This window comes from Ochotona curzoniae, unplaced genomic scaffold (genome assembly GCF_017591425.1).
Source record: "Ochotona curzoniae isolate NIBS_2020 unplaced genomic scaffold, NIBS_Ocur_1.0 patch4, whole genome shotgun sequence".
NCBI classification, from domain to species: Eukaryota; Metazoa; Chordata; class Mammalia; order Lagomorpha; family Ochotonidae; genus Ochotona; species Ochotona curzoniae.
In genome coordinates, this window is record NW_024466972.1 from 668,467 (window position 1) to 775,007 (window position 106,541).

Sequence of the window (106,541 nt, forward strand, 5' to 3'; positions counted from 1 at the left end):
AGAATCTTTAAATAATAGATTTGAAGGTCATTCAGGCAATGAACTTTTGCAACCAGATTTTTATACAGGAAACCGCAGGAAGTCTGCAATTTCCACTGGTTTATCTCAGGCCTACCTTTTGGAATAAAACAAAAAAGATTTTTTGTTTGTTTCTCACTTGTTTTTAAGAGCCTAATCAAGACCTACTTATGCAGCAGGCACATACTCCCTTCTAACCCCTATTCATTGAAAATTTCACCCATTTTTATTATTATTTTTTTAAGACTTATTTATTTAGTTTCATTGGAAAGTCAGATATACAGAAAGGAGAGACAGAGAGGAAGATCTTCCACTAGCTAATTCACTTCCAAAGTGGCCGCTATGGCTGGAGCTGAACTAATTTGAAGCCAGGAGCCTCCGCCTGGTCTCCCACGCAGGTGCAGGGTTCCCAAAGCTTTGGACCGTCCTTGACTGCTTTCCCAGGACACAAGCAGGGAGCTGGATGGGAAGAGGAACCGCCAGGACACAAACTGGTGCCCATATGGGATCCCAGTGTATACAAGGTGCATGCACACAGACACGCACAAATAATTCCTCCAAATTTTAGCAAACAATTCATTTCAACTTAATTTCCCCTGACACAACAAATAGGCCTGACAGTAGAAGGGGAAGGTGGCAGAATTTTGCTCTGGTGGGATTTTTTTAATCTAATGTAAACAGCTCCCACTAGTGTTAATAGAAAATCCAGAAGAAAAACTCAGAGTAATCCACAAGCTTGTGGGGTTTTAGTAAACAACTCTGTGTGTTACTGGGCACGTCATCACCTGTTACTGGAAGCACCTTGCTGTAGTTGCCTGCTGGCTAATCTTGTTCATTGTGGGGTTACTCTCCATCTAGGACTCCCCATTCCTTTTATGTTTGCCCTTTCCTCAAAACACTCTCTTGTACATTGTCTAAGAAATGTTCTGTGTCCAATGATGTAGCTGAGCAATGGAAATACCTGGCTGATGCCTTTCCTTTAACCTCTCTGAATAATGTCACTCCCAGGTGTGTCTCATTAACACAGTTTCTGATTTGAACCAAGATAAGATTCTCCTTCAATGTAGTTGCCAAAATGGCTCTGGGTTGTGAAACACCTGCTGCTTCAATTGGAATACTGTTCTCTAAGCAGTTGACAATCTGCCGGCCCGGGCAACATAATTTGTGTAAGAAGTAAGCAGCAAGATGCTAGCCTGCTTTCCTAAGCCATTGAGAGAACAAAAGAGGTTGTGGGAGAGTTGACTAGGTTGGGCACGAAATACCACCTTCCATAATAAATGAAGCCTCTGTTATGTGGTTAGCATAAATGAAAACTCTTATAGAATATTTGTAAGCATGTATGCTTCTTATCTCTAAAAACAGGATAAGGAAAAGTCAGACGTAAGCATACAGTGCCATGTGTTGTGCTAAAAGCCACTTAGCATGTCATAGCTATGGTAGATTTATCACTCTTGGAAGCAAAATGGCAAGAAAATGTATAATTCTTCATCAGATCTAACAAATGCTGTTTTGACTTAATTGTGAACTTGCATCACATATAATAATTATGTAAGTTTTTCATAATAGTATGGCTAGGACTCAGTGCTATGGCCTAGCGGCTAAATCCTCACCTTGCATGCAACAGGATCCCATGCGGGTGCCAGTTTGTGTCCTGGCTGCCCCCTTTCCCATGCAACTCTCTGCTTGTGGCCTGGGAGAGCGGTGGAGGATGGCCCAGGGCCTTGGACCCTGCACCCATGTGTGAGAGAGCTGGCGGCAGCTCCTGGCTCCTGGCTTTGGATCAGCTCAGCTATAACCATTGGTGCCGCTTGCGGAGGGAACCAGCGGAAGGGAGATCTTTCTCTCTGTCTCTGCCTCTCTCTGTAAGTCTGCCTTTCAATAAAAATAAACAAATCTTCACAAAAAATAGTACAGCTATAATAGTATGATAAGTTTAAAAAACTACTGTAAGAAGAATAAGGAGACACTAGCATCACTAGACAAAGAGTAACAGAAAAGAGAGAGAAGAAGGGGAAATGTTAGGAAGTACATCCACGGAATTGTAGGCAAGAGAAACACCAGGAGAGGAATTGCAATTGTCCCTCCGTGTTCAAAATCTTGGCAGGATTTACTGCGGATGACAATGATAGTGGGCATTTATTGGCCACTTTCTATGAGTCAGGCATTGAGTAAGTGGTTGCAACACATCTTATTTAGTTCTGCCAATCACTACAATCCCGGGGTGGGGGGGAGTGAACATTATTATCACTGCTATGTTCACCAGTGACTTCCACCAACGGAGTGACTTGCCCAAGGTTTCTTAACTTGGGAGAGCCAGAGTGGGCCTCCCGCCTGTCCTGACCCTCCACAGTCCTTTGCCTGCTTGCCCCAGTGTAGGCCTTCCTTCCACAATCTGCTCTGCATGGCAGGGGCTGAGCTGGTACTTCCTAATACAGAAATCACCCATCCCATGTGGCTCTTCAAGTTCAATTAATTTAGAATTAAATAAGATTTGAAGTTCAGTTTGCAGTTATTGCAGGCACTCTGTAGCCCCGAGGTGACTAGAAGCTACTGTATCAAGCAGCAGCAATTACAGAATGTTTCTATCACTGTGGAAAGTTCTATGAAATAGCACTGTGTTCTAGACCCTGAAAACAACAGTCCCTCCCCACAGACTGCCAGTGCCTATGAGAAGCATTTAAGGAAAGTGAGAGAAGGCATGGTTCTTCCTCTAACAACCTCTGAATCAGTGGCAGTGGGTGGCAATGTATGACAGCCAAGGCTGCTGGGAGCCCAGTGGTTCTAGCAATAACAAGTAGTAACAGCATTGATAGGCCTGGTGACTTCACTTCCTTCCTTCCTTCCTTCCTTCCTTCCTTTTTGTCTGGCCTTGAGGTGCTAGCCAATTTTCTGGCTGCTAATCTCTAGGGTGTTTATCTCATTGTTTTATTTTTGCTTCCTCTAGAACTTTCATAATTATTCTTTCGTTTAAATCCCCTATCAGAAATATGTAGATCATTTCTTTTTTAAAAATTTGTCTTATTTGTTTATAGTGAAAAGATTTTCTATCTGTTGGTTCACTCCCCAGTTGCCACAAGGGCTAGGGCTGAGCCAGGCTGAAGCCAAGGCTCAGGGGTTTCTTCCAAGACTCCAGTGGTTGTAGGAGCCCAGGCACTTGGCCATCCTCTGATGCTTTCTCAGACATATTAGCAGGGAGCTCAATCAGAAGTGGAGTAGCTGAGGCTTGAATCAGCACCTATATGAGATGCTGGCTTTGCAGGTGGCGTCTTAACCCATAGTACCACAATGCTGGCCTCAGTGTTTCTGAATATACTTCAGCTCTGAGAGCCTAACCAAGCCATGATGAAAAGGAAATGGTATGAATTAAGATCTAACAATAAAAAAGTGACTATTGTCTAGATCCAAATTAGAGTGGTTATTAACTAGAGGAGTAATTATTAACTGGAGTGAATCCCTGACAGAGTCAAAACTACTTTGGGAAGGAGAGATAGAGCCCCCTTTCCTAGGATAGACATTTCTTACTCCATAATCCATAAAATATTTTTGAGACCTGCAGTTAGAGATTTACCCTTGAACTTTACTCCATAAATTTTTGTCTTCCAACTTAGGTTCAGATTTCTGAGGAATGCTAAAGTAACAAAGCAAGTCAATCCTGTGGTTAATCAGCTGATTTTATCCTCCACCAAAGCTGCAACTTATGGTATGGTAAGGTTATCAGAGCAAGACAAAGAGAGGGCAGACCACTGTCAGAACAGGTTTTTTCCTGTGATAAAACCTGAGAGGGACCCACAACCAGGGAGGGCAGAGAAGCTCTGTTCTTTTAGCCTGGGGTTTAAATAGCTAAGGCAGCTGAGGGTCCTGAGTACATGAGCAGTAGGCAGAACTGAGCTAGCCTGGGTGGGCACAGGCTAATAACTGAGGGAAGTTAACAGCTGAAGCAGGGTTGAGGCAGATGTAGAGTTGGGGCCTGCTCTCTAGGCAGGCAAGGAACATGGAATACTTTAGATCTGCTTTTGTTCTCACTGCATCACTTATGCCTACTGTACTGAACAGACTCAAAATTAATATTCCTCTTTAGTGACTAATGAGGGGATCCCAGAATATGCACGTTCCTATTGTCTATTCAGCGCAAAAAAAAAAAAGACATCAGTCCATCTGTTTTCTACTTGCTCATGCCCTTTCTTCCATGAGAAAGTAAAGAGGATGAGATGGGACTTCCAAAATGATGGACTTAGGAGATTGATTTATCCTTTCACCAACAAAGCAACAAAATAGCGTGAAAATGATAGAAATAATTCTTTAAAGTCTTTGCAGATTGTTTGGAGGGTATATGACAATGGGAAGCTATTCATGTGAGAAAATCTATTAATTTTGTTTGTGTGGAAGAATGTCCATTTGTGAGATTTAATCTATAACTGGCTACACTGCTCTCTCTTCTGCCCCAGCTCTGTGTTAGGAGAGCCCTGCATCAGGTGCATGCAACCAACTTAGGAACTGCCTTCCTTACCCACTGTGAGGAGGGAGGGGAAACAGTGGCTGCCATATAGCTGTAATTAATTTGCAGAAGACTCTGTCCTGCAGAACGAGAGCTAAAGTGGAGGCAATTGCATACAGCCCAGACTCTGCTCAACTACTACGAAAAGCATGGCAGCAGGAGTGCCAGCAGGTATGGAGAGAGCAAGCTGACGGGGAGTCTGTCTGAGCCACAGTTCTGCCAACCGTGAGGCTGAGCCCATGAGGACACCTCCACGAACTCTGTTTCCTTATAAAGAACAGCAAGCTATCCATTTCATATAGGATTGATTTTTAAAATCAAATGAACATAGTGGAGGGCTACATGCACGTGCATCTCCAAGCCATCTCCTTAAGAGGCTTGTCACCACTGAGATTTGTTCTCTGTAGTAGATGCTGTCAATTACCCCCCTCCCCCGCCCTTAGCCTTTCCATAGTCACCCATTGTTCCTTTACATATCAATGACCTCCTACTGCCAGCACCTGTGACTCTATGAGGGCTTTCTGTTGGCCCAAGGTTTGGCAGGCTGGCAGCTTTGGGAAGTTAACAGTTCTGAAAGCAGTCCCCAACCAAAGGCCAGGGGGAGATGCCAGATAAACACCAGTTTCCTTGCTCCTGGGAGGGGCCAACTCTGTAGCAGGTGTTTCTCACCTCTGAGCAGTCCCCAAGGCTTTGAGCACAGTTGTTCATGGCACTAAGTTGATCATGAATGCATTCTATGTTGACTAACTCTTGAGTGATCTGGCAAATTCCCAAACAGTGGCAAAGGGAAAAATCAGATACAAAATTTTATCTATGAATTTCTTTCAGATACAGGCATATGTGCATATCACATATATCAGATGAAATAAGGAAGACACCAAGTGTCTATTTTAGTGGTTATTTCTAAATGATGAAATTTTAGGTGATTTGTATTTTCTTTCTCATAATTTGATATTTCAAAAATTTTTAATATATCTTTATTGCTTTTAAGTCAAAACAAGTCATCATATATTATTTAAAAATACTTGTAAAACTGATGCAAGATTTGCCTTTACTCTGTTTAGTTCATGCTGTCTGGGCAGTGTTTCTGCAGAGTGAAGCCTGGACCAGTAGCATCTGCATCTCTGCATGCCTGTTAGAAATGCAGATTCTCAGACTCTGCCTGGGACCTTCTGAATAAGATACCCTGCAGGTGGGATCTGTGATGTGTGTTTGCAGAAGCCCTGCAGGTGATTTTGAGGCACACTAAACTCTGAGAACTCTTGGTTTGAAGACAGTTCTTGTTAGACAAGTTCTTACCTGTTAATTCCCCACTAAGTTTCTGTAAGTGGAATCTTAATATTTTAGTCACGTAAAATACTGTATTGGCTTTTGTGGGGTTAGTGAATATACTGTGATGAGCCCACTGGGGAGGATGACAGTATACCATGTTATGCTGTCTGAATGGACATAGGGAAAACCATTGGGGGTTGAGAAATGTATTGGCTGGCAGAGTATTTGTGCACTCATGGTGAGACAGAAGGCTAGACTAACCTAATCCTACCATCAGGCACAGCACTTGACACTGACATTTCATGGGAAGAACCTTCATGCAGAAGGTTTAGTTTTCTTTTCTCCTACCCTACTTGCCTGATGATGCCTCTTCAAGTTTTAGTTTTCTTCTTTGTAATTGTTTTTTCCTCTGCTTCCATAAAGATGGTACATTTCAGGGGCTGGTGCTATGGTGTAGTAAGTTGGGCCTCTGTTGTACCATCATCCCACCATTCATGTCCCAGGCTGCTCCACTTTCAATTCAGCTCCCTGCTAATGTGCCTGGGAAAGCAGCGGAGGATGGCTCAAGCCCTTGCATCACTGTACCCACATGGGAGACCCAAAAGAACCACCTGGCTCCTGGTTTTAGATCAGCTTAGCTCTAGCTGTTGTAACCATTTGGGGAGTGAACCAATTACGGAATATCTCTCTGTGTCTCCTTCTGTAACTCTTTCAAATAAAAACAAAATTAAAAGAAAGATGGTGGGTTTAAAGATGGTAAGTTTCAATATTTTGCGGAAAAGGCCAGCACCTACTGGGATTTGAAGGACCCTGTTTGATTTCCCCATGGAGTTTTTTTGTTTATTCCAATGCATGCCATTTCGTTGTTTATGGGCCTCTCATCTTCCCCAACAAATGCAGGACTCAGGCCCTGCAGGCGATAGGACTGTTATACTTTCTTGCATGCCTGATAGAAAGACACCATAAGGTCAAAATGTATTGACTGGATGACTGAATGAATGAATAACTTATGAAACATTCAGTTATTCAGTATCAAGTTTTTATATAGCAAATTTTAATTCAAAAAGTTTATGCCAGGAACCTAAATTAATTTTAATATGTGATGAATACATGTACTTAGAATAAAATGTGCCATCTTATTTATCTTTTTGTTCATCAATTTTTCAGAAACTTCCAGCAGATGGCACCAATAAATACTATCAGGGGACTGAATTGGAAATTGCCTGATATTTTCCAGCATAAACCTGAATACAGCTTCCTTGGTTTAAGTAATAATAATAACTGTCACTTATTTGGCATTTCCCCATTTATTCAGTGTTCATAAATCCTTGTTTCAAAACTGTCTCAAATTCTATTAGTATATTAAGAAAGTTTTATTATGGACTTCAAACTTGTTGACATGTCACTTAGTCACAGTGGTAAGGTAGGCTATGCTAGCTAACAGCAATGCTGTACTCCTGTATTGTCAATATTTTAGAGAACAAAACTCTATGAGGAAAATTTGGGCATGACCTCACATGTGAGATCTGAACAGGAACTCAGACCACTAATAATTCAGTGAGCTGTTTCTACGGCTCATTAAACAGTAATGATTCCTCCCGTGTGTATGGCGTGCTGTGTATACAAAGTACTTGCACAGACACACCAGGCTTTGATCCTTGCCACAGCCCGGTGATGGGAGCCAAACAAAAATTATTTGGTGCACAAGAAGAGGTAAATCGTTTCCTCTCCTTCTCCTGTCCCCCTTCCTCTGCCTGGAACCCATCACCAATCTCCCCAGGTTGGCTGACTCAGGCCTAATTATTTGTAAGTCTCAACAAAAGTTCAGGTGATGTTTGAGTGGCAAATAATATTAGTTTAACGTTACCAATGACAAGGAACCACCCCAAATTTTCCACTCCCCATGACTCCTAGAAACCATGAGCCTACGTTTTTGTGTGTATGAATTTGCCTGTTCTGAACAATGATGTAAATGAAATAACCCAATATGGCATTTTTCACAGCCTTTTAACTTCATTTAATGTAGTATTTTCAAGACATTTCTATGTGTGTTGGGTTTAGTTGGTTTACAGTGTTAAGGATTATTTGGGTTAATAGATATCAACATAGAAGCTAATCACACTAACTGAGCTTTGCTTAATTGCAGAAGGCTCTGTAGCCAGTTAATTAATGGAGTAGAAAATAATTTTCTAGTTAAGCTGTAATCAACCAACTGATTGATTAACTAGGTTGTAGTCAATAAAGCTGTCTTCTATTTCACAGACCTGTTATTCTTTAAATATAGTCTAATCCCATGGCTGCCTAGAATTTACAAAACTTTTCTGGTTCTGGGAGCTGCTTCATTTGTGAATTATTTTTGTTTTGCTTTGCTTTGCCTACATAAAATCTAATAAGTATAATTAATCTAGGTTATTTTCTTTCTTTTTTAAAAAAGGAACGGTTGAGACATAAACAAAGGGGGAGAGAGAGAGAGAGAGAGAGAGAGATCAATCTTTCACGTGCAAGCTCACTCCCTAAATGACTACAACAATCAGGGCTGCGCCAAGCTGAAGCCAGAAGCCAAGGGTTTCATCCAGGTCTTCCACATGGGTGCAGGGACCCAAGTCCTTGGACCTTCTCCCACTGCCTTCATAAGTGGGCCTGGTGCAATGGCTAAATCCTCTTTGCAAGTGCCAGGATTCCCTATGGGCAACAGTTCTTGGGTTTGTGGCCCAGGTGCTCTACCTCCCATCCAGCTCCCTGCCTGTGGTCTGGGAAAGCAGTAGAGGATGGCCCAAGACACTGGGGTCCTGTAGCTGTGTGGGAGACCCGGAGGCAGCTCCTGGCTCCTGACTTTGAATCAGCTCAGCTCTGGCCATTGCAGCCATATGGGGAATGACCCAGGGATGAAGGATCTTTCTTTCTATCTTACCTCTCTGTTAATATGATCTGCCTTTTCAATAAAAATATTTTAAAACAAAAACAGTGCATTGCAGGGAACTGGCTCAGAAGTGGAGCAGCCAAGACATGAACTAGAGTATGTATGGCATATCAGCCTCTCAGGCAGTGGCTTAACCTACCACACCACAACACCAACCCCAGGAATTTTCCTCTTAACAAGAGTGAAGTTCAAGTATTTCCTTGTTGATTTTCTTCCAGGTTGAACTGTTACTAAAAGTGAGGTATGATCTCCACCGCATTCCTGAATTATTTTTTTCCTTTCAATTTGATCAAATCTTGCTTCTTTTGGGGTCCATTGTAAGGTGCATATATTAAAAAAAATTTTTTTTTGCTGCATTGATTCTTTTACCATTAAACAGTATCATGATTTGCCTCTAGTAAAAATTCCTTCTTAAAATTTATTTATTTGAAAGGCATAATAGAAGAGAGAGAGAGAGAAAGATGTGGGCCAGGCTGAAGCCAGGAGATAGAAGAGTTCTGCAGGTCTCTCACGTGGATGGCAGGGGCCCAAGTACTTGGGCTGACACCTGTTACCTTCCCAGGCATATTATCAGCAGCTAGACTAAAGTACAGCAGCCCCCTAGTAGCAATTCTTCATTTCTGCGTAATATCAACATATTGACTTCAGCACTCTTTTGCTTACTGTTAATATAAAATCTTTTTATTTTTTAAACTTTCTACCTAGTGTATTTGTGCATTTAATTCTTTATCATCATCATCATCATCATCATTTTATGATACAGTTCCATAGGTCCTGGGATTTCCCTTATCTCCTCCCCAATTCCCTCCCCCATCACTGAGTTCCCCTATATCATTACTATAGTATAGTTCTTCATACACAGTCATATGTCCATCATTGCGGGCATGGACAATGGCAGAGAGTCCAGCATCCTATTGTCAAGATATAGTAAACAGTTTCACTGGGAGTCCATCTTTGTCTGGAAGTAGAGATGCATACTGCATTGTATCCTCACATCTAGATATGATAGTTTCCATTACAAAATTACTATTCATCCTTTTAAATGAAAAGCCACAAAACAAAATCAACAACAGGAAGAAAAAAGAAATTAACAATACCATGAAGTTAAATAACATGCTACTGAATGACTAATGTGTTGCTGAAGAAATGAAAAAGAAAATCAAGAACCTTTTTGAAGAAAATGATGCTACTGTATGATCTATGAGTCACTGAAGAATTTAATCAGAAGAAAGTGTTTTGAAGAAATGAAACTAACAAAAAAAAATAAAAATCCATGAGATATAGTTTCCGCTGATCTTCATTAGTGAAATATGTTTCCTGTAGGCTACAAATAGATGGGTTTTGTTTTTAAAATCCAGTCTACTAATCTATGGCATTTGATTGATACGTTTAAGCCATTTACATTCAGGGTTAATGTGAATGGGTGGTAATTTGGTCCTGTCATTTTAGCAATGGGTTGTTCACTGATTTAATCTTCTGTTGTTATTTTACTGGGATGTTCTTCACGTTTGCCTTTGGTTTTGGTAGGTGCTATTCCTTTTCTCTGTCAAGAGAATATCTTTAAGTATCATTTGTAGAGCAAGTTTGGAAGAGGCATATTCTTTTAACTTTTCTTTACTGTGGAAGAATTTTATTTCATTTTCAAAGACAAAGGAAAGTTTTGCTGGGTACATTATCCTGGGCTGACAATTTTTTGCTTTTAGAATCTGGAATATGTTGCTCCATTCTCTTCTGGCCTGTAGAGTTTCCTGTGAGAGGTCTCCTGTGAGTTTAATTGGCATTCCTTTATATGTCAATTGATTTTTTTCACTTGCACATTTAAGGATCTTTTCTTTATGTTCAGTTGAAGAGAGCTTGATGATCATGTGTTGTGATGAAGATTGTGCATTTAAATTCTAATATAAACCTCTCATAGATAGATGTAAGCCAGATCATGACTTTAAAAAAAATTCTGAGTGAGGGAGGGCTGGAGGGTGGAGTCGGTTGGTTTGAGTTAGACTTCAATGCCCAATGATGTATACGAGAGTAGAATGGGATGTGAGACAGACTGGACCAGTCCACTGTACATGCTGGCAGGCACAGAAACCAGGGCTGGGGTCTAATCACACTGGGCCAGAGATTATTTTCTTTAAAAAAAAATTGTATATTTATTTATTTTAAAGGCAGAATGACAGAGAAAGATGGATAGAGTTAGGAAGACCTTCCATTTCTTTGGTTCACTCCTAAAATGGATGTTACAGCCAGGGCTGAGCCCAGCTGAAGTGAGCAGGCTGGAACTCCACCAAGGTCTCCCCCACGGGAGGCAGGTGCCTGAGTGCTTGGGCCATCATCTGCTGTCTTCCAAGGTACGTTAACAGGAATCTGCATTGGGAGCAGAACAGATGGGACATGGGATGCCAGTGTCACATTGCCAGCCCCAGAGTATTTTCTGTTCAATACTATTACCTATTGAAGAAATGATCTTTAACATTGAATTTGTGTTTTGTTTGTAGCACTTCTTCATCACTTTCTCCTACCGCAGCAGAAAACTACAACTTTAATTTAGATGATAGTAGAGAAGTCTGTGGTTTACTTGATGTTCAGATACAAAACTATTAGAGTCCATGGAGAGTGGAGACTCATCTACCTTTCTCTATGCAACATCTTAGACATCTCAATGACCTAAGTATTTAAAATAATGAAAAGTAGACCCTTTTCATTGCATTGATTTTGAAGTGTTCTTTCCTAAAACTTTCTTTTTTTTGAAGTTAAAAAAGTTTCAACCATAAGAAAAAAAGGACTCTGACTGCACCAGCAAAACTGATACTGAAACCCTATGTCCCCAAGTATTTGGACTGGTGTCCATACGGGATGCTGGCATCTCAAGTGGCTTTACCTACATACCACAACACCAATCCAATTGAGTTTTTGTTTTGTTTTATTTTATTAGTTTTACTTTTTAACTCAAGAATTTTTTATTAGCACATTTTGATGATCTATCTCTTAGACACTCTTTATTGGTAAACTGTCCTCAAGTTTTCCTTTAAATCTTTAGACTTAGTTTCAGGAAAACATTTAAATAGGTTTTAAAGTCTTCATCTAGTAAGTCTAATTTTAAGGCTTCCTTGGGAGATGCTGCCAAAGACCATCTCTGAAGAATTCTTAATGACACATTTTTATTTGAAAAGAGAGAGAGATCTCCTGTTTACTTCTGGAATGCTTTCAATGGCTTCGGCTGGGCCATGACAAACTCCAGGAACTCAGGCTCAGTTTCCCACAGGAGTGACAGAGATCCAGCTGCCTGAGCTGTTTCTGCTGGTTCCCGTTAGCAGGAAGCTGGCTTAGGGAGCAGAGCCCGACTGAAACTCTAGCACCCATACAGAATGTGAATATCCCAAGCAGCACCTTAACCACTGCACAAAAACCCGCCCCCTCCATGACTGTTTTTACTTCTCTTTTGTATAGGGGCTATATATTCTTGTTTCCTTGTACCATACTTTCTCTTGTTGAAAACTGGAACTTTTGGACCTGGCACAATGGCTCAGTAGCTAAAATCCTTGCCTTGCAAGCACCAGGATCCCATATGGGTGCTGGTTTGTGTCCCAGCTGCTCCACTTCCCATAAAGCTCCTTGCTGGAAAAGCAACAGAGGATAGCCCAAAGCGTTGGGACCCTGTACCCATGTGGGAGACTCAGAGGAGTCTCCTGGCTCCTGGCTCCAGTTTAGCTCAGCTCCAGCTGTTGCAGCCACTTAGGGAATAAGCCAGTGGATGGAGGATCTTTCTGTCTCCTTCTCTCTGTAAATCTGCCTTTCCAATAAAAATAAAAATAAATCTGAAAGAAGGAAAGAGAGAAGAGAAAGAGAGAAAGAAAGAAAGAAAGAAAGAAAGAAAGAAAGAAAGAAAGACAGAAAGAAAGAAAGAAAGAAAGAAAGAAAGAAAGAAAGAAAGAAAGAAAGAGAATAAGGAAGAACAGAAAAAAGATAATAAAGAAAAGGAAGGAAGGAAATCGGATATCTTCGGTCAAGCGTTGTCGGTCAAGCGTTGTGGCACTGTAGGTTAACCTACCACTCGGGAGGGAGTCCAGTTCAGCTTCCTGCTGGCACACCTAGGAGGCAGCTGATGAAGGCCCAAATGACTGGGCTCCTGCCTGTGAGAGACCCAACGGAGTTCCAGGCTCCTAGCTCAGCCCTTGCTATCATGAGCATTTGGGAAGTGAACCAGAGAATGGAAGGTTCTCTCTCTGACTTTCATACAACAAAACAAACAAACAAAACAAAACCCCCAAAAACAAAAACAACAACACTGGACAGATTATGGAGATTCTCAAATGGGAAAAGCAGGTGTCTGGAAGATGCCCCGTGTTTTGAATGCTGCACACAGGAGAGGGATGTGGCTGAAAGCAAACCTGGGCGAGCAGGCGAGATCCAGGGAAGCTGTGTTGTATACCAGGGAGAAAGAGGGAGAAGCTGAGAAGGGAAGGGGAAGGACAGCTAAGATTTGCCAAGTGCCAGGCATCAATCTGAGGAGTTTATATTTATAGACTCAGGTTCAACTGTAAAGGGGCTTGTTTCTCTTCTGATTGCAGCAGAAACAATGGGGGTCTGAAGCAGGGAATGAATGCCCTTTCATCTCCAAAAGGGCCTCCTGCTGTGTTGAGGAAAGATTGGAGTGTGCAAGGTACAGATAAGGCATCCCACTCCCAACTACCCTTTGCTCTTAGCTCCACCACTGGAAGATTTGTAGTAACTGTACAAATCCCGTTCCCCTACTTAAATGTGGTACATAAATTTCCCCTGATAAAGGGATAAAGTGATTCCAGTAAGCTCATGGCTAATGCAGCAAGGAAGAGAAACAGAAATAATTACATAAAAAGAATGATCTTATATTTTGCATGTGGCACTATGGGTGGAAGTTTCAGCTAGGATAAGTGTTCAAGTTTTGCAAGGAAAGAAAAAGCAAAGCAAAATGAAACAATAAACAGAATGCTGACTCCTTGGCCTTACAAAAAGGGGAGTTGATGGAGTAGTCATCAGGTTCACTCCAACAAGAACAGTTGTAATTATCCAATAAGTCAACATAGCCTTCTTTTTCAGTTTCATTTTATATTTGACAAATCACAAAATGTGCTTATCTGTGGGATTTTAAAATGAGCCGGGGCCCAGTGCAGTAGCCTAGTGGCCTTCCATGCGCCAGGATCCCATATGGACATCGGTTCGTATCCTGGCCCGTGTCCACTTCCCTTCCAGTTTCTTGCTTGTGGCCTGGGAAAACAGTAGAGGGCAGCCCAAAGCCTTGGGACCCTGCACCCACGTGGGAAACCTGGAATAAGCTCCCAGTTGTTGCTCCCAAGGATTTTTTTCCCTTCTCTCGGCAAAATCAGACTCTGCAATAAAAATAAATCTTAAAAAAACAAAAAAAACCAGAGGTGACATAACTTGGAATAATGGCCTAAGAGAATCAGTCCAACATAGCATGCTATACCTCTCTTGCTGCTTTGGGATGGGACGCCCAAAGCGTGTGTACCAACTCCCCAAGACTGGCTAGACACGCTGCTTAATAAGGTGAAATATTAGTTGTAAGATACAACACTGACTCCTTACAGACACATAACCCAATTTCCAAGGTATAATTGGTATGTCTGACTTAAGCAATTTCATGGCTTACTCCTTCCCTTTCCACTCGCTCGATTAAGCATTTAGTGACCTTGCAATCACAGCAGGTGTTCCTTTTTTTTTTTTTCTTAAAGAAAAATTCTACAGGGACCAGCACCATGACTTACAATGCTAATCCTCTGCCTGCACTGCCAGCATCCCTTATGAGCATCAGTCCTAGTCCTAGCTGCTCCACTTCTAATCCAGATCCCTACTTATGATCTGGACAGCAGCAGGGATGGTCCAAGTCTTGGAGCCCTGCATACATGTGGGGGACCTGGAAGAAGCTTCTGGCTTCCAGCTTAGGACTGGCTCAGCTGTAGCTGTTGTGTCCATTTGGAGACTAAACCAGCAAATGGAAGCTCTCTTTCTATCTCTCTGTATTTTCTCTCAATATAATTCTGATTTTAAAATTTAAAAAAAAACAAATCTTGTCAGAAAGAAAGAAGAAAGAAATAAAGAGGAAGGAAGGAAGGAATGGAAAGGAAAGGCAAGGGAAGGAAAGGAAAAAGAAAAGAAAATATGAAAAGAAAAGAAAAGAAAAAAAGAAAAGAAAAGAAAAGAAAAGAAAAGAAAAGAAAAGAAAAGAAAAGAAAAGAAAAATTCTGGTCCCAGCATAATGGCTCAATTGGTAAATCCTCCCCTTACAAGGATCCTATTTGGGCACCAGTTGGTCTCCTTGCTGCTCTACTTCCCATCCAGCTCCCTGCTTATGGGAAAGCAACAGAGGATGACCCAAAGCCATGGGACCCTGCACCCGTGTGGGAGACCCAGAAGAAGCTCCTGGCTCCTGGCTTCGGATCAACTCAGCTCCAGCCATTGTGGCCATTTGAGTGAAACAGTGGATGGAAGATCTTTGTGCCTCTCCTTCTTTCTGTAAATTTGCCTTTCTAATAAAAAAAAAAGTAAATCTTTTAGGAAAAAGAAGAAGAAATTCATAGAGATATCTTGGAAGTGGATGTCTTAGAGATAAGTGAGAATTTGGGGACTTTTCTTCCTGACAGTGCTTAACCTCCCTGGGGGCCAGGACATGGGTCTCTGCTCTTCATGCCACTATGTGGATTTTACTGTATCTGGTAATGTTCAAAATTGTTACTCTCTTTCTAAAATTTTTATTTATTTATCTGAGAGAGCAATAGAGGGCAGGAGGGAGGAAGGAAAGGAGGGAGAGAGAGGGAGAGAGACACACAGAGAGAAAGAAAGTGTTCCCTTCTGCTGACTCCTTCCTGAAATGTCCACCCTTTTGGCTGGAGCTGGGCTGGGCAGAAGTAGGAGCCCAGAGTTTGAACCAGTGTTGCTGCACGGTGGCAATGGCCCAACCACTTGAGCTGTGACTTCCTTCCTTCCAGGGTCTTCATTGGTTAGGAGGCGGAGTCAGCTGCCTGAGGCAGGAACAGAATTCACTCTCATGGGGTGCGTTTCCATTGGCATAGTGCGAACCAAGCCAAATGCTCCTCCCGTATTTCTAAGTTTTTAGGGTAAGATATTTGCATAGATGGAGGCTCACTGGAGCCCAAAAAGGTCAGTATCAGCTTCAAGTCCATTCACTTCAGCTCGTTAGAGAAACACGTTTTACTTCTGCTGTTTACAAAATACAGGCCAGGCTTATTGTTCTCACGGGGAGGCGGATGAGGTCATCTGCCGCTGGCGGCGGTCACTGTTCAGGAATGCATTGATGCGGTTTCCAACAGCTGGGTTTGTGAGTGTTTTTCCTGTAAATGGCCAAGGTGGACAAGGGTATCTTTGCCTAGTCAGGCCTATGCACTCACAGGAAATCTCTTTTTCCTTTTCTAATCCCTGAAATGTGCATAAGCTCCCCTCCCTTTTCCTCTCCCGTTTCTGTGGCCTGGGATCCTATGATGTGCCAGTCAGAGTTTAGCTATCTTTATAGAACATTTTTTTCCCTTTGCTGGCTTCAGCAGAGATGAATTTACTATTTTTAAAAGTTCTATAGGAGTTTTCTAGAAGGGTTGGAGAGGCAGGATATAGGCTTGACCTCGCAGGTCAAGTGCAAGGGACTGGCCTGACCAAGAAGCACTTGGGGAGGAGGAAGGCTTCATTTTGGCCAAAATTTCCTTTGGTCTTGTCATTGACTAAGTATGTGAGTCAACATAATCATTTTATTATGTCAATGCTTGGGGGGAAAAAACAGCTGTCTTAGGTCAATAAAGCATGATCCACCCGTGGGTAGCAATGTACCCCCTGGGGGTTTATTATAAAGGTAACCTGTTGAGTCCCCACCCTCACCCTCACTGAATTAGAAGTTCCAGCAATGGTTTGGATACAGTGGTGGTGACCAGTTAGCCTAGTTTGCCTGCTACTGTTGAAAAGACTCCCGGGATACTAAGACCAGAGAGGTTCTGAACAAGCCACAGCAAATTTTTTACCTTCAGTGCAGGGAAAGTTGGGAAAAGCAGATGCTCGTTGGCAGGGATGGGAGAGTGTGTGAGTCACCCACAGGAGGTACAATATTATCACTGCCCTTTGGTTGGACCTGCAAAATGTTTGTTTGCATCCCATTGAAGAAAGAAGGTCTAGTGTTTGCAGCTGAAGGGCTTTGTAAAGTGAGATCTGACACATTGAGCGAGCTTGTTTTGCTGACGAGTTTTCGTAAGTCATGCACCCAGTTGTGCAGAGGAAATTTTCTCTAGCAGAGCTTGAATCACAAACCCACGTTCTGCCTGGTAGCATGACTAGAGCCCAGCCTTTTTAAAGAAAATTCCATTCAATGTGAATTTCCTTATTCATCTCAGGGCCTTTTTTCCCCTTGATCTATTTAGGGTTCTCACCACCTGCTGTTCCCTGGGCTCTGTCTAAATTCTGGGGAGTGTGTTCTTCCCCCATGGTGTTGGGGGAAGGGGAGCATCTGTCCCCGCAGGCATTGGGCATCACTGGAGACATGCCGCATCTCTGCAGGACATATCTAAGACGTCTGGTTTCTCCATCTGGTCCCTAAGAAGAGGTCTTGGGAAGGTCACCCTTCATCTCCATTTCAGAGCACCTGCTGTCCCTCCACGCAGCTCTTGAGCCCCTCCTACAGGAGGAGAGTGCAGGGCTTGGGACATATGGTCCCGCTGCCCTTGCACACCTCTCATGGTCAAAGCAACTCTTGTACTGCCTTGGGCTCTGTCTGCCTAGACATTTCTACTGTGACTGTCTCACCAGGAAGGTCCTTGGTAAGGCTATGAGGCTTAGCACTCCCGGATCCTCTCCTGGGAGCAAGGCCCTGCTCTTCTCTACCATAGTACCCTCTGATGTATTGGAGGTTTCCTGTACCCCCTGGACAATGCAGTGATGAACTGCAGGGCCTAAGGACCTGCTTGGGGTCCCACACCAACTACCTTCTCACTTCCTTTCTCCTATTCGCTTCATCCCTCAGTCCAAAGAATGTTTATCTCATCTGAAGGTGCTCTTACCTAATTGAGGATTGTTCTCAATTACCACTTATGATATCTACTTTATGTCTGCAGTCCTTTATCTATGAAGCAGAAATTGATATTTGCAGTCCTATACCCACGATCTCTTTCTGCTTCAGCAAGCAAGTGACTCATTGAGATCAGCTGTGTACTCTACTAAAAGATTATTTTTTTTCTGGTTCCCTTGCAGCTATACATGATTGTCCAACCACATTCTGACACAGATGAAATATAAATATTAATGAGAAGATTATAACTGGCCTGTCTCCAAGGGAAGGGGGACTGTTGTCTCTCCTTAGTTCCTATAGCCTCATATATGCAAATAATGGCTGGATCTCTAGCAACCATCTTGTAGCAGGAGGGAATCTTGAGGCTTAGAACAAAACAAAATGCAGATCAAGTCTGTCTCATGACTGCACCTGCATGAGCCTGTCCACCAGACTTCTCACATAAGGAAACTATTTTCAAGTCTTTCCATTTTTTAAAAATATAACTCTATCAAAAACTTTAGTTACTTCTCAGAAACCCTTTTGTCTTCAGTGATTTTTCTTGCCAGCAGTTTCAAAGCTCTACATTAAAGCTCAAAAAGCTAATATATCTTTGCACTGATATTATAAAAATCCACTTCTGAGAGCCAGGACAAGGAGCACCTGTTATTGCCTGGAAGGATAAGGAAAAATAAACAAATGTTAGTATTCAAACTGATCTATCTTCACACATGAAATTTATCAAGCAGCTCCCAGGTCTTAGATTAAAGCCTGGAATTTAGAGTTTCAAAGATCTAAGATAAGCCACATTAAAAAGGCGAAGACTTTAACCACTACGCTATCACGCAGACCCCATGTTTGTTTACTAATCTGGAGTCTGTCACGTTCACCTTTCAATAAGTGCCGCAAGTCTATTTATTTATGAAAAACTTTATGAATTACACAGCTCTCTGTGTTGACTGGTGGAACAAGTTCTATTCCTTCTTAAGGAAATGACAGTCACAGCTAATTATCTCAAACTTACTGAAATAGTTATATTTCAATACGGCTTGTCCTTCTTAATTAATTAAGTTCTTTTTGGTAAGGTTATGACTAATTTGGTTACCACGTTTGGTGTTCTAAACATTGGTTTACTGTTGGGAACCTAGGCAAGCAGAATTAATCCCAAGAAAAATCATTTAGGTTCTGTTTCCAAGAATGTATTCACCCCTCTCATTGGAAGATAGACACTCCTCTTTTTATTAGATAATCTTAAGCCTCAAATTATAAGCTTTATTGTATCAACTTTAAAACATCAAATTAATGCTTTGATCAGATCCCATAGGCGCAGCCGATTTTGTTTCATTTATTTGCTTGTCCTGCATTGGAAAAACAATACAGAATCATTCATCAGAATATACATCATAATTTCATATAAAATTCAAATATAGGATTAGAGAATGGCAAATTAAACACACAAAAAGACACATACACACAAATATTTCAAACTCAGGAACCTGTTTTAGTAGTTGTTTATCAACTGTCTCAAAGCTTCCTCAAGGCCAAACAAGGGGGAGGCATGGGGGTCACACAAGTGTCCAGGTGTCATTGTTAGAAAAAGGAAGCAGATAACTTCCTCAAGAGGTGTGCATTTTATCCTGGCACTAAATTCTCAAAAAAAACAAAAAACAAAAAACATCATGTAAGACTTTGTAGAGGCCCCTGAATTGCCTAGTGGCCAAAATTGTGACTCATTTTTCTTATACTTTCTTTTTTTTTTTTTTAAGATTTATTTATTTTTATTACAAAGTCAAATATATAGAGAGGAGGAGAGACAGAGAGGAAGAGCTTCCATCCGATGATTCACTCCCCAAGTGAGTCCAACGGCCAGAGCTGTGCCGATTTGGAGCCAGGAGCCAGGAGCTTCCTCTAGGTCTCCCACATGGGTGCAGGATCCCAAAGCTTTGGGCCTCGACTGCTTTCCCAGGCCACAAGCAGGGAGCTGGATGGGAAGTGGAGCTGCCGGGATTAGAAACAGCACCCATATGGGATCCTGGTGCGTTCAAGGCGAGGACTCTAGCCACTAGGCCACGCCACCGAGCCCATTTTTCTTATACATTCATCAAGCAAAAGAGCAATTTTTCTGAAAGATATTAATAGGAATGTCATGGAAGAAAGTTCCTTCCTCAAGTAAGTTTAAGAACCACTGAGTTTACCAAAATCAAGCAGGTTTCTTTCTTTTAAATTTTCTTTATTTTTACTTGAAAGGGAGATTTACAAAGAGAAGGAGAGACAGAAAGAGATCTTCCCTCTGCTAGCTTACTTTCCAAATGGCCAATGGCCACAGTTGGACTGATCTGAAGTCAAGAGCTTCTTCTAGGTCTCCCAAGTGCATTCAAGGGCCCAAAGACTTGAACAATCCGCTACTGCTTTCCCAGGCCATTAGCAGGAAGCTGGATCAGAAGTGGAATAGCCAGGGCTAGAACTGGTACCCATATAGGATGTCGGTACTTGGAGGGGGAGGAATAGTCTACTATGCCACAGAGGTGTGGGTATGGAAGAGGATAAGGGATAAACAGTGTTCGTTGTGGTAGGATCTCTCAGAAACTTTTGACATGCTGATGTGCATAACGATTCTTGACCAAAAGGTGTTACACAATTCAATGTTTCTAGAACTAACTTTTATCATGAAAGCCTTTATTCTGGGGTTCATTCATTGATAATCTCTGAGTTTCATGATACAGGACATGGAAAGAGCATGATAAACTGAGGCACATACAATGATGTAAGGACTGTGCAGCTGCCTTTGTGGTTAAGGGCATACTTGGCTCTACTAGCCCCTACTGCTTCAATGAGTTTGGAAAACCTACTCAAGTTTAGCTTTTTTCATTCATAAAACAAATTGTATCAATGAGAAATGTGTTTGGCTTAAGAAAAAAAGAAAGAAATATATCAGAGTGCTCGTAAAGGTTATGTTTCTGATATAACAGAAGCTGCGGTTGGGTTATTCAGGGCCAATGCAGCTCTTCATGGATGTTGTCTTGGTCCAGGATTATCTTGTCTTTCTTATTTGACATCCTTAGCATGGAGGCCTCTGTCTTCATGCTTGTTGATGTGTGATTACAAAAGAACTGCTATGCCCTTATGCTTACATGAACATTTTAGTTTTAAAGAAGGAGAAAAGTGATATGAACTACTTTTGAGTGGCCAATGCAAAGCATGAGCCATAAGGAGATCATAAAAGAATCTCACCAGTTACTTTAAGGATTAAGTGAAATAATAAAAGTGGAGTGCTTACTAGCACTAATGACTACCGAGTAAACTTTAGTTATTAATATACATATGTAGCCTTGGATTCAGTGCTTTTAAGTCTAGCATTTGGAGTACCTAGAGGGAACAGCACCGCACATTCTTTGGTCAGTGAACAGCCTTTTCTTTTCAGTGGGGCTCTTTTCTTTCAGTGGGGCTTTGGATAGAAGCAGAAAGTTCCACTGTTTGGTGCTCCCCTCTCATGCAACCTTCTAGGATACTGGAGACAGCGTCGCTGTTGCAGAGGAGATGCCCTAGAGGCAGGGGAGTAGGAGGAAGGCTGACACCTGCTGCACCAAGGAAAAATCCATCCCGACTCCCTCCAAGCAGAGATTCACCTGAACTCTGCATGGAGGCACACTATGGGCTTCCTAGGCCGGCACTGTTCAGGAGGCAATGTTGATGACTAAGCTCGGTCAAGACATACATCCCTGTATCACAAAACGTGGTCCAGGTGATTTGAGGAAGTCTCAGTTCTAAATGTTCTGTCAAGTCATCAGACCATGGATATGACGCTGGTTATAAAACATAATAGCTGTGTAGAATAAAGATGTTACTTTAAAATGTCAAGTAAAACATATCAAGTGTCTACTGGGAATCCAATATTTTCTCATGGTTGTGTGGAGCTGGTGAATATGTTTTTGAGTTACCTGGGGGAATATTATGATAGCTATCATTCCTATTAGGAATTTATTGGTAATTAGAAGTTAAAGAACATAAGGAATCTCAAAAGCTACTAGGACCAAGCATCATCATAGATAATGACAACCAGGTTGATGAGGATGAGAATGAAGGCAAATGGATGGTGATGGTTATATCCTATTCAGCACCTGTTATGTGCCAGGCACCATTCAAAGTGTTTTGCATAGCATATGTCCTCAGCTGAAATATGCAACGTTTCCCTGTTTTTATCCCCTAGTGAGTTCACTTGGAGTGACTGTCCAACACAAGTGCTTTGTTTTCACAGCAAATTTATAAGGGAAACATGGTTATTACACTTGTTCCTTAGAGGAGAAAAGCATAATTTAACAAGACAGTATGTAACTAGCAAAGGCAGAATTGAGATTTGAATAGACATCTATCCTGCTCCTGGGGCCAAGCTCTCAGACCACACTAGATAACAACAAATGCTGTACTTTTATTGACACAGTAACATTATAATTTCAATCTATTTTCTATTAAAGATGTAAGAGGATACTTCAAAAGCTAATGACAATGGAAATAAAAAAATAAAATTACACGGTCACAAAAAAACCTCTTCTGGGCTTGGCGGCGTGGCCTAGTGGCTAGAGTCCTCGTCTTGAATACACCAGGATCCCATATGGGCGCCAGTTTTAATCCTGGCAGCTCCACTTCCCATCCAGCTCCCTGCCTGCGGTCTGGGAAAGCAGTCGAGGACGGCCCAAAGCCTTGGGACACTGCACCCATGTGGGATGCCTGGAAGAAGTTCCTGGCTCCTGCCTTCGGATCGGACGTTGGGCTCACTTGGGGAGTGAATCATCGGATGGAAGATCTTCCTCTCTGTCTGTCTCTCCTTCTCTGCCTTTCCAAAAAAAGATAAATAAATCTTAAAAAAAAAAAAAAACTTCTCCTGAAATCCATGCATAAAAGAAATCATTAAAAGTTCATGGGCAATGGGTATTTTAGAAAAATAAAATTATGCATGGATTTCAAAATTGGTTGTACCAACAGAAACTTGGGCTTTAATTCTGCTTTCCAGGAGCTTTTCTAAGTACATGTGTTGACGAGTTGGGGATTTATTTAGAAGTTGAGTATTTCTCTGCTCAGAGGCAAAGTCAGACTAAATGGCCTAGGTTTCCTTCTCTAGCCACATGATTTTTTTCTCTGGCTGGGTACCTGATATCTACATTCTTAAGACAAGAGGAAGCAAAAGCAATGAGGAGGCATCCCCAGTGCTAGTGCCAAGAGGAAAAATGTGATCCAAATCATCAGAGTGTTAGACTCAATTCTGCAAAATTTTTACAAAAGCAGTTCATTGGGTCGTGTTTTACATTGCCTGATTTATCGGCCTTCTTTTTTTTTTTTTAACCCCCTACTCTCACCAAACATGCCCTCCTTTGCCCTCTGTCCTTTGGATGCTCAACTGTGCAGGGTTTTTCTGGCATCTCTAGTTTATTACCAGGCGAGGTCACGTTGAGTCATGTTCTTGCTCACAGTTTTCTGTTGTTTACTGATGGCCTGAATGGCAGCATTTCCTCTGTAGCTTTCACTTCAGGACATCCAGGGAGCAATCCTAGGGCTATTTCTAGCTAGACAAAACAGGAGCTTAGGTATCTTTTGCCAAAGTAGCAGAGTCGAACTCATCTTGTTCTGCTGGAGATTTCATTTTAAATTACTGTCAAGTCATACAGTTCCTGAGACAGCCACCATTCAAGAGACAGCAAATTACAAAGTACATGGAGCAGCATGTTCAAGTCGCCTGTGATGTCAAAAACTACCTCAAAAAAGTGTATTAGAGACTTCATACAAAATACAGATTCTAGAGGATGGTACCAAAGGCTGAAGGAAGCAGACAAACCATCCCAGGACATCTTGAGGGCTGGGATTACATAGCTGTCATTTACAAGCCTCAGGTGATTACCCAAAACGGCAAATTTCAATTGGACCTAATCCTCCTTACCATCTGTTCTGATCAGTAGTCAATCTGTCTCCATGTCCATTCTACATTAGAACATCTGTGGGGTTGGCTCCTCATTCACTAAAGGATTATCCCTTGAATATATTTTTTTGAAGATTTTTTTTTTTAATTGGAAAGGCAAATCCACAGAAAGAAAGAGAGACAAAGAGAAAGATCTTCCATTCATTAGTTCACTCTGCAAGTGGCTGCAATGGCTAGAACTGAGACAATCAGAAGCCAGGAGCCAGGAGTTTCTTCTGGGTCTCCCACACAGGTGCAGGGTCCCAAGGCTTTTGGCTGTCCTCCCCTGCTTTCTCAGGCCACAAACAGGGAGTTGGATGGGAAGTGGAGCAGCCAGGATATGAACCAGTGTCCACATGGGATCCCAGCACATTCAGGCAAGAATTTAGCCATTAGGTTATTGTGCCAGGCCCTCTTCCTTGAATCTTAAGAACCCTCACTGTCGAAGGGGAAGACCTGCACAGGTATTTGAAGCATTGCTGTTCTGTGTCAGCCAATTCACACTTTATATAGACTGGTTAGTTCATTTCCTCTCGACCACATGTCCATTATATTTTACCCCATATTCCCTTGACAAAGAAAAATAGGCCTAAAATCACTAAGTAATCTCTCCCAAATTGCATAACCAGTGGCTAGGATTCCTGTGTCTTCTCTACCAATGCTTCCATTAGGACCCCACTTGATTTTAATCACCTGAGAAATTTTTCAAACAATGCTGATATTAACTCCTACTCCAAAGCAGTTGAGTCAGAATCTCTAAGAGTTATGCTTGGTTGTTTTTTTTTTATTTTTAACTCTGCAGATTATTCTGCAACTAGAGTTGAAAGATCTCTCCGCTACACCAAACTTCACATTAAATGTCAAGGGTGGAGAATGAGCAAATTGCTACAGACTCAATGCTTATCGGTGATTTATGTATGACAACCCTACTGATTACGATTAAAAACTATTTTGACATTTGTACCAGAAGCATCCCAATTTTACTTGCTGTCTCTGAAAATATAACCTATAATGTTCTCACTGATTTGAATCAAGAAGAAGAAACTGAATCCAGAAACTCAAATTATTTTCCCCGTTTTGCTTTAGTGACAAATGAAAACTTGGCAGCAGCAGAAGCTTTTCAGTCTACAATTAGTTAAAGAGGATGGTGTCCCTTGCAAAACTAATCCTGAAAGATAATCCAAAAGCAACACTATTAGCGGGTGTGGCCTTTGGGATAAGACTAAATCTGGAAGATAGAGCCCTCACCTAGACTAGCATCTTAATGCCAGAACTTGAGGTTGAAGAAAGTGCTCTCTTGTTTGCTGTGAGAACTCAGCAGCAAGGTGCCATCTTGGCAACAAGGAGAGCAGTGTTGGTAGGGAGCTACACATGGCAACTCTCACTTTTGAATTTCCAGCCTCTAGAACTGTGAAAAGCAGGGCTTTTTGGTGTTTTTTGTTGTTGTTGTTGGTGGTGGTGGTGGTGGTTTTTGTTTGTTTGTTTTGTTTTGTCTTGTTTTTAGAATTTAGCTGGTCTGTGCTGTTATTAAAGCAGCACAAATGGCTTGAGACATGGCCTTTGGTGCAATCCCCAGCATCTCCAATTTTTCTGCTATCAGGGGCCCAGTGTATACTAGTACCTCAATTTCAAAGCCCTGGTTGGCAAATATATCTGAAAATTGGAGTAAGACCAAAATCAACTCCCAAAGAATGCAGCAAATATATCTACCACTTAATTTCAGCACCCATAGCTCTGAAAGACTTTTAAAAGGCTATGAAAATTATGCCTCAGCCTGTTACAAAGGAGGAAAGAGCTAAGAAGTTTTATCAGTTTTGAATGCGGAGTTGAAAGTTCTACCATGCATGAATCACCAGAATCAGCAAGGTACTGAAGTTTCTCGTGCGTCATCCTTCAAATTCAGAATCTTCCAACCCTATTAGAACATAGGTACCAAAGACCCTTGCCATGATTTGAACTCTGCAGCATGGAGAGGAGATCAATGAAAGCCGGAGAGAGAAATTACAGAGGGAGAGAGGGAAACGAGCATCCTGGTTCCTTTGTTCAGCAGGTGCCAAGGAGAGATGGAGAGCATCTCCAGATTAAAAATTAGCACTTGAAACTGTCAGAAATAAGAGAAATGACAAAAGCTAAATGAATTGGACTATGAATATTGTGAAATATGTCTCAGTAATACTGTTTTTTAGTCTGTTTTTGAAAGAGAAAGTCACTTAGATGCAACAACAGAGTGTCATCCACCAGTCCATGAGCTCCTCCTCCCCTCAAGTCATGTGGAATTTTCCTGCCTTTGGAGTTTTAAAGGTATAGGTCTCTGAAAGGAAAAAAGGTCAAGAGAACCCTAAGATAAATTTATAGGATTGGAGTAAGATATATGGGGATATATATGGTTTGACTATCAGTTTGGATGTTGGGAGATGATCTCCTAAAACCCACGTGTTAAATGTTTCATGCCCAAAGTCTTATGCTAATGGTGCTAAGAGGATAGAAACAGTCCAATTGTGGCGGTTACACACAAGGTCTAAGAAACGATTGGGTTGGGGCATTAAGGAGATCCTGTGATGACATTCTTAAAGCTTACTAAGAGGCAATATATAAATAACTAGACATGAGGGTTCATATGTATTGCTCTGTGTCATTACAGGACCCTGTCAATCACACCAAATCCAACATTCTTGCCAGTCTTGGACTGCAAACTTCTAGCATCTTATGCCTGGCACATCCAGGACTGGGCTGGGCATACACCAGGCACCTGGGAACTCCATCCAGGTCTCCAACATGGGTGGTAGGGACCCAAATTCTTGAGCCATCTTCTGCTGATTTATAGGGTATGCCTCAGCAGGAAGCTGGATCAGAAGCAACGTAGCAAGGATTCAAACCAAGAACTCTGATATAGGCCACAGGGCTCTTAAGCAGTGTTCTAACCTCTGAGCCAAATGCCTGCCTCTAGCCTTCCACAACTCTAACTGCTTGAGAACCATAGCCTAGTAGGTTTACCGACAGTACAAGCACATTCACCACCCAGTGCTTACAGTTCTCTGTACCACAGTGTATTGAAATGGTTGGATGAAACCTAATGTCAGTGGATCGATACAGGCCAGTCACTGGCCTTGGCTCCTTTCTCAAGGCCCCTGGTTGGGGCTTCAAAAGGGAATGGCATTTTCAAAAGTGGGATTTCAGGGTGAGCATTTTGTGTTTAGACTTCAAAGTAGACATCCTCTCCTGGATTGTCACCAGGAACATCTTACCAAGTTTCCTGGTTGAATCACTCCTCCAAATGTTATCCTTTCCCAGATTCCTTTGATGTTGGTCTTCTGCCTGGGAGGCAAATTCCCACAGCTCCAGATCAATAGATCAAGTTCCTGGAATACATACCTGCACAACAGATTGCTGCCTGATTGACATCTGAAAAGTTGCTATCACAACAAGTTAATATCTGACAGTTCTGAGTTTAAAGACTGCCTCAGAATTTCTAATGAGATGACATTACGCAAGTTCTGTAACAACTCCCAAGTTTCCTCACCCATAAGTAGGGATTAGGCTGATATCTCACAGTAACTGACAGTGCAATAGTGTGTATACATTGCTGATCAACAAATAAACACTTCAACAAATAATGATTCCTTGCTACTTTCCCCCCAAGTTATGGCTGGGTTTCTGTACCTGAGCTGTGGGATTTTAAAAGGATTTTAGTGGACTCTTTCATCATTGTCAGTAATAATAAGGTATTTTTACTCATTCATTTATCTGTTGATTTTATTTTTTCTATCACATTATAGTTTAGCTTTCTGGCTCTATTACAAGATCATTCACACCTAAAATTCTCTCTATATCTTCTGCAGGCACTGTAGCATGGCAGTTACAATGCCTGTGTTCTATATCAGGGTGCATGGGTTTAAATCAGCTGCTCTGCTTCCAACTGCCTACTAACACACCCCATGGGAGGCAGCAGGTGGTAGTGAATCGAGCACCAGGGTCCATATCATGCATATGGGAGACACAGATGGAGTTCTGGGCTCCTAGATTTGCCCTGCCCAGGTGTCCCCCTTGGCCACTTCACCCTAGTGTTTAAATCTTGAGGGTGTAAGGGTTATGGTTAGGCTTATTTTTCATTCTGGAAACATAACCTCAAAAGAATGCAGAGCCAGCATTGGAGATGCAGGAAGGCTGAGCAGTGAAGAGATTCTGCAGACATCTCGGGGATGTGGAGGCCTGATTTAAGGTGGCGGCTGAGAGGAAAGAAAATGTGTGAGAGGTATCTAGGGAGTGTGTGAGGCTAGGCATGGCAACCAAAGAGATGGGACGATCAACGGTGTCCTGCTAAAGTTCTGTTTTGAGCAATGTTGCATATGGAGGATCCCTGACAGTCAGACACAAAGCATGATGGTGAGGACCGATTACAGGGCTGAGTCACTGCAGTGGTGTCAGTAGGGAAAGATAAAAGCAAAGGGGCAGGAGAGAAGGGGCATGATGGCATCGGAAGCGGGAGAGTCTGGAGGAGCAGATGCTGACCTAAGTTTGGGGCACTTTACTGTCTCCTGTCTTTTTCCCACCAGCTTCAATTTCAACTTCCTCTTAAGAGTTAATCATGTGAGGGCCCAACATGTTGGCCTAGTGGCTAAATCTTCACCTTACATGTGCTGGGAATTGCATATGGGTACAGGTCTGTGTCCTTGCTGCTGTACTTCCCATCCAGTTCCCTGTTTGTGGCCTGGGGAAGCAGGAGAGGATGGCCCAAAGCCTTGGCATCCTGAATCCATGTGGGAGACCCAGAAGAAGCTTCTAGCTCCCAGCTTTGGAGTGGCTCAGTTCAGCGGTTGCAGCCACTTCAGGCGGTGACCCAATGGACAGAAGATCTCTCTGTAAGTCTACATTTCCAATAAATAAAAAAATCTTAAAAAGAGTTAGTCATGTGACACCATCAGAGAGATGTCTTTTCTATCATGTTGATCCCCAAAAGAGCAGAAACATGTGATCATCACTACCCTGTCATTTCTTCTTGGGAAAACTAAACTTTCTTCAGAATGAATATAACAGTTCATTGACATAGGAAAAAAAATTGAAGAACAGAATGAAAACCCTCTTCTCTTGCAACTGAGAATACACAAAGTCACTCACTATAATCACTTGTCTCACCTGCTTGTCACCAAAAGAGCAAATAGTTGGATGATCATTGTTCTAGGAACAAGGTGACCAGATTTTCCTGGGTTGCCTGGGCTTGGCATGGTTTTGGCATGCAACACCCCTGAAACATCATAGGAGGATGCGTGTAGGTGCTTCTGCCAGGGCCTAGGAAGGTGGTTGTGTGGGCAGCAGTACTGGCAGGTGGTGAAGGGAAGCATCACAGACGTGGTCCAGGGCTGTGCTCGGCAGTGATGAGGTACCTGGAACTCATTCAAGATCTCTCCTGTGTGTGGTAGGGACACAAGTCCTTGGAGCCAACATCTGGTGCCAAGGATATCTCTGAGTCCAGAACAGTAGCATCCCTCCGGCCTGGGCCGTAGTTTCCCTGACAACATCTCTCTAGCCCAAGCTTCTGGCTAGGGTATCCCTGGCAACAAACCTCCCCGCCACTCCCTTCTCTAAATATCTGGCTGAACGTTCCCTACAAATTAAACTTGGGCACTGAGCTAGCTGAAGCCTGCTCCTACCATCTCAGGGTGTGCATTGGCTTTGTGGTTCCGGGGTGCAGGCTGTGAGTTGAGTCTTAGATTCCAAGCTGAGATCCCAGGCCTACTTGTGAAGTGTACTTTGCTCTAATAAATTTCTGTTGCCTATAAAGACAAAGGGGGGCATTGAAGCTGTGGGCTCTGATGTGGGCAAGGAAGTGTGTTCACTTCATTCCAGGTGCTTATTATGTACAGACACGCAGTCTAAGTGCTAACATGTACAAGGTACACAAAGGAGTAACATTTTATTGAAAAGGGGAGAGTGTGCACACACACACATTGAGCTTAAGTTGCCCACATAGCGACATAGTCATCATGAGTGAGAAGACCACATGACAGGAGATGCCGTCGGGGAGGGGGGACAGAGAGCTCCCAAGCAGCACCTCCAGCCTGGGTTGATGGTGCAAAGGAACCCCTCCCTGTTACTGACTATTTTACGAGGTGATGCCCCAGGTGTGATTCCATCTGGGAATTCCAGGGTGAGAACCTTCACAAATTCTACAAGCAGCTTCATATCCACATTTTCATAGTATCCCCTTTTTCGGTCTCAGATGAAAAAAATGCATCCTGGGCCTGGCACAGTAGCCTAGTAGCTAAAGTCTTCACCTTGTATGTGCTAGGATCCCATATGGGTGCCAGTGCATGTTCCAGTAGCCTCACTTCCCATCGAGCTCCTGGCTTGCGGCCTGGGAAAGCAGTTGAAGATTGCCCAAGCCTGCACCGGCTTGGGAGACCTGGAAGAAGTCCCTGGCTCCTGGCTTTGGATCAGGTCAGCTCTGGCCATTGTGGTCACTTGGGGAATGAAACAGTGGACAGAAGATCTTCTCTCTCCCCTCTTTCCCCATCTTTGTATATCTGCCTTTCCAGTAAAAATAAATAATCTTTTAAAATCTTAAAGAAAATGCATCCTAGGAAAGGGTGCGTTCAGATTGACAAGTCGGAGAGAGTGACGTAGGGCAGGGGGCAGGGAGGGTAGCTGGCAGGTGCTTCCAGCTCAGGAGACACTGTCTAGCTGTCCAGGTGGTTTTACCAGCTTGGTTTTAGTTTTGGCACTGAAAGTCCCACACCTTAGAGTTGCATTTGGATCCCAATCTTGACTGTCTTAACAGGGAAATCTTGGTACACACTTTCCGGAGTAGCAAGGAGGGCCTCACATGGAACATTCTCTCCCATGACAAGCTCATGAGGCCCTACGAATTTAAATGTATGTTGACAGGGGCTTCAAACCATGTATCTTCACACAATGTGTTTCTTCAAAATGCCTGACCATCTTGCTCACTCCTGACCTGCAGATTTGAGCTTCCAACTGCCTACTCCACATCTCCACTCATGTGGCTTGTAAGCACTGAACAATTTAATACCAAAACAGAACTCTCAATTTTCTCTCCCAAATCTGCTCACATCCAACCTCTTTTTCTCTATAAATGATGCTATCAACCTGCCATCCCCTTGAGCCAAATATCTAGGAATCATCTTTGATTTCCTAATGTGTTCTCTGTGTAAATCCCAAGCTAAAAATGTTCCGTAGGCCGAACCTCTAAAATGTGTTCCAAATACATCTGCTTCTCCAAATAGTAGCCACAGGGATTGTAGAAAGAGTCCTGGTAACCATCCTGGATAAATCTACCTTTTCCTTTCTATATCCTCAGTGAGTGACCAACATATACATTTGGCACTATACAGAAAGTACATCTTTCTTTCCTTGTTACATCCTAATTGATAGAAGTTACCCACTAATCTTGAGATGGATGTGGATATTTGTTGAGCAGATGCAGGCCCAAGAACTCCAGGGATTAACCTTAGGAAAGGAAGCCATGTATAACCACGGGCCATGAACGGCCAAGCATCCTATTAGAGAATCCTGCAGCTGGTTGGCATCAAGATGGCTACCAGATCAAGAAACCTCTCTGACAACAGCCCCCACCCCCAACTTCCCTTTTTTCTTTTAAAAGTTTCCTACTACTTTGCAAATTGGGAAAAGTGCTTCTGAGACTGAAGGGGTTTGTTCTTCCTGTAACACTGCTACTAGCCCCTTGAGTCTGCCTGTTCTCTCGCATCAGCTCTCACCTCCAGTGAACTGGCTGTGTCGAGTAGCCCAGGGTTAGTTTTAACCTATACCATAAACTCTTTGCTGCACCCCCCAATTGCCTCCCTCTTCCATCTCCCCTGCCTCTCTGGTCCTTCTCTTTTTCAACCCTAACCACACTGGTTTTCCCTGGTGTTTAGTTGTCTCTCTCTTTTTCTGGGTAGGTGAGAACATACACTAACATGCTTCTCACAGGCCAATTCTCATTGCATATATACATCTCTCCTTCCATGGCCAAATCCAGACAGGGACCAAAGCCCATAGCCAGGAACTCAGAGCAGGTCCCCTGTGCAGGTGGCAGAAATGCATCCATGTGTGCCTCTCAGGGTCTCTATTGATGAAGATGGAATCAGAAGTCAGAGCTGATTCCAGGCCCTCCAACATGGGCTATGGGTGTTTCAACTGCTAGACAAGCACCTGTTCCAGGATGTTTCATTTTGTTTTGCTTTAAAATTTATCTCATTGATTTGAAAGGTAGTTTACAGAAAAAAGAAGAAAGAGGAGGTGGAGGAGAACAAGAAGATGAGGTGGAGGAAGAAAGGCAGCGGGGGAAAGATCTGAAAGATCGTCCATCTACTGGTTCACTTCCAAAATGGCTGTAATGACTAGGGCTGGGCTGGCCAAAGCCAGGAGCCGAGAACTCCATGCAGATCTCCAATATAAGTAGCAGGGGTCCAAGCACATGGGTCATTTCCACTTCTTAGCCTGACACATTAACAAGGAGTTGGATCGGAAGTGAAATGGCCTGGAGTTAGAACCAGCATCCCAGGTGGTGACTTAACCTGTTGCACAGTAATGGTGGCCCCAGGATGTCTTCTTAAAGAAATTTAATTTCCAGTGCCTATTTACATGACATATTTGAACTTGGGTCTTCTCTGAATCTGTGGGGAGATTTTCTGACCTTGTCATACTGCCTGTGTTTTGATGTCAGTTCTGTACCATTTATTGGTGCTAAAGAAAAATGTGAAAGCCTCAAATCCGTTGCTCTGTAATTCTTTGCATAAGATTCTTTTACATTCAAATTCATATCTCCTTGCTAATCACCCATTTGGGAAAGTTCTCTTCCAGAGTGCTTGCAAATTAAAGATCTGTTAAGCTTGAAGGGAGAACGCAAATTCTTGAGCCTCCAGAATCTTCCAAGGAGTTATCTTTCACACATTATCCTGAGCCAAGGCGTTTGCCCAGAGCCGAGAAGAAACACCCTCCTTCAGACGACTGCTTGAAAGTGTTGATTTTTCTCATCCCAGGGATGCCCAAGGTACATTTTGTACCAGAGAAGAAGTGTTTATCTGGAGAGTTGTTGCTTGTGTGAGCACAAAAAGCTTCACTAAAGAGCCAGTCTTGTGCAATGCTTATCCTGGCAGCTGGATTTTGTAGGTCAGATCTTGCTCATGTTCCAGAGATTTCAGAGCTGGATCACAGTTCAATATCAAACATTTTGTGTTTGCATTCCTATGCTAGGGACCAAGCTAAGTGTTCTTTCCCTACCTCCTTAAGCAGCCTCCCGATGCTCTCAGGCGCTAATAGTCCCATGGGTAAGCAGGGACTGCTGGCAGCTAAACAATCATCTCAGAACTAACACACATGTAGCAGGGCATCAGCTCAGCCCCGCACAGGGCATTTCTGAGACATCAATTATGTCAGCGATTCACAACCCTGGCGATCCAGCAGAACCCTCTGCAGGAGTACTTGATGTCCAAGTTGTACCTCACGCCAATTACATCAGAATCTCTGGGTGGGGAGGACAGAATCCAGGCAGGACAGAATCCTCCAAGCTCCCCAGGTGATCCCAGTGTGCAGCCATACTGACAATCTGTTGCTTAGCAACCACAGCTCTCACTATCTGTTAATTTTTTAAAATGAGAAACTAGCTCTATTCCATTTTCATCAGCAAAGGTGGAGGAAGTCCTGATGTGCAGGCATGCAGCTGCTCTCTGAACCCTGGAATCTCCTTTTCCCAGGGGATCCAGAAAGCCCAGGCCTTTACCTTCTCATTCTTGGAACACAAAGAGAGGAAGGAGGAATTGTCGTGGTCCTTCTGTCATGTTTAGGTTTGCAAGACATTTTTGAAGACTCCCTAAACAAAGGTGAAACTTCACAGATTTGCATTTATGGTGCTGAAAAAGATCCTGGGTTGTTGCTAACACCTTGTGGGTGCTGAGATACTGGTCCTGTTAAAAGACCTGAGAGGTGGCTTGCCCGCTGTCAGGACAGGAAACCAATAAGCATTTATTGAGCACCTGCAGGGCAATGGACAGGGACCTCAGGTCTGCAGTTGCGAAGCTACATGGATTGTTTCCCCATCTGTAATGTGGAGTTGATACAGCTCCCCCGGTTGGACTATCCTACCTATTAGGGACTATAGGAACACCTGCTGTATACTTGACACATGTGATCATAGTTTTCATTTGCGGACACCATGACAGCTACACTGATTATGTCATGTGACCTAGGCAAGGCACCCTCAGAAAGATGCTGTTGTTTCCAAGGAAAGGAAATGAGTCCCTGGGAGGCCCCACCATGGGCTCCAGGCAAACCATGGAGGACTTCAAATTAGGATTTGTCTTCTGCACCTAAAGCCTACACTCTCTTTTTCAGGCCATGGGCATGCCACCTCTGCTTTCAATCTGCTTCAGCAAATCTTGGCTGATTTGTCTATTAGAGCAGGAGGAGCGAGTGTTTGACCTAGTGGTTAAGATGCCACATCCCACATCAGAGCACCTAGGTTTGATTCTAGGCTCAGGCTCCTGATTGCAGCTTCCCGCCCATGAAGACCTTGGGAGGAGATGGTGATGACTCAAGTAATTGGGTTCCTGTCACTCATGGGAGACCCAGAAGCTATTTCTAGCTTTGTCTCCAGGTTTAGCCTTTGCGGACATTTGCAGGGGAAATCAGCAGATGTGAGCTTTATCTCTCAGCCTTTCAAAGAGGAGGGGGAAATGAAGCAGAGGAAAAATAGGAAGATGGGGAGAAGGAACTAATATATACATCCATCCCTGCAATGTCTTACCCTGTCTTCCCAAGAACCAAACAAAAACCAAAAACTTAAGAATTCTCCTGATTTCACATTGTCTTCACTTCCAAAACCCTAGTGTTTCCACTTTCAGAATGTGCTTAGCAGCCACACACTTGGACTTGTCTTTACACGGCCCATCACAGGCATCTCTCGTCTGGGCAAGAGGTGTAGACTCTAAAGTTCTGTCCTCCTTCTGAACCTGTCTCCCTCCTGACCCTTCTGCTAACAGGCTTTCCAGCATTCTTCACTATCTGAAGTCACTGTGATTTCTTTATGTTGCTGCTACCTCTCCTACTAGCACACCAACTCCATACAGACAAGGCCAAGTCTGATTCATTCCCAACTCCTGGCACATGGAAGCTTCTCAGTAAATATGTCTGGAATAAAGGAAAGAGTGGGTGAATTAATGTTTTTAAATATTGGGTCATGTTTGTCATTTGCCTGCTCAGAAACTTCTCTTGAGATGGGCTACTTCTAAGACAGGTAGGCTGGCGTGAAAGGACATCGTTTTGATGATTCCTAAGAAGAAAATGAAAATGAGTTACCCGGGGACACAGTTGAGAGCAGGGGCTGCAAACTCAAATCTCTCAGGCTTGGGTGAGTGACAAAAATGAGCTTGTGACTATATGTAAGCCACAATGAGTGGTAGGCACTATCACAATGTGTAGACCCTGCTCCAGCCAAACAGATTAACCTGCTCCAGCTGACTGTGGCCAAGTAGCAATGAGGACAGAAGAGCTAGAAATCTTCTAAGAAGAAAATGGGAAGTTTGTATATCAATGACAGTTATGTTCGACGGTAATCATTTGAAACATTCTAAATGAAATAGGATTATTAAAGGAGGTCTTGGTAGGGACACAATCTAGGTTCACAGATGCTCAGTGGGATTAGGGACCCAGGCTCCTTCTAATTTGTGGTTTAACTGGCATGATGTCTGGTATGAATGGAACAAGATCTGGCTTCCCAAACTCCTGCAGGAATTTGAGTCCTGTTATGTTAACAGTTGATGAAGTAGCACGGAGTCTCGGTGTAATCATGGCACCTGCAGTGGGCCTGGGGCTTATCCTCAGAAGGCAGTTCTCAGCAGGTTGGTGAAACAAACTTGCTGTACTTCTTAATGTCTCTCAGGGTCTCTCTGGGCTTCTGTGATTTCCTCAGCACATTCCCTTCATGGTTAGCCTCTACCAGCTAGACTACTGGGGCTGTCTGATGTTAAACTTTGAACCCCCAAATTACAAACTGAAATAAACCTTTCCCTTCCCAAGAAGCCTCACTCAGGTATCAGCTGATCAATGTAGCTACCATTGCCAAGTTAATTCATGGATCAATGGACTAATGTCGCTCCAGCTGTTTCCTCCTCATTCAGAGGAGCGAAGACAACAAAAAGAAAGATCCAGACTACTGTCTTACAAAGAGCCTTCCAGGAAGCTTCCAGGTATCACTTCTATTTCATTTCTTTGGCCAGAACTTAGTCCTTAGCTAGTCATAGCTACAAGGGAGGCTGGGCAATACACTTTTTATTCTTAATGGATATGCACCTAGCTTTAGAAGAAACCAAGTTCTAAATGAGGGGTCCTCTGTTAGAGCTGGCTTTCCATTTGAAATTCCAAATATTTACACCACGACAAAGCATGCCTGTTATCTGGATTCAGGAATGTGTTCAGGTAGCCTGGGAAGTGGAAGTGGGGTGTGAATGTGGGCAGTGGGGGAGGCAGAACAATCCACCTGTGACCAGCAGTGGGGCCCTGGCACTAATGAGGATGTCTGAGGCTTCCCTCCAAGGAATACAATTTCCATCTCCTCTAATTGTGACCCTCATCAAGTATGCCCTCCCACTCATGCCAGGCAACCCTCTGGAAGCACAAGCAATCCTGGGCCGGACCCAATCACCAGCTCTTCCCAATCACCTAAATCACTGTGTTTGGCTTGCACTGAGCCCAGTTTCAGGCTTGGTGGCAAATCCTTCCCAAGTCACTGAGTCTTCCAATCATGTTAGGGTCTCTTGTGGAAGGCACCATACTATGATGCAAAAAGTCCTGGATTCACGAGCAGACTTGAAATTAGTGGACCATCACTCACCAGTTCAACGACCTGTTACCTGCATAGTGGGGCCAACAGCATTCTCCTTACTTACTCCATAGGCTTTTTTGAAAGAGTGACAGGGATCACTTTTTTATTTATTCTTTTTGCTAAAATAATAATAATAATAAAGTCTAAACAGCTCTACACACAAATGCAGGGCTCCAGTAAAGACTTTCTGTAACCACCCGTATGTTTGAAATTAACAATTTTATTGACACAAACTTTGCAATGGAAAAGATTTTCCTAATAGAATAACAAGAATCCATGCCTGTCTCATACACACATGAAGAAATTGCCAGATGAATTTCTAGTAACACAATTTAACCCCTGGTCACTATCTCAGATAGATCAAGATAATTTTGGGGACAGCTTCTTCAAATGTCTTTCATTACCATCTCCCTGGAGGTGAGAAAGCTGTTTCTGGATCAGCAGAGGCACCTTCTCAAGCTGGTAAATTCCAAATAATATGCAGCAGGAAAGCAAGGTGAAAACAAAGTGTTAAGGAGAAGCTCGGCTTAGCCCATGGCTCACAGAACACTGACTGGTGAAAGAATGCTTTACACAGAGCAAAACACATATATGCCTTGGGAGAACAAGCCCTTGAACTGGCAGGACCATTGCCAACCTTTAGAGTTGGGGACTCCTGCTGAGTAATGCCATTAGGACTTAGGAGTCACAGCTTTTGCTTGAAAAGAATGAGAGTTACAAATTGTTTTAGAATGTTAAGTCCTTAAAAGCCCTTTCTCAAGGAAGCAAAGCAATGGATAATCAGGAAAACTGTGGTTGCGGGTATGGTGAAGGCTTGTACAAAGATGATAAGAACACCCAGATCTGCCATTTAGTACACACCTGCCCTTCATATGAAAGTCAGACACTACTGCAGAGTAATTCACAACACACATTGCATCTTGGTGTCTATGTCAGTAGCCTCTTGTTAAGCCCACTGGTAGATTCAGAATATATGGTCATGACAAGCCAGAGCACAACTCACTCAGTATATGTACATTAACTGGCATAGGCTTAGCACTGAATATGTAATGAATTAAGTATACAATCCATTAACAGAAGGAAGGCAGGAGGGAAGGAAGGAAGGAGGGAGGGGAAAAAGGAAGGAAGGAAGACTTGGGACAACAGTAAAGAATGATTCAAAGGAAAAGAGGGAGGAGCAAAGGAAGGAAAGTAGGAGGAAGGGAGGGTGGGAGCAGGGAGGAAAGAAGATACTACCCTCTTGTGTTTGAGGAATAGCAGAGTTAGCAGATACAGGATTGAGTAACTGAATTTTCTAAAAAAAAAAAAAAAAAAGATATTTATTTATTTTTATTGGAAGTTAGACCTAGAGAGAGGAGAGACAGAAAGATCCTCCATCCACTGATTTACTCCCCAAGCAGCCACAATGGCTGGAGCTGAGCTGATCCAAAGCCAGGAGCCAGGAGCTTCTTCCCTGTCTCCCATGCTAGTACAGGACCCCAAGGCTTTGGGCTGTCCTCTACTACTCTCCCAGGCCACAAGCAGGGAGCTGGGTGGGAAGTGGGGCAGCTGGAGCACGAACCAGCAACCACATGGGATCTTAGTGCATGCAAAATGAAGACTTTAGCCTACTGAGGTCAGTTTTCAGGACTCTAATGTAACACACACCAAAGTTGGAATCTGGTACAACTTTAGTCCTATCTTTCCCAGTCCCAGATGTTGTTAACAATTCTTGAATAGTCATGCTACTTTACTATGGAAGAAAATACTTCCAACTGAACATACTTAAAGAAATTCTAGACAGTTACCTCTACCAAAGCATCACTTTGCTGTGTCAACTACACAGTGTACATCAGTCTAATGTCAGTGTGAATACACATCAACCAGGCATTAGCTCTCTAAAGTAGTTCCTTTGCAAATACCAAAACACCATAGTCCTGGGCCAGAAGACAAGATTTGTGTGCTGCCACAGGTTCCTAGACTAGCTCTTGTGAGCAGCATCCTGTGCTGGATGAATAATTCCAAGTGACCCTCAACTGGAAAAACTACTGGAGAAACTACTAAGAAGACAAGCAAAGAGAACAAGGGAGCTAGGAGATATGCAATGTCTGGCTAAGCCCTGAGGGGTGCCCCAGGTCAGATGGACAGTCACCTTACACGACGTGATGCCACCAACTGATAGAATGGGTTGGTGCCATCAGAGGAACAGGTGTGACAGCATCACAGAGAATTCTCAAGGACACCACATGGGCCTTGCTTGGTAGAGTCAGGGTGTGAGATGTGGGGCCTGATCTGTCTGATTTCGAGCTAAGGAAATGAAGAGTAGTGGGGAGTTGTCCTGTTTCCTTATTTCCCATCAATCTGGGTGTATAGTTGGAGGAAAGCCAGCTTTTAGGTGAACATGGTAATGTTTTGTGACGGTGACTCTGAACAAGAAGGAACAAAAGGATAAGGGGTAAGCTTGCCTGAAACTATGCACTCCCACAGCCAAAAAGATCTTGGTAACAATGGGCAACTCTGTCATCCGAGAGATCCACTGCTTTCCTGTTTCACAAACTTGGACTCCAGCGCACCACATTATACCACTCCCAGCAACAGGAGTCGTAAAGAGGCACACTGAATGGCACATTTACCATTTATTAACAAAGGTGAGGACTGCCAACGTGATCATGTGCTTAACAAGGGGCTCAGTCAGGCGCTTGCTGTGGGGTCCGTCAGTCTCACAAGGCCTTTATGTCAGCAAGTGGCCCCCACTTCTTCCAGTCTCTTGGACAGACACCAGCATCACAAAGGTCACCCAAGAAGTCCATCCACGCTTGAGTTTGGATGTTTGGCTAGTTGACGCAGTTCTTTGTGATTCTTTTACTCCTGTCCACCTGCCGGATGCTGTCTGTAACGTTGATGGTGACTTCTTTTGCAGACATTCGTTTAGTATCTCGTTTAGCCTGTTCAAAAGTTTAAAACACTGAATTGAGTGACTTGAAACCATCCAGAGCCTTTGAATTTGCATTTATTCCTTGAGATTCTTACACACAAACACACACAAAAAGGGAGCCACAGAAGACATGCACATCAGCACTGCAGAGGTTTTCCTGTTGGAGCCTCGGTACCAACCCAGCTGGGCAGGCAGAAGACATGTTTGGGAAAACCTCGTGGAATGAGTTAGCAAAGATCAAAGAGCAACAGGAAAACCTTCACAATGGGCCTATAACAGAGTGGGTAAGTAGTTGAGCTTTGGAGTCAGACAGACTTGGGTTCAAACTTAATTTCTCCATGAGTAAGTTTTTTCTAGCTACTCTAACCTTTAGTTTCCTAACCTACAAAATGGGGAACACAATATTACCTACCAGATAAAGTTTTTGTGAGTAACAAAGAAGGTAACGAATATAAGATACTTAGCATGATATTTGTCACCAAATACAAATAAGAAAAAAATTAGAGCTTTAAAAGTGTGATAGATGGGGGCCAGTGTGATGGCATATCAGGCTGACCAGCATCTTATATAGGGATGGTTCAAGTCCCAGCTGCTTCACTTTCAATCCAGCTCTCTGTTTATGGACTGGGAAAGTAGTGCAGCTCAAGTCTTTGGGCCCCTGCACCCATGTGGGAGACCCATAAGAAGCTCCTGGCTCCTGCCTTTGGACTGGCCCAGCTCTGGCTGTTACAGCCATTTGGGGAATGAGCCAGCAGATGGAAAACCTCTCTCTGTCTCTCCTCCCTCTGTAAAATCTCCCTTTCAACTAAAAATACATAAATCTTTTTAAAAAAAGGGTGTGTGTATGTGGAATTTTGGCACAGTCGTTAATTGCTTAGGGCACCTGGGCCCTATACCAGATGCCTGGCTTTGAGTTCTGACTCCACTCTCAATTGCAGCTTCTTGCTGGTACTCACCCTGGAAGGCAGCGGGATTGGCTCAATACTTAAGTGTCTGAAAACCAATGGGAAACCTGGATGGAGTTAAGAGCTTCTAACTTTGGACCAGTCCAGTCCTCGTTCCTGTGGCCATTCAGATCTCTCTCTCCTTTTTTTGTGTTTCTAATAAACAGCAATAAGAAAAATTTAAAGTACAAATTCAAGATAAGGATAAGGCCAATGAAAAAGTCCAGTATTAAGATGAAATTCTAAAGCACCATCTAAAATATAGATGCTCCGGCAAAACATACCTAGTACCCCATCCAATATCCCCAAAGAGAAAGTAACTTTAGCTATTGGGTTGGGGCTGTTGCACCTCAGCCTCCATGCTTACAACAAGCATGGGGGGAGTTTCTGCCAGCGAGTGGGAACAGCGATGTGCTGCCCAGGTCTTGTTCCAGGAAAGACCTACAGCCTGTCTGCAGGGAGCATGTCTGCAAACAGACTTTACAAGTCCCTGTAGCAGTGACTTCACCTGCAGTGAGTCACCTCACTCCAAGTTGTGCCCTTTCTAGGGGACTCCACGTTGGAGTGAATGGAGGAGTGGAAAGGGCTGGCTATTTGGGACCAAAGCATGCTCTGCCTTGGTGACTCATTTAGTTCTAAGGTACTCCCCAGGGCACAGTGAGCAGAGGCTACTATCATCCTGCATTGTGGATATCTGCTTCTCCCTCAGGCCACCCCTGCCTCCTTCTCTCCCTTCCCCATGTGTGCACCTCAAGTGTACTTCTTTTTTTCTTTTCTTTTTTTTTTTTTTATTATTTTTTATTGGAAAGGCGGATATACAGAGAGGAGAGAGAGAGAGGAAGATCTTCCGTCCGATGATTCACTCCCCAAGTGAGCTGCAACGGCCGATGCTATGCTGATCCGAAGCCAGGAGCCTCTTCCAGGTCTCCCACGCGGGTGCAGGGTCCCAAAGCTTTGGGCCGTCCTCGACTGCTTTCCCAGGCCACAGGCAGGGAGCTGGATGGGAAGCGGGGCTGCCAGGATTAGAATAGGCGCCCATATGGGATCCCGGGTGTGCAAGGCGAGGACCTTAACCACTGTGCCACCGCGCCGGGCCCTCAAGTGTACTTCTTAATGGACATCCTGTTTAATGATATCCCAAGAGCTGCTTCCTAGAAAACACAGTCTCTGGGTCTGTGGGAGTCTCTCACCGGGTATGAGCAGCTCCCTGCGCCGGGTGTGAGTCCAGTGCCAATAGATGCATGTGTTTCATGCAACACGGCCCCGCACCCAAGCCAACTGTATCATCTGTACTGCATCCAGAGAAATGGTGGACTCTTTGTTCCACTGGCTATCTTTCCTAGCAAGTGATATGTAGGTTTCTAACAAGTCAACATTTAACAATGCCAAGTACTGGAGCAGCCACTGGTGTTGCCAGTCTCCAATTTGCCTTTATGTGGCTGTGCATTTGTCCTCCCCCGCCCCTCTGTCCCAAGCTGCTGGCAGTGCTGTCAGCTGGCTACTTACAGCATTGTCCTCCTGGGAGTTGGCCTCATCTGACTGCACCCAGCACACTCCCACACATTAGAATGCCAAAGAAGTTAAGCTCCAACTCCTCTAAAAGGTCTAGAGCCAGGAATTTCCGCTGGATCTCCTATGTGGGTGCAGGGACCCAAGAACTTGAGCCATCCTTTTCTGCTTTCCCAGGTCATAAGCAGGGAGCTGGACTTGAAGTGGAGCAGCCAGAACTAGAATCAGCACCCACATGGGATGCTGAGGCTAGCGGGTGGAGGAGTCGCCTGTTAAGCCACCAGGCTGATCCCAAGAACAATTTCATTTCTCTGTGTTTAGCCATATCCGTTCCTTTCCTTTTATGCTCCCAGTGCCCAGCACAGTTTTCAGAGACAGGAAGCTCTGAATTTAACTTTGGTTGAATAAATGAGTGAGCAACCTCAGAGCCTTAGGACAACATCCTCTTACTCTGACAACTGGTCGTGCACAGTAACTAGGGTTCAGTTGTTCTGTTAGGTTCTCAGAGCCTGAACCAACATCAGAGTGAGCAGAAATTTGTGTGGGTTTATTTTTGCCCAAAAGCAGAGAACTCACAAAATGACAAAGCAATTGACAAATTGAACACCTCTTGGTATTTACCTGTAACTCCTCCTGTTACACACACACACACACACACACAAATATACAAATACACACAGCAAAGAGAAAGGCAACAATTCTATCCTAAAGAAATGTGCACTGATTAGATCAACCCCATCTGATTTCCAATTCTGGTGTTATTACAGAAAAGCTGTGGAAACTGGGACATGGAATACAGACACAGAGGCTGTTTTTGAAACGAGCCAAGTTGAATGGCAGCATTTCTTTCAAACTCGTGGGAAGTGAGAGTTTTCCAGAATGGAAATGTAAACTTTCTGAACTCTGAAAGTGTTTTTCTTTAGAAGAGGTTATTGGCAAGATTTCACAAAAGGTTATTAAAGTTTACCCACAGAAAATGCGTTGCTCACTAGTCCTGCCTGCATTTCCAGGCTCAAAAGAAGAAAATCTAAGTAAAAATCCAGTAGTTCAGTAATTCTTCATTTCTGAGCCCAAGTCAAAAGTTACAAAAGAGCCATTCTTAGAAGAACCTCAAAATGACTGTGATTGTAACTGTACTTACAATGGGAAAACTTTTAAATTTTGTTTACTATTTGAGGGATGGAGAGGGAAGAGGGAGGGAGGGACAGGAAAAGGGAGTGAGAGAGAACATACAAGACAGCACTGTCTTCTATAGGTTCATTCCCCAAACAGCTAAAACAGACCAAAGACAACAGCTGGTCTCCCATGTGACTCCTGGGATCTGCATTGACAGGAAGTTGGAGTTAGGAGCCCAAACCAAGAATTGAACATAGGGGGGCCAGTGCTTGTGGTGCAGCAGGTAAAGCTGCCTGCAGCACTGGCACACCATTTGGGCGCTGGTTCAAGTCCCAGCTGTCCCACTTCTGATCAGGCTCCCTGCTCATGTGTGACGCCTGGAAAAAGCTCCTAGCTCAAAGATTCTGACCCAGCTCTATTGTGGCCTTTTATGGGAGTTATCCAGTGAATGGAAGATCGATCTCTCTCTCTCTCTCTCTCTCTCTCTCTTTGTGTGTGTGTGTGTAACCCTGCCTTTCAAATACATAAATAAATAACTATTTTAAAACACACACACACTAGAGCACAGGCACACTGATATGAGAGGCAGGCTAAATGACTAGTCCAAGGCTAGTCATCAAGCCTGAATTGTCATCACAAACTTGCAGGAAATAAATGCTTCGAGCACAGCTCTGGGACCACAGATAACTGGATTGAGCACCTTGCTTTGCCACCCATGGGCTATAATAAGCAATGCCTGCTAGATTCAGTTCCTGACCCTGGAAAATGGGGAAATAATATTGTTTCTTAAGTTCTTTCAGAATTGAGTGCATTGCTTAACGCTGGTAAGTTGGTGAACATCTCTCTGTTCGCTGCAGACAAATCTATTTTCAAAAGTCCTACATACCTAAAAGCTCCTTAGGCCCTAGCAAAATAGGAAGATTACTCAGCCCTGTTACACCCATTACACATCTATTTCATTTGCAAAATGGTGGTTGTCAGTCAAACATTTCAAATGGGAAATCTTATTTTCCTAAAACTATTGCTATGACCTGTAACTAGCAGACCGGACAAGAGAAATCACAGACATCTAATGGGTATGCTTTTGCCTGAATAGTACACTGGACTCCTTTATTCCTGTCACAAGACCAGAAACTTCCAAGCCAAACACTATGGCCCTGTATCACGTTCAGCAAATGAAACCAAGAGAACAACAGCATGTTTTCTTGGAAATGTTTTAGGAGAGAGGAACTTTCGAGTCTGAAGCATCAACTGAAAAAGACCCATCTTTTGTCCTTTGAGCAGCTGTGAGGACACACAGGAGGCCAGTAGTAGCTGCAGGCCCCTTACAACTTAGAAACATTCCATAGGCTAATAAGAGGTGGGGGGTGGGTTGAGGAGGAGATCAGAAAGACAACTACAATGTCAGGTATTTTCTCCAGAAATTTTGAGAAGTCCGTTGCTTTGCCCAAACAGCTTATTAGACACAAAAGACAATTGTACTATTTCATCCCTCCTGACACTTCATACCATGTAGGTTTTTCCTCCCCCAAGATTTGGTTTCAGCCAACCAAAGCTTTTTCTTTTTCATCCCTCCCCCTTTTTTAATAACAGGAAAAGAGAATGTATCCCTATGATAATTACTGGCTTAAAGACAAAACACAACTCGGGTTCCCAACGCCATGATGAGATAAAGCCATGGGCTCCTTCTTTGCGGATGTCTGCTGCTAATTTAACCTTTCTTCTACTGCCAGTACTCTTGTTTTATCACCACCAACCCACTTCACTTGCTCCCACGTCGTTTTGTTACAGCTGTTCCATTCTTCCCTTGCCTCCTGTTAATTTCTGCAGGTTTAGTGCCCTGTGAATTGTAGATTGGAGTCCTCTTGATAGTGCCTCTTTAATTAGAAGTAATTTATTGGCTGTCATCTCTCAAGAAGAACCAGATTGGCTGTGATAGCTTCTTGGCAGTCTCCAACCAGATGGACTTGTTTCCCTTGGGTGCTCAGATGCCAACAATCTAGTTCATTCCCTGCGGAGGTAGGGACAGCTTGGCTCCTCCCAGGAGACCAGGACTGAGGTAGGACTGTAGCTAAATCTGCTTACTTTCTCTCCAGATGGAAATGAGAAATGTTTTTGGCACTGCTTGAACTCTAAGAATATATCTGTACTCAACCTGGGATGATGCGAACCTTCTCAAAGTTTTTCACAGACAACAAAGAAAAACCAGGATGACTAGGCTCATGGATCTCAGACACCAATTTTTTTTTTTGCATAACTATTATTTTACAACTGTAAAAGCAACATATAATCACAACCAACAGACGCAAGCTAGTGGAGGTGAACACACTGACAGTATCATTTGGCTCCTCACTCTGGGTCTTCCCTAGCAATAACCACAGCTAATAATTTTCCAGCACAGCACAGCAGGAACTTTCTAAGTACATATAAGCTTTGGATGCTGCTATTCGTTGCTTTTCTCTCTTCCTATACTCTTTTCTTCCTTCCTGGCTTGTAGCCACAGTTAAAATTATGTATTTGCTTTCCTGTTTATTTATTTTTTTCTTTCTCAGCAGATTATGAACTTCAGGAAGGTAGAGAAAGTCTGTTTTGTTCACAGTGGTAGCCTTATAATCTCAGTGTCTGTTACATGTTAGACAGACAATTAATACCTTCATTAAGAATACACACATGAAAGTAACTCTTCAGAGAGAAAGAAAGCTAGAGAAAAATCCCTGGGAGCAAGGTCTGTTTGCATTTCCCTGCCAGAATGTTCTACAACTGTCCTCTGGGATTTCAATTACGTGCATAATCAATTGTTCCTTGCACCATCCCTGGGAGACAGGTGGGAATGTTACTGTATTCACTTTCCCACTGAGGCAACTGAAGTCACTCAGGCTAATGCAATTTGCCCAAGGCCAATGTCAATATAGGTGCTGAGTCAAGCTGAAGACCGGTGGCCCCAGGTCCCACATCCAGTCTCTCACAATCAGGTTCTTTCCCATTATGCTTCAGGCATCAGGAAGGATGAACATGGGGTCTAGAGGCAGACAGACCTGGGTTTGAATTCCAACACAGCCCAATCACCACTCTTCGGAACACGCTATCCAATACTGACTTTCTAAGCTTCTGCTTCCCCACGTGGGGCATGACACTACTCCCCCTTCAGGGCTGTGCGAGCTATAGTGTGTCTGGTACAGAACAGGTCTTCCAAAATATTAGTTTTCTGCATCTCTCCTTCCCAAAATATTAAAGACTAGAGCTTTGTCAATTGCAATTTAAGACATCTGGATTCTTTTTAGAAGTGTCTCTTTGAAAAGGAGCTAGATAATAACAAGTGTCTAGTGGTTCCCAGATTCCATTAATTTATTTGCTTCTGCTTCATGAATTTTTATGGCATTAATGCAAGGTCAGTCAGGGAACTTCTGATCTCAACAGCTCCACCAAGAGGGCCAGCTGGATCTCAGAAGGCAGGGATCAGAGCATCCTTCACACAAAACTATGATGAATTCCTCCAAGCCTGCAGCAAAGCCTGTGTGGACCACAGTGCATGCCCAGCTCTCACTCAGACTGGCTTGGCCTAAGGGTTTTCACTGAGTGCCAAAAGGAGCTATTGCTTTCCAACTTGAACCTCAGAGGGAAGATCAAACACAGGGAAGGCAGCAGAACCTGCTTTAGAAAAGCAGTGAGGCTACTTCAGAGTAGTCATCAAGTGATGGCGGGTGAGTGCAGCAGGGATGGGTGGGGTAGAACCCATGGGAAACCTTCTCTAATCTGAGTGAGTTACAAGGCTGTCTCACTCAATCAGCATGTAGTCACTGAGCATCTATCTACTCGGTGCAAAACCCTTAAGTAGCTCAGGGAGTCTGGACAAGAATGTAAAGACAAAATAAGATCTGTGTCTGGACAGCTTCTGCTCGAACTGGTTGTACTGCAGATCCTACTTGAACACTGAGTCTTAGAGACCTCTACAAAGGGAGACTCCAATACTAAGGAATGCATCCCCAGAGTGCGAATCCCTTCCTTTCTCTCAGGTGTGAGCTAGTGATTGCCCAAAAGTGCCCTGACAATTTGCCCTTTCTTTGGCTTTCTGCAATGGTTCCTTTGGTTCTCTCTATCCCTTTAATATCCTACTTCTGTTTTTCCAGCAGAGATCCCTATTTACTTCCCAAGCTTATCCCTGACATATCTCACATTCCTGTTGTCCAGGAAAAATTCTGGGGGACTCAAATCTTCTTTTTTCCGGATACAGTCTCTTTGGGGTTTCATTCTTCCTTCTTGGATTATTGACTAGACACTGGGAGTTGGGACAGAGTGAGGGAGGGGATGCGGCAGAAGAGGCAAATTCCTCTGCCAAGCCTCAGTCCAGGCATCAGGAAATTCCCCCAGCATGGGCTGCTTTCTTGGCCAAGGACAGTAAAAGCACTGGGAAACAGGCAGCTGCTGGAAACCTGAAGGTATCTTGGAAGGCCAGCTGCATGTTCAAAGTCTACAAAGGGCTGTATCCACAAACACACTGCTTCTGCAGCTGAAGCCTTAGTGGATGGTTTGTATTGTGTGTGTGTTGAGGGGTGGTAGAGGGCAGCAGGAGGTTGCACCAAAGTTTCAGGGGGATGGTGTGACAAAGACGGCTTACAATGTTAGGGAGTTAGTATTTGGAAGCAGCCCAGAGTGCAATTCATGAGCACAGGAAGACAAGAGGCTACAGGACAGTCACTTGTGCTGTTGGTAGGAGCTGGAGATGCAGCCCAGGATGTGTCTGACCCTCCAGGGTCAAAAGGTATCAAGGACAGAGGACACTGAGGCGCCACCAGGAAAGAGCACCTCACTGAGACTGTTCCAAGTTCAAGGAGGAGGTGGGGTTTGAGAGGAGGTGTAGGGAGGAAGGTCTCGGGATGTGGGATACTCTGACTCATGGTCATTAGTAATGTGAGCTGCTCCCATAACCTTTAGGCAGCTATGCTACCATGGGGCTAGCATTGGTGGTCCATAGAGCAGTTGTGGCCATCAGCAACTTTCACAGCATCATTCACAGTCTATATTGGCTTCAATTATTTTTTCTCTGCCAAATGACACCATATCCTCATCCCATGGCAGTTGCTTCAGAGCAGACACCATGCCTGCTGTGGTCACACCTGGATGGCTGGCACTGACTGGAACATTGCCTGGCATCTGGACAGCCCTCCATGGATACTTGATGAATGAATCTTAAGAGCAGTTACAGGAATAGAGCAGGACCTCTTCCAGCTCTAACCAGTATTGCTTTAACACACAAATGGAAATTAGAGTGGGAAAATGGCCGTGGCCTTATGGAGGAGGATGGGTGCTTCATCAAAGGGGTCTTTTGGAAAAAGAAAGGTTTTGTTTTTTTGTTTGTTTGTTTTACATTGAAATTTTTTTTCTTTTTTTTAAGATTTACTTTATTTTTATTGGAAAGGCAAATATACAGAGAGGAGAGACAGAGAGGAAGATCTTCCATCCGATGATTCACTCCTCCCGGGCCACAGGCAGGGAGCTGGATGGGAAGCGGGGCCCATATGGGATCCCAGGCATGCAAGGCGAGGACCTTAACCACTGCGCCATCGCGCCGGGCCCATAAAAGGAAAGGTTTTTAAAACCAACCACCACAACAACAACAACAAAAATCAGCCTGGCAGCCTAGTGACACACAAGGGGACACTGTGAAATATGAATACACATGATCCTTGATTCAGGACAGAGTCTTGCCTTGCCCTGCTAGCCCATTGTAAAGTGAAACCTATAAATCAAAAATGCACTTAATATACCTAACCTATGAGCATGCGAGCTTAGCAGCCTAGTCTATGGTATGATAATGGTGGCTTCTGCTTTTAATCCTGAGGCTGTCCAGGCCTGCTGCCACTTCCCAGAGTCACGAGAGAAGAGCCTACCATGTACCATTAGCCAGGGCAAACCCCAAATCCAAAGTTTGAAATTGCTTCTATTGAATACATATTGCTTTCACACCATTGTTAAGCTGCACAATTATAACTTGGAGTACCACCAACAGGTCATATTGGGGATGCAAAGGAAGACCAAAGGGAACCAAAGTGGATGCTATCTGAGTCAGATACTGAGTATGCTCAATGCTTTTGCCCAGAGCCTAAGAGATAAACTAGGAATAGACAGCACATCAAAGGCCAGGGAGGGACCAGGAAGAAAAGTTATTTCTTTGGGGGTGATCTTAGGCAGTTGAGAGCCTGCCTGGGTGTTGATATCAGACAGCTGTGCCCCAGCAAGCTTGAATCAGAGGTAAATGTCTTTGTAAGCAGACACCTAAGACAGAGAAACGTGTGCCTTAGCCTTTGGGGGACTGGGTCTGGGACTACTGAGGGCCCTAAACATGAAGATCACTGATGAACTTGAGCAAGTGTCTGAACACTTCAAACTAAAGCTGTCGGCTCCCTGATCTTACTTCAGGAATGGTTGCAACCTGGCCATTGTTCACTGAATTACGACAACAGAAGCTGCCTGGACTGTTACTGACAAGCATCATCTGCCTCTAGTTGTGTTGGTCAGGAATGTGTGGCCATCACTCCCCTGCCACAGTGCCCATGGCTGCTGGGGCCTTGTGGGGACTGCCTCGACCTAGCTCCACTTTAACAGCCACATAGGTATGCAGAAAGTACAAGATGCTTGGAATTTAAAAAATATGTTTATCTTGGTGCAAAAAAAAATTTCTTTGGGAGGATGGGCATTGTAGTATACCAAGTTGAGTCACTGTTTTACATGGAATACAGATACCATTATTCCATGCTAGAGTGTCAATCTAGGTCCCAGTTACTCCTTATTTCTGATCTACCTCCTGTTAATGTGCCTGGGAGGCAGCAGATGATGTCCCAAGCACTTGGGTCCCTACCACCTACGTAGGAGACATGAAAGGAGTTCCTGGCTCCTGGCTCCTGGCTCCTGGCTCTAGCCTGGTCAAGCCCTGAATTTTTCAGACATTTGGGAAATGAGCCAGTAGATGAAAGATTTCTCTGTCTCTCTATCTGTCTGTCTGTCTGTCTCTCTCCCTTTCAAATAAAATAAATAAAAAGAAAACTAAAATCCATGCAAAGTTTTTTCATAATACATATTTTCAGGAATTTTAGGAACTTTTAGAAAATCCCTTGTAGACATGCATTTTAAAACTTTTTTGTACAAAAATAAACTCATTTAAAAATTTGCTTCTTTTTATTGGAAAAGTAGAGCTACAGAGATAAACAGAGAGAGAGAGAGATCTTCCATCTACTGGTTCACTCCCCAAATGTCCACAATGGCCAGAACTGGGCCATTCTGAAACTGGGAGCCAGGATTTTCCTCGGAGTCTCCCATGTGGGTGCAGGGCCTCAATGCCTTGGGTCATTCTCCACCACTTTTCCAGACCATTAGCATGGAGCTGTATCAGAAGTGCAGCATCCAGGACTCAAACCAGAGTATTTATAGGCTGTTGGAACCAACAGCAGAAGTTTAGCCTGCTATGTCACTATGCCAACCCCTCAAATAAACTCATCCTTAATATCACTTTGCATGGACTTTCTGAAGTACCTTGGATGCATGTGTGTGTGGTACTGGGGAGTGTTTTCTTTAGCTATAGCCGAATCTCAATTCTTAGCTATAAACTGGAGACAACAGTGGCAACATTTGAAAGTTATTGTGACAGTTAAGTGATATAATATAACACAGTGCTTAGCCTCTTGGGTTGCAGCAGAGGCCATCTAGTACCTTGGCAGAGGAAGGAGGGAATAACAAATTGGACAACCCTCCTGGCCAAACTTTGACAGCAAGTACCTGGGTGAGTGTATACTCTAAGTTAGACCTTGGAAGGATTTCCTCAACCTTGGAGCACGAAATCAACAGCGTCTCAGGACTATCTAAACCACTTAAACAGTACCATTGGAACACGCTCCACATCGGGGACCCTGGGATGACATGAAGTGGCCATTCCCCATCTCTGGGTACTGATGTGGTTGGGCTGCTGGGAGGGGCTCTCTCCCCTTCTTTCCTCCCTTCCCCTAGATACAGCAAGAAAAAAATTGGAAGCAATTATATCATTCACTTTCCCCCATTTCTTGACCCTCCTCACCTTAATTAATGGCCCATATGGGTATGTATCCTTCTCAACTATGTAAACATCATCAAAAATAAAATAAATTTCCTAAAAACCAAAATTTTTAAAAATCCACACAAATAGTTACTATGATAAACCTAGGGAAGACTAAGCACAATGTGCTGATTTTTAAATATTTGTTAAATGAACAATTCCTTCTTTTTCCAAAAATTTACTTGAATGGCAGAGATTCAGAAACAGGTAGAGATCTTCCACCCACTGGTTCAACACCCTCAAAAGTCCACAAAAAGCAAAGCCAGGCCAGACTAAAGTTAGAAGCTTAGAACTCAATCCAGGTCTCCCCCATGGGTAGTAGGACCCCAGGTACCTGGGCCAGCACCTGCTGCCTCAGAAGGTGTTTATCAACAGGAAGCTGGAAGCAGAAGCAAAATCAGGTTTCAAACTCAAGCACTTTGATACAGCATGTGGGTATCCCAAATGGCATCTTATCCACATGCCAAATGCCCACCAGTGATTTTTAAATTCTTGTATTCTAACCACAGAACACATCCTCTGCTGACTGGAGTATAAAGTGGTACCATCACTTTGGAAAGTGATGGAAAAAATCAAATACACCCCTATCCTGAGCCCTGGCAATTCCACTCCTAGTTATATACCCCTCCCCTCAAAAAAATGGATGCCTCCCAAAAGGTATGGTGCAAATGTTAATTGCTCTGTTGTACACAATGGCCCAAACTGGAAAGGATCCAAAATGTCCATCAAGTAGAATGACAGTACACTATACATGACAATGAAAACAAAATATTTCAGCTCACAACAACATGGATGATTTGCACAAGGATTATGTTAAGCAAAAGAAGCCAGACACAAAATCTGCACTTAAGCAAACACACTTTCTGTACAAGGTCAATAGCAAAGTCCCATTCCTGCTGATTCAGCAAAACGCCCTGCAGCAACCTCCACCCTCCCACTCTCCGGTTCCTGGTAGATTCTGTTGTTCAACCTTACCTCTCCAGTTCGAAGGCCATTCTGCTTCTGGGGCTGAGGGCCTGAGCCAAGGCTCTGGGGATTTGGGCACTGGGTCCCACAGCTCATCTTCTTCTCTGGATTGGATATTCCACCTGGTGCTGAAGATCGGGGTACACCATTGGAGGGCAGGCCATCTTCCAGCGCACCTGCAGGAGGGAAGCAGAGGGTGGCACTGGAGCCTTGCACTTGGTGCTTATTGCAAACAAGTCCAGAATTGTGGAGGAAAAGACAGAGAAATTCAGCATCATCAGAAACCCCACCGCACAGAGCTCTCCTTTTCTACTAGAACGTGTGTGCTTTTTCATAAACATGAAATTTTAAAAATAATTTTGTAACCTGACAGGTTTGCTTAATCATACATGGAGTGTCTGTCTGTGCCATCAAATGTTTCACCATACTACTTTCTACGCGTGTTTGTCAGTTTGTGGATGCATCCCATCGACCTAACCAACCTCCTTTGGTTGGATATCTGTCTGCACCTCTTAATAGTGAATGGCATGCAGTGAAAGCTTAATTCATAATTACTTCCTTGGGACAAATTCCTAGAAGTGAAGTTGCTGGCAGGAAGGTTGTGGAGAGATCTTTGCATAGTTGCACCTCAAAGCGTGGGGCTGCATGTGTTTCCCTTGTAACAAACACTAAGAAATGATAGAGAAAAATTTCTAATTAACCAGTCATGCCGAAAAGCAACAGGAGGGCTACACTACACTGAGGAATTCACAGGGATGACAAGTATCTATCTGGAAAGAGGAAATGCAACCCACGAAGCATAAGCAAGGATGCTGAGTGGGAAGCATGAAGCCGACAGAGGCCCTGCAACTGCCACAGGGAGGTCAGAAGTGGCCAGGTGCAGCTGCCATTCTACTCTCCACATGCTGGAGACCAGACTGCAATGACAGAAAAGTCTGTTAAGGGAACTGACTCAGAGAGGGGTGGTGCGCTTAAGGGCATGGGACATCAGAGAGAAAGAGAAAACCCAGGGAAGAAGACCATGCGGCTCCCTGGAAACAATGCCGAGAACTAGGCCAAGAGCTTCCTCCCCTCTCTGCCCTCGCATGGGCTCTTCAAGAGCTGCAGCTGACAATTCCAGCAGGAAGCTTCGGATCTGAAACCTAGCAGAAAAAGCAGGATATGAAAGAGTTGGGCAGCTGCAGCCCTAACATAGGGATACATTGAACTGCAGAAGGTGGGCATGCCAAAAGGAAAGGTAGCTAATAAGAAAAGCAAAAAAGAAAGAAAAAAATTTTAAATAAACATGACAGATCAAAAAATAAAGATTTATTTAGACACATATTGGAATTAATCCTGACTATTAAGATGGAAGCAGCAAACCTCAACAGAAAAGCTATGTAGCAAGGTGGCTAAAGAGCAGTTGAGTGAGTTGGAGAGGGGAATTAAGGAATTCTCCTGGAGGACAGCTCCAAGGAGCAGTGGGATAATGAACAACACAGTAGGAAACTCACATGATAGAAGTCCAGCAACCTTGATGTAATAGGAGTTTTAAGAAGCAAGGGCAGAGAAAGAAGATTGAGGGGGCCAAAGAGTAGCAGAAGCAGTAGGTCAGGAATTCTCAGAACTGAGGAGAGACAAGAAATACCAGTCTAAAATCCCTGCGAGGCCCTTGACAAGATAAAAAAAAATGGAAACCAAAATGTACAGTTCTTGGTGACATTTCAGAATATCAGCAATAACAGGAACATTCCCAGAAGGAGAACGATGCCAGTCTCTCATCAGCAACCCTTAGAACCACATCACCACGACTTCAAAGACTTCATAGTCTTGCAATGTATTCCCAGATTCACCTCCATCAATCTTTCTCCCTGTTGTCTTTTGGCCAACAGAACAGGAAGGAGTAACACTCCCTAAATCCTCACCAATGGGGAGTATTCTCTTTTTCTGTTTTTCATCTTTGCTGATTTAATAAACAAAATAAAGGATCTCATTGCTTGAGTTCATGCGTTTTGATTTAGTACAGATATTATATTACTAACTGCTTATTAAATAATGGTATAGCTTTTTATAATTATTGAATCATCTACCTTTCCTTTTGGGTCTTTGCCTTGGTTTGCTTTTAACCAGACTTGAAACAAAGCAGATCCTCTCCTTGGGCATTGAGCAATGAGCTGCCATGAGGCAGGTATCAGAGATCCGGTGTACTTAATACTCCAAGGGTGGGGAGAAGGATTGGCTGAGCAGGCCTGATAAGGCTGCAGTTCCCACACAGTTAGGACAGCAGAGTCCATAGGACACACATATCTCTGTGTCACCTGCACTGCCATATGCTAAAAGGCTATTAAGATCTAGAAATCAAAGTTTAGGGGCTGACACTGTGGTATAGCATATTAAGCTACTATCTGCAATGCTGGCATCCCATATGGGTGCCAGTTCAACTTCCACCTGGCTTTAAATTCAGCTCCCTGCTAGTGCTCCTGGGAAAACAGAGGAAGGGTTCTTGGGTTCCTGCACTCATGTAGGAAACTTGGAAGAAGTTCTGGGCTCCTAACTTCAGCCTGACATAGCTCTGACATTGGAAGTGAACCAGTGGATGGAAAATCTTTTTTTTTTTCTCTCTCTCTCTCCTTCACCTTTCAAGTAATAATAATAAAAACTTAAAGAAATTAAAACTTAATACATTGAAAATCACAATAGAAAATACCTGGTCCACAGCTTCTTAACTAGCAGGTCCCCCCCATTCCAGATGCCAGAGAACTGGATGCCTTCTCTTCTTATCCTTTGTGGTCTCCTTCTTCCACCAGCCACAGTCTACCTCCCCTTTCTTCCCATCCCCTCTCTATCCTGTTCCAAAAGAGGTCAGCATTGCACAGGCATGAGTACCCCAGCACAAGGGTCAAATCTCTAACTCCCTCTTCCCTGCAAGTAATTGCTTCTTGGCCATCTCTTGGACCTAAGAGAGTGCACACTTGCAGTATGGATCAGGAGATGAACCCCATAAAGACTCTGGAAGCAGGCTTGAAGTGAACCGGATTAGGGTCCCAGCAGCTGCAAAAGAGCTTGGTGTTATTAATTAGCCATGGAATAAGTGTTAAAACTGTGTGCAAGCATTCAGAAATTTCTGTGCAACTTGACATTGCTGAACATCCAAGCTTGAACTTGTTGGATTGGACAAGGTATAAGGTTATCTCAGGTGCTATCAAATTCATGTGCTATGTCACAAGTGGTATTACAGTACAGTTATACATTTGTCTGTTCTGGATTTCAGGATGGCAGTTGGAGGGGAAGGAACCAGTCCTAAGGGAGGGTTAGGAACTTTGGTAGGGATCCCAACGGTCCCTGGATAACTTGTCTGTAGGGGAAGGGTGTAGCTAATCGGGTGAGAAGGGCAGCTGTTCCTCTTAGCTAAGCCAACAGTGGAACTGCCTTCAGTACTTGGGGCTGGGAAGTGGGACTCAAGGCTGGCCAGTACTGCCTTTGCCATTCACTACAGTGTACCAGACTTGGGTTGAACATGGGTGAGAGGCCCCCACCACTATAGTTTGGATGTTGAAGGTTCATTAAAGGCCCAGGTGCTAGAATGTTGGTCTCCAAGTGGCACTGTTTGGAGCTGGTAGAACATTTAGGAGGTGGCTCCTGGTGCAGGGTCCTTAGGTCATCAGTTGTGTAGCCTTGGAAGGTGCTTCTCATGTGACCTCTTATTGCCAAAGTCCAAATTTGGGCCCCTCTACTCTCTCTCTTCTTCTTGGCTCAGTATGTGATCTTTCCTCTCCGCTAGCTCTGTCACCTGCCACAGGCACCTGGACTTTTAACTTCCCAAACTGTGAGCTAAATAAACTTCTCTTTTCTTGGTAAGTAACTTGCCTCCAGGTTTTTGAGGCAGTGATGTAAAACTAAGGAGTGTGCCTACTGAGTCATCCATTAAATGCACCCAGATCATTTTGGATATTCTCAAACCTCTCTTTGTCCAGAGAGACAAAGGTTGATCACTGAGACAACTTTAGATCCTCACCAGCCCAGAGACAGACAGCACCAGATGACATGGGATTAGGAAGTGCCACTAACTAGTCTTTCTCCACAATGCCTTCACTTTCCCTCAGTGCGCAGCCTCAAAAATCCTTCTCCTTTGCTCTGTGATGTCCCTAAACCTGCACTTCCCTTGTGAAAGATGCTGTATGAGTTGGAGTTCTCAACCCCATCGTTGGATTTACTCATTCTCCGGGGATCTCCCAATTCTGTGTGAAATATACATATCTGTTAATTTTTCTCTTATTTTGTCTTTCCTTATAGGGAGTCCATCCCAGCTGGGAATTAAGGATGCAGGGAAAGATTAATTAGTGACTGGCCAGACCCTGCCACTCTGCTCTCACTCTTCCCCGAACTGCAGCAGTTGCTGGCTTCTAATGACTCACCCAGCCCCCTTCTCCTGATGCTGGCCACTTGTATCAGCATCAGCCGATGGCCAATGGCAAAGATCATCAGAAAGTGTGTGTGTGTGTGTGATAATACAGGGTTAATAGTCTTTTGCCTCTGAGCAATCCCTGCTCCTTAATTCTAAAGCACCCCATGGGATCAGGCTGAGACTTTGACTTACCCTGAAACCTTGTCACTGGTCAGTTCCTGCTCCCACCCCTTCCTGCTTCCTTTGCACTCTTCCTTACATGGGTCTCCTGCCAGGAATCCCTGGTGCCAAATTCCCATCTCGGGCTCTGTTTCCAGTAGAATGAACTCAAGACAGAATCTGCACCCTGCTTGCTGGATTTCTTCTGCCCCTCCAGACTTCTCTTCCTGTTCTATCCCCCAGGAGACAGATCAGTTTGTACATTGCAAAAAGCTGTTTTCCCAGGAGTTTCTAGCTGGGTTGGCCAATTGGAGGCAATAGTGAGTGAAGTGCTGGGTTGAGATGAGGTCTTTATTCCCCTAGCTCCTCCCCTACAAGTTGTCCTCTATACACTTCTACAGCAGAAGAGGTTACAGAACCAAGAAAAGCCCAAGACATTATGCAGCTGGAAGTTTCTTGATGACTCCAGCTTAGGGAAGAAGGGGTGACAGAAGAGAGGGATCCACTTTGGGGAGTTCAGAAACTGTGTCAGAGCTCTTAACTGCCAGTGACAGAAATTGGCTGGTAAGTGAAAGCAGAAAAGGGATTCATGGAGGCAGTCTGGGGGGCTGACAGAATTTGTGGGCAGGCTGAGACACAGAGAACACCCAGACCTGCAGAATGCTCTTATGAAAGCTGCAGTGTCAGACCCTGGGTTCCAACTTGATGTCCACACCCAAGCACATAGTAAACCTGGAAAGTCAGAATAATTACACTTAATTCCTTCAAGAAATTGAAATTTAAATCAGGCTCTGTTTTCAAAGCCATGGTACTAACAAATATTTCCTTCCAAGAAAAACACCCAGGTAAACAAGGCTCAAATTTTAGTTAGAATGAGACCACCCAGAATGTTAAAATGTGGATCCCTATGCCCACTACGCCAGAACTTCCCATTCAGTGGGGTCCCAGGAATAAAAACTGCAACAAGTTTCCCCACACTGACACTGGAGATGTAGAGGTGTGCCTATAGTATACAAATATAGATATGTACAAACCTAGCTCTACCTCCATCCATCAATCAATCATTTAAATGTTGGGCATAGAGCAACATCCATGCTAGTTTTGAGTTGCACACAGAATGCTTGTTATGGTTTGAATGTGTCCTCCAGGAGTTCATGTGCTGAATCCCCATTGGGAGGTATTGAGAGTGTAGATTTAATCCAACTATGGTGCTTAGAGGTGGGGCCTTGGGACGTAAGATTTGATAAGATCATTAGACTGGAACCCAGTGATTCAATACTGGTGGCTTCATAAGAGGGAAAAAAAACCCAGAAGGAATACACACACATACATGCATACACACACACACCCATGTGTGTACATGTGGATGTTCCCTGTCTCTTGTCATGCGATGTCCTGTGTCACCCTTGGCATCTTATCAACCAAAACAACCATTACAGTCCCTTGATCTTGGACCATGAGCCAAAATAAACCTTTCTTCTTTACAAAGTGACCTGGCCTCAGATAGGTCATTATAATAATAGAAACAGGACTAATACAATGTTTATATATTTTCACAGGAACTTCTGGAACAGTATACTAAGAGACATCTGTGTGCCCCTAGAGAATGTCTTTTATTAACACTCCTCAAAATTTTCTTTGCATCCCAATGAAAAGCCAAATCATGGACTGCCTGAAAATAGAAAAGAAGCTCTGCCCAAAGCTTGCTGATGAACTGCAACCACTGACTTCTTGCCAGCACTCCTTGCTAATTTAGAACTGCAACTGCGCAGGCGAGCAGAGTACAGGTATTAATAATGGCAGTAGGAAGCCATATGGAGAGCAGACCAAGGGGCAGGTCCTCCTTAACCCAAGCACCTGGCTTTTCTTAGTGAAGGTGACCATGGAGTCTTGGCCAAAGTCATCAGAAACCACCTCTAGAGCACTCCTCTCAATGACAAGAAACCAAACTATTCGATATTAGCCCTGTATTTGGGGGCACATGTTCTAGTCAAGTAAATTCAAATTTTGATTTGCCAAATGCTGTCTGAGTTCAGATCTGATCACATGGTTGATGACAATTCTGTCTGAACTGAGGTTACAAATTAAATAAAAATGATTACTCACCCACTGAGAATTTGTCTCTTCATCTTTTAAAATTCATGAGCACAGAAAGGTGTCTGTCATTTCTTTAATCATATGAATAATTTGTCTAGCACATACCCTGTAGACTATGAACGTGACCTTTGCATGCTTATTTTTAATCATTTTAGAAAATAGGAAGTAACCTTTACATTTATGCTAAGTGGATTTTTAGACAAAATTCAACGAGGAAAGAATAACTTTTCAAAAATTGTTCTGAGAAACGTGAACATGTAAAAGAATGAAGTGGAATGCAATCTTGACTTAAGAAAATAAGGCTGCAGCAGCGTTGGACTTGGGCGAGACTGACTAGTGTGTGCTTGTGCGACTCTTAACAACTGCAGTCACATTAACAAGGAGGCAGCTGTTCCCATGATGGACCACCAGCCTGGCAGCTGTGCTCTTGGCCCAATAAGTTCTTTTAAAAAGGTATTTGTGTCCATTTCAATTAGAAGGATTCAATCAAAGTGTTTTAATTTTTCAAATGTTAGGAAAAAATTAAAGCAAGCCATCAACTCTCTAGCATCTCTTGGATATTAAACCTAACTCTATGCTACAATTTGGGCATATGAAACATTTACCTACCCAAACCCTTTATTCTTCTAAAATTTAATCAGGAGCTTGTAGCTTATTAAACAATTACTCAAACACAGAGCCATGCAGAATTAAATCATAATGCATAATTGCTTAGCCATTAGAATATTAAGAGCTGGGATATCTGGCAATATTAAATGTTCAAAGAGCGTTCTCTCCCATATTGCCGGTAGGAATACAAATACAACTATTTGTTCAGGCAATTGGCAGAATCTAATCAAGTTTGAAATGGGCACACCATTATGACTCAGCAATCTCAGTCCTTGGTATCCATACAGACTCCTCACCATCACACAAGCAGGCGTGTTGAGGATGTTCTTTATACTGCCAACCTGGGGGAAATGCACTCAGCCCACACATTCAGCAGCTGGATAACTACTAAACCAACTACGGCTTGCCTGGTCTATGAAACTCCATACAACCACTTAAAAATATGCAGCAGACTTAGAAAGATGGAAGCTGATTGTATAATGATTATAGACATGTACAGCATAGAGTACAAGTACATAGACAAACGACAGTTTTTATGCTGAAAACAACATTATATCTTAGGTTGTTATTGTTCTTTCTTTTAAAACAAAGTACATATATGCACACACGTGATATATATACATATATATATATAGTGTGTGTGTGTGCACATACCCTGCAAGGCTCTTAGTGGGCTCTCCTGCCCCTTGTGGCCTTATAGCTTCATTCTCTGTCATCTGCACTCCAGTCTTACAGGACATCCAAGTCACCCACTGCCTTTATGATGGAGTCCCAGCTATTCAGACGTTCTGCCTTAGGCCTTGCTAATTCTCCATGTGACCTCTTAGGAGGGGCCCTCTCACTGTAGGCCTCATTTTTCAGAGTTCTCGTGAGCTTCTTGAAGACCTGTTGCATCTCTGTGAAACCTCTCTCCACTTCCCCCAGTCTTTTAAAAGCATGGGTTGAAGAACCCAGGGAATTAACCCGGTGGGGAGGAAGTCATTAACAGGATTGATTTCATTGGGCTTGTGGGGAGAAGGGATGGAAGCAGCCACAGAGCCCTATAAGGCAGAAAAGGAGAGAGATCTGGGGAAATCTCTACCTGCGTTAGAAGAAAGTTCAAAAGTAAAATGATTTCAAAGAGGTGTTGTTGTGCCATCAAAATAAAACGCCTTAGAAATTTCTTTTGTGATATTTTTTCTTATAGGATGGATTAGGATTGTAGTTCCTTTTGTTCTTCACTGTCCCATCTCTGAATGTGGACTCCACTTATGACAGGATCTCTGGGGTTCTGGGCGTCTGTGAGTTCATTCTGAAACTCATGTTCATTGGACATGCATCATCGGTGGCAGGCTTGCAGTGGGGCATGCTTTTGGAGCTGGGCATGCCTGGGTTCAACTACCAGCTTCACCCCTTGAAAACTCTACTATCCTCCCCTAAACTGCCGGGTTGAGCCCTGGCTGCTCGACTTCCTACCCAGTTCTGCATACAGCCTGGGAAAGCAGCAGAAATGGCTCACTGTACCCCATGGGTAACCTGGAGGAAGCTATTGACTCCTGGCCCCAGAACAGCCCAAATCTAGTTATTGTGGCCATTTAGAGGATGAACCAGCAGATGGAAGATCTCTCTCTGTTTCTCTCTCTGTCTCTCTCTCTGTCTCTTCCTCTCTTGGTAACTCTGCCTTTCAAATTAAAAAATTTAAAATAGGAAATTTTAAAATACATATTATAAATAAAAAAGTCTTAAGTTCCATACTACATGCAGCGTCTACTTCTGCAAGTGCGTATTATCACACCCATTTTAGCCCCGAGGATACAGTGGCTCAGAGAGCCCAAGAACTTGCTCAAAAACAAGCCACCAGGCCAGTGGTAGAGCCAGGATGGAAAGCCCAGCTCTGTGTGATTTCAGTGTCTTGCATCTCACTTCCATCTACTTAGCAGCACAAGGCTTCGCTATTATGATCTCCATTTCTTTGGCTACAAACTAAGAATTGTGTTACCTACATCAAAGATCATTGATCAAAGAGGAAAGAAAGGAGGTGAGCTGGCACAAAGGGTGAATTTCACAACTTCACACCCTCAGGTACAACAACATGTTGAATTCAGGGCAAAGATGGGGCACTTAGTGGGTGGAAGAATGGAGAAAAGGGGTTGGGACGGGAGAAGACCAGCCCTGCCAAGTTCACCACTCTGCCCCGATCCAGTCAAGCTGTAGCAAGCCCAAAACTGAGACTAGAGATGAAGGGGGTTGGGATGCCAATCAGGAAGTCTGACACCGAACTGGAGATGCAGAATGGCAGTGTAGCAAGCTGTCACCTCAAGGTGTGTCACATGCAGTTACAGGGCTGAGGGAAATAACAAAATGGAGCCAATGTTATGGCGCAGTGGGCTAAGCTGTCACTTGTGTGATACCTACAACTCTTATCAGAGTGCCAGTTCAAGTCCCAGTGTCTCTGCTTACACTCATTCCCTACTAATGCTCCTGGGAAAGCAGCAGAAGACAGCTCAAGTGCTTGGGCCCCTGCTACTTATGTGGGAGACCTAGATGGAGTTCCAGGTTCCTGGTTTTGGCTTAGCTCAGGCATAGCTATTGTAGATAACTTGGAGAGTGGACCCAAAGATGGAAGTGCTCTCTCTCCCTCTCCCAGCTCCCTTCCTCTTTCTCTCCTTTTCCCCTACCCCACTCAGCACTCCTTCAAATAAATAAATATTTAAATAACAGTGATAATAAAGCGTCATGTGCCCAAGTACTCTCCCTCTGTGCCTCCTCACCTTTTCCTGAAGGACAAGTCACCGGGCTTGGCTAGCTGCAGGACTTTGTCATTATGAAGAAAAATGGGCAGAGCCAGAGATACTGACCACGGCTGGGGAACTAACAGAGGCTGGATTATGTAGCTCTGTGCCAAGTCATTATAGTGCCTCTCTGATGTGCCAGGTCTGATCTAAGGCTTGGCATGCAAAGGTGACAGGTTTGTGTCCTTTGGTGATGACATGTATGATGCTGGGAAGAGAGAAGTCAATTGCTTACAGGCCAAAGGGAGGTACGGGCCAGGCCATGCATGGTCACTTGTAGCCTGTGAAACAGTCCGGAGGACATCCTACAGGTAATGACAACTTTGGGACTGCATAGAGGACCCATGTGAAGGACTCAAGCCTGACGCCAGGGAGTCAGCCAGAGCAGGTCTTGCTTTGGACTTTACCATCTCCTAAAGCTGCCTTTACCACTTCAGTGTATGTTGGAGAGGATTATCTTCCCAACTGGACTCATCAAATGGGAAAGAACTCGGAGAAGGCTGTAAGGAAATTATGCAACTGCACAAAAATGGCTTTGTCCCAAAAGCTCTCCTGATAAAAGGAATGAAACATCCAGGAAGAAAGAGGGGGAGGGAAACAAAGCAACAGCCAATCCATCAGGATATTCATCCACAACCTGACTCAGAGAAACAGGTTTCCAGTAACAACTTCAAAAGGACACAGAAGGAACAAGATTATACTACTTACTATAATGCTTCCTGTTGGTGCTATAGTAGCTGGGAATGCCCCCAGATCACTTTTCTTTCTTAAAAACCTTTGTTTGGGCCCAGCGTGGTAGCCTAGTAGCTAAAGTCCTCACCTTGTATGCACCAGGATCCCATAGGGATGCCGGTTCATGTCCCAGCTGCTCCACTTTCCATCCAGCTCCCTGTTTGTGGCCTGGAAAAGCAGTCGAGGGCGGCCCAATGCCTTGGAACCCTCTACCCACATGAGAGACCAGGAGGAGGCTCCTGGCTCCTGGCCAGATCAGCTCAGCTCTAGCTGTTGCAGCCATTTGGGGAGTGAACCAGTGGATGGAAGATTTTTCTGTATTTTCTTCTTTCTGTAGCTCTGCCTTTCCAACAAAAACAAATAAATCTTTTTTTTAAAAAAAAAAAAACCTTTGTTTATTATCTTTATTTGAAAAGTAGTGAGACAGAGACAGATAAAGGAAGTTCTTCCTTTCCTTACTCCCCTCGCCCCCTCACACACACACACCTGCCCCTATCCCAAATGCTCAGAGGTGATGCTGAGGGTTCAACATTGGAGGTACAGGGTAGAAGCGCCCCCTGGTGGGTGGGAGGATGAGTATGGGGTAGACTGGGTTAAACTGCTTGATGATGGCACACAATATCACAATATTTTGGATCAAGTCCAGCCTCTACTTTAGATACAGCTTCCTGCTAATACACGTACAAGACAGATCATGGTCCTAACAGCTGAGTGTTCCTGCCACTCACATGGTGGAACAGGATGTTGCTCCTAGCCCCTGGCATCAGCCTTCCTCAGCCCCATCTACTGTGGGCATCTGGGGAGTGAGCTGATGAAAGATCCCTCTTCTTTCCTTTCTCCTTCTCTCTGCCTTTCAAATAAAGAAAACTTAAAGCAAAACACTATCACTCTGCTGATTTGACTTTATATTTCTGAAACATAGGATCGACTCACAAATGCCCCAGTTCCTGTCCCTCCAGGTTTTTCTTTTATGATTTATTTGTTTATTTTGTAAATCATAATTACAGACAGAAATATAAAGACAGAAATCTTCTATCTTCTGGTTCACTCCCCAGATAGCCACAATGGCTAACTATGGGCCAAGCCAAAGTTAAGGGCTTCGTCTGGGTACTCCACGTCCAACAGTTCAGCTCTGAACAATTCCCTGCTCCTTCTAAGTGCCCAAGGTTTCCGACCCAGGCCAGGCTGTTCGTTTCCTGGGAGCAAAGGCTCTCAGCCAGCCCAGCTGCCTGTCCACTGCTCTCCAGGGAGCCTTGGTATTTCAGCTGACCATCTCATTTATACCGTGTTTTTCTCAGTCATAGTCTTAGAAAAAAATCTCCTATTATTGATTCTTGAACTAATTTATATTATTAAGCTGTATTTATTAAGTTACATATTTTAACATGAAAACTTAAGGTGAAACTATAATAGTTTGACATGAACAAATATGAACATTCCATGTCTACATGAGGGACCTTGCAAAAAGCGCTAGTGTACTGAGAGATCAAGTGGCAGCCAGGAACAGTGAAATCAGCTCATTGTTTCCCTGTAAGCCCTTTCACAGCCAGAGACCAGTGAGACCTGAGCTAGACTAAGCTTGGAAAATTCCACAACAGCGAGGCCCAACATCATTCACAACCCTCCAGTCACACATGAGGATATCTGCTGACAGGCATGGGGCTGGGAACCCCAGAAAGTACAGGCACAGCTCTATGTTCTCGGTTGCTGGGGCTTGGGCACTGTCCCACATGTCCCGGAAGAGCAGAGAGGGGGCGTTCCAGGCAACTTCACTCAGGGGTCTCCGAGGCAGCAGAAAGAAGAGCTTGGGTGAGGAAAATGCCTTGAGGTAGGCAGAAAACCAGCCCATGGCAATGGGCTGGAGCCTGGTGACAAGAAACAGAGTCTGGGGCCCGGGACGGTAGCCTATCACCTAAAGTCCTTGCCTTGAACTTGCCAGGATCCCATATGGGTTCCAGTTCATTTCCTGGCAGCTCTGCTTCTTATCCAGCTCCCTGCTTGTGGCATGGGAAAGCAGTCAAGGGCAGCCCAAAGCCCTGGGACTCTGCACCCATATGGGAGATATGAAACAGGTTCTGGGCTCCTGGCTTTGGATCAGCTCAGCTCTGGTCGTTGCAGCCACTTGGGAAGTGAATCATCGGACAGAAGATCTCTGTCTCTCCTCCTCTCTGTGTATCTAACTTTCCAATAAAAAGAAATATAATTCCTAAAAAAGAGAGAGAGAGTCTGAATTTTTCAAAAGGAACCAAATTGACCCACCACATCCTCAGGGGCCCTGCATATCTGATATCAAGGCACTGTGGTTTGAGGAGCTGGCCTGGCTGGCATACAGAGCTGTCTTCTCAGCCCTCCATGCCATCTCTGCATTACCTGACCTCTGCCAGCAAGGAACCTCCCCAAGACTCAGTTTTCTCATGAATGAAACAGACCCAAGTTCCTACTTCACAGGGTGCCTGAGCAGGCTTCATGCTTAGTAGATGCCTTACCACATGCCAGGAACCACTTAAAACGGAGCAGGAAGTGCCTCTTGCACTTCCACTCTTATTGGGTGCTGTGACATGATGGGCCCTGGTGTGGGGGCAACTTACAGATGATTGAAGCACGGCTTCTGCCCTGAAGGGGCATGGCATCTCATTCTTCAGTTCCATTCCACAAATGCTCACATTGTGTGGAACTGGGTGTGGGGGCATTACAATGAGGACCAACAGGAGACCCTGGAGACAAGTAGAGAGCAGAGGAGGATGACTCTGGGTCCCCAGGCAGTACCGGGTGGCTAAGGAGACAGAGCATAATCTTATGTCCCCATAGGTGTTCATGCCATGGTGCTTTATGTTTCAAGTTCAAAGCCCTCTGCACACTGCGACTGTAGTACCAGTGATTTGGCTGCTGCTTGTCTTCAGTGCTAGATGGTCACCCCTGGAAGTTAGGTGCCATGGCTGACTTGCTCTCCACTACATTCTTAGCACCAGTTCTTAGAAGAAACACTCTACAAAAGGGCTTGCTGTGAATGTAGGCAGCATCTGTTCATGATCCTGAACTCAGGAGATGAGTATTTCAGTCTGCTCGGTACTGTTCCCTCCTAATGCTGTTACGAAAACAATTTGCAATCTGCAAAGTTCCTGGAACTGCAGAAAGGCCATTTCCAGCTAATGCACATTGTGAGTGAGGAGTCATCAATTGTGCCTGTCTGTTGTCCTCCTTTTGGAGATAAATGATGGGTTTGCTTTCATCCTGGGACCCAAGAAACTCAGAACATGTCTGACACTGGTCAATGCCCCAATCACCTGGCCATTTCTAAGGAACACAGTTTGCTCACAGGGTATTTGGAAAAGCAAAGGAAGCAAGCCCAGCTTCAAGGCAGGTGCAGGCAGTGAGTGTGTCTAGCATCCATGGCCTGTAGCATGGAGCTCCCCACTGGAGGAAGGACGCTGCCTGTGGAAATGCAGCCAACCTTCCAGAACAGGTGCCCAGCACAAGGGAGCACACCTGGCTCCTGAAGGAGGCAACTGTGACCAACATTAAGATGAGGCCACTAGGGTAAGCCCTAATCCAGTGTGACAGCCTCCTAAGAGGGGGAATGTGGGCAGAGATCCCATATGGGCATCTACAAGCCAAGGCACACAGAAGATCATGGCCAACCATGGGACACAGAGGCTGAGACAGACCATCCCCAAGCATGCCAGAAACCAATCTTGCCAGCACCTGATCTCAAACTCAACCACTGGATGCAGACCATCCATCTCTGCTATCCAGACTGCCCAGCTGATAGAACCTAACCACGGTGGCTCTAGCAGCTGTGTACCTGTTTCCCACAGGGAAGAGAGCAGCAGGAATCAAAGGCAATGGCAGGTGGCCAAGGCTTCTCTCAAGTGAAGAATAGCCCTGATAGGGGAGGAAATAAATTATTCCAGTTTCCAGCGCCAGGCCCTCTAACTGGCCAAGACCACTCACTTAGGGGTCATTGACCAGTGTCAAATGTGTCACTGAGCTTTGAACCATGCGTGTCACCCCCAAGCCCTGGGTGTCTTTCCTTGGGAAGAAATTAAGTTGACAATGGTACAAGGGCTTGTTTAGACTTGGATAAACTTTGTGTAAAAACCTAAAATAAATCTTTTTTAAAAAGATGACATGGAGAGGGAAAATACAACCGGTGAAGGAGAAAGCATGAAGAATAGCATGGGACCCTGTCTCTGCAAAAGTAACCAATATGCTGTGTGGAGTGGGTGGGGCTGGTGATGGGAGTAACCTCGGGAATGAGAAGGGTTCAATCTAGGCTGAATCAAATAATCATCGTGCGCACTCAGGTCTGCAACAGACCAGTCCGTCAGCTGTAAGACAGCAGATCCAGCAGGAGGCTGCTTGGCACACAAGAATCAGAGCACTGAGCAGCAGGTTCCATGGCATCAATGCCCATGCTTCAGGAGTGAGATGCAGAGCACAGGGCATGGCCCCTGCACCCACATGGGAGGCCCAGCTTTGGACTTCCTGCTGTGGTCATGAAGGTCATTTGAGGTGTGAGTCACCAGATAGAAGATTACTCTCTATGTCACTCTGCCTTTCAAATAAAAAACAATAATAAGAAGAAATAAATTTTTAAATAGACGTAAAAGAAACCAGGCTGCACAATCTGAGGTGGCAGGAGGCAGGGTCTGGAATGCCTCTTTCTGTCGATCCTTCTTTCATATACATACAGTCCTTGCTATTACACCTCAAACTAATTTGCTCCTTGCCCAGAAGAGTTTTCTGAGGAAACTACTGAATCCCAAAGAACTGCCTGGCAGTCTTGCACCTGGCTCTCACCCTTATTTGGTCTAATCCTTTTCCAAAGTCCCTCTGGTCCTGACTTTCCAGTTACCCTTCCCTAGGCCCTGCGCTGGATCTTAGGGAAGGGGCTGGCAGGATGCTGAAGGTGGAAGCCTCCTTCTTTTCATGGCCACAGTGCATCAGCTCGGTGGGCACTTGGCGTGTACATTTCTTAGAAAATTCAGACTCGGGCCCGGCGCGGTGGCGCAAGTGATTAAAGGTCCTCGCCTTGCACGCCCGGGATCCCATATGGGCGCCGGTTCTAATCCCGGCAGCCCCGCTTCCCTTCCAGCTCCCTGCCTGTGGCCTGGGAAAGCAGTCAAAGCTTTGGGAACCTGCACCCGCGTGGGAGACCCAGAAGAGGCTCCTGGCTTCGGATCGGCATAGCATCGGCCCGTTGCGTTCACTTGGGGAGTGAATCATCGGACGGAAGATCTTCCTCTCTGTCTCTCCTCTCTGTATATCCGCCTTTCCAATGAAAAAAAATAATAAAAAATAAATCTTTAAAAAAAAAAAAAAAAGAAAATTCAGACTCAAGTTCTGCTACATTTTGGATCAAAGATCATCTGCATCTGAGTCCCAAGAGGCCGACCCCTCCCTCCGGCCTAGCCAAGGTGCAGCCAACCTAGAAGCTCCCCCTTCAGATTCCCGTGTGCTGCCATGCACTCAGCTCCCCAGAGCATGCGACCACCAGAAGCACAGCCACCATCTGTTCTGAACACTGCCCTGTTCTCTTGCTTCCTCTGGGGCCTTCACTGCTTCCGTTTCCATCACTCCTCTCACTCAGTGAAGAATTTCAGAGGGCTGGGACTCCATGATCTCAGGGGTGAATCTGAGAGTAAAGCAGCTGGGCTGGGGTCTGGAGGCACCAGCTGCCTGCCCTGGGCAAGCTCTGGCATACCTCTCAGCCTGAGTGTGCCCACCTACAAAGCAAGAACAGGAACACTAACCTCTGAGGCTGTGCTCCTGCTCGGAATTAGCTGGGAGGCAGCTGGGTGGGAGAAGGGGCCCAGGTCACAGGGCAGCTGGATGAGTAAATGATGCTGCTCCCCTGCTCTGCTCTCGCCTGGGCAGGACCACTCCTCACAGGGCTTGTCCAAGCTCCTCACTGCCCCTCACACTCTCCACAGCTGAGTTAAAGGCAGACAAAGCCACCCCTCCCATCAGCATTCAAAGGAGCTGCTCCCAATCCAATTCTGTTTCAAAGTGGACTCCCTTGCTTTGAAAATGAATGGTGACATCTAAAGGTCAAGCCGGGCAGTGATGATCTCTAAGAGCTAAGGTGATAGGTTTCTACGGGAACTCCTCTTCCTCTCTACCTGGCAAAAGCCAGAAAGCTCCATCCTAGCTGTCACGCGAAATAATGACCACTCTCTCTCCACCACTCCCTACCCCACCCAATGCAAAAAAATCCTGAAACCAGACGCAAAGAGTTGGATGCCCAGGAACTCCTGCACAGCTATTGGATGGCATATGTTTTCAGTTGTTCATGTTTATCTTCTTTTCACAATCTTGCCTCGTGTTGCAATCCAGGCTCTAGGAGAACAGTACGTGTAAAGCTGGAGGCTGGGATGCAAGAGGCAAGGTGAGAACACAGCTTAGGTCTCTGTCGCTTGACCTTGCATTAGAACTCAGTGAAAATAGAGACCTGGGAGAAGTCCCAGACTTTCAACCATGCAGGGCAGGTGGAGCAGAGGCACCTGAGGCAGGAGCGAGCGGCAGTTCCACCATTCTCCAGCCGGCTCTGTCCTGCAAGCTTTTCCAGATCTGATTGCATGCAGCAGAGATAGAGGAGGGCTTCCTGTATTTTTTAAATTAACACCACATCCCAAATCTGGGGACTGCTACAAGACTGTGGGCTGCTTTCCAATATTCAGTCCATGCTTTCACTTTTGTGAATAGTCTTGGTTTTCAGCTTGGTGTGTTTACTGCTCAGCTGAAAGACACTTCCGAACACTTCCGAGCCTCCCTTGCAGCCGGATGCAGCGATTCCAGCCAGTGGCAGCGAAGTGATGCAGGACACCTCCGGTTCCCTGCAAGGGAGGAGGCGGGCTCTCTTCCTTCTCTTCTGTCTTGACTCCTGCAACGTGGACTTGGAGCTTGTGTTGTTAAGTTCAAGTGCCACCTGCATCATGGAGAAGTCTGTAAACAGCCGTCCACATCAGGCATTGCCTGTGGGCTGCATGAGCACATGTCTCCCAGGTAACTATTGCTCTTCAGAGACACAAATGAGGACATCATTTAAAAACATGAAGCCCTGACTTCATAACAACTTGTGGTCTATTTGTTTTTTCCTGTTAAGTCAAATTGCCCTGTTCCACTTCCAACTTCCACTAATGGGATTAGAGAACTTTGACGTCATCAGCTTCAAGGACCAAGAAAAGAGACATCACCCTCTTCCAGAGGCTGAAACAAATAGGCATGAGTTTACTATCTTAGCAGTCCAAAGAAGTGGGATCCAAGCAGGAATGGCAAAGCTGAGATGCGACACGGTTTATATCCCTGTATTCTCTGGGAACTCACAAGCAGAAGGCAAGGGGTTGTGTGGTCAACACGCGTAAAAGCAATTGGAATCCCAGATTCCCTCCCCAACAGCAAATCTAGGTCCCTGTCCCCTCCTTGGCCTGAAATTTGTAGTTTTATTTTCCAGTGAAAATGTCTGGACCAAGGGTCACTGGGAACAGGTGAGGTCAGGGCTCATGTACTGGGAGTGTGGAGCCCTGAGACCCCAGGCTTGTCCTCCTCCTCACACAAACATGCGCCCTCCAGCCAGGAAACTGGGAGAACCTAATCAATGGGGGGAAAAAAAAACAAAGCTGAAGAAATGGAAAAAAACAAAGAAGAGGTAAGGAAATTAGAGGACCCATCTAGAAGGAAAAAAAACCCTGGAAATGCGTTGCCATAAATAAAGGCTACAAGATACAAAAACCAAAAAAAAGTCTCACTGGGGCAAACTCAATGAATTAGGTATTAGAACCCAATTGCTAACATTCGCTCAGGAATTCATTTGGATTTAAAGCATCCCACGTTGTCCTTTCACCGTCACTTTGGTCACTGTGGATCTAAATCAAGTTTAGATGCTATGTTTGACAGTACATGTGAAGAAAGAGATTAAGTAGCTATGCTTTTAAGAGGACCAGCAGACAAGAGGCACAGCGCCACATTGACGGTTAACATGGTCACCATAACAACCCAGATATCCAATTAAACATAGTTTTAAAGCACTCTGGAGATAAAGAAAAAAAAGAATAAAATCGGGTTTCTGAGGAAGATGGTGAGATCACTACTTCTCTCTGCGCAGCATGCCGGCCATAGGAAAGGTATCTTACCAGGGTCCCTGTTTGATCCAGAATCAGTATCTGCCCAAAGCTCCTTGCCTTTCCTACCATTCCTCCTCCTTGTGAATCTCTCATTTCACCTGCCTCCAGGGGGTCCCTGGAGACAAAACAAGACAACACTCCTGAGGCCTGAGCACAGCAGTCTGGGGGAGCAGGGCTCCCAGCTCTTTTCTCAGCAGTGAATCTTCAGCTTCCTTCGTTGAGTCTCTGGCTCCCTTCCCTCTGGCTCTCCCACTCTGCAACAAAACTGCCCAAGGGCAGGCTTAGAGCCTCCCAAGAACAGAGACTGACAGGAATGAAAGCTACCAAAACAAAGCGGACTCCCAGCATCAGATGCAAAAAGTTAAATCCGGGGATGCCATGCACAGATGGCTTCCTGTCCCCAAGATGTTCTCAGCCAGCACTTAATACATGTGGGGAAATGCAGGCCATAGGGAACCTGCTCAGTGGTTGAATTTTAAGCATCCTCATGCAAATAGGTGCAAGGAATGGTTGGGAGGAGCCCAGGGAGTGCAGTCACAGTCATCATGGCTGAGGTTTGTGTTGGTCAAGCACAGGCTGAGCCCAAATGCCTCCACCTAAATGCTGGTACTTTGGGGGTATGAATACTATGGCACAGAGCGGACATCCTCCCACCCATGCAGCCTCATCTTTAAAGCCATGGAGGTGGGAGGTCTCCTGAGCAGGTGGGAACCAAAGGCTCAGGCTGGGTGGTTATGAGCCTGGGATGCCACACCAAGGGTGTCACCCTTGTCTGGGTCAGAGGTGTTCTGGGCATGAGAGTGACAGGATCCAAGCTTCAGGAAGACAGTCTGGCAGCAATGATGACGGAGTGGACTGAAGACAAGAAAGGTCAGGAGTGAATGAGGGGTTGAGAGGTTCCATCATGGGCACCTGGTCCTATCCCTGCTCCCCTGGAATCTACACGCCTCAGTGTTTGATGTTGCCAAGTTCTTTCCCAGCCTCCTTCAAGAAGTAGAGTCTAACTCCTCCCTGCACACCTGAGCAGAATCCAGCCTCATGTGTTATCCGGTAAAATGTGGAAGTGGCACAGCATGACCTCCAAGATCAGGTAAGACAAAGCAAGGAGCCTTCTGCCGTGCTACCTGGGATGCACAATAGGGTTGTTTTTTTTTTTTTTTAAGATTTATTTATTTTTATTGGAAAGGCAGATTTACAGAGAGGAAAAGAGACAGATGAAGATCTTTTTCTGTCCACTGATTCACTCCCCAAGTAGTTGCTATGGCTAGAGCTGTGCCGATCCAAAACCAAGAGTCAGGAGTCTCCTCTGGGTCTCCCATGCAGGTACAGGGTCCCAAGGCTTTGGACTGTCCTTGACTGCCTCCCAGGCCATAAACAGGAACCTGGATGGGAAAGCATGGCTGCCAGGATTAGAACTGGTGCCCATATGGGATCCTGGCCTTGCAAGGTGAAGACTTTAGCTGTTAGGCTACTGCGACAGGCCTGCACAATAAGGTTTTGAGTGGTTTCGTAAATTAATGGTCTGACTTCCCTGGCATCAAACAGCCTTAACAAGCCCCTTGCAGGGAACCCATATGTGGAAGGGTCTTTCAGAGAAAAATCCCAGCCCAGCTAGATCAGGCCAGCTGCTCCACCTGAGCGCAAGCACCCAGCAACTTCATTCACCAAATAACTTCAGAGATTTCAAGCTTTGCAAAATCTCCCCATCATCTTCAAAGATGAATGCTACTCGTTAAGCTAACAAGGTGCAGAACAGGCCTAGAGACGTGAACAGATCGCACAAGACTACCAAAGGCAGTGATCTTGCTCACAGAAACGGCCACTAATGGAACCACAATTTCTCACCTATTACATCGACAACAATCCTGAAAATGAACAATATCTACACTCTGGTCCAAGGTTGCAGGGCTCCAGGCACCCTCACACCCTGCAAAGTGACAACAAGCCCTGGGGAGCAGAATCCGGTACCATTTAACAAAACTGTGCCTGCATTCAGACCTCAGCGCAGCCATTATTTTTCCAGAAATCTATCTAAATGAACACTGGCAAAAATTAAAAGACACATGGACAAGACTCTTTGGAAAAAACCCACGACCATCAGCAGGAGGCTAGTTTAACAAACTGGGACACAGCTGCACAACCAAGCACTCTGTAGATATAAGAGAGAAGGATGAGTTTGTCTATACAATGTTTGGAGGACACCTCCAGGATAAATCATTAAATGAAAAAGCCAGGTTCTAGACCAACCATACAGAGCACTAGGGGAGAGGCAGCTTAAAGGAGAACATTTGAATGCTTGTGTATGGGCATGTCTGTGACTGTGTGTGTGTGTGCGCGCACGCGCGCGCAAAACAAATACAACAGAATGAAGGGATGGAGGGGTCAGAGATGAAAGTTATGATTCTTAAACTAGTTTATTGTGTAGGTCTGCTATCAGAACCATAAAAGCAATCGACCAATATGGAACAAAAGTAAACTCACATGATAGAAACAGAAATGGGGGGCCTGCACTGTGGCATAGTAGGGTAAACCAGCACCTGTAGTGCCAGCATCTGAGATGGCCATGGGTTCTAGTCCCTGCTGCTCCACTTTCAATTCAGGTCCTACTAATGTGAAAAGCAGCAAAAGATGACCCAAATGCTTAGGGCCCTGCACTCATGTGGGAGACCCAGATGAAGCTCCTGGCTCCTGGCTTCAGTTGCAGCCATTTGGGGAATGAACCAGCAGATGGGAGACCTCTCTATGTCTCTTCCTCTCTCTCTCTCTGTAACTCCATCTTTCAAACAAGGAAAATAAATCTTAAAAACAAACAAATACTTTTATAGGAAAAGCAAAAGAAAGGGCGATGAATGAATCTACCTATACGGCAAGTTGGTAGATTAATCACAGAGCAAGAAACTATTTCAAATAACTTTAAGGCACTGGAATATGTTTGTCCCTGGTAGGATGTAACCCAAGGACACAACAGAAAAAAATGACCCTCCAAAATCTTTAAAAATATGTTTGTAATCATACATTGAGATGTAGAATACAAAGTAAATAAGCATTTACCATGTTGTAAGGTACTGAGAGCTTCAACATTAAAAAAAAAAAAGCATGTACCATGGGAGAAGATGGAGGACAGATCAAATTGATCAATTACCCCAGCCAATCATTGGCAGTGAAGATCTGGGCAGATGGAGACACTAAGGTGGACTATAGCAGCCAGTGGATTCAGGAATTCAGGACTGTTGAACTATCAAAACCTCTTGAGAAATTTCTATTTCTCTTCCTGTTGTTGATTTTGTATTGTGGCTTGTCATTTAAAAGGGGTGTGTGGAGCCTGGCGTGGTGATGATCTAGCAGCTAAAATCCTCGTCTTGAACGCGCTGGGATCCCATATGGGCACCAGTTCATGTCCTGGTAGCTCCACTTCCCATCTACCTCCCTGCTTAAGGCCTGGGAAAGCAGTCAAGGACAGCCCAAAGCCTTGGAACCCTACACCTGCGTGGGAGACCCGGAGGAAGTTCCTGGCTCCTGGCTTTGGATCAGTGCAGCACCGGCCATTGCAGTCACTTGGGGAGTGAATCATCAGACAGAAGATCTTCCTCTCTGTCTCTTCTCCTCTCTGTATATCTGACTTTGCAATAAAAATAAATAAGTCTTTAAAAAAAAAAAAGAGGGATGTGTAGTGACTGTGTAATGGAGACTATCATGTCCAGATGTGAGGATGCAGTGCAGTGTGCATCTCTACTTCCAGATCAAAGATGGACTACTAATGAAACTATTAGCTGTATCTTGACAATGGGAGGCTGGACTCTGTCATTGTCCATGCCCACAATGATGAACATGTGACTGTTTATGAAGAGCTATGCTATAGTAATAATACAGGGGAATTGGAGGGGGGGAGGGGATTTGGGGAGAGGACAGGGGAAATCCCAGGGCCTATGGAACTGTATCATAGAATGATGATAATAATTTAAAAATAAATTTAAAAATTTTAAAATGTAACCATTAAAAAATAAAGCTTAAGACTCTCAAACTATAGCCAACAGGATGAAAATCCCAATTTTATCCTTTATTAAAGGACTGGCAGTTTATTTTCATTTATGCTTTTGATGTTGCTTTCATGAATATTTTGTAAATTGAAACAAATCAATAACAAAAAATTGTATAAAGCACTAAAATAATTAAACAATAGTTTAAAAAAATAATATAAAAGTTAAAACATGGAAACAGATTGTCTCTTTGAAAAAGAAATTCACTCCGTGATCAGGCTGTTGGGAAGGGGTATGGAAAACAAGCAGCCCAGCAGGCCCCTGAGTCATGGGCTCACATTTCAACCTGGAGAGCCAGAGCACCTTAGAGAGATGACTAACTCCAAGTCCAGTTCAGGAGAAACCCAAGAGAAGCCTAGAAAAGCACATCATGTCAGAAAGCAAGGACCATAAAAGATCATTGAAGGGGCAGCAGCAAGTTAAACTGTTGCCTGTGACACGAGCATCTGCTCTGGTTCGAGTCCTGACTATTGTACTTCAACTTCCTGCTAATGCACGTGGGAAGGCAGAAGAGGGCCCAGGCTCTTGGGCCCCTGCCACTCACATGGAGACCAGGGGTTCCTGGCTCCTGACTCTGGCCTGTTGTAGTCATTTAGGGAATGAACCAAAAGATGGAAAACTTCTCTCAAAATTAATAATCTTTTTCAAAAAAAGATAAAAGAGTGTTGGAATTATGTGAGAAGAATTTAGAGTGCAGTTGAGGGGTTCCCACTAGCTAAACACTGATCTATTTGATTTTTTTATACAACACACAGAACAAGTGCAATGAATTAAAACTTACCAAATTTACCAAAAATCTAGAAATTCATAATGATGATACTTTAAAAAAAAAGAATGACTTGAGCATTTATCCAGCCTCTTCAGGGAAACCAAATGGGCAGAGGACAAATTATCCTTTATAACAGATTTTCAGCAAATCAATGTTTAAAAAAGATGTTGGGTGTATCACTACCTTGTGATTCCTAATAATTGACGTAGACAATGGTTACCAACAGCTGCTAAAACTATTAGCAGAAGACTGACGAGAAATTTCATAGTGAACGGATAAGGTTTACTAAGCTAATCTTAATCACAAAGAAAGATGACCAGATATTATAAGGCTCCTGGTGTGATTCAATAGAAAACAGTACATCGTTAATGAAGCATTCTGCCCACTCCCTGAAAAGTTGAATTTGAACCCCAGTGAATCTTCAGTTCTAATGACCTGTTTGCAGCAAATACAGGAATATTTTATTTAGCTATTTCTTGTAAACTTCTTTTTTTGAGAGAGAGGCAAACAGAACTTCCATCTGCTAGTTTACTCGCCTCCTGTCCGAAGCAGCCCGGGCTGGGCCAGGCTGAAGCCTGTGAGCAGGAACTCCATCCACGTCTCCCGTGGAGATGCAGGAACACACACAATTACTGATGCCTCACAGAGTCTACACTGGAAAGAATCTGGAATATGGAGCCAGGGCTGGGAATCGAACCCAAGTACTCAGAAGCAGAAGGCAGGCGTCTCAGCCACACCAACTTCTTCAGTTTTTAAATTGACAAAATGATATGAGTTTATGAGGTACAACACGATGTTTTAATATATGTATATATTGTGGAGTAGCTAAATCATGTTAATATTTTAACATACATATACACTGTTTATAATAATCCTAATTGACACATCTGTTGCCTTAAATGCTTACAACTTTTATGATGAGATTAAGTCCATTTACTAGGCAGTTTTCAAGTATAATGTGTTGTTAACAACCACAGTCATGATCTCATACAATGGATTTCCTGAACTTTCTCCTCTGAGTACAAGAACATTGAAAATGATACTATAGAATTTCAAGCAGCATAACCTACAAAATACGACAGAAAATATAAGACAACAAATGTTTCATCAACAAACTGAAGGAAGGAGAGAAGAAATGGGAAACCCATAAATTAAAAGAAACGAATACATTATCAGCCAACACTAAATGGATGCTATTTATATCCTGATTTAAACAAACCAATTCATTTATTTTATTTATTTGAGACATTGAGAGAGAGTGCTCCCATCTGTTGTTCACTACCCAAATGCCTGCTAAGGCCCGAGGCGAGGGGCTGAAGCCAGCAGCAAGGAGCTCTGTCCAGGCGCCAGGCACCCTCATCATTGGCTGCATGCTAGGATATGCATTAGTGAGAATGCAATGTCAGAAGTCAGACCCAGGAATCAAACCCAGACACTCCCACGTGGGATGCAGGTGTTCCTGGCGACAGCTTCACTTCTAGACCAAACACCCGCCCTCTCAAACAAACCACTCGTAGAAAAAACATGGATGATGCTTTCAGAGAAATCTGGACGCTGATTTGAATTTCTATTACATTAGAAAAATAAGAGCAATTTCTTCTCAATTTTAGGTGCGATAATGATAATGGTGAATATATCCCAGGCAGCAGCAAATGGAATTGCTCATTCTGCATTATTTCAACCTACATCAATGACCATGTCTAACAGTACAAACTAGCATCTTTTTAAAGAATCCTTATCTCTGGGAGGTTCACACTACAGTATTTATTGATGAAGTTACTTTGGAATTTACTTTGAAATTCTCCAACATGAGGGAAATGGAAGTAAAAACAAAGTAAGATTTGCAATGAACTCATAATTATTGAAGCTGAATGATGAATGAATGTGTCAGTATTCAAGTCATCCCCAAATTGCATGTGTGTATATATGTTTTGCATGTGTATTTTTGAAACAGGTGTATATTGAATTGAACTTTTATCTGTGTTTGAACAAGTACCTGGAAAGCAATATGCCTGAGGCTACAATTAAGGGCCCCAGAATCGTTTGGAGTAATGACAATGGGATAGCATCTGCTGCTCAACTGAAGATGAAACGACAGTGGGAGGGGATGCTTGGGCATGAGCATGCACGAGTTTGTGCACCTGCACAAATACTGAATTCCCCCTGACTTCCTGGTTTTGGCTACAGGGTTTTGCAGTCCCAAAGAGGGACAGCTTTTGAAATTTTTAATTGACATGCAGAAGGGAAAAAAGTGGGAAAAAGGCATGAGTACAAAATCTCTGGGATCCTTCGTTAACATCCTAAGTAACTTCCATGTCCCTGGTGCCTTTTCTAGGACGTTGATCGTGTGTTTCCTGAAGCCCTTACAGTAGCCCATTCAGCACCGTCCAGACTCACGGATAACTAGTTGGGCAGGGAGTTTCTAAACCCCCCCCACCACCACCCTGCCTAGTCAAGGTCCATGGCAGGAACTAGAATACTATGAGCAAAGCTCACACTACCTAGACAGGGTCGGTGGAGAAAGTAGCTCTGGTCACAGCAGCCGCTACTGTGGGAACTCTAACTATCCCCGCTGCCTGTGCTGAGGGGGATAGAATATTTGCCACTTGCTGGAACTCCAAGGCAGGGCCAGCACCTTCTGTGAGGCTGAAAGGAGATGAGATTAACTTTAGACCTCACCCTCAGGCCAGCCTTAGCGTGGGAGACACCAGGATATTCTTTCCAACCAACACCCAACTCAGGATTGTGACTTATGTAATAATATCTGAATGTCAGCAGAAGAGATCGTTTGGTCGACATTAAAACCTGCGACTTCTGCAAACAGGCAGTTAGCCTAATGGTTAACACACTCACATCCCACATCAGAGTACCTGCGCTCAATTCCGATTGAGTACCTTAGCTCCAGTTCCGATTCCAGCTTCCTGCCAGTGCAGATCCTAGAAGGTGGTGGTGATGAGCTAAGTCTTTGGATACCTGATATTTACATGGGAGTCCTCTGGTTTCCACAAATGGTCTGCATTACTTGGGGGCATTGTTAGAAATGCAGAACTCCAAGGCCCATCTGAGACCTATGAAACTCCACAGCACACTGACTGGCCTAGAGAACTGGTTAAACATGCAGCTTTTCCGATTCCAACCTGCCTTAAGCCCCAAACCAGGCCAGATTCACCTTCTATCAGATGCGTAAGGTGATCATGGATGCTGCCTGTAGGGGGCGCTGTGGCAGATCCTCTGCAGGACTGGGAAACCAGGTGCGTTGGCAGAAGGAGCTCACAGCTGAGAGGGTAGTGGCCTACCCCAAGTCATGTCCCTCTTGCTTAGGGCAGTCTGCATCCAAAAGATCCACCTTCTCATCTCAAGGGCCATCCAGCTCCAGAACTACCCAGGGGTCAGCTGAGTCCTCTGCAGCCACAACCATTCCACCCCCTCTACAATGATTGCATCTTTAACACCCTCCAGTCCTGAGCAGGGACATTGGCCCCCCGTGATGTCAGCAAATGGGAAGTCAGGGAAAGGCAAGCAAAAGACTGGCACAGGAACAATCCTGCCACAAGTCTGAGTAATAGTACAAAAGGGACTGGAGTGAGGGTCCCTGGGGGGCAGGAGGAGCAGTCCAGAAGCTGCAAGTGTCTGAGCAAAGGACAGCAAAAACCAGAGCCAGCAGTTAGGGAAAGAGCTGGCATGAGGAAAGGTCACAGTGTTAGAGTATTGGTATAATGTTACTATGTTAAAATGTTAAGAATATTAGTGTTAGGTGATATTAGGCCCTTTTGGGTGAGAAGCCACTACTTCGCTAGGTCAGAAGGCGCCTGAACTGTGGGAAAGCTCCACTTTAGTGATAAATCTGTCTCCCTTGTTTCTTTATCTACCATCTAACCCAGGTGCAGGAAGGCAGGGGCACAGTTCCCCCGGCCCCAGGGACGGGAGGAGCCATAAAAGACTGGAGGAGCCATAAAGACAAGGGTGTCAGGATGGGATGAGCCGTAAATAATAAGTGTGGGAATGTAAACAATAAGTGTGGGAACATAAATAATGAGTGTGAGAATGGAACAGACTGCTTGCACCTAAATTTGTTACTTTTGAGTTGACTTTGATATATGTTACAGCCAAGACGGGGTATATAATCTCCAGCCTTATGTTAAGTCGGGGTCCGATCCACTTGGCTGGCCTGTGTGCCCCAAGTACGATCTGACCCCAGCATGCTGGCACAATAAACTCTGTTTGCTTTTTGCATTACCAGCGAGACTCTTTGTCGTTTTCTGGGGGTTGACTAGCTCGCACCCTAATGTCCGGGCGGGGAGCTCTGGCCCGGACTCTAACAACAGGTGCTGGGGTCTGTGCGGTGGGTGTGGAAGACACGAAGGTGTGAAGAGAACTGTTCCATTGCAGGCAAGGCCGCAAGGAATTTCCCGCTGCATGGCAAGGCCCAGTGGATGTCTCTACAACCACCTGAAGGCATTTCCACCTCCCTTTGCATGGACATTGGACACCCCACTGAGATTTCTGTAACCTATTTAGGCATTGTCTGCACTGCAAGTTGGTCTTCACTATCAGTGTGAACTTGGAAGTTGATGTTGCTGTTAACGTCTTAGCAAAAGGGTCTTTTACTATTCATGCTGTCCCAGCTGCCCTCATTGACCATATGCTAAATCAAGGGTGTGGTGGGAACCTATGCTTAGTGTTTTCCTCCCACTGACCAATCAAGGGTGTTAAGTCCCTAGGTAAAGTGGGAATCTATTCTTTCCCTCTTTCCTTGATCTTTAGGTCCCTCCTTCTGTGATGCATTTCCTCCCTTAACTGATTCAAGACTAAGTTGTAGAATGAGGATTGTAATAGGAATGTGTTACTGATTGATATGTGCCATCTATTGAGAACTTCCTGACCACAGGATTAGGACGGCTGATATCCTGCCTCAAGGTGAAACAACTGGCAGAACTATCCTTAGGAATGCCCGCTTGACCAGGTGTGAAAAGTCTGTGCCAGCCTTTGTGACAGCTTCTGTATAAATAAAGTGGGCAGTTTTCTCACTTTGTCCATTATGATCCTGAAATTGTAGTGATCCATTTCTTTTCTACACCTACTCCACGCACCCTTCTCGAGTTCCAAACTCGGCTGGAGCTAGACTCCAGCACACAGGGTTCAGAAGGAGAAAGACCTGGGTTCTGCCCTTCACCCAGCCAACTGACAAACTTGGGCATCTGACTTCCCCCATCTGGAAGTGACACCAGCGTTGGGTCATGCCTAGGTAATGCTTGGCATGTGTTGGGCACCCCTTAATGGAAGCCATGCTTGCACACTCAGCACAGCACCCCAGCAAGCCTGCCTAAGCCCAGCTGTTCTGCAGATTACCCAGGCTGTTCACAGGAGTGATCATGTAAGGAGGCCTCAGCTTCAAACCTGCCTGTTGTTTATGGAGATGCTGAGCCCTGAATCCTGCCTCATGTGAGGGGTACATAGTCAATTGCGGCTGTGACTGCTCTGTTGTTATGGCAACTGGTTTCCCGACAGCTCTTCTCTACAAACCTTTTTGGTTTCCTCAAGCCCTGAAGCCTGCCAGCCTGAGACAGCCAGCAGAATGATTCAGCTTCCGCAGGCAGTGCTGGGAACCCTCCGGATATGCTGGCTGCTCAAACCTGTATTCCTGAGGCAGAAGCCCCAGGCTCTGAGCTGCAACAAAATCCCACCAAGGTCCCTCCACAGATGTCTCCACTGACCAGAAATGGGCACCAAGGAATACCAGCCGGGGCAGGAAAGTGAGGCAGAATACAGGAATGCCTACCACATGTAGCTCAGAGCCCCACCTCCAATGTAAAAGACTGACATGTCAGGTATTGTTGCACAACTGTAAAAAGTATTTCAATATTAACACTTTTCCAAGTGATTTCAGCAGGTGTTCCACTTACAGACTCACTTGATGAGAAAACACTGAAGCCATTATCATTAGTATTATTAGGGCAAAATCTAAACACCATCAATCATGTTGCCTGGGTTTATCTCCTCACCTCCTTCTTTAGTCTCCTCTTCCTTGCTCTGCTCATCCTCTCTGTCCACAGCCCCAGGAAGAGGCAGCAGCCTTGCAGTGGCCTGCTCAAGCTCTGGTATACTCACACATGGTACAGCAAGTGCCTGGCTAAAAAAAAAACTTCCTTGCAGCCAGGGCTGCCCGCGTCCCAGAGTTCTGAGCCCCAGACCCCAGCAAACTTTCCTGAGACTTGGAAAGCTATTGCTTTCTGGATGAAGAACAGGCTCCAATGGGCAGACCTCTGGGGACTCCTCGGATATTAATAACATCATGCATGGGCCACACAAATTATCAACTTAGAAATAAGGCTGCTATAGATGCATTGAATTTCAAGCCCCATCTCAGATACAAATGGTTCTTTTGACCTCACAAAGCCCATGGGCCGGATATTCCCCACCCCTGTATCAACAGTGCGACTTGCCCTTTGGTGCAGTCACCAACCTTCACAGCTTTCTGCAGTTCATTACAGGTTATAAGGTACAGCGTGGAAGGGTGACTCAGGAGGGATAAGAGAAGTCCACGCAGGCTTGAGGAGGTGAGGGGGACCTGGCGGGGGGACAGGTGACACTGAAACACTAGGCTCTTCTTGTTTGCTCATGCATCAGTTCTTCAATGATTCCCATCCTGCCAGGTAGAAACAGAAACCCAAAAGCCACAGCATTTTCTCAAAGCCACACAGCGAATAAAGGTCTGCCGTTCAAGTTAAATTCTGTAGCCACTTAACCACACTACTAATTTCCAGCCATAACAGGAAGGTGTCAGTTGAAGAGAGCAGGAGGAGGTCATGACAACGATCCAAACAGAACTCTCCCCATGAGGAGGAAGTGAGCAAAACACAGAGACCAGATCTGGCTGCCTGGCCTTGCAGGAATGGCCAGGTCAAAGCACTGGGCAGTGGCTGAACAAGGTCAAGAAGCTCTACCTCAGGCTTCCAGGCCAAAGGGCATCTGGCCACTGACTCAGTTTCACCCAAGTGCCCACTAAGATCTTTGCAGGCAAAGATAGGGTGGGGGAAATGTGGGGGAAAACTCAAAAGGTCACCATCCGTGAAGGCTGGCTCATTCATTTTTAGAAGTCATTCAATTCACCTGTGTGAGAGGCAGCCCTAAGAACTCAAGTCACGTGGTCCCAAGCCTGGAAGAGCTAACTAGAGACACAGGCATGAACAAGTCTGGGAATACAGTGCGGCCAGCATGGTTATTGGACTTGTAGAGTGCTTGGAGAGCTTACAGCCAAATCTGACAGCTGTAAGACAAGACAAGAAAATGCGAGATGCCCTGAGTCTCCAGGTTCCACCCACATTTATGCCCACCTGTTTCTTGTGATTTTTGCAAAAGTGACCCCTATAACACATTGAGGCTTCTAGTTGGCAAAAGTATCTAAGAAGGTGCGGATATTTTCTTACCTTACAACCAAGCAGGTAAATAAGAGCCTAAATATACGAGCAGGTAGAATCACTGAGGAAGGAGATTGTCTCTGAAGTCCATAGAAAGGAAGATAAAGAAGCACAGATGTGGGCCCAGCACAGTAGCCCAGTGGCTACAGTTCTCACCTTGCACGCACTGGGATCCCATATGGGTGCAGTTCATATCCCAGGCTCCACTTCCCATCCAGCTCCCTGCTTGTGGCCTGGGAAAGCAGTGGAGAATGGCCCAAAGCCTTGGGACCCTGCAGCCATGTGGGACACCTGGAAGAAGCTTCTGGCTCCTGGCTTCCAATCAGCTAAGCTCTGGCCATTGCAGCCATTTGGGGAATGAGCCACCAGATGGAACATCTTTCTCTCTGTGTCTCTTTCTCTCTGTAAATACGACTTGCCAATAAAAAGAAAATCTTAAAAAAAGGATGCATGGACATTTTAAGAGACTCATCCCATCAAGAGTGGTCATAATAGGCCCTACTAGAGACAGGCACAATGTTGGACACAGATACACAGTGGGGAAAGCAAAGACCTGGTTCCTAACCTAACAGGCACCTTCCCTAACTTCATGGTCTTCTTTGGAGGTAGCAAGCAGCAGTTCGGAATTACTGGAAAATACCACTGTGAACAGGAACACATGGGAAAGTGGAAGGGGCCCTCCCCCAGGAAGCGCGCAGCTGCTCCCCTTCCTAGGGGAGGACTCAGTTCAATCACTCTGCCTTCTACGCCTGTGCCTGCACCGAGGGCCTGATGGGACCATTCCACAGGGCTCTGGGCAGAACCAAAAGCTAGCTCCCTGGATCCCTTTCCTTTGTGCTGCCCCGTAAGTGTATCCACCTGCACTTCTGTCTCCTGGACAGAAAACTAAACCTGACCTTATCTGCTTGAAGTCAAGCAACACATCTCAGTCATCTTTACACTGAATGTCTATTGAATGAACAAAGGAATGAAGACTGTTTTATCTTTACTCTGTCCACACAGGGAAATAAAGTGCCAGGATGGTCACATCCTTGCAACGGGAATCAAGACCAGCAAACCAAAAACATTTAGCAAAACCATCACGGGAAAAAATGTGAACAGACCAAACCTGGGGGTTACTGAAATCAACGGTGCAAACGCAGGATTTATGAAAGAACAAACCCATTCACTGAATAGACAAGGACCACCCATGTTCCAGCCACCGGCTGCTAGGTATTTAGCAAAGAAAATATGAGCAATGCCACTGAACTTAAACTTGATTAGAAACAAAGGTCTAAGAGTTTTCACTAATCACAGGTTTCGTGTGCGTCATCAAGGTCACGGCCAACAGCAGCAGGAAAACAAACAATTCCTGTTCCCCACCGGGACTTCATCACAATGTGCCACACAATGCCCTCTGCTGCTTCAGGAGCCTGAGACTATACATGGATTTCAAGTTCCAAGAAGGACATTGGGGCATGGCTTTGTGGTGCAGCAGCGGAAACCATCGCTGACAAAACTGGCATCCCATATCAGAGAACTGGTCCCGGCTGCTCTGGTTCCAGTCCATGCTCACATGCTCCGCTCACATGCTTGGAAAGACACTAAAAGGTAGCCCAAGCACGTGGCCCCATGCACCCACATGGGAGAGCTGGACAGAGTTCCTGGCTCCTGACTTTGGACTGGATCAACCTCAGCCATCGTGGTCCTCAGGGGAGTAAACTGGCGGAAGGAAGGTCTCTTTCTCTCTGTCACTCTGCCTTTCAATTAAATAAGCAGGCAGGCATGGCTGAAAGAAGCTGGCTGGAATGCTCGTGCTGGTACGAGATAGTGGACACTGTCTATCCCACACGGATAAAGCCGTCTGCCAGGGTGCCCAGCAGAAGCCACCAAGGACTTTCTCCCAGGGAAGTTGCCCTCGGTGGTATCAGGGAAGCCTCCTGGGAAAGATCCAGAGGAGATTCCCATCGAGATGGGATTAGAACATCCAGCGATGTGACAGCCCGAGCATCGCCAGCTGGAAATGCAGAACTCTGGGGTTAAGCCCACCATAAGGAAAGTGTTTAGGGGTCAGAGCTGAACCCCAGTCCTGGGCTAGGAAAAGTCACTGGCACCCCCTCAGTCACCCCAGCCTGGTAAGAAAAGGGCCAAGACAGCCCCACTTCATCCTAGCTGCCGTGGCTAGGTGAGATGATTGGCATTAACTGCCCAGGCCTGGGTGAACTCTCCTGAAGGTTCATTCCTGATCATTTTCCTTGTGTTTAGCTGCCTTTAGTTTCCTTGGGGGAGTCTAATTCTTTGTGCGAAGGGGTGTAGCCAATTGATGGTTAGCATTGGCTTGTCAGGTTAATTGACAGCACATAGCATATGGAAACAGTTTCCACATTCAGCCCTTCCTACCTCCTCTCTCGCCATTCAAGCTAATTGAAGGTGCAAACGGCTTCAGAGGCTCCTTGTACACACTCCACCTCTCCTGTCCTTCGTACCATTCAGGACAACTGACAGGCTGGAAATGACCCCGGAGGCACCATGCACTGGGCCCTCCTGCCTCCTGTTGTGCTAGGTTAGGTTAGTTAACTACAGGAAAACTTTGGGCTCCAGCAGCTCCCTTCCTGCCTCCTGAACATGGAAACTTTGTTCTGTACAGTCCTCAATCTGATTGGAGGATCACAGCTTAAAACCCTCTGACCTCTGCTGTACGGTGCACACGGTGCAATGGCTCCTGGAGCCACAGTAGCAGGAGCTGCTGTCACCAAGCTTGGGCAATAAAGACTCCTCCTAACATCCTACACTTGGGTCTGGTGTGATCTCTCTCTCACACTCTAACATTTGCACTGCCATTTACTAAGGCAATTATTGCAGCAAGGCCAAAACACAGAGAAGCACTCTAGAGAAATCTGCAGCAGTGCATTCTCTAGAGAAATAAAAATAAGTGAATAAAACCCACCCAGCCGTGCACAGAGGGCAATTAGAGAGATTGCAATTCCGTGGAGAAGGAGCTGGGAAATTCTTCCTGCTCTGAAGGGCTGGGGGAGGGGAGAGGGGAAAGTCAAGGTTACCTCAGGCCCCTCTTCTCCCTGGGGCCTCCTCGGACCACAGAAGTAGAAATCCATCCAGTGAAGAGACGCACTGAGGAGAAAGTCGCGCCTGGCTGACTTGTGTCAGTCTACTCAGGCAGAGCCAGCACCCCCGAACACTTCTGGCCATCCCAGAAGCCACGGACGTCCAAGCCAGGGACTCGGGCCGTGCCTTCATCTCCAGCCTACAGAACCGGCCAGCCGGTGGTGGCGAGGGCCTCCAACAGCTGGAGCTCGCCTTCTGACTAACAGTGAGTTCAAGGACCCCTATTCTCGAACCCAAGAGAAAGCATGCCTCACCCCTACGGCCGGGAGTGAGCGGCAGAACTCCCCCTAGGGGCGCTGTTGAGTATGGCCTGCTCTCAGAGCGAATCCCCGGTTCGGAAACGCCAGGGAGCACCCAGGCAGCTGGGCTGACCGTCCCGTGTGCGTGGGCCCCACGCGGGGCTGAGCCATGGGAGGCCCACAGGGGAGACAAGCCTTCCTGCCCGGCGTATGTTTCCCACGGAAGAGAGCCAAGTTGGAGAGGGGCTCCTGGTGAGGGAAACCGGGTTGGGTGGGCGGGAGGTTGGGGGGGCGGTCCTAAAGATCTGGGGAGGAGCTGGGGGGAGCTGTGTGCAGATGGCGGGCGTTTGGGGCCTCAGCAGCGAGGGCGACAGGAAGACAGGCCCAGAGGGCCCCAGGTGAGACATGAACAGTCAACAAGAACAGACAGGGTGAGTCCATTCAGGAAAACAAGTGTCCGCTCGTCCAACCTTGGGCCACATATAGCTGCACCGGGGCAGTCCAGGAGAAAAACCCAGGCCTTGCGCTGCAGGGCACTAAGGTGAAGGGGGCCAGAATCCTGAGGGAGGCAATGGGGGCTTGTCCCTTAGCAGGGAGGTTGAGCTGAACCCCCGCGTACCTGGCAGAGCCTGCCTGCAGAGCTCCTCCCCAACTCTGGGTTCCAGAAAGAGGCCTTTGTGTTGAAGAGCCCTCTAGATTCTGCCTCCAGCTCTTCCTCTCCCCCTCTGACGGTAAGGAAAGGATTGCTGGAAACTGGTTCTTGTTACTGCCCAGCTATAGCGCCCCTGAGTGTCCCCCAGAGGTGGGCTTGGATTCGAGGGTGAAGCAGGGCAAGCAAGAGGAAGCCAAGAAAAAAGGGTCTGGAAAAGCCTCAGGAGGACGGTGGCCCAGGCTGGCCGCACATGACCAGGTTTCAGCCAGAGAAGTCCCCCGGCACCGAGTCCCCTCCCCTCCACAGGAGTACCAGCTCCAAGAGGAACTCCAGTTCTGCCTCTGTCCCTGGAAACGCCATACTCCTCCAGGGCTGACAGAAGGTTCCAGAGAGTTGAAACCTTGATGTCCATCTCAGAGTCCCGTCAGTGTCAGGAGCCGACCTGGGGCTGAGCCCGGTGCACAGGGTAGGGCTGCAGTCACACCTGCCTGCCCACGATAGCCAGGTACCACTCCTACCCAGGGAGCCACCTGCTGTGGGAGTCAGATCCATGAGGCTGGGACACATGGCAGAGTGACACCTGTGAGGAATGGCCTGAGGACCAGCACGTGCACATTAGGCATCCTGTAACTCCCCCACTCCTACACTGTGCACACACCCAGGTCCTCCCAGTCACCAAGACTACCATCCTCCAGAGCTGTACTTTCTCATCAAGAAGGATTTATTTATTTTTATTTATTGATGGGAAAGGCAGAGGTAGATGGAAGGACCAGGTAGAGGGAGAGGCTCACTCCCCAGAAGGCTGCAGCAGCCAGAGCTAGACCAGTCTGAAGCCAGGAGCCCAGAGCTGCTCCCAGGTCTTCTGTGTGGGTGCAAGGACCCAGATACTGTTGCTTTCCCAGGCGCATTCACAGGGAGCTAGGCGGGAAAGCAGAGCAGTGGGACTCAAACTGACACCTATATAGGATGCTGGCACTGCAGGTGGCAGCTTTACGCGCTACACCACAGTGTCAGCCCCCCATTTTGATTCGATTTCACCTTCACTGTGACCCTGAATTCAGCTAACACATCATCAGGTGACCTCTGAGAGCACCTGCAATGCAGAATAACTGCTATGACAGCTGCCAGGAGTCAGAGCAGCTGGAGGCAGCCCCTGGCTTTGGGTGCAGAAGCTCACAGCCCTCCCTCTACCAGAAAGAAGATGCCCCAGAGTCTGTCTGACAGCACCGCCTTCCTGAGACCCTGAAGGCCAAGAGGGTGGCTCTCCCCACAGGGAGTCTGGGGGAGTAGCCTAGGGTTGTGGATCTGCTATAGGCAGTTCCCACTTCCTGCTTCCAGCACGTGTTACCCATTACACTTCACAGGAGCCCTGTTTCCTATTTCAGATGTCATTATTCAAAACTGCTAACAGCAGAAGGGCTGGGAAACTCCCCTCCCCCCAGTACTTATCTGGTTTTTGACAACACCCATGTAGTAGGTAGTGGGAATTTTCCTTTTAATATCACCAAAGCACTTAGGATGAACTGAGAATCTATGGTAACAATTTCCATCTTTGTGCTGCAACCATTGGTGTTGTTTTCATAAAGAAAGGATTCTGCGACCGGCCAGACAGAATTCTTTGCATGTTTTCTATCCGATTTCCACTGCACCGGAACGACTTGGGGAAGGGTATTTATAGTCAAAATCCACCTCCCGGTCCTCCCTCAGGGAAAGCCCTCTGCGGGGACAGCGGCGGGAAAGGACGCACACGTGTGGCACGCCGGGCAGGTGCGCCGCAGCTGCGCCCTGGACTTAGACCAGGCTGGATCCTGGGAGCGGGGAACACTCCTGAGGGGTGAGAAAAGGGCACTACAGAACGAGAGAGGGGGGCCAGGCGGCCACGGATGTCCTCGCCTGGGTACGCAGATGGCGGGAGGGGACCCCAAGTGGATCCGGACCCCAGGTGGACGCGCGGCTAGATGGGCTGCCCTTCTCTCAGCAACCGCCTCCGGTGACGCCCTAGTACCGGCCCCGCATTAATCCCTCAAGCTCCAGAGAGGGGGCTCGGTGGTTTTCCGCCGGGTCTCTCGGTGCACGCCAGCTGGGCCCGGGTCTGCAGCAGTCAGTGCGCTGGGGTCCGACTGACTCGCACCTGCCGCCATCGATTTCCTAGGGGCCCAGGCTGCGGGGGCGCCCACGGCTCCTCTGGCGGCGACCCGGGGACCGTGGGCCCGACGCACTCACCCGCATGCAGGCCGCCCGCCTCGGGGCCGCTGTCCGGACCGGCGACGCTGGGCGGAGCGTCCGAGTCGGTGTAAGTAAGCCAGGTGGACTCGGTCTCCCGGGTCCAACTCTCGTAGTAGCGAGGCTCGATGGCGTCTGCCCGGCTCCCGCCGCAGCCCATCCTCCCGCGCTGCGGGCGCGCCCGGCAGACGTTCTGCTCAGCTCCGACAACGGCGTAACCCCGGCCCGCGAGGTGGCGGCGGCAACATCGCGTCCCCGCGACCGCCCGCCTGCCCGCCCGCGCCGCAGCCGGCGCCGAGCTCCCGCCGCGCCCGCCCCTCTTCTCCGCCTCCCAGGCTCTCCCTCTCTCTTCCCCTTCCCCACCTCCCCTCGGGCTCCCCTCTGGCCCAATCGGGCCCGATTACCTCACCCACCTCCACCCTCTCTTAGCACCCAGGAATGGGCTGCGGCACAGGAACCATGCCTTGAAGTGAGAGGTGGGAGGGATGTGAGGGTCCCCAGGGGCTCAACCTTGCTGACCCAGATTCTGAAGTTCCAGGTCTCTGGTCCATCCATCCTGTTATTCCCCCATTTACCCCATCCATCCATCATCCACCTAACTGCCTATCCACCCATCCACCCACCTACATTCATTCATCCACTTACCCTCCCTGCCTCCTTCCTTGCTTTGTCCATTCTGGGGAAAACTGAAAAGTTCAGGGGGAAAAAAGTCCCAAGCTCTGTGTCCACTTGTTCCAAGAGCAGTGGAGCTGGGGGGCAGTGTGGTCATTTGGGCACCAAGAGGCAGTTGACAGTTGGAGCCCTGGGTTTCTCAGGGAGAAGAGGGAGAAGGGCTTGACATTTTCTTTGAGACTCAGGCTACTCACCCCTCCCATCACCCTCTTCAGTTTTTCAACTTTACAACCCTCTGAACTTTGTCTTCAAATATGCCGAGGATCACCAGGAACCTGAAACACCCAGGATCCAGCCTATGGAGTGGGGTGGGGTGGGGACTGGGAAGCAGGCTTCCCTCCCAGTCCTAGGAGGTCCTGACATTCCCATGTAGGTCTCCAATAAGGGTTCAGGGTGGAGATAGCCAGCAGCAAGATTGGATGGAATAGGGAGTGGAACCCCAGGTGGCCGTATCCTGTGGATGTCTGAGTACGGGGAGAAAAAAAGGGGGCCCAGAGTGGGATCCTGAGGCAAACGCCCCGTGTGGGGACCCTCGGGCCAGGTACTGACTGCACAGGTGAATGGAGTTGTGAGCTTTCTCCAGTCCCAGGAGGTAGCCAAGCACTGTTCACACAGGCTGAGAGCCACTGCTCAGTCTATGTGCATTATCTGAGCAGCTACCATGTGAGAGGGCTCTTCAGAAAGTTCATGCAGGGCCCAGTGTGATGGCTCAGTGGCTAAATCCTTGCCTTGCATATGCCAAGATCCCATATGGGTGCCAGTTCATGTCCTGGCACCTTAACTCATCTGTTCAGAATTTGATCTTGACTGGTATAAATTAGACATCAAGTTTGAAAGTAGCAGAAGCAGGGAGTGTGGCAAAAGGGGATCCAGAACAATGAAGCCAACGGTCCCTCTAAAAGCTCACTGATTCTCAGAATAAAGTGCCTGTGGCTGTAAGACCCGGCATGGTGGGGGCCACCTCAGGTTCATTTCTGAGGCAGCTAGCACAGAAGACTTTAGGAGGCAGGACCCCTTCTGTGGTCCAGGTTCCCAGGGCTTAGCCCCACTGTTGGGAACCATGGAAAGGAAATTGTCAGGCAGGCAGGCAAGCAGACAGCCCCAAAGGCTCAGCAGGACCCCACCACCTGCCTTCAGCATCCAGCGTCTGAAAGTGAGCAGGGACAATTTTTTGCTCAGAAGGTTCCACTTCACCAAGTGTGCAAGTAGCAACTATGAGGTGCAGTGGCAGCAAACATTCTGGACCAACAGGGGTCATAGCTGTGCCGAACTCCAGTCAGTGCTCGTGCCATTCCTAGAACTGGAGTCCCCACAGATCACCCCTACAGGATTCAGTATTGGCCGAGCTGACGCTTCGTCATTGAGTACAAACCGTAATTCACTTACTAGGAAATAATATGTTAATGGCATTAATAGAGTTAACCCAAAGCACAAAATCTGTTTCCAGGTGCTACACTTGCAGAGAAGTCAGGAAGTACCATTTGCCATGAGCTGGTGTATGTGCCTTGTTTTGAAGAATGACTGCATCCCCAAGGAAACAAATGGTACACCTGGAATCCAGGTGCGGCAGACAGATGGGGGGCAGGTCATGATGGTGTGAAAACGGGTAAAGGAAACTGAATAACAAGAGAACAAATAAGTGCTTACTTTGTTTTAAATGGTTAGAAATGTCCTCCACCCCTATTCACTGGGGCCTGGCATGGTGGTGGCAAGTAGCTTAATCCTCCACCTGAGGTGCTGTCTTCACAAATGGGCACCAGCTCATGGCTCAGCTGCTCCACCTCCTATCCAACTCCCTGCTTATAGCCTGGAAACCAGTAGAGGAGGATAGCCCAAGGCCTTGGGCTCCTGCACTCAAGTGATAGACCTGGAAGAAGCTCCAGGCTCCTGGATTTAGATTGGCTCAGCTCCACCTGTCATAGCATTTGGGAATTAAACCAGCAGATGAGAGATTTCTCTCTCTTTGTCTTCACATAATTTTCGCTTCATGTCAAATAAATACATCTCTAAAAAAAAAAAAGGAAAGATGAAGCAGGATGGGCGCAAGGGTTATGCTGCCACCCGTGATACCAGCATGCCATATGTGTACTCATTTGAGTCTTGGCTGTTCCACTTCCAATCCAGCCTGGGAAAGCAGCAGAGGATGACCCAAGCACTTGGGCCCCTGCCATTTACATTGAAGACCTGGGTGGAGTCCCTGCTGGCTGTTGCAACATTTGGTTAAATAAGAAAATGAAAGATCTCTCTTTGTCTCAAATAAATAAAAGCTTTTATTTTAAAAAATAACATGGGGATTTTACAAAAGGAAGCAATTAGGCCATCATAAGACATCTTCAGAAAGAATGAAATATAAACATGAAGCTATACACAGGAGAGTTCAATCTGCTTCCACTAATGTTGAAACCAAATAGTTCTCAAGGGAAGAGACGCCAGCTCCTTTGGGTTACTTCTGAAGACATCCAGCAGGTTCTTGGAATGCCTGTAAAGTGTTCTGTGGTCCTATATCACACCCCACCTCGAAATTCAGAACACTGCTTTGTCACTGCTTTGACCAGTACCTGGTCCCATTGTACTTCCCGGTAGTGTAGTACCTGCTCATTCATGACATGTGATGGATAACTAATTTGTTCTCTCACAGGGAGAACTAAGTGACATTCTACAGGAAAAGCCTGGACAGGAGGAGGGTCTGTGGAGGAGGCAGGTGGCTGATGTTTGTAAAGGACAGGACAAGTAGCTGCTTTCAGCACAAAATACACCCGCTCTGGCAGCTGCAAGCTATGGCCCATGTAAGTCTCAGGAGGCGAACCTGCAGAAGCCCTGCTGCACCTTTCCGGGGAATGCAGAAGGCACGGCAGGAGTCCCAGGAACATATGAGAGCTCCAGGGCTTATGGCCGGAGATAGAGGTCTGCTCTGTGGATCCTTCAACAAGGAGGAAGAATTTTGGAAATTCTTTAATAAACTTGCATAAGCGGGAAAAGGCTGGCACTGAGCACTGTCATGTGATGTTTGAGCTGCAGCGTACACATTTTGCAGGGACACACACATCCAGACCACAACAGTACGTGAAACTGGAGAGAAGTGTGAGAGAATGGGTGGGCACCGGAAAGAGCAGAACTTGGACAGGACAGGTGTGGGTGGATGCTTCCGACGGTAGACTGTCAGAGCAATGATGTCCAAGACAAACCTACAGCACATGACCAGGATGCTCGCCTCAGCCCTGACCATGTCCTGGAGCAAGAGGGACACTGTTCCCTGGAGCCCTGAAAGTCCCCAGAAATTGTCACATTGCGCAAAATGGGTCATGGCATTGAGATTCCTTCTCTGGGAGGAAAGAAATATAGTCAGAACATTTATTCTACCATTTCTTAGAATGGGGCAGGCTATTCCTTGTGTCTTATGTATAAATGTGTCTGAGAAAGGCAGGTGACAACTTGTACTCAGCATTTCCCAGGAAAGGGAAAGGGAAAGGGATCCCAACTATTTACTTCATCAATGCCAAATTGTTTCTACTGCAATCAAGGCATCACTCAGCTAAGATACAGACATGGCGGGGGGTTGGCAATGGGGCAGGTGTTGGTGTAGCAGACAAGACACCACTTGGGATGCCAAATCCCAGATCAAATGGTCTGTGTCTCAGTCTTACCTCTGTCTCTGATGCAGCTTCCTGCTCCCAGTGTCTCCTGGGATGCAGCAGATGGTGGTCCAAGTCCTTGGGTTCCTTGCCACCCATGTGGGAGACTCAGTTTGAGTTCCAGGCTCCTGGCTTCTGCCTGGTTCAGCCCCCTCCCTGTGGCTGACATTTTGGGGAGTAAGCAGGGACATGGGAGGGAAATGAGTGGGGCAGATAACCAGGTCATGGACTATAACTGCCTGGTGGGAACCTTGGCTCCGCAGAGCGCTGGAGCATAGGCAGATGGAGAAGTTGGGCAGCCCACCACCTGAGTATGCACAGCTCTATCCATGGCCTGTTGTGGAGATGGATGACCTAGCTCTACCTGAATGGGGGGTGATTAAATCAAGGAACCTGCACTCCCCACCTCAATATGTGCTCAGATAATCGAGGTACCTGCCTCATGGTGTGTTAGGAGGAAAGAGTGTAACGGAAGTTGTCACACAGGACAGGTGCTTCAGCAGATGGAGCTGGCATTTTAACCTTAAAAATGTTTTTTTCTTCTTGCTCTCCCTTGATTAAGCTGGGGTATTGAGGTCTTCTTTCTGTCCTGCCTTTGCACACCTGCAGATGGCATGAGTAAAGCAGATAACCTACAGGGCAGGGCACAGAGTTGCGGTTCTGCACAGGCACCACCACTGCCTTGCACTGGAGACGACCCCAGGACAATTCCAGCAAGCACCCCTTCTGAGAAACCCTGGGCTTGTGGTGCGCACCGGCAGGCTTTCTGCACCCAGCCCTTGGGATTCATAATAGCTGCCATTTAAGCAGCGTTGCATGCCACAGTCCCTGTGTAGTGACAGTATTCAGCCTGGATCATTTTTATTGAATTCCCACAGCAATGCAATGCCAGGAGGTAGGAACTATTAAGAGGCCAGGTTTGGTGGGGAGGTGACTGATTGCTCTAGCATTTAATGCACCACCTGGGATGTCTCATCTGTATTGGAGTGCCTAAGTGGGAGTGCTGGTTCCTGCTTCCTGGGAGACAGCAGGTGATGGGTCCCTGCTGTGGAAGATGGGATTGAGTTTGTACTCCTGGCTTTGGCCTGGCCCAGCCCCAACTATTGTGGGTATTGGGGGTAGGGAGTGAAACAGTAGATGGAAGATCTCTGTCTTTCTCTCTGCCTTTCAAATTAATAAAAATGAAAATTTAAGAACTTTGTAAGGGCCCTATTGTCATCACGAGACTTAAGGAGGGTAAATGATTTGGCCAACATCAATGACAAATATCAAGGTCAAGATTTAAACCCAGGTCTATAAAGGCCATTCAACCAGTTCTTGAAAAAATGCCTATTTAGGGGAAAAAAAAGTATGGATTTCATTTTTGAGGTAGACACAAAAATAAACTTTTGATTCTATTTTTCAGAATTTGTCTAATGTGACACCGAAGTGCACACCCTGATCAACACGCCAGCCTCCAGTTTAAGGTCTGCTGGTGGGGGCTGGCCATCTACAGGCACACCTACCTGCCAAGCTGCCGAGGTCAGTTTCCTGGATGCGGGGGTCTGTGAGGGTCTCTCAGTGGTGGCACTGCATAGTGTGTGTGTGGAGGAGGGGAGCTGTATGTCCCCCTCCTCCAGGTAGTGGGAGGGAAAGTGAAGAGGATTAAGGGCCTGGGAGGAATTTTCCATTTCCAGGCAGTATCTGGTACTGTGAGTAATCCTGTTCAGAATGGAAACGAACAGAACCATGACTGAAAATAGGGTGAAAAGATGTTCCCTCCTCAGCCGAGAAGTCCCTCATGCACAGGCAGAAGGTGGAAACCAGGGACAAGCCAGGAATATGAAACTGATGATGTGGTTTTGCTTAGGATCTGTGCTGCCTGGGTGCTGTCCCGGCTGAGGCAGCACAGCTAGGGGGGTGAGGATGAGCTGCTGCACGGGCATGCTAAGTGGAGAGGGAGGGGTGCCTGCAGGAACCATGGCTGCTGGTGCATAGAACATCTCCAAAGACTGAAACTTGAGGCCGTCACCGGAGATGAACCCCAACAATAATACCCTCTGACTGCATAAGCCCTGTCCTTGAATAGTGTCACTTTGGTTCCTAGGGAATGGAGGCAGCCATGTCATGGGAGAAGGGAAAGGGGATTAGAGAATTACAGCAGCAGCCATGGGGAAGCTCTCCTCTGCCAGGGAAGAGAAGAGACATAGGACATCAGGCATGGGGCCGCACAACATCACTGCCTTGCAAATGAGCCTGCATTTGCTGAATTTCGAGTCCTGCCTACAGATGCCTTGTTAGAGCTGGCCCAAAGAATGTTGGGGATGTTAGTTGGCTACGGGCCAGCCATTCCCCACCCCAGCACAGTCCCCCACCTCAGCACTCTGCAGGCAGAGGCTCACATGGTCCTAAGAAGCAACCTGAAAGGGAATCACCAGAAAGCAAGCTTGTGCACAGAACGGGGCCAAGCAGGTCCCTGGAGGGAAGGTTCTCCGTGCGGCTGGTGCTACTACTTAGATCTGCCTCCTGCCCCACTTGCATAGCCTATCCCCCAATCACCAGTCCTCTCCATGCTGTGCCCAGGCCTGCAGAAAAACAGCTGTGAGCAAAACACTTAGAGACTAATTCCTCTCAAAGCTGTCTGAGGTTTGGGGCTGTAATTTCTCCCCAGTTCTGTTCTTCTTGGTACGAAATAGGAGCCAGGGTCCAGTGCAATGGATCAATAGGCTAATCCTCTACCTCCAAGATCTGGCATCCCATATAAGCACCAGTTTGTGTCTTGGCTGCTCCACTTCCATTACAGCTCCCTGCTTGTGGCCTAGAAAAGCAATGGAGGATGGCCCAAGACCTTGGGACCCTGCACCTAGGTGGGAGACATGGAAGAAGCTCCTGGCTCCTGGCTTTGGATCAGCTCAACTCCAGCTACTGCAGCCATTTGGGGAGTAAACCAACAGATGGAAGATCTTTTGTTCGCTGTCTCCCCTTCTCTGTAAATCTGACTTTCCAATATAAATAAATAGATCTTAAAGGCGGAAAAAGCCTAACAAACCAGAAGTGATCCTTGCCTTTACTTTTGCAGAGTTCTGGGTCCTAGCAGGAGACCATGGTGTCCACAGGAAGGCCTGGCACCCAGGGAAACAAGAATGGCTCCACAGCATCTGGTGCAGGCCATGGTGACGATGCAGAGTGTGGTATATATATATAGTTGTTGTTGAAAAGGCAGATTTACAGAGAGAAGGAGAAAAGATCTTCCATCCTCTGGTTCACTCCCCAAGTGGCTTAAATGGCCAGAGCTGTCAATTCAAAGCCAGGAGCCAGGAGCGTCTTCTGGGTCTCCCATATGGGTACAGGGTCCCAAAGCTTTGGGCCATCCTCTACCGCTTTCCCATGCCACAAGGTAGGAAATTGAATGGGAAATGGAGCAGCTGGGACATGAACCAGCACCCATACGGGATCCTGGCACATGTAAGGTGAAGATTTAGCCACTAGCTCAATAAAGAGTGTTTTTTTTAACAGAAGAGAAATGGGGCTGGTTTTCAGTTCTCAAAAGCTTACTGGTGGCCACAACTGGTTTTTGGAAGCCAGGAGAAAAGACAGGGAGGCTGTGTGGTGGCTGTGGCCACAGCAGGAGGAGATGACAGTGGTTGGCAGGCTAAGATGGTGGCAGTGATAGGGAAGGAATGGGGACAGATGCAAGGAGATAGAGTCCAGCAGGCTTGCTGACATTTTGGGTGTCAAGGATAAGGCAGCAAGCAAGACCATGACTTTCTGAGCCCCAGGTGGGTGAGGAAGGCTGAATGGACAAGAAGTTTGGAAGAAGAACAAATTATGCTTTCTGCTTGAGATGCTTTGAGGTGAACACACCTGGAAGACAAGGAGGCAGTTGGTCAGGGAAGCTGGGACAGCAAAGGAAGGTGGGTTTGGGAGCCAAGAGGACAGCATGAGATTCCTGATGGATAGAGTGGTGCCTGGAGAAAGCTTGCAGGAGGGCAACCTGGGATCGGCTCTGGGGAAGCCCTTCTTGATGGGGCAGGAAGACAGTGAATTTGGGAAGAAAACCTAGAAGTGAGATGGAAAAACCCAAATAGGTGTGGTGCCTTGGAAGCCTGGAGGAAAAAGATGACAAGATGCGAGCAGGCACTATGGAGCAACAGCTTGAGCCCCAGCTTGGGACACCGGCATCCCGTAACGGGGCCCCTCATCTAAATCCTTCTCTAAATTAAGCCCTGCTTCCGGCTAATGCACTGGGAGGCAGCAGAAGGTGGTTCGAATATTTGGGTTCCTGCCACCAGTGTGGGAGACCTGGATCAAGCTCTTGGCTTCTGAACTAGACTCCACTGATGCAGGTGTTTGTAGGAGAACCAGCAGATAGCAGAGCTTTCTTTCTGCCACTCCACTTTTCAAATAAATAAATAAGCCCTTTAGGGAAAAAAGGAATAGAAAAATATTTAGAGTGGGTATTTGGCACAGTAGTTAAGATATCACCCACATGGAAGACCTAGATTGAGTTCCCAGCTCTTGGCTGTGGTGCTGACCCAACCCTGGCAGCTGTGGACATTTGGGGAAGTGAATAAACAGGTGGTAGTCTTCTTGCTGGCTGTCTGACTCTGGCTCTCAAATAAATGTATGTATATCCTCTTACACATTTCTCAAGGAGTAACCGGAAGATATATTTTACCATAATAGAAAAGAAGAATTTTCAGCCAAAGCCAATGAAAAGGATTTAATGATCCCCCAGGATGGTGGTGAGGGATCTAAGAAATAGGCCTGGGGCCCGGTGCGGTGGCCTAGCAGCTACAGTCCTCGCCTTGAACGTGCTGCGAGTCCATATGGGTGCTGATTCACATACTGGTAACCCCACTTCCTATCCAGCTCCCTGCTTGGGGCCTGGGAAAGCTGTCAAGGATGGCCCAAAGCCTTGGAACTCTGTATCCGCATGGGAAACCCAGAGGAAGTTCCAGGCTCCTGGTTTCAGATCAGCTCAGCTCTGGCTGTTGCAGTCACTTGGGGAGTGAATCAGCAGATGGAAGATCTTCCTCTCTGTCTCTCTTCCTCTCTGTATGTCTGACTTTGCAATAAAAATAAATAAACCATAAAAAAATAGACCTGAAATGCAGGGGAGATAGCCAAAGAGGAAAAGCCAGAAAGTTCTGGAAGAGGCTTCTTCTTCTCTCCTTTTCTATTTGTTTGTTTGAAAGATAGAATCACAGATAGAGAAGCAGAAAGAAAGAGATCTTCCATCCAATGCTTTATGTCTCAAAATGGCCACAATCAGCGATCAGATGTCATCAAAGCCAGGAACTTCATCCAGGTCTCCTAGGTGGGTGCCAGGGCTCAAGCCCTTGGGCCATTCTCTGCTGCTTAAAAGGTGCATTAGCAGGGAACTGCATCAGAAGTGGAGCAAAGACACAAACTGGTTCCCATATGGGTTACAGGCATTGTGGGTGATAGCTTAACCCATTAAGCCACAATGCTGGCTCCAAGAGGAGATTTAAGAAGATAAAATTGAGAGCATAAATCCGGATATTTTGAGAAGGGCAAATAGTGACCATCTGAGATTGAATTAGTAATAAATAAACTACAAAAAAATTTTTTAAAGTTACTTTCAAGGAAAATGAAAACGTGTAAAGGTGGGGTAGATGTAGGACAGACGGTTCAGCTACCACTTGAGTCATCCCATCCTGTACTGGAGTGTCCGGTCCTGAGTGCCAGCTCTTCTATTTCTGATGAAACTTCTTGCTAATGTGCCCCCTGAGAGGCAGCTACTGATAGCTAAAGAACTTGAATTCCCCTAAGCCATACAGGAAACCTAGATGGGACTCCTGACTCCTAGTTTGGACCTGGCCTAGCTCTAGCTCTTATGGGCACCTGGGGACTGAACCAGCAGATAGAAGACATCCCAAGACACATGAAGGACACATTCGTTATCCACTCAGAGAACTTAAACTGCAGTGAGCCTGACGATTGAAAAACTAAAACAAAAGTCAGAAAACAACTACACTAACAGCATTCCTAGGGCCATGACAACACAGAGACCTTCCTGGCTTGGGTGCTGCCTGTCCCCTGTCATGGGGTCCTCGACTACTGGACCCTGGGCCCCAGGGCCATCTCTGTGCCCAAGTGACTGCAATACACAAAATCCAAGGACTGATGCTGACGGCAGTGCGAGTGTAGCAGCAGCCAATGTCACAACAGGTAAGCTGTGTTCACCAGGAATTTAGAGGTCGCGGGGAGCCCAGAGAACTGACTGTCCAGAGGCTCTGCAGGAGGGAGCACCAGGGGCTAGGAAAAGGGCTCATTCTGTAGGAGATTCAGGCACAGGCAGTGACCGAAAAACACTGGGCTTGCAGAGGCCAGTTGCAACTGACCAAGCCCAGCCCCAAGGCCCTGATACCCAGGAAGCAGGGGCACAAGACACAAGGAGTAATAGAAGAGAAAACAGCAACACTTAGAACAAAACATAGCATTGCTCTGCAAGCTTTTAACTTACAGAACAGGAGACAAGCTAAGGGACAAATGGTGAATGTTATGGAAAAACTAGTGATGGCAACAGTGGCTCAACTGCAGCTGAGAGTAGCTCCTCGGGTCTAGTGGGCAGACCTTGCTGCTCTTAGAGTCTCTGTTTTCACAAACCTTGGAATAAACCCAGCTGGGGAACCAGTTCAGCCCACAATGAAACCCATGAAGCCTTCAGATCTTGGCCTCTGAATCCCCAAAACTGTAGGCTAAATAAGCCTTCCTCTTTACAAAGTGTGGTTGTCTCCAGTGCTTCATTATGTGAGAGAAGAGTGGACCAATCTGCCCTCCCTGCCAGTTGCACTCCTGTTTCTCAGGCCGTGCCTTCTCTGAATGCCTACTTTTGCATGATTAAATTAGCTGTATCATCAGTTACTTTGTTTCTGACAACCTCTGCTTCAAATCCTCTCTCCCTGTGAATGAGTTTACTAAAAAACAAACACACACACACACACACACACACAAAAACCCTTTATTCACTTATTTGAATTAGAGATTCACTTATTTGAATTAGAATCACCAGTTGGTTCACTCCCAGATGCCCGCCACAGCAGGAACTGGGCCAGTCTGAACCCAGGAACTTAATCTGGATTTCCCATGTGGCTGAAGAGTTCCAAGCGCTTGTTCATCTTTGCTGCTTTCCCAGATGCTTTGGCAGAGCGCTGGATCCGAAGTGTAGCAGCCAGGAATGGAACCAACACCATCGGGGAGCCAGCGGTGTGGGTGATGAGTGCTGTACGCTCTCCAAATGAGCTTCTCATAGCACATCTGATCATTGCATTCCCTCGGAGTCCCTAAGGGTCTCTATCACTCCTCCGGGACAAATTCCAACCCCCTGAGTCTGCTCTAGCCACTTCCCACTAGGTCTCTGCAAATGCCTGTGTGACTCATTAGGAAAAATGGGCCATGTGGAAAGGCTGAATTCTGCAAGAACTCCAGAGAAGTCGACAATCCTCCATCCAGCGATTGTTCAACTAATAAGTCGTGTTCCCTTCGGTTTTCTACCACAGAATTTGCTTTGAGAACAGTTTAGACCTCCACAGCAAGGTCTGTTACTGAATCGCGCATTAATCCACATCCCACTGACAAGGACATGGAATAGACTCTGCAGAACAGTTCAACAGAGAGCACGGAACCTGTGCCCAGAAGACAAAGGGCCTGCTCCTGTCTGCGGTTAACTTCTTCGAGGCTCAGAGAGAGCCAGCCACGCAAAAACCAGAACAACTTCCTCCTCAGGAGACAGTGCTCTCTCTCTGCACGTGTGTCTGCTAACACGTTCCGAAAGAGTTTCCCACAATGAAAGTGCTGGAATGGAGCACAAGAAGCTCTGGAAGCTTCTGGAATCTCACGTTCAGTGACATTAAGTGATGCCCCAACAGACCTGCTACTTGATGCCTGAAACATCTGTGATTGACCCCTGCTGGTCTCTCAAGACTCAGTGCAGGTGGCACTTCCTCCTAGTGTCCTCTCTCACACACACACACACCACTTCTCTTTCACATTACCTCATTGCATTTTCCGTTGGTTGATAGAAAATTCAGACTGAGCTGACCGGAGCTAGAGGGGATTCACAGCTTAGGCATCTGAGCTTTGCTCCTGCGGCCCATGATTTGGGTCCCTGCCACCCATCTGGAGAACTGGATTGAGTTCCTGACTTTGGACTTTGGCCTGACCCAGCCTTAGTTGGTTTTGGGCATTTGATGAACAAATCAGTAGCTTAGAGGTCTTTTTCCTGCCTGTCTGTTCCTCTGCTTCTCTAATATATAAAATAAAATTTTAAATGTAAGTGATATTATAAAGAGTGCAAATTCAATACTGGGGGCTCCCACAGGAATGGGTGACGTGACAACAGGCTGGAGTGCCCTGGAGTGCAGGGATTGAATTCTTGCTTTTCTGTTGATTTCCTGAATGAGGACAAGCCTTTTGTAGAAGCCACCACAAGATGAGAGTGGTACTATCGGATCCTTACTTTGCAGGCTTTAAGGTCACCTCTTGGAGGCCATCATTGTGGCATAGTGTGATGCCAACATCCCCATGAGTCCTGGCTGCTCCACTTCCAATCCCGCTCCCTGCTGATAAACTGGGGAAGGTGGTAGAAGATGGCCTAAGTGCTGTCACCCACATGGGAGACCCAGAGAGGATTCTGGGCTCCTGTCTTTGGCCTGGCCCAACCCTGGTTGTGTGGCTATCTTGGGAGATGAAACAGTACATGGTGATAAATAAATCCTTAAAAAGAAAAATAAGTTATTGAATTTACAAATACGGATTGCACATGGAAGGTCAGGGACTGAACAGGCATGCAGGGAAAATTACTGGGGAAAATGAATTAACGACAATTTTTTTCCAACCCAGAGAGTCTTTCTACCAAGGCAGGAAAGGACGAAACACTTCCTTTTTGCATAAGCACTAAACCAGAATGCACACATGTCACACGTGACCAGATAGAAATCTCACCTATTACTGATGTTTTCAAGTTCAACAGTGCAGCTAATCCTCAAAGAGGACTGGACAGTGGCACTGGTCACACAGAGTTCAACTTGGCTTCACCCGGTAATTGGGGTAGGATTACCTGCCTTAGATAAGTGGCTTTAACCAGACACCAAGCCAGCTTCCTGTGTCTTGCTGAGAGAATGTAGTTTTGTATTTTGGGGGGAGATTCCCACTCCCCCAGGAAATGGGAGACGTGCAGCACGGAGGGGGCACCATCCACCTTGGTGTTTGTGCCCGAAGAGAGGGCATTTCTAGCTCATAGAGCCCACAAAGTGCCCATCTGAATGTTTCTGGAATTTATAAACATTTCACAGAGAGAAGAAAGCATTTCCAAGATCGCTTTTTTTTCTTTTCTAAAGAATTTAAAAAAGAGCAGGGGAGAATCTCTTTCAACCGGGAGAATGTTCATTTTTAAATTTCTCTCTGCCTTTGGGAAACCACAGTAATTTTTCTCAAAAAGATGCACATAAAATAAATCAGTGTCGGTCCCAACACTCATTGTGGAGCTTCAGGCTGGGAGACCAGTCAAGATGAGGGCTGGGACCAAACCCTTGACCTCCACAACCTGTATCTGCCAGGATTTAGCACTCCGGGTCTCCTTTCTCAAGCAACCCGTTTGGTCTTTGCCTCATCTTTATTCATAAGGGGGCTGCTCCTAGGAAACCACTCTTCTCCCTCCTCCCAAGCAGCTCCTGCCTTTGATTTGTGCCTGGCTCGGCGCTGGAATCCTCCACAGGCCCAGCGGAGTCCCTAAGTGACCCCTGGCCCCTGGAGGCCCCTGGAGTCAGGCAGGCCCTGGGAGCCTCCGGCACTCGCCAGTTACAGCCATTAGTCGCCAGTACAGCCAGGGTCCGCCCCCTCACCCTCTTTCCTGGGCTGATTTCCTCCGTTGTTCTGTTTGAATAGAGACATCTGCAAGCTCTCCACAATGTTACCAGCTTTTAAGTGTATTTTTGCACTGAAATTGGGTGGCTTCTCTTCCTCATGAGTTCAAATGGCTTCTCTCCTGCTGGCGATGGCTATAATTACGCCTCACTTAACTCTGACGGGGCTGTTGAAAAGCGACAGGGTGAAGGGAGGAATGGTAGCCAAGGTGACCTTTCTTCCACCCCTTGTTTATCTGACCTTGGGTAAATCGTTTCTGGGCCAGAGACAATCTCACCGCCTAGAGATACTAACTCTCCCTGGAGCTCGGAGAGCACCTGCCGGCTTCAGCCCCAGCGAAGCCAAATCCGTGGGTTCAGCCAGGGAGCGCCTGTGTGCTGACGGGTGGCAGCGTAGGAGGAGGGAGCCGGTGATACTGTCATTATTTAGAATCACTGCCACCCACTGGGCTGAGTCACAAGGACGTCACTGCCTGTGTGTGTTCTACAGCAGTCTCAGGGATGTGCCTGTGTGAAGCCTGGTATCTCACAGCCTGCCCGCCGCCCTCCCGTCTCCTCCTCCGGAGCAAGCTGCATGTGGCTCCTGTAGTGAGTGTCTGATGCTGCGCTGGTTCATCCTGGCCACTGGATGTGGCTGGTTAGACATTTTCCACGGGAGCACCGAAAGAGGCCGTGATCATCTGGCCTGACTGGCCGGGACATAGGAGGTCCCAGGTGGCTTGACTCCAGTCGAAGACAGGAGCCTGGCCCAAAGCTGGGTCTCTTGCCTCTTAGCCTAACACTGAATCCCCCAAAAGAGGGGAAAGTTCTCTGGGCCTGAATCCATGGGCTTCTCCAAAGGTACCAGCTGGTACCAGGCCCAAGTGATCAAAACCTTCTGAGGTAACTGATTCTGCCACCTGACATTGCGTCAGATTTCAATACAAATCAAATTGCTTCTGTTTTTCCTCTTTTTAGTTCAGATCAGAATAAATATTCTCGCCTTGCCCCTCAAAAGTCCCAAACAAAGCCTCTCTTAGGAAGGACTGACTTGGACACCTGCGTGGTAGTGCAGCACACTAAGCTGCTGCTTGCATCGCTGGCATCCTACAAGGGTGCCAGTTCAAGTCCCACTTGTCCTGCTTCCAATCAGGTTCCCTGCTAATGAACCCAGGAAAGCAGTGGAAGATGGCCCAAGTGCTTGGGCTCCTGTATCCATGTGGGACACCTGGGCGGATTCTGCCTCCCAGCTTTGGCCTGGCTTTGGCAGTTGCAGCCATTTGCACAACACTGTCATTCTATCTCTCTTTCAAATAAATAAATCTTAAAAAGAAAGAAGGCTCCTCAGGCCCCAAATGGACAAAGTCTGAGTTCCTTTCAGTAGCATCCAGGTGACAGACAGGAAAGGAAGCACAGCTGTAGGCAGGGCTCCCTGCTGAGCACCTCCAGGCCGGCTGAGCACCCAGCTGCTACTGCAAACTGCTTAGCAGCAAGGCGCCCCTCACCCTCTCTGCAAACACACCCCTCACCCTGCCAGGAACCTCCCCAACCCTGCCCAGACTTGCCCAGTAGAAGGGATCTGGGCCCTTCCTGGGGTGGCAGCCTTGAGCAACGTGAGGTGAGCATGGGTGTGTGGACTGTAAGAGAAGGAACCACACCTTCTCAGAATCCTGAGCCAGGTGCAAGCCCACGTGCTGGCGGATGAACCAGAACCCCGGGCCAGGTGTAGATCAAAGTGCATAGGAGGAACCACCACCTCCCCTCCATCTCCTCCATAAAATCCCCAGTGCAGTACCCGGCTCGGAGGCAGCACCGGGGCCCTTCCCATCTTGCTGTGTCCCTCCAGCTCCAACACCAGCCCCCAGTAACTTTGGCTGGGTTTTGTGCTGGCCTCTGTAACATGAGAGCCCCTTGGGCTCACCCCAGGCTTATAGGGGCTCACCCCAGCCATGCAGAAAATTACCCCAGCCCTATAGGCTCACCCAAGTCCTGTAGGCTCACTCCAGCCCTGTTGGGGCTCATCCAGCCCCATGGGCTCACCCTAGTCTCGTGGTCTCATCCCATCCCTTTAGGGGCTCACCCAGCCCTGTTGGGGGTCACCTCAGTCTCCTCCTGGCCTGGAACCTACCTCTGCATCCACCATCCCCAAGGACAGTCTCCTTGTAGCAACTTGCAAAGAGAGAGCTGAACCAGTGCAGCTGAAGAGAGTGACCTGCTAAGTGTGTCCTTCTGAAGACAAGGAAACACATCACCCAGAGTGGAGCTCACGCACATCACGTCGGTGTTGCAGCAAAGGCTAGAAAGCTGAAGGTGCTGCAGGGCCCAACTGGACAAGGACACATGCATCGCCCCCACATTTTTGTTATTTTCATGTTATTTGAAAACAGAGGGCTCTCAGCGGCTGGTTTGCCTCCAAATGCTCCTCACAGTGAGGGCTGGCTGGGCCAGGCTGAAGCCAAGAGCTGGAACTGAATCCTGTTCTACCACGAGGGAGGCAGGGCCCCACACCTGGGCCCCGCCCTGCTGCTTCCCCAGGGGCCCATCAGCAGGAGGCTGGGACTGAGCGCACACAGAGCCAGGCCTGGAACCGGGAACCTTGACACGGGAGCACCCTAAGCGGCACCTGCACCCCTAACCAAAGGCTCGCCCAGGAGGCATTTCTCTAAGCTCCCCATGCAAGGTGAGGCCCTCGGCCATCTGACCACTCATGCATGAGCTCTGGAACCTGCTCTCCTGGCTTCCCTGGCTTGCTCCACCTCAGCCTCCCCAACAGACACTACTGTCCATGCCGGGTCACCTGTCTTAGAGCTCTGTACAGCTGGCGCCTCTGTCTGGCTGTTCACTCTGGGGCTCTGTGGCCTCATCCCCTAGGCCCAGGTTCTTGTTTACCCAGCACCCCAAAACCTAGCTGCTTCCACAGCCGCTTGCAGCATCCCCCGCCAGCACTTCTTGATTTCTCACTCCACTTCCGCCCTATGTCCTCTGATGAACTCTGCCATTGCCTTGCCCTTCTAGAAG

The 106,541-nt window shown here is 46.0% G+C and overlaps 1 protein-coding gene across 1 annotated transcript; it reads right to left on the reverse strand.

The window, feature by feature from the left end:
* Window positions 1-39,120: 39,120 nt before the first annotated feature.
* On the reverse strand, window positions 39,121-89,531 carry LOC121167601 (brain and acute leukemia cytoplasmic protein). Its single transcript, XM_040997104.1, has 3 exons — window positions 89,372-89,531; window positions 52,066-52,232; window positions 39,121-39,448 (listed from the first exon to the last, which is right to left on the reverse strand). The coding sequence occupies exons 1-3, from the start codon at window positions 89,529-89,531 to the stop codon at window positions 39,338-39,340; spliced, it is 438 nt and encodes a 145-aa protein (XP_040853038.1). The 3' UTR covers window positions 39,121-39,337.
* Between the last annotated feature and the right edge of the window lie 17,010 nt (window positions 89,532-106,541).

Excerpts from the sequence above, each read along its gene's own strand:
- LOC121167601 (XM_040997104.1), bottom strand. The coding sequence starts at position 89,531 with ATGGGCTGCGGCGGGAGCCGGGCAGACGCCATCGAGCCTCGCTACTAC. Across the intron at positions 52,233-89,371 it reads GGCGGGCGGCCTGCATGCGG|GTGCGCTGGAAGATGGCCTG; the intron begins GTGAGTGCGTCG and ends TCCCTCCTGCAG. Across the intron at positions 39,449-52,065 it reads ATGGCCTTCGAACTGGAGAG|GCTAAACGAGATACTAAACG; the intron begins GTAAGGTTGAAC and ends ACTTTTGAACAG.